The sequence below is a fragment of the Anastrepha ludens genome, chromosome 6 (assembly GCF_028408465.1).
Source record: "Anastrepha ludens isolate Willacy chromosome 6, idAnaLude1.1, whole genome shotgun sequence".
Lineage (NCBI taxonomy): Eukaryota > Metazoa > Arthropoda > Insecta > Diptera > Tephritidae > Anastrepha > Anastrepha ludens.
In genome coordinates this window covers 30902533-31046711 of record NC_071502.1, presented here as the reverse complement: position 1 = coordinate 31046711, position 144179 = coordinate 30902533, and the positions used below count along the sequence as shown (strand labels likewise).

Genomic DNA, 144179 nt, shown 5'->3' with positions numbered 1-144179 from the left:
AAAATTTTTGGAATATATTCTTGAAATATTAAACAATAAGATAAGACAAAAAACAACAATTTTTTGAAAGTGCAAACGCCCCTCCCCCCCCCCTTATGTTCCTCAACCAAGAAAACTGCTTACGCCCGATACCGCTTCTTCCTTCAATCTTGACCTGCAATATGAGTTGCAACACTTCGTATTTCTGGTTTCGTAGAATATGCCCCAAATATGAAGTCTTTCGACATTTGATGCACTTGTTTAGTTGTCTGTCGGGTACGCGTATGAAATTTTATCAATTCTAGCAGTTAATAATCCATTTGTGGGGCAACATCTTCTTACTCGCTATGATCTTTTAGTTGGGGTCGGCCTTCCGCGAATGCAATTTCAAAATTAAACGATCTTGACTTCTCCATTCGTTGACTTCATTCGGCGGAATGCTGCTTAGCTAGGATTTAAGGGGTCTACCACGCTTTACCAACGCTGGCTTGAAGGCGGTTCGTCACTTTACGGTCTAGTGTGCATTTATTGCTTGAAATGGATCTGAGATATTTGAAGCTCTAAGCTATGGCTACCTCTTCGGTACCAAACTGAAATTTTGAAATTTTGTCACCATCATTAAATGCGAAGGTTACGTGCTCCGTTTTCTTGCTGCTTATGCATAAATCCAAGACTTCATTCCACTGTGACAATTTATTTTGTAAAGCAGTCGCATCCTTAGAAAGCAGCGCCACATAATCGGCGTACAGCAACGTTGAAATGGCTCCTATTGAGAGTTTAGCAGGTATGAGGTTGTTCGGGGGGGGGAAAAGTTCGACGGAAAGGGGATAGTCAGAATTATTCTTCGTGAAATTTCGGCAAACGGGTGCCACTTCTTCGCAGCACTTCTTCATTAGAAACGTGGTTGGTCCATGATATCTTGAGTAATCTCCGGAGAAGCCACATTTCAAATGATTCCAGTCTATTCATGCCGGAGAGTTTTATGGTCCATATTCCCATGCCATAGAGCAATACTGACCATGCATAGCATTTTATGAATCGCATTTTTAGTTGCAGATTGAAGTCACGACATTTTAGGACTTTACCATGTTTAAGAAATGCGGTTCTTGCCATTTCGAAGCGACATCTTATTTCTGTCTGTTGAGGCATCCCAGTTTTCGTTGAGAAGCCAACCAAGATATCTAAACTTATTTACGCTTTCTATAGGAGCATTTCTGTTTTAATCATTTCAAATTCGCTGAGACCCGGCTAACAGTCTGCTATTGGCCACATCTTCCGAATTCTTTTCTCTTTTTCGTGCTGCTGTTTGCAAGTCAGATCAATAGCAATTTTTGAAAACTCATCTGCCCCTTCCTGTGCTTCATATAAATAAAAAAAATTTCCACCGCCTTTTCACATGCAAGTAGCTACTTAGATGTGCATATTTTGTTCACAAATATAATAAATTTAAAGATATTACGAAATTAATACATTTCTTAAATCTTCGTTTTCAGTTGTCAAGCCCGAAAATCCAATAAATTTCAAAAAACTGCACTTAACCATTAAGAAATATTGCGTGCGTCTTACAAATCTAGAACGCAGCTGATGCTTCAATGCTGAAATTACTTCACTGTTTTACAACCACAACAAATGATGCAAATACATTTCGCAATAGATTTTACGAATAAGGTTAATAGATTAAGAAACGATTAGGATTAAGCAATTCAAGAACTCACATAATTTCGTAAATACTTTGAATTTATTACTAAAAAACTGTCTGTTATTCTTTTCTTTGCAGGTAATTTCGAATGCATGGCGACCACACACACCAGAGTCAACGAGACGTGTGCTAGCAACTGTATGCCACACAACAATTAAAAAACTTTACATACCACAATTTCTGATTACTTTCTCTCTACTGAGTTTGTGTTTGTGTGGATTTGCAGCTGTGTGTATGCGTGTAAGTGAATGAAAGTGTATAACCGTTTGAATTCAGCGGCAATACAAGTGTAATTACTACCTTTTGATATAACATTTTTTTAATTTTTTTTTTTTTAATTGAAATTAATTCAATCATAAAAACTAACTGCATGGACGAAAAGTCATAAAACCCAAATGTGACTAGAGGGGCGCAGCAAGACGAGGAGGCACGTTCTACAACTGTCCGTTTAATAAGTAGCTGCTGACACTTTTTAGCCCAACGTAGAGTGATTTCTATTTTCTTGTTTGTTTCACTTGAGCGTAGCAAACTTTTTCCCACATCTCATCATCATTATCACATTATTTTATACTATGTACTTTAACGCTTCTAATTTTTTCCACAAATCTTGTAATCTTATGCCTCCTCTTAAATAAACGAAACAACATTTGAGTTAACAATAAAAACAAGCATTTAAAAGCGTTAACCCACTTCCGTGTCCGCACGTTTGAGTATCTGTCAGTACGCCTGTAATTATATCTCTGCCATCTCACGTCAAACGTTGCGTGCTGCTTGCCTGTTGTTGTTCTTTAGCTGCTTACACACTTTTCTCTATTAAAAGGCTATACAAAAATACAGCCACTTCAAGTTTTAATAAATCAAATTACTGTCTTAAAGTCTTGTTATGCCATTTTTGTCACGGCTATTAAGTTCCAAACTTTTCTCACGTTGGATATACATACAGATGGCGTTTGCTTACATATTTTTGTAAAAAGTTAGCTAATGTATGAAGAATTTTTTATTTTCAATTTATTTTATTTACACCACTCCACTTAGAAAGGTAAGAATGAAATTTGAAAAAAAAGCGAGCCAAGAAGCACTGAGAGACTGGTAACTCCTAAAACTCACAGGCTAAAAATCCCATTATACTCAAAGCTCTGGAAAGTAAAAGGAATGAGAAGTTTTAGAGATCAGTAAGAGCAAGAATCAGTTGAGCACTTCCTTTGCAATTGTGCAGCCTTAGCTGAAAACAGAGCTGGTTGTCTAGGTAAATACTTTTCAATTCGCTTCCAAAACTGTCTGGCGTGGGGATGAGACCTGTGCTGCGCTTCTTAAGAGCCAAAAAATGGTTACACGAAGAAAAATAAATAAGGTTTCGGCGTCCAAAGTGGTATCACAATGAAGCTGTACGGGCTAAGTGAGTTGGTCGTACAGACCGATAACCACCATAACCTAACCTAACCTAGTAAAAGAGAAAAGGAGGAAAGGAGAGAAGTAACGGAAAGAAAGATATAGGATAGCATAGCGTCATAGAGATAAGGACTAGTTCTGCCAGTATTTTCCACATTCTTTGGCAAATCTGAAAATATACTCTAGTTTTAGAGAACGAATATTACTCATTCTCATGGCATTGGAACCAAAAATACGTAGCCTTGCGCTAGTAAAGGCAAGACGCTCACAGATAAAAAGTGCTCAGTGCTATCCGGTTTCTCTAAGTGATTCTATCCGATTCTCAATAACTCGAATGGTCGTCATATGCGGACCCCATGGATTGTGTACTGTAATAATGCAGACTATCACCAAAACGTCTTTTTTCCAAGTTTTAGAAAAAAATTCGACAGTTTTCTTTTCGGGTTTGTCACAAAACACTTTCCAATTCAGCAGCATTCGAGACTAGACCATTGCTCTTTATTTACTTATAAATTGCATACAAAATCGCAGATCCAATTCATGATTCCTGTAAAACTGATTCGGATTATTGGTTCTGGTACCCGTGTGGTAACCGCTGATCCACAGTTGGCCAATTCATCCCCAATTTCATTCCCTTGAACACCGCGTTGTCCTGGAGTCCATATAAATGCAAGCTTGTTCCGTCTTGCAACAGAATTAAGCTTATTCTTACATTCTTGAACCATATTTGAGGTTTGCTCCATGGCCCTCAGTGCAGGCTGACTGTCACTAAAGACTCCAATACTTTTCCCGCTCCATCGCCTCTCGATTATCCATTCGGCTACTTTCAGGATGGCAAAAATTTTCGTTTGGTAAAAGGTTGTCATTTCTCCCATGGCGTAATGATACTTATTGCTCTCTTTTAAGCACCATCCGACTCCAGAACCTATTGCATTCTTGGACCCATCGGTAAATAAAATAACCGTCAAATTTCGTTGAATGCATTCTGCATTACTTCATTGCTCGCGGAATAGAGATTTGATATCAATTTTCCTTCTGTGCGCATAAAATCGTCTTTAGATGCTATACTGTCTAGGTGGATACTGCTCAGATAGCATCTTAAAGATTTCTCTGTGTCCAGAAGTTCCGTCTTCGTGCCAGAAACCATATTTATGGAGTCTACACATTGCTTTTATTTCTTCCTGTTGTATCTTAAGATCTAAGGGGAGCAGATCAAGCATAGCATTTAGGGCATCACCTGAGGTTGTACTCACGGCACCCGCAATGCATAAATACCCACTTCCCGGTAACCTGTATAGTTCCTGACGTGTGGACCTAACCATAGTCCGTCGCTCCAAACAACAGAGGCATTAGTGATGATTGGTCTGATAAGTGCTGTGTATATCCGCAGGACCGCACCAGGTTTCAGACCCCCCTTAGAAAGGTAAAGTTAGGTATAGTTAACAGGCATTTATAGGTAGCCCACGTTAGAGGCCACGGCAGATATTTAAAAAACAAAAATACGGCTTGCTTAAAAATTCAACAAGTTTTCATCAAAATTTCTCACATTTTAATAAGAATAAAAAATAAAAAAAGTTTTAAATGCAACAAATTGTCATCAATTTCAAATTTTTAAACAGAATTTTTAGAAAAAGATCAGAAATAAATCAACAAATTTTCATCAAAATTTCAAATTTTGAATCAGGATTTTAGAAAATTATTAAAGATTTCTAGAAAAATACACAAAATAAGTTCAAAAAAATTTCATCAATATTTCAAACTAAAAATATCAAAAAAATTCAAAAAATTTTCATTAATTTTTAAACAGAATTTTTAGAAAAAAATCTGAAATAAATCAACAAATTTTCATCAAAATTTTAAATTTTGAATCAGGATTTTGAAAATTATTAAAGAATTTCTGGAAAAACTTAAAAAAAAATTTCATCAATATTTCGCACATTTTGAAAAATAGTAAACAAAATGCAAGAAATGTTCATCAATTTTAAATTTTTAAACCGAATTTTTAGAAAAAAATTCAAAAACAAATCAATAAATGTTCATCAAACTTTCGCGCTTTTTAGTCAGAAATTGTGGAAAAAATAAAAAAAAATTCATTAAATTTTTATCAAACTAACCCACAATCCACTTACCCACAATCCACATTCCGCTCTCAACATGTAAATTGCTCATTGATTGAGAATTTCACAGCATTGCTGATCGGAGGTGGCGAGTGGAAACTACTTGCGTTACGACTAGACAAATCTGGCCATCCTACAATCTGAAACAGACAAAAACCCTTATAAGTCTTTTGAAACACGAACTAAGGCATATAATATCGGGGTTCCTCAAAACGACCTGTGCAGATACTGCGAGGACGAAGATGAGGAAGTATCGAGCAGGCATTTGCTGTGCAGTTGTCCCGGTCTAGCCAGAAGTCGACTCGCTCTTCTTGGCTCTCCAACAATTGACAATCTTTCAGTACTCTCGAACCTGAAAATCGAATCTCTCATCAAATTCTCGAAACGAATTAATATCTTTGACCAAAATCTACAATAAAAATCTCGATTAGGTGGGGAAATCATATAACATAATGAGCTCTAGGGCAGCACAACGGACCCAACTTGCGGGCTATGTCGCACTCCGATGCGGGGTCACCCTTAAACCAACCAACCAACCAACCAATCGGAATTTTTAGGGAAAATAAAAAAAAAATCAACAAATTGTCCTACAAATTTAAAACTTTTGATCCGAATTTACAGATAAAATTGAAAAAATCAACAAATTTTCATAAAAATTTCTCACATTTTATTCACAATTAAAAAAAAACAATGCACAAAATTATCATAAAAAAATTTAAATTTTTAAGCATAGTTTTTAGAAAAAAAATTCACAAACAAATCACTAAATGTGCATGAAACTTTCGCGCCTTTTAATCAGAATTTGTAGAAAAAATTAAAAAACAATTCAACAAATTTTCATCAACTTTTCGGATTTTTTAATGGGAATTTTTAGAGAAAACTAACAAAAATTAAAACATTTTCATCACGATTTTGCAAATTTTAATAAGAATTAAAAAACAAAATTTTTTTAATTTGAAAAGATGCAATGAATTCTAATCAAAATTTCAAATTATTAAATAAAATTTTTAGAATCAAAATATGTTCCTCAAAATTTCAGGATTTAAAAACAAATTAAAGAATTTTTTGGAAAAACTTAAAAATAAATTCAACGAGTTCTCATCAAAATTTCAAATTTTAAAACTGTGCTTTAAAAACAAAAAATTCAAAAACGAATCCATCAAACTTTCGCATTTTTTATTCAGAATTTTTGGAAAGATTAAAAAAACGATTTTTTGCTGATGATCTCGCGCCTTTTTTATATGGAGAAAATTACAAAGTTCCTTAGCAAAAAAATGCCAAAAATCAATGTAATTTTTGAGATATTTGAAACTTGCACTCTGTAATATTTTATTCAATTACTATAAAACTGCGTGCCTGAAATTTTTTTAAAAACTCTGATTAGGTTGTTAAATTTGTATCTAAATTTGCTCGAAGTTTGAAACTTGAATTTATATAGTTTTTGTAGTAGTCAAGCACCCAAGCCAATGTGGCTATGCAATTTGTTGTCCCACAGCCCATCACCAACATTTTCTATTTTTCTGTACCCAACCCTACCAAATTCACACCGCACCCGTTTAATCTCATTCTTGGAGAAATTATTCATTTCACATCCATTTCCTATAGTTTACACATTTGCCAAACAAACCTGAACGCATAAATGAGCCGACCGCCACAAACTCTTTTCATGCCCCTTGCGAATATTGAACGCTGGACATTTCTTAGGGCCTTAAACAGAGGTGCCATAAATTCCAATCGATAATGCCAGCGATAATTTTACAAACAATGCAGCTTCATAAATCTTTAATGACATAGATAGAAGCAACAAATATGGATGGCTGCAACACGAGTCGAGCAGCAGTGATAAAAAACGTGCAACAACCAACCAAATGCAACAAAGTAAATACCGATCGGGTGAACCTTAAAAAATGCAATCAGTAAAGTATTGTTGCTTGCACAGCGATCTTTTTACATTACTTGTGTGTGTTGTTGTTGTTGCGATTTTCATTTTCAAAGCGCAAGCGGTAAGAAACTTTCATTTTTAAAACAAGCGACGTCTACCACAACAAACATTCCCCAGCCGCTCCAACTGCACCACCATTCACTACTGCCAGCTCACTACCGAACCCATTGTATTGGTTGGACGCTGTTTATTTAGCTGCATTGTCTTTATATGCATCTTTTTTCATTTGTGCTGCAACCATTGCCACACTGCGGCTGCAATGAATTGGCCTTGAACTTGACATCGAAAGGGCAGACTCACCACAATCACCAAAGCCAGTAAAGCCACCAAAGCGAAAGCCAGTCCGAAGTCACGGCACTCAGCCTGTTGGCCAGTCGCAAGGTCACGCTTGATGGCACAAATAACAACAGCAATTGCAGCACCAACAGCACCGGCAGCAGCAACAGTTAAAGCAAAAGAGTTGCAAACATTAATGACAGCAATAATAAAAAACATTGAAAGCCACTTGAGCACCAACCAATTCTTAAGTCAACTGCAACTTTGCGCAGCGAAAGCAACAAATGATGTCTGCAGCAGGCTAGCAACCAATATAGCAACAATAAATGCAACTGCAAAGTAAAAAAAAAACAAAAAAAAAAAAACAAAACTAGTCAAAGCATAGTCGTCAAACTGAAAACAAACAAAAGATTTGCGAAAAACGAGTCCAACAAACAATGATGCAACAACTTTGATTTGACTTTAATGTTGCAACGTGCAGCCAATGCCACAATAACGCGCAGCTGCAGCTGCAGCAAAAACAAATTTTAAATCTAGCGTAATTTAATAAAACGTTTAAGCGATTAGATACAGACACATACACACATGCACGCATACATATGCACGGCAAACAAATAGAAGCCAGCAATACGGCCACATTCACCCGTGCCGACTAACTGCATACCTATACTCACACAAACACACATAACTGGCTGACTATTTGGCTGCTAGGCGCGCTGCACTAACGACCATTAGATACAGCATTTTTGTGGCAGGCAGCAGGCAGCGGGTAACAGATATCAGCGGCGCACTCGGCATGGCAAGTGCAAGCGGGCAGGCAGCGACCAGCAACTAAATGCGGCCACGCATACCAGTCAACACTCCCTTTTTGGCTACGGCTCTAGCCCGCCACCGCTGCATTTGACCAATCAATTCTGCTCCTTCGGTTTCATTCAATATTTTTTAATCTATTTTTACTTTGCAATTTTTCCGCAACAATCCAATCGACGCTGCCAATCGCTAAAGTTTTTGCTCGCTTAGCTTTTGGCAACAACAAAACGTTCCGAAAGAAAAGTGCTCTCAAGAATTGAGGCGTTCAAACGATGGCAGGCTGCATTGAGACGAAAATCGAAGAAAGCTGCCAGCAAAGCGCACTTAAGCGAATCAAAAGTGGGAGTAAAATGACAAAGTGGAAAAGTTATTATTATATAATAAAATGAAAATGCAATAGCAAGCGAAAAGTTACAAAAAAAACTTAAAAAAAAACGAAGTGAAGTATGCACAACTGGCACTGCCTGAATATATGCGAGCGAATATACGAACTGAATTATTTAAACTTGCGAAGGTTGCAATTTGGCATTTGAGACAGTTGCCGGTTGCACGTTGCCCATTGCCAGTTGCAAGCAAACGAAATTTGCCAATCGACAATTCGATTGCCTTCACGTTATCTTAAATAGCTGCAGCTCTACTCAAAAAGGAAATTGTTGTAAAAATGGTTGCTGCTTCCTTATTTGCAATTTAATGTCTTATTTGCAGTTAATGTTTGATCTCCTCCAGTACTCTGCCTTTGCGACTTTTATTGCGCTCAGCGAGTGCTGTAAGCACAAACATTACTCGAGCAACAAAGTTCCCTTTTCGATTTATCACTGCAGTCATTCTTAACGGTTGTTGCTAATAGAAAGTTTTTAACTGCAATCCCATTCAGTGATTTTACTTGTTCGCTCTTTGCAAGAAAAATGAGATTACAGAATTTTCGAGTTGCAAGTTCTTAAGGAATTGAGATTTAGTTTGCTTTTGAGCTTCAATTTAAGAATGTGTATGGATACTGTTCCTACAGTGAAAAACTAAACTGTCCTGTGAACATTTTAGCTCATGAATTGATATTTGACGCAAGAATACATACTAGTCCGAGAGTGACTAGAATTGTACCAGTTACAAAATATTCAATAAGAGCTGCACTTTCTTTTATTTATTTATTTTTTTTTTTTCATTAATATGACATGGAGGCACGAAATGGGTGTTAGCGAATATAACTAATATAAATATTAATAAAGTCTATCATATGCGTAATGAATGCCAAAAATCAGACTTATCGTCACTTCAAAAAAATGTATGCGGAAGCAATCGCAAGATAACTGAGTGATGATGATGCTGATTATTAAGTGTAAAAAAAATGGTCTCTATTGATTTTGGTTTATAACTATTGATTTGGTTTATAACTTTAACCTGTCCCCATGCCTGGTTCTTTGTCTATGCAATCAAGGTCATCTACATATGTTGCTCCGTAGCCATGAACCTCTTAGACGCCCTCTATTTCCTCTATTTCCTGCTACCCGTGGATTCCTGCCTAAAGCAGCTTTGCTGTCTACGTGCGTTGGTTTGCGCAGTTTATGCTCTATCCATCGGCATTTTTATTCCCGAATCTCAATATTTATCGGCCTTTGATTACATCTATTGAGAAGATTCATATTTGAGATCCAGTTTGCGGTCCATCAGATACGGAGAATATGGCGAATACAGCGGTTCATAAACGTTCGAATTTTGTTTGTAACTTCGTCGGATATTAGCTGAGTTTTACAGACATAGAGCAGTAACTATTGTAGGTAGACAATAACTAGTTTACAAATAACTACTTCGTTACTAGTTAATAACTAGTTTGTTACTACTTCCTTATTAGTTTGTTTCCAGTTCATGTGTAACTAGTTTGTATCTAACTTCTAACTAGTTTGTTACTAGTTCATAACTAGTTTGTAACTAGTTCCTACTCAGTTTGTTTCTAGTTCGTAACTAGTTTGTTTCCAGTTCATATGTAACTAGTTGGTATCTAACTTCTAACTAGTTTGTTACTAGTTCATAACTAGTTTGTAACTAATTCCTACTCAGTTTGTTGCTAGTTCAGAACTAGTTTGTTTCCAGTTCATATGTAACTAGTTGGTATCTAACTTCTAACTAGTTTGTTACTAGTTCATAACTAGTTTGTTACTAACTCCTAATTAATTTGTTACTAGTCGTAACTAGTTTGTTACTAACTCCTAATTATTTTATTACTAGTTCATATCTAGTTTGTTGCTAACTCATAACTAGTTTGTAATTAGTTCATAACCAGTTTGTTACTAGTTCATAACTAGTTTGTTACTAACTCCTAATTAATTTGTTAGTAGTTCGTAGCTAGTTTGTTTCCAGTTCATATGTAACTAGTTGTAACTATCTAACTTCTAACTAGTTTGTTACTAGTTCATAACTAGTTTGTAACTAATTCCGTCTCAGTTGGTTACTTGTTCATAACTAAATTGCTTCCAGTTCATATGTAACTAGTTTTTACTTACTTTCTAACTAGCTTGTTACTAGTTCACAACTAGTTAGTAACTAGTTTTTAATTACTGTGTGACTAGTTCACAACTAGTTAGTAACTAATTCTTAATTAATTTGTTACTAGTTCATAACTAGTTAATAGGACTATGAATAAGTTCGTGCGGTTTTTTTTCGAAATTTCAAACTTTATTGACGTAAAATGGTTACAAATTTAATATTCAAAATATTGTCCATCGCTTACTACTACTTTTTCCCATCTTTCTGGCAATTCACGGATTCCCTTTGTGAAAAATTCGGTCGGTTTTGCCGCAATCCACGAATCGATCCATTTTTTGACTTCATCGTAATTACGGAAGTGCTGGTCAGCCAGGCCATGTTGCATCGATCGGAAGAGATAGTAATCGGATGGCGCAAGGTCTGGACTATACAGCGGGTGGGGTAGGACATCCCATTTGAGCGTTTCTAAGTATGTTTTGACCACTTGTGCAACATGTGGCCGAGCATTGTCATGTTGCAAAATAACTTTGTCGTGTCTATCGGCGTATTGCGGCCGTTTTTCTCGCAGTGCTCGGCTCAAACGCATCAATTGTCGTCGGTAGACATCCCCCGTAATCGTTTCATTCGGTTTCAGTAGCTCATAATACACAACACCCAGCTGGTCCCACCAGATACACAGCATAACCTTCAGGCCATGAATATTCTGCGCCGACGTCGATGTTGAAGCATGGCCAGGGTATCCATACGTTGCCCGACGTTTTGGATTGTCGTAATGGACCCACTTTTCATCGCCAGTCACAATTCGATGCAAAAAACCCTTTCTTTTGTGCCGTTGAAGCAGTTGTTCGCATGCCATAAAACGGCGTTCAACGTCTCTTGGCTTCAATTCATACGGCACCCAATGGCCTACCTTTCGGATCATTCCCATGGCTTTTAAACGTTTGGAAATGGTTGATTGATCAACTCCCAAAGTTTTTGCAACCTCTTCTTGCGTTTGAGCCGGATCTTGATCGAGCAATTCCTCCAATTCGGTATCCATGAACTTTGGCGGCGCACCCTCGCGTTCTTCGTCTTCCAAGCCAAAATCACCACTTTTAAAGCGTGCAAACCACTTCTGGCACGTTCGCTCAGATAGACCATGCTCACCATAAACTTCCACCAAGATACGATGACTTTCGGCTGCTTTTTTCTTCATATTAAAATAATGAAGAAGAATTCCCCGCAAAAACACATTATTTGGCACGAAATTCGACATTTTCAAGTGTGGTAAAAATATTGTTGTTTACGCTTCAAATAAAAAACTTATACTGACGTTTGTGCCTTACGACAGTAGCTCTCCAATGAATGTTTGGAAATGTGGATCGATGGAATAATAATCAAGTTACGCCATCTGTTGTAAAACCGCACGAACTTATAAATAGACCTATTAGTTACTAACCCTTAATTATTTTATTACTAGTTCAAATCTCCATAGTTTGTTGCTAAATCACAGTTAGTTTGCTTCTAGTTCATAACCAGTTTGTTACTAGTTTGCAACTAGTTCATATCTGTTTCACTACTAGGCTACAACTGGTTCGTCCCTATTTACTTATTTATTAAATGAAAAACAACAATAAACTTATTGTTTTGCAATTAGGAGAAAAGGAGTACTACCTGCCAGGCTTACTTACGGCTTTCAGCTCTAATAAAATTATTTCTCTAGAAGAGTTAAGTTATTAGAGAAATTTTCAAACATAAAATAAAAATTATTACTACCAATACATTAATTAAGAATTACATTAAGAAATATGAGTAAGAAAGTAAAGGCATGAAATACAGAAAATCTTGAACATATTTTCTTGAACATATTTTCTGTATACCTTAAAAATAATAAATATATAAAATATATCAGAGTTCCAATTAACATACGAAGCTCTGTTTTTCTTTAAAAGCCTACGATGTTCCTGATGTATATTATTCCTCTGAAGGTATTTTCAGTATGTCCGATAGAGTTTGATTGGCGAATAACTCCTTCCTACCTCTGCTGCTGGCGCTGCGTTTGCTTCAGTTTACCTAATATTTTTACTATCACGCTTTTTATAGTAAAAAAAAACATTAATAAAAAACTCCTTCCTGGTACAACCAAAGTCTGTGCAGTCATCTACAGGATACTTAGCTGTAGGCTGCCTTTGTGCACCATATAATCGAAGGTGTAGAGTGGTGGAATTGCGGCTACTTTTTCTTTTCGGTCAGCAACCAGTACAGACTGGAAAAGGTAGAAGACGAACTACTTTAGCTGCAAACCAAACTGCTAATGATTTAATTCAGATTTCGTGCAGGAAGAGTGTGCGTTGCAGATTGAAATTAAAATATAAAGTTTTTTATCTCCATAAATATTTAGATATAAAAAAAGTCACATTGTTTTGACCCAATACAGCGCTCATTTTGTTGAAGCAATAATTTTTTTTTTTTTACTTTTTAGTGACAAAAACCAAAAACACTTTTATAAAACTGCATTCTTCCCGTTATTTCGTACATTTTTGTGTATGTATGCGTGATTTTGAAATACCCTTTGTTTGCCACTTTATTACGCTTATCGCTTACAACGCTGCCAGCTGCATTTTGGGTGTTGCCCGAGGAAATTGTGGTAATAACAACAATTACACTAATTGAATTTTCTTTGAACAATGTCGATAGGCTGACTATCGCAGGCATTGATTTGATGCCGCGCATTTGGTCTCATACATTTTTTTCCACTTTTGACAGCCCTTTTTCTTTTTGATAGTCTTAATGGTTTTCGTGATAGCGAAAGTATTGTTTAAGCTAATTTTTTTTATTTTTCAAACTTGTTGCATGTGTATGTTTAGTGAGCGTAATTGAATTTCTGGGCAATTGAAAGTATTTCAATTAAAATTTAAATAACTTTTGTTTTGTTGAGAAATCTAAATTTCGGCGCTATTGATCGTTAATTGAAAATAGACGCAACAACTATAATATTTTCTTAGTTTATTTTTACTTAAAATGTGGCATGTCGAACCTTGTCAAAAGCATCAATCATTTTCTCAGCCTTCGTAATTAGGTAAATGTTTTAATGGAAAAGGGATTATTGAAAAGGTGTATAGCTAAATCGCATAACTTAAATGAACGCCAAGGTATGCGTCATAAGTTGGCTAATAATTTCTATTTGGGTTTGAATTATTTATTATAAAGCATTAACTTTATAGGCCTGCAGAGAGACAAAGACTACGGTCAAATTGGTCATAACTTTTAAAATCTGTATTTATTCTGCTAAATCTCTTTCATCACTCTGAAAATGCTCCGCCATCCCTGAAAATAATACATACATATATCCAATCTGTGCGATTGAGAAACTCCATAAGGTTGTCTATACCAGCCAAGGTTGTCTCTACGAAGCTCCCCAAAAAGTGATTATCCAAAGGTTAACATCTTCGCCTTCCATAGACTGGGGCATTCAGAGAGGAAGTGGATCATGGTTTCCTTTTTCTCCGTTTGATTACAACTGTGGCAGTATGTGTTGTAAGGTATATCTATTTTGGCTGCCTGCTCTTCTACAGATTAAAAGCCAGTAAGCACTGCCGTGAGACTGCAGGAATCCCTTCCTTTCATATAGAAGGTTTTTCAATTGGCGCGGGTCGATTTTGGCGCCCTGTGGCAGCCATTTTGTTTTGGTGACATCTGTCAAATCTTTTGTTTATTATTCAGTTGCTTATACCAAATCATCATGGCAAATTACACGATTGAACAGCACGTTCAAAAGATAAAACTTTATTATCAAAATGAGTGTTCATTAACGCAAACATTGCGCGCATTGCTCCCATTTTTCGGTAGACGTGGTGGCCCTTCCAATTTCTTATGGCCCATATTGAACCGTATGGACCTATTTAGACGACATGTGGTTCCAGCAGGACGGCGCTACGTGCCACACATCAAGCGCCATTTTATTCCATTTCAACATCTACCCGCCCTTATTGAAAAACCCTTTAGTATTTATCAATGTAGTATTTTTTTAGTATTTTTATTCATATTTATTTATTGTTTATTTATATTTATTTATTGGCACTTGTTTAATGTTTTGCTGTCTTCGAGTGTCCTCTGATCTCTCCATCTACAATCCGCGATTCGTAGGTATTTTGATGCGATTACATTTTTGATTGCACCCAGTGGTGTGAGAATGTTGCTCATGGCAGATCCCCCTCTTGCCAGTTCGTCTGCTTTCTCATTTCCTTCAATCTTCTAATTAGAATTTAAAAAAATTATCAAAAATCAAGGCGACCTTCTAATGTCCCCGGTCACAGTTTTTTTTATTTTCTATCCTTATTCACTCCGCTCACAAGCATAGGACCTCGACAAGACTCTTCCATCGTACACGATTCTGGGCTGTTGTTTTTGCGCCGAGTCACGTAATGTACGTATCTGCTAGCTCGCGCAACATCCACCTTCTCGAAGAAACCTTTGGCCGACCTCTGTTCCTTTGCGATTTCCAGTCCAGTGCCTTTCTCGTGATGTCATCTGAGAGTTTTCAAAGCGTATGTCCTATCATCGCCACTTTCTGCATTTGATTTGCCATAGGATGGGCAGATCTCCACAGCCCATCGTTCCTGATGTTGTTTATCCCAAATATTCAACAGATGGTGCGAAGGCACCTCAAGATGTTTGGTGAAACTCTTTACGATGCCGCTATTGTGCAGGGTCAATTGTCTCATATCGTCGTCTAGGACGATGACGAAGAGGTGAGGCGTTAGGAGATAATCTTGCCTCACGCCAGTGGTGAATGGGTCGTCGATGTTGCCGTTGTGAAGCACTGCACTGAGCAGACAGACATGGCCGAATTGGAACAGCGGTCGATCGAAAAACTTCTTAAGATTTAACAGAGAAACTATAAGAAAAATGAAAGGGGTATTAACTGGTCATGCCTGATAGGCAGCCACGCTAGAAGGTTAGGACTCCCCTACTTCGATTTCTGTAGAAGCTGTCTTAATACAGAAGAAGAGGAAACAGTCAGGCACCATTTATGTAAGTGTGAAAGCTTATCGACAAGGAGACTCCGCACTCTTGACATGGCATTTTTGATTAATGTAGCGGACATAGCGCATCTAAAACTAACGAAGTTTTGCTCATTTATTAAAGCTACCGGATGGTTTGAAAAGGAACCCATAGGGTAAGGATAACTTGCAGTGGTATCATAATGAACCTATGAAAGGTCTAAGTGTGTCATTGCGACAGCCATTCCACCTACCTAGTAATCTACAAGCCATCCAAATTGGCAATATTTCTGTCTGGGAGACACTGCTAGTATTGGAAAGACGCACAGATTTTTCAATTATAGGTCTATGAGAATATATACGAGCTCCAACATCGCAATCAATTTTTGAACCATCCTTATAGACTGTAATGGCGAAGTTGTTCAGTGAAAGTCCTTTACTCCATTCTTGTCGAGATGGAAGGAGAGTAGTCAAAAGTATACTAATAATTGGAATATTTAATAAAAAAACTAAGTGGACTTTTACATTAGTTTTTATTATAAAAGTTTGCATTAAAAAAATATAAATAACGAATTTTGTTTTGCGTTTTTTTTTTTTGGTTTTGATTTAAGCTCTTCTTTGTAGCGCAATTTTTATATGAACAAAATTTGCATGCATTATTTTAATTTCGCTTATGTAAAACGCAAACTATCTGCACTCAATTGGAGGGGCGTTCCTTAATTGGAGTTATCTTCATTGTATGTGGCCTCCCAGCATTGCCATCCATTGGCATTTAGTAACTCTTTTAATTACCATACAATTGGGGTGGCGTAGAAACAAAAACTTGCTGGCCAATTGCCAAGCCCAGGATCTTGTGTGTAAGCTACAATTTAAGTACAACCATAGTAAAAAGTCATCTAAACTTAGATCAAGCAAAAACTCAACTACAGTTCAATCATACACAAACGCACACACACACACATACGTAACTTACGAGTGGGTTAACACATGCACTCAACTTCGCTCTCACTCGCCTCCGAGCAATGGCTAGTACAATGGCATTGAATGCGACCTTCAAGCGAAATGTTACTGCTACTACCACTGCTACAGCTTTTTTTTTTGTGTCGTTTTCTGCATCTTCTTCTGCACGCTCAACAAACGAAATGGTAAACAATGCCACCCTGCGGGCGAACGCGTACATTTTGCACAGACACGAGAATATATTCTAAAAGCTACTGTAACGCACACACACACACATGCGCACACGTCCAGTCGATCAACATTCACTTATTGCCAGGCTAGTGAGATTTGCTAGAACAATTGCATTACACCGACTGCTGCTGCTGGTGCTGCTGCTGCTGCAAGTGCCATTGAGACGGCAGCAATTATGCGATACAATTACTGCAGACAATAATATCCACTCTCCTGCCGATTGTACTAAGCGTTGCCTTTAAATGTGGCATCTGCCTGCTTTGGGCTACTTGGCTCATCATACGCCTTAATAATAGCCACTGCCACAATGGTCACCAGCAACCGGCCAGCAGCAGTCGAAAAGGCTTCACTTGCGCCAAGCTCTGCCCATTTGTTCGACGGCTGCCCAGAGCTATTGGCTATTGCTGGCATTCTGGCTGTCCTTAGCTTCTGCTCATTTGCATCCTATTCAGCTGTTGGCGATTATTTTCATTTTCCGTTCGCCTTTCAAATGCTTCTGATTTTCTTGGCCTCCTTGTGATTTAGATTTAGATATAGATTTCGCTTTCAATGATTTTCGTTTTCATTTGATGGTCATTCGCCATGGCTGGGCCGCTGGTAATCAGTGATTTTCTATCTGATGTTGCCTATTGGCTGTCGAGCGACGCTTTTCTTCTTTTATTTGCCTTGCGCTCAAATGACGACAGGCTATTTTGCCGCGCTATTCATTTCATTTTCTTCTTCATTTGTTTGTTGCCATTCTATTGGATGTACAGGTACCTGGCACTGCGAGTTCTTCCACATTGAAGCTACACTCCCAACTGTAATTTTTACAATTGTGGCCAACAGCTACAGGAAAAGTAGCAGCCGCTTTGCTGTTTATTCGACTATCAGTGTTTTTCGTAAGTTAGTTCCATGTTTGTGTATTTTATTTTATAATTGCGCATGTGTTTGCTTATCACGGCAGGTTCGTGGCCCAAGTCTTTTGTTTGCCATCCACGTATTGACAGAATAGATACTCGTTTGAATGTAAATGCAGACTGATTGGGTTTTATTATTATTGTTCTTCGGTAATTTGATACGAAAAGTCTCAACTAGCTATTACGATATTGGCTGCTTGATTGGCCCGCAATTGAGGGTTGTTTGTCTGTTGGCCGGTGGTCAACTGCTTATTTTTAGCGTTTTAATGTCCATTTTGTTAGCATCACATGCATGAGATCGTGTACATAAATGCTTTAATTTTTTCTTTGCATACGCAGCATTTACATAAACGCTTTTCATGTTTGCGCAATTCACTTTCCTTGTGCGATCCAATAAAAACCGTGATTTGTGAAAATGGTAATTTTGAGTAAATAACTGCAATGTAAAAAATAGCAGTAATAGATTTACAAATTCCATTCGCTCATCCTGTGAAATTATGCAATTAGCTCAGCAAGTAATTTAAATTTAAATAGTTTGCAACAACCAATTGCTTCAGAAGGCTGTGGCTCAATGCAAGGAAACTTGCTAGTAGTTAGTAAGACCGCCAGCACAAAAAAATGTCAAAACTCAACACGATTTTTGAGCCACCTTAAATTTGCACTTTACTCGTATCAATTTAAGGGGCTTCCATTCTGCATACTCGAAATTTGTATAAAAATGTTGATTAAAAAATTTAAGATAATAATTTAACATTTCATCAGAATCAATTTAATGGACTTTCATCCTGCATACTCGAAATGTGTATAAAAATTTTGATTAAAAAATTTAAGATCAAAAATTTTAATTAAAATTTTATTAAAAAATTTAGGATCAAAAATTTTAATTAAAATTTTATTAAAAAATTTATCAAAATTTTTAAAATTTTATCATAATTTTTGATTTTTTTTTAATTTTCGCAAAGTCTGAAACTTGGATTTGTTGCTTTACTCTCCATTTCAATTCAACCGGGCTATTCGGGACATGTTCTTCGATTTCCATGTAACTCCAATATGTTAATCTGTGATCAAAATATTGAAACACGTATTCTTTTGTTCGCCCGAAAAATTTTTTTTTCAAGATTTATCGGCAATTTTATTTTCGGCTCAAAATCGATTTTTTTAATTCTATAAGAATTTTTTTTTTTAAATGCTCATAACTTAGTCAAAAATAAACCGATTTTAATGATTCTGGGTTCAAAATGATCGTCATTACTTGCACGAGCGACTTCATGTACAAACAATAGCAAAAAAGTTGTTGAAAATTTTTTATTTTGCAAAAAAACAAAAAGTGCGAAATTTTTTCGAAATTCAGTACTTCAAAAAGTGTATTTTTTTTAACTTTTCCCAAATCAAGAGGACACCTCAAACTTCAATAGAGCTGAATGCCCAGTAGTTAAAATCAGTTGTTTTTGAGTAATGAATTTTTGAATAAAAAACCTGTTTCGCACTTTTAGTTTTTTGCAAAATAAAAAATTTTCAACTACGAGCTAAAGCTCGACCATAAAACAGTTTCAAGCCATTTGAGCAGAAATTTTACGAAAAAATAATGGATTTTTTCCCCCTAACTCGGAGTGTAGAAATAGTGTGTTATTTGTTTTTGTTGCTTTTCCAAAGAATTTGAAGTTTTTTTATTAGTTCCTTTCAAATGCTGTGCATAAATATGAATTAGTAAAAACAAAAAAAATCAAAGGCAAATAAAGAGTGCCATTTATTGTTTTTGATGTTGAAAAATTCAATTTAATTTCTATATCAAAACTCATTCTTGATTACAGTATTATGTTTCAAACTTTTACTAAGCATACCCATTTCAATTTTTTTTATTATTTTACATAAGCCGTAGAGGTAAGAAAAGATACCTTCAGGAGCAACGAGATTATGTAGTAGAAAAAATTGTTTAATTTTTCTTAGCTTAACTCAGATTATTCCTCGCTCATTGCTACTACAAATAAGTTAGAAATTTAAAAGTGAGCTAAGAGCAAATCAAAAACTGACTGATGCACCTCTAACGTAGAGAGAGAAAAACAAAAATCTGCAACCTTTAACTGTCGAAAAATGGGCACAATCTGTGTACCTATCCGCATTCAATTGAGTTCTGCATTTGTGAATAGACTTGTATTTCTCGATTTGTATACACATACGTATATGCTTCATTTATTTTTGCATGCCCCAGTGCCATACAATAACAAAGTACTCACGCTACCGGGGAACTTAAATGCCGTATACGGTCCCCTGAAAAATAAACGGCAAATGGCATCTCCAACTTGATTTTTGGTTGATTTTATTTGATTTTGATGGTAGTATATTTATTTTTGTTATTGTTGTTATTGTTGCTATGGGGCGCATGCACATCTTCGTGTGTTCCCATTCGATTGTTTTGTGGAGCAATCGCCTCGGATGGCGCTTGTTTAACAATGAAGTCGTGGAAACGTGATATACGCCAAGCGACATCAAAAATTAAACTGCAGAAAAAATAAAAATCAAAAAATCAAAAAGAAGTGCACAATTTTAAAGAGCAACAATATAAAAAAAAACTTTAAAAAGGAGTCAATTTTTTATTTATTTTCTGTGTTTTTTAACAAAGTTTTGTCTGCTATTTTAAATGTTACCGCCACAAGCGACAACAGAATACGTTTTATGATTTTCGTATATGGCAAGTAATTCTTTTACAGCATTTTTTCAGAGATTTTATGTGCACTTAAAAAGGCTTCTTGAAAATGGCAAGAGACTTATTGTCAGTAGCGGCATTCAGCCGACAGCTGCACCCATTTGTGGCACATCCGATGTGTTGCTATGTTCATAAAGCCAAAGTTTTTAAAGTTTTACTATGTATATGTATGCGTGTCTGCATGTGTGTGCGCAAGTGCGGAAAGGGTTGAGTGTGCAAAAGTGATTTCTATGGGTTTTTGATCGGTTCAGGGACTTACTAAAATTAAAGATGGTCACAAATATGCATTTGTATGTATGTATGTATGAATGTGTGTATGTATGCATAATATGAAAAGTGCATATAATACAAATTAAAATTTAATTACGCGAATTTTAAAGGAAAATTAATGACGAAAGGAGAAGTAAATGATTAAAAATTAAAACATTTTATATAAAGGCAAAAGCAGATGGATACTAGTAGAAATATAAATGAAAATATATGTACGCATAATCATAAATATTTATGTATTTATTTATATAAATTATAAAAAATCTCCGCAATTGGGTATTACTGACAATTGTAAGCTCGATTTTAAAAGCTCTTGACTGCAAATAGGCAGTTCATGCATTTAAGTAGAACAGCGTTGCCATTTAGTTATAAACAAATAAATAAAATATGATATTTATAAACCGCATTTTTTTACAAAAACAAGTATTATCACATGGTTGTCAAAGCTGAAGTAGACTTTACTATAAAACTAATATATTTATAGCATTGCCACCTAATTCTTACTACAAAAACATAAATTCATTGCACAGTTTAATAAATAATGTAATAAGTTAATGGAAAAAAGTTAATAAAAACCATATTTTAAGTGACGTTGCCACCTAACTTTTAATGGAAAAAATTTAAATAAATTTTAAAACTAAATGAAATATATAAAAAAATGTCTATAAAACAAAATGAGTCGGAGAACGCTTTATATGAAAAGTATGTTTCAATGGCGTTGCCACCTAATTCTTGAAATTCTAATTTAAAGAAATAGAATTTCAATACGCAGTTTAATGAAATAATATAGTAAAGGTATTTAAAAAATTACTAAGAATATTAAGTTTAAGTGGCGTTGCCACCTAACTTTTAATGGCAAAAAATGGATATACCATAAATTGTAAAACTGAATAAAAGATTATAAAATGGCTATAAACCAAAATGAGTTTAAGAACGTCTTAAATTAAAAATATTTTTGAATAGTGTTGCCACCTAATGCTTGTTGCGAAAACAGAAAATCAGTGCACAGTTTAATAAATAATATGATAAGTTAATGTAACAAAATTGATAAAAATTTATTTTAAGTGGCGTTGCCACCTAACTTTTAATGAAAAAAATTAAAATACCATAAATTTTAAAATTGAATAAAATATAATAAAATGGCAATACGCCAAAAAGTGTTAAAGAACGCTATATATTAGAACTATTTTTGAGTGGCGGTGCCACCTGGTTCTTTTACAAAAACAGGAATTAATTACACAGTTTAACAAATGAGATTATGAAATGAATGATGTGGTATTTAAAAAAATTTATAAAAATGTTAGTTTTAAGTATCGCTGCCACCTAACCTTCAGTGGAAATAATAAAAGTAAGTCGAAAAAGTGAGTAAAAAATAAGAAAATCGATATAGGTAAAACAAAATGAGTTTAAGAGCCCTCTAAATTAAAAATATTTTTGAATGGCGTTGCCACCTAAATCTTATAGCAAAAACCGAAATTTAGTACACAGCTTAACAAATGAGATTATGATATGAATGATTTTGTATTTAGAAAATTTTATAAAAGTATTAATTTTAAGTGGCGCTGCCACTTAACTTCTAATGAACAAAATGGAAATAAGATATAAAAGTGAATAAAAAATAAGAAAATAGATATAAAACAAAATGAGTTCAAAAGCGCTTTAAGTTCAAAATATTTTTGAATGGCGTTGCCACCTAATTCTTATTGCAAAAACAAGAATTCATTACACAGTTTATCAAATGATATTAAGATTATAATTTAAAAAATTGTACAATCATATTAATTTTAAGTTGCCTTGCCACCTTTCTTTTAATGGAAAAAATTAAAGTAGAGTTTAAAACAATATAAAATATAATGAAATGGCTATAAGCCACAATAAGTTTGAGAACGCTTTAAATTAAAAAAATATTTTTGAATGGCGTTGCCACCTAATTTTTATAGGACCATAGGAACCAATGAAAAAATAAGTAAATATCAACGAATACGTACCATTTAATATGCGTTCAAAGAAAATATAAAACCTGAATAAAAAAATATTCTTGAATGGAGTTGCCACTAAATATTTAATAATATATAAAATTTTTTATTATTAAATTCTAATCTACAATATTTATATCCGCATAGCACAAAAAACACTATTACAATTTTCAAAATTTATTTACTGGTTTCAACTTTGCAATCACTACGAGCAGGGTTTGGTTCCCACGTGAAATGAAAGGTAACCCTGGATTTACTCAAAAACTATAGAAAACATGCATTAAGTGGCCACGTTAGTGGACAAGTAAGAAACGAAATAGTTTCAGTTACAAACCTGGACCCATAAGCTATCAATTTTGTTTGGTGAATATAACTGGAATTAACCGGAAAAGTCGAGCTAAATCGGAAAAGCCTGTTCGCTAATACCATAACCTCAAGCTGTTGCTTTGACAGAAAAACTTTCTGAGTTGAACTTTTCAGAGGAAGTCTTATAAAAGAAAGTTTTTTTTCAACTTAGAAATTGAATAAATTTTGATTAACTTTAAAAATGTTGCATTGTAGAGCGAGCCATGTGTCATAGTTTCTGAACTAGAGCTGCAGCCCGTTTCTGTCGCTAAAGTTATCGACTGAAATAGTCTATTTGGCATCGCAATTGCATCACTCCTACATTTTGTGTTTCTGCAAGAAAAATGAGGTGAATTGATCAACAACGGTGGCAGTCAACCGGCGCGTCATACTCGATAGAAAGAGATTCTGTAACCAAAAGAAACTGAAATATTGTCAAACATATACTAAATTCGTCATAGTCTCTTCGCAGCTGACAGCAATAATGCTTTTTATGTAAATTTTATTCATCAAAACTGCTTTCAATGTGGCGGTAAACACAAAGCGGAGAAGCATCCCCAAACATGAACCTTAAGTGGATGCTTAATAGTTCATTGAAGTTGTCGATAATCAGCAAAAAACTAGGTCCATCGTATGCTAATATTCATCCAAACAGAAGATTCATGCGTGAATAATATGTTTGCCCAATTCCGCTCTGATTTTTCCTTAGCCCATACAAGTCTTTAAGCTAAATTTGAATTTTGCCGGTCACCATCCTATTAGATACACAGTACATAAGTGAATAATAATTTCCATTAACTTCGGTTGGTGCATAGGGCCATAATTGTATACTTAATAACAAAATCTAGTAAAGAACTTTACTTTTTGCTTCTTAGTTTAAGTCAGAGGGTGTTATTGATTTCCCATATCTCTACGGGTTCACGTGCTGCATGACGCGTCGCATATAGCCTCTTTGCACAAATATCAACCTCAGAGTTTCCCATTTTACACTACTGAGGCTTTGGTGGACGAGTGTTCAGCGATATAGCTGTTAAATACCACCTGTTTTCTGGGGGAAATACCAGACAAAAAACACATTGAACTGGGCAAGGTCGGAGGATTAGGTTAGATAGAATTGAGGAAAAGCAACGCACCTACCATCGACTTGGGGTGTTTTGGTCTAATCAATCACTGCATCTGAAATTGCATCATTCGAGTTTTCACAAGAAGTTTGGTCTCGAAAACAAAACTATGGATTAGGTTATATAAAACCACACATTTTTTTTATGTATTTTGAGTCTCTGAGAAACTCCACTCTTTCGCATTTTTATTTCACCAAAAATAGTTGATATTTTGTACCTGATAAAAACCAGATAAGGCAATTCGAGCAAATAAACAGAACTCTTGGAGGCAGTTAAAAATGAATACAAAATCAGCAAATGCAGTAAATAACTTTGTTGTTTTCGGTGGACAACAAGAAGTACGTGCTTTGTTTTTGCATTCAAAATATATATTTTTAGACAACTTATTATAAAAATAACACTTACGCCAGCAGTTTCATTTATGTGGTGCCTAAAAAAGTTGACTAAGCGAAATTTATACGAAACACAAAATCAGAATCTCTTGAATTATAGCAACAACGAAAATTAAAAGAAGTAGAAAAAGTAGAAAAAGAAGAGTAAAATAAGTAAATGAAATTGTATTAATTATTCTAGTGATTGTGTTGAAATGTCAAAGCAACCGGTGTATTACATCTGTATATATGTATGTGTACGCAAAGGAAAGTCAACAGTGAGTGAGTGAGTGAGATGATCTTAAAAGAGTCAATTATAACAACTGACTTCGTAATGTGCCCCCATGAGTCGGTGAAATTTCTACGTATCAAGAAAAGCGGCTTAAATGTTTAATTGCTTAGAACGTGGAATTAATTTTCCCTTGAAATTTGATGTTGCTGTGCGTGCATACAGAAACTTGCCGGAGTAATGATGCGCTTTACTCACTACATTTACAGGTAAATTACAATATCAAGAAATGATTGCCACAAGTTTACTGATATTCAATATTTATAACGGTACTGCCCCTGTTAAGAAAGCGAGAATGAATAAATAAGAAAGCACCGAGAACCCAGAGGAACTGAAGCAATGAATTTCTTTGTCTTGCGGTTTTCACACCTGCCATTGCTCAGTGCTTATCGGAAACGTTCCTGTGAATGTTGATTCAGCATTTTTCTTTTTTTGCTTCGATTATTTCTCTGCATTTAAATGCAGTAAAAACCCCACGAAGCACAAAAGACTTAAGACGCGAACTTTTAGTCGCCAGTGTCGACGTTTTAATGGAAAATACCGAAGTTTATGTGACGTACACTGAAAATTTTTGAACGCCAGTAATGATGGTGAGTTTGCTTGTTTTTTTTTGTTTTGTTTTTTTTACATTTTGGGGATATTTGCTGAATCGACAATCCTTGGAAGTATACTCAAATCGCGTATGGGCACAAAAATGCACTGAGTGAGTCAAATATTGATTAAAAAGTGTGATCGCATTTCTTAACTACCTGAGTATAAGCAACTTTGCATAGCTTATCCAGTTATAATAGCAAAAAAAAGTTGCGACTGCTTATTCAATAGCAGGACTACCTGCACCAACAGAGAAAACTATTGTATGATATTTCTACCTCCTTGTAGAGAATCGTGAAGTTGGATATGAAACCTGAATTGTTTGTTTTTTTGTTAACAGTAATAGTAGCCCCGCCAGTGTCGGGCGTATCACCGGTTGTCTTCGGCCAGGCCCAGGAAACATGCTGTTTCGACGGGATGGGCCAGAGGGAGAGGGGTGTTAGATGAGTCGGTTTTAAGGGGCATGTGAAAAGGTGGTTAGTGTCGTGTGGGGTGCCTTCACATGCCGGACATATGTTTGGTATGTCGGGGTCGATTCTGGATAAGTAGGAATTTAATCTGCTACAATATCCAGAACGAAATTGTGCCAGTGTTACACGTGTCTCACGAGGAAGCTGGAGCTCTTCATCTGCTACAGGTGGGGGTTGGACTCCGATTACGGCATTCTCTGGACGGGAGCTTAAGAAGGTGGTGACGGTCTTCCGGTGAGTGTCGTTCACCGTCAGGTCCAGTAGATTTCGGTTAGTTTTGTCCTGGATTTCGTCTTAGATGTCTCGTCGTTTAAGAGATGTCTCCTGACGTGCCTGGGAAGCGGCTCAGGCTCAATCAGGTGTCTAAAGGGGTGAAACCTGAGGTAACATCCCAGCAAGAACTGCTTGCTGAGCAGTTTGTTATGCTCCATTACTGGAAGCATTCGTGCCTCGTTGTGTAGGTGTTGAACCGGGGACATCAGGAGGCAACCGGTCGCTGTCCGAATGACAGTATTTCGGCATGTCTGGAGCTTTATCCACTGCGTGTCATTAGTTCCAGGCTGCCTAGTTCAGAACCAGCCGATCAATTGCCTTAAATGTCGATAGCAATACTTCTTTATCTTCTAATTGCTGCCGGCAAGCGATTTGAGGACCTTGTTGCGGTTTTGGACTTTAGTGGCAATTGCGGTTGTGTGCGCTGAGAAGGAGAGCAAACTTTCAAAGATTACACCCAAAATTTTCGGGTGGTTTACCGTCGGAATTGGTGTGTCGTCGACTTTCACCTTAAGAGACAGCTTGACTTCCTTTGTCCAGGTGGTAAAGAGAGTCGCCGTGGATTTATTGGGGGAAAGTCGGAGATTCCTCGCAGTGAAAAAGTGAGAAAGGTCTGTGAGGTAGTTATTCACTTTGGAACACAGGCCATCGATGTCAGTGCCCGACGCCATTATCGTACAGTTCTCAGCGTATGAGACCAGGGAGACTCCCGCTGGTGGTTGGGGGAGCTTCGAGATGAAGAAGGTGAACAGCAAAGGAGAACGGACACCACCCTGCGGCACACCTTGCTTTCCTCTGCTTTGATGTTTGTTCTCGAAAATTCACTGACGAGTGACGACCGCTCAGGTAGTTTGCGGACCACCTCTTCAGCCCTGGCGGAAGTGTCGACTGATAAATATCATCTAGTAGCGTGGAATGGCAGACTGTGTCGACAGCCTTCTTCAGGTCCAACGCTACTAGGACAGTCGTCTCGCAGGGGCGGCTTTGGTTAAGCCCGCGGTTTATCTGGGCGTTTATGGCGATGAGTGCAGTGGTTGTGCTATGCATTCATCGAAAGCCGTGCTGATGTGGGGCTGGGGCCAGGTGTTTCGTGAAGAGTGGGAGTGGGAGGGCTTCAAGTGTCTTCACTACTGGGGAAAGGAGAGTTATGGGACGATAAGATTCCCCTTGGTTGGCGGGTTTCCCAGGTTTCAGTAGTGGGACCACTTTCCCTGCTTTCCACTTGTCAGGGAGGATGAGAGTGGACAAGGACAGATTGAAGACCCTTGTGAGTAATTCCACTCCCAATGGTCTCAGGTGCTTCAGCATCAGCGCGTTTAGTCCGTCAGGGCCAATGGCTTTTGATGTTTTTGATTTATTGATGGCCCCCTGAACCTCATCACCGGAGAAAGTAAGTGGCGCACTGTCGTTCATCAGTTTGTGCAGCTTTCTGGTAGCACGATGCTTGGATCTGTCGGCCGGAGGATGTAGTATAAAAAGCCGGCTAAAATAGCTCGCGCATTTCTTTGGGTCCGACGAAACCTGAATGGAAGGCTTTGGCTACTACGAGAGGCATTGTAGTCTTTATTATATTTTTAGAAAAGTAAAATTAGTAGAATCAAGTATCTGTCGTTTTTGCAAGTTCGGTGATAAAACTCCAGTGCACATCCTCTGCGAATGTGCAGCTTTCGCAAGGCGAAGACAAACTCAGCTAGCAATATGGAAAAAAACACCGGAGAAAGCTCTCAAATTCTTTACGAACCTGCAAATGTGGGTTCACAGCCAAGTGCAATACACCCCATCAGAAGTCACAGTGCAGTATGACCCAATAAGACTGGCCATCTTGGTCTGGATAGTGACAGAGCATTCTTTAATTTAGCCACCTTCCGTAAGTTGGTTGGCAGTTTAGTTCTAAATATCTCGCAAAATTTGGCAGCTTACGGCGATTTCATGTATTTAGCTATACAAATATCCCTGAAATCAACTGGCGAGGCTCGTAATCGCTGTTTTGTAAAGGCTACAGATCAAACGACTTTCCACGAAGAATTTTTTTTGAAAGCAGCTTGGCGAAATAGCGTTTATTTTTACTGCAAAGGAAACTTCCTGCATTCTGTGATTCCTTGGGTTATTTTGTGAAATTTTCGTCGTTCTAGTGTGCATCTACGTCCACTCTTTCTCTGCTAAAATTTCACATACCTCGGATAATTTCAAAATTATGTCAGCTGCACTCACAGTACAAAATTGAAACGAAATCAGTAGGATCTGGGCTGTTTGTATTTTTCATTATTTTTTTAGGACTTTTGTTGTTATTTTTGGTATTAAGATAAATGGTTGCCCTTGCGAGCCCCCCACTTTGACAAATATGCTAAATTATATTTTTATAAAAACAAATAAACAATCAAAAAGACAGAAACGTAGTCAAAAGTGGTCAACATTTTGAAGTGATTTCGTTTATCGCGGACCGAGCATTGTAACATTCAAAAGCAGCATCTGAATTCAAGATTGATTTAATATATTTGTATATTTAATGCCTGAACGCATTTCTGCGTACTATAAAAACAAGAAAAAATTTGATTGACTGTTAGTTTGAGAGGCCAGTGCAGATTTTCCCACCGAAATGGATGACCTTCCAAATAAATAAACAAACACACCGCTAATCGGTGCAAATTAGTTCTAACGCCCTGAGGAAAAAACGAGTTACCGATTTCCGTACCAATCGCGTTTTCTATTTCAAAAAAAAACCCATATATGTTGGCTTCAAAAACGAAAATAAAATAAACCAAAACCTAGCGAATCCTTAACCTTCCGCTGTCAGTGTGATTTATTATCAAGCGCAGTCGCCAGCAAAAAAATAAAATAAAAACCGAATGGGAGCGAGAAAAAAATATCACAAAAAAGCAACAAGCAAAATCCAACTATCCGCTTGCTGCCATCAAGAAAAAGGCTGCAGATCAAAAATCCAACTAAAACGCAAGAAATACTACGTTATGTGCACCTCTGCTGTGCTGTGCTGTGAATATCAAAAATACATCGAAATGAAAATAAATCAAAATGTACCGACTTCAAAGCGATGCATTAAAAACTTTATGAGCACCGACTTAGCTTACGATTGAAATATGAACCCATTGCAGAAGTTCTTTTTAATTTTTTTCTTGCTTTTATTTTTAAAAATTTTTTTTTATATTTTTTTATTTATTTTTTTATTTTCTCTTGTACAAGCAAGTAGGCGGATTTATGTTGTATGCTGGCCATATTTCAATATTCTGAAGTATCACTCGTTGAGTGAGTGTTGCTTTTTAAGACTTGCAGCAAAGATGATTGGCGGGCTGAGATAGGCAGATGGTTAAACTGAGGACGATCACTGGCATTGCAGGCATTTCTGAAAAAAAGAACTACATAGTAAAAAAATACTGTTTTCGAATACTGTGGCTAGCAGTTTGGTTTTGAGTGAAGAAGTCAAGCGATCAAGAGCAAAATTATGAAAAAATATTCTACAAAAAGTGTATCGAAAGTGTAGGCAGTAAGCACGTGAAATAAGCGTTAAATGGGCAACACCCCAATTTCTGGGTTTTAGGCATTTTTTTATCCATTCTTGATTTTTTAGCATAAATTTTCGCGCTGCTTTTACTTTTTTATTTCTCCTTTGGTTGATTGCATTGTCAGACGCATATCGAATGCAGATTTCGTAGATTGATTAGGTGTTCAATGGGAGAATGAAAAACAAAGGCAACAAGTGGAGTAGGAAAGAGGTAAATAAGTGTTCAAGTTAGCGCGGAACCGAATGTCATGTACCCGGCGCATGTTTTGAGTGCAGTAGTGTAGGCATAGTGATATAAAAGACTATATCTGGAACTTTAACATTATTTGTGGTATGATGAAAGACCAGTGTGGCACAGATTTTCTTTAGCAAAAGTATTCGAACTTTGAATTTGAGTAGAAAAAAGCAAACAGTTTAAGTGATATGGCCAAAATTAGTAATATTTTTATTTTTTTTCGGGAGCTGGGGCTTTGTTAGCCTTAGGAGATCTCTCGAGCGTCCCAGATCTACCCGTGGCCAGAAGGATCTCGCGAGCTTGCACGTTTGCGCACTACCCCAGCGCTCGCGGAGTTGACTCGAGGCCCATCTTTCCAGGAGCAGACCACAGGTTCTTAAGGGAACCCCAATTCTCTCATTTCACGACGAAACCGTCTCCAAAGTTCCCTTTCTAGCCAGCTCATCAGCCCAGCAGTGCCCCTCTATGCCGCTGTGTCGGGGAACCCAAATGAGCCTGGTGTCGAAATATTCGGATGCAATCGAGAGAGAAGCCAGACATTCCCCGACCGATCTCGAACGCACAAACAACGAGCCCAAGGCCCTAATTGCCGCTTGGCTATCGAAGTAAATATTTACTTCCTTAACGGTAATTACCGAGGTAAGCAACCAGTCCACTGCTTCCTTAATGCGGATACCTCCGCTTGGAAAACACTACAGTGGTCCGGAAGCCTGAATTTAAGTTTGATGGGAAGCTCCTTACAGAATACTCCCACACCAACCCTTCCGTCCAACTTCGAGACATCCGTGAACATGAGTGCCATGTCTTGCCGCCAAATGTTGCACCCCGCACACTCATCCCTTGGGAGAATATGAGTAGAAAACGGTCCGCTCGGACCTAGCGTGGCTGCACAGTGATCCAGCACCATGGGGATGAACTCTAAGTTTTTAAGGATGCTAGAGTGTCCGCAACTTAACTCTAGCCTATGGCCCGAACACCTTAGTCTGATTACGGCGCGTGCAGCGGTAGTTTCTCCTACGATGTCCAAGGGTGCCACATCTCAGCATAGCATTAAGCGCTAGAGTAGGAGTGATACGGAGCACTCCACTGATTCCAATGAGGGCAGACCTTTGTAACCTCTCCAACTTCTTAACTGATACCATCCTTTCTAGTGAGTTCCACCAGACAAGGACTCCGTATAGCAAGATTGGTTTTATAATCGTGTTATAAAGCCAAATAAGACCTCTGTCAAGGACGAATCCCAGGTACTTCACCTTGTCAGAGAGCACCAACGGAGCGCCCGCTATTGAGGGGAGAAAAACTCTTGGTATTTTGTATTCCCTCGTAAATAAGACGAGCTCGTTCTTCAGAGGATTTATCGAAAGGCCCCAATTTCCGGTCCAATTCGTAACTAGATTCAGACAACCCTGCATCAGTTCCATCAGAGTATCTAGAAACTTGCCTCTGACAATAAGTGCCACGTCATCCGTGTAGACAATCACCTTGCAGTCCCTCCTCTCCAGCTCCTCCAGCAGACCGTTAAGTACGGCAATCCAGAGTAGTGGTCAGAGAACACCGCCTTGCGGAGTGCCTCTGTTCACTTGCCGACGAAGAGAGGTGTCGCCCCATTCTACCACGACCGTTCTATCGCTAAGCAAAAACAACCCAAGTAATTTCACTTAACAGAATTTTAACATTGAATAAATTTGAAAAAACAATTTTTTTTTTGTAATTCCTTCTGTTCTTTTTTTATTATACTAAAGCCTACAAATATGCCAATTTTTTGGAAAATCAACAAATGGCAATATGGCAAACAAAATTGTTCCCCAAAAGTTTTCAACCAATAAAATTTAATTTAAAAAAAAATTACAAAAAAACTACAGTTTTCCCCAAAAATTTCAGCAAAAAAGAATAATGAAAAAAAAAAAATGTTTTTTTCAAGTATCTTAAAATCCTAAAAATTTTATTAAAGTTTTGAAGAGAGCCCAAGCATTTTTATTTTTCAAAAATGTGCACCAAAATTTCTAATTTTAATTTCAAAATCAATTTTTTTTCTAATTTTGCCGCTCACTTCTTCTCGTGCTTAAGTCTAAAAGTTTTCGGGAGAATCGAGAAAACAAGAATTACAAACTAATAACAGCCAATTTTTTGGAAAATCAACAAAGGGCAGTATGCCAAAAAATATTTTCCTCCAAAAGTTTTCAACCAACAAAATTTAATTTACAAAAAATGACAAAAAAAATTACAGTTTTCCCCAAAAATTTCAGCAAAAAAGAATAATGAAAAAAAAAAGAAATGAAAAATATTTTATAAAAGGTTTACAAAGAACCCAGGCATTTTTACTTTACAGAGCTCTACACCAAAATTTGAAATTTTAATTTCAAAATCAATTTTTTCCTTATTTTGCTGCCTACTTCTTATTGTACTAAAGCCAACAAATTTTGAAGAAAATCAATAAAACAAAAAGAATTCCAAAAAAATACAGTTTGCCCGAAAAATATTCAAAAAGATTTACAAGAAATTTTATGAAAAAAGTTAAAATAAAAAAAAAAAAAATTTTTAAAATCTTATAAACATTTTAAAAAGAACCCAACGTATTTCACTTCATAAATCTCAAAATCAAAATTTTTTTTAATTTTTTTAGTTCACTTTTTATTAGAATTGGCCTACAAATATGCCAATTTTCAGCAAAAAAGAGACGACAAATTGCAAAATACTTGGTTTATGCCACATGAAATCGCTCTATAGCAAACAACCATGAAGTAAAAAAAATATAATAAACACCCCAAACCTCAAGTGCGGATGGGTATAAAAAAGCGAGCGCTCAAAAAATATTTGGAAAAAAGTGTGACGGAAATTGTGGTTTGTGCACAAGAAACCTTTTGAATGCGCAACACGCATCGATAAGTAATAAAATCAGATAACACAAACGTAACTCGAGGACGAGCAAGAATTTCTTTTTGACTTGAGAAAAAACACTTCTAAACTGGTGCCTTGCGCAGCGACGACTTCCACTTGCCTGCGACTCGCAAAGTTCAAAAAAACAGCGCCGCAACGACTTTTACGCAACAAATGGAAAAAAATCCAACAAGTAGCTGGGCAGTGGTGCTTTGTGTGAGTAATTTAGAATGAGCAGCACGCACGGCCAGATGTTTTCGCTTACACATACACACATAAATGCGGGCAATAAAATGGTGTGCTTTAGTGTACTAATTATAAGTGTGTGTGTGTGTGTATGTGCGCGGGGAAATATTGGCAGGATGTTGATAAGATAACATTTTTTGTTTTTTCAATTTTAATTTTAAAGAGTTCCGCAGGAGTTAAAATAAAATACAGGAACAACGTATATTGCTTTCCTTTCTTTTGGTGTTGTCGCGTAATTATTTGAAAGGGTTAGGTGTCATCAACCGAGTCATATCTCACTATCTCCGCATAGTCTTGTGTATATGATTTATGATTTGTGGTAGCGTGTTTTCCTGGAAACTAACAATAATTTATCAAAACTCATTTTTCTGTATTTCCTTGATTCTAAGGTGAGGGTACTGTGTTCTCTCTGTACCACACACAGCGCTTTCAAGTGTCTATTTTTGTGCGGTGTTGCTTTACGAAGTGACGATTGTTCACCTCTGTGGAACGCCTTTCGCACTGGCTCTGTGTTAGACGGTTTATTTTTGCTGAAAGAAAATAAATTATTACTGCTACTTAATACGCGGGACTAGGTGGTCGCATGCGCCACAGGATATTGAACAACATTTTGGGAATAAAGTGGAGTAGGATATACAAAAAGATTCTAGGAGGTTCTCAGTTCGGTGTTTCTTTATTTATTTATTTAATTATTTCTGTCTACAAAGGGATGTCTCAGAGACTAATACAATTAGCTGAATTCTATATTACAAAAAGGCCAAGTTTAAAATTTCGTAATATTAACATGAAAATCTGTAATATTTCTGTAGCTATTGCACAATCGGGCACATTGCATAATGGGCTCATTCATTGACTAATTGAAGCGATTATTTCTAAGTCAATGATGCGCGATATGAGCTCGGAAGAGATTGGCCAACTCATTGCAGTTGAACTGGTCGAGCCAAGGAACACCAAGAGATTTGACGGCTCCCAAAACACTCGGGTTAAAAAGCTCATTGCAGTTAGTGTTTCCATTGCTAACATTTTAAATAAAAATTAATGAAAAGTAGATTCGTATATGAGACAATGACTGTAGACCTAACATTTTCCATCAACTGATATAAAGAGAAGGCCTATTTGGCCAGTCAATCCTATTCAAAGCGAATTTGGCGGTCATTTTTTGTGTTTTTTTCGAGTTTTTTAGTATGGATTCCATATTAACCGGCAATATCCGAAGCGACTTCCCACAAAGGCAATATAAAGTGATATCACTGTTTGAGGATCTTGGAAGTTATTAGTGTTTCTTCTAATGCAAGCGATTATTATTCAAATTAGTTTGTGTTTTCGCCACAGCTAATAAACCTGAATTTAATAATTTATATTTTATTGTATTCCATTTGGTTATAATATTTTTAATTTAAAAATTTTTAATATATTTCGAAGCCGCATGACAACTTACTTACTCAACAGTGACTTAACAGTGGCATTAACATTTGCAATAACAGCAATGTAAACGATAGTGACACCAGGTCAAGCCGCTTTAATTCATATTAAAAAATAGTTTTTTTTTATGATATACCTATATAATTTTAGATGACATTGTTACAAAGAACTAACGAACTCCTTCTTGTGGTTTGCGTCTTGCTGTTGTTCCACAAATGGAGGAACCTACAGTTTTATGGCACCTCCGAACGCCTGATAATTTTGTATGCGGAATTTTTTCAGAAATGCAGAAATGCACTCGGAAGTTTGAGATTTAGTCTGTATAATATAAGTGATGCCATATTTGTGATATATTATCCATTTCAACTTTTAACTATCGTTATTTGGCTTAATTGGCCTACTCTTGAACCAAATTCAGAAAAAATCGGGTTATTGAATAACCAAGTTAATCAAAAATTACCTAAATAACTAGTACGACTTTCACGGTAATTTTAAGGAAAAATAATTTGGTTAAAATCCCATTTCTTAACTAACCTCTAACATTACAGTTCATTTTATAATGTCAACAAATACATCTTCGTTCTCTGAAAAACTTCTTAAGGGGCAGCACTTCAGACAACGAGTTTGCGTGGCTCCTTTGCGCCGTGAAATTTACAACCCCTTGTAATCAACTGAAATCAACTAGTCAAAACTTTTTCATTAAAATAAGTTATTCTGCTTTGCACTTTACTCGTCTTTCGTTCGACGCTCATCACTTCACTGACTTTATAGCGACTTTTTAGACTTTGAAGAGATAGACTGAAAAGAAATTTGTTTATAGTTTTGTAAATAAAGAACAGCTGGCTTCGTCCAAGTGCCTACAATTAAAGTTTCGAAAGTGGAAAATCGAATTCTGTCACGACAGTTGAACAAATGACAAGAGTTAAAGGTCAATTTTTGTTAGCAATAGCTTATCCACTCCACTAGTTAAGCTCATTTTATTGGTTAGATGGGCAAAAGCACTTATTATTTCTATTACTCAAATTTTTTATTTCTTCTTCTATTTCTAAATTTTTTATTCATTTCAAATTTTTTTTTTTATTTATTTTTTTTTTCTATTTATTTCTAATTTTGTTTTTTATTCATTTCTAAATTTTTTTTATTTTTAAAATTTTTTATATTTTTTCTGTTTATTTTCTAAATTTTTATTTTTTATTTTTCTATTTATATCTAATTTTTTTTTTATTTATTTTTAATTTTTTATATATATATATTTCTTTTTCTATTTATTTCTATTTTTATATTTCTAAATTTTTTATTTTTTTTTCTAAATTTTTTATTTTTCTATTTATTTCTATTTTTTTTATTTCTAAATTTTTTAATATTGTTTTGTATTTTTTTTTTTCTTTTTATTTCTTTTTATTTTCTAAATTTTTATTTTTCTATTTATTTCTAATTTTTTTTTATTTGCTTCTAAATTTTTTAATATTTTTTTTTTGTATTTTTTCTATTTTTTTCTAAATTTTTATTTTTCTATTTAATTCTATTTTTTATTTTTTTTATTTCTAAATTTTTGTATATTTATATTATTTCTATTTTTTTATTTCTAAATTTTTTATATATTTTTTTTTTTTTGATTTTTTTCTGTTTTTATATTCTAACTTTTTATTTTTTATTTTTCTATTTATTTCTAATTTTTTTATTTTTTTTCAATTTTTTTTTATTTCTTTCTAAATTCTTTTTCCCATTTTGTATTTTTTTTCTGTTTTTTTTATAAATTTGTATTTTTTAGTTTTTTGTTTATTTGCATTTTTTCTATTTATTTCAAAATTTTTTTTTTGTTGCTAAATTTTTTCTGTTTTTGTCTTAACTTTTTTTAATTTGCTATTTATTTCTATTTTTTAATTTATTTCAAAATTTTCATTTTTTATATTTTTTCTAAATTTTGTTTTTAATTTTCTATTTTGTATTTTTTCTGTTTTTTTATAAATTTTTATTTTTTATTTTGCTTTTTATTTCTCATATTTTTATTTTTTTTATTTATTTCAAATTTTTTTTTTCTAAATTTTTTCTTATTTTTCTATTTTGCTTTTTTCTGTTTTTTTCTAAATTTTTATTTTTCTATTTATTTCTTATTTTTTTTATTTATTTCAGAATTTTTTATATATATTTTTTTCTAAATTTTGTTTTATTTTTCTATTTTGTATGTTTTTAGGTTTTTTTCTAAATTTTTATTTTTTAATTTTCTTATTATTTCTATTTTTTTATTTTTGTTATTTATTTCAAAATATGTTTTTTTTTTTTTGTTTTATATTTTGCTATTTTTTTTTTTGTTCTATGTTGTATTTTTTCTGTTTTTTTAATTGTAAGCTCTATCTGAGAAGGCCATCGGCTGAAGAAGAGTCAACATCTGCTGCTTCGTAGTAGGTTTCAATAATAAAAATTTAAATGATAACTTAAGGCACACAATACCTACAAAGCCGTTTCATTAAGTATTCACATTCGGCCTAACTTTTCTGAAAGCCGCGCATCTACGCAACGTTGTAATTCAATTCCGAAGAAAAGTTCTTTAAACAATTATGCAAGTTTACCTTTAACTTTAAATGCCAATCCCACGCACGTACTTTAATCCACTCACACACACACACACACTTAATACCACCATTACTATGAGTACTGCACACAACAGTGACAATAACCAAAACAAAAACAAAAACACAAAGAATGAATTATTAAGCAGTTTGCCTGCAACAGTTGCACGTCGCCGCCAGTACAGTTATAATGGCATGTAGACACAAAAGTTCAGATATTTAAGCATACAATGCATACAAGGGGACATGTAGGTAGTATGGACACATACACATACACACACACACATACGTACACGCATAGCGCATTATGCGCGCCTTTCTATGTCATGCCATGTCTCTTTTCACTCTTCAAAGTTTTTCTGTTATCTCAGCACTTTTCAGTATTTGGTTAATAGCGCACCATATCAAAGACTTTTGAAGTGCTGGTGGTGCTGAAGGGCGTCCAAATTTTGTATTTATGAAAAATATTAAGAATTTTTTTTCGATTTTTTGTTTTGTGGAAAGCACCTTTTTATGGCAGTTTGGCAGAAAATTTGTGCGTTTGCACGTAAATAATTTCCTGTCCGTTAGCGCTTATGCAAATGCGCCTTGCAGAGCTCATAAGCGCACAGCCAGCTGAAGAGTGGAAGCAATACTTGAATTGCACACGCATACATACACACATACATGCATGTGTACGTATTTAGCATAGCGGTAGTTTTAAATTGCTTGCATGTCGCCATATATGGCATAAGTGCTTTGTCATATGCTTTTCCTGGTATTTTTCTTCGACTTTTGGTCTAAATTTGGGGTTTTTACGCACACACACACACACATTTATGCGTACAAATAAGGCAACTCGCATGCACTTCTTAATTCCGGCGTTGATTGATTGCTGCTTGCATCTTCATTCCAGCCGCTTGTGGATTTGGCCTTTGTGCGCGACTGCACAAAAGGGCCAACCAAAGTACAAAAAAAAAAAAAATTTTGGTTAAGATAAAGAAAGTGGGGATTATGGCGTTCGGGACATATGCCACACTAAATATATTGGCCTGCGTTCGTAGCTGGGCACATGCGTGTGTGTGTACGCGTGAGCGTGCCAAACCGTTAGCGAGAAATTAATGTGTTTTGGTTACACTCACATGCATACATACGTACATACATGCATGCATAGGTGTGTGTGGATTCGTGTTGTGCTGCGAATTGGAATTCACATCTGAAATTTGATTGATGTTTCCATGTTGGTCAACAGCGGATAGTTCGTTGAACTTTTGTTATCATGACGAAATAAAGAATATTGACTAGTAGCTTTGTGAAAACCCTTTAAACGTTACGAATTATAAGCAATTAAAATGATTTAGTGCTTTTTCGTTTTTTTATGAGGCATAAATAATCAAATTGGCAACGCCTGATGCGACCCAATTTCATGTTTTCTTTTAATATTGCCTACTTTACAGAATATCGCAAAATGTGTATGCATCTGTACGTGCAGATATACTAGGTTGTTCAATAAGTTTTGCAGTTCGATAAGAGGGAGCGTTGCTACTAGATTAGTTTTTTTTTTCTTTGGTTTTTTTTATGATGTTGGTCACTCTTCACATGGACGTATGTGAAGTTTCATTTCAATCTGTCACTTTATTCTTTGTTTACAAGCCATTTAGTATCGGCATGTCACAGTATTTTCTATAATGAAAAAAATTATGTAACCTCCAGTGATTGAATTTTTAGTTTTGGAAGCATTAAAAGCAAAGGAAATTTATGAAGTATGGTTGAAAGTGTAGAAGGGCCTTTCGCCCTCAATTAGTACAGTAAAAAGATGGGTTACTGAATTTAAGCGCAGCCTTACAAGCCTTGAAGACAATCCACGTCAAGAACGTCCAAGAACAACAGCAACACTTAATTGTAGAAAAAAAATACAAGAAATCGAATTGAAAATTGTAGAAAAAAATACAAGAAATCGAATTGAAAATCGTAGAATAAATACGAGAAATCTAATTGAACATCCTAGAAAAAATACAAGAAATCTAATTGAAAATCGTAGAAAAAAATACAAGAAATCGAATTGAAAATCGCAAAAAAAATACAAGAAATCGAATTGAAAATCGTAGAAAAAATGCAAGAAATCGAATTGAAAATCGTAGAAAAAATACAGGGTATCGTATTCGAAAATCATCGAGTGACTGAAAGAGATTTAGTATAAGCGCTAAGCATCTCATTGGGCAGTATAAGCAATTTTCTAACTGAAGTACTGGGTTGCAGAAAACTGTGGGCACAATGGATGCCGCATTTGCTAACAATAGAACAAAAACACATTCGGAAGCAACTTTCCCAGCAACATTTAGACTGTTTTCGAATGAGTAGAGTGGATTTTGCGAGTCAATTCATCGCCATGAATGAGACTTGGATCTATCACCTGCATCCTAAATTAAAACAAGAGGCTAAAGAGTGGTATGTAAGAGTGGAACCCGCCAGGGAGCAGACCCAAAAACACTTGAAGAAGGTCGATGCTGCTCGAACTAGCAGATGCTGACAACTCATGAGACGGTGCGAAAACAACAGCACAGAACCGTGTACGTTGAAAGAGTCTTGTCGGGGCCCTATGCGCTCGAGAGGAGAGTGAACAAGGGCAAAAAAACAAAAAGAGTGGTGTAAACCCGATTCTTCGGCGCCCAAACGACGAGTTCGTGTCCAGAAATTGGCCAAGAAGTTGTTAGTGACAGTTCTGTGGGATGCGAAAGGAATTTTGTTTGTTCAATACTTGCAAACTGGTAAAATAATAAATTCTGAATAATATTGTAACATTTTAGACCAGCTGAAGGAAAACATTCTTTAAAAAAGATCGAGTCTGCAAAAGAAAAAAATGTTTTTTCATCAGGAATTTCATTTTTCACAAGAGCATTTTGGCAATAGATAAAATCCATTAAGGGGGGAACCTGCTTTAGAGGCTTCAAAAAATTGACTTTTTTTTTTTGCATAATTCTCTTCCCAAACTATCCAAAAATGTGTCCTTAAAATTTCAGAAGCAAATTCAAAATATTTTCGGAGTTACAGAAGAAGTTGTGAGCAAGCGTCGAGCAGGTATACGAGCGGCCGGAACGCTTTGACGCGCGATTCCTCGGTTTTTTATTTTTACGATTTTTCCTAATTGGAATTAAATTCTCTTCTAGTTCAACCTAAAACACCTTTCGAAAGTTATGATTAACCCACTTTTTGAACGATCTAAAGTGAATTTGTTTTTCCAAAAAAATGAATTTTTTAATTAGCGAAAAGTTGTTGAATTTCTCCCTTTTTGTTTGATTTTCTTGGTTTAACTAGAAGCTATACTAAAATAAAATTGTTTTTGGGTTTCTAGTTTGAAATGAAAATTACGACCTGCATCTTTTCCGCCGCACGACACATGCCCACTCGGGGCGCCTCGGCAAAATGCTTGTACTAGGCATAATATGACATATATTTTAATGAAAAAATTTTAGAGGATTGCTGAAATATATAACAATAAAACCTCAAAGTTTCGATTCAATCGGATAATTCTTTCCTTCCCAAAAAAATTCACGAAAAAATTGATTTTGTGAACCCTCTAAAGCAGGCTCCCCCCTTAATTAAATTTCCACTTGTTGGAGCACCCAGCTTAATCACCAGATTCGGCCCCTAGCGACTTTCAACTGTTTCCGGACCTAAGTAAAAATTCACGCGTGGAAAGCGGTTTTCAGCAACTGATGAGGTCATAACAGCTGTGGAAGCGTATTTTGTAGCCCTTCCACATTCTCACTTCAGACGATAGTGAATAGTAAAGAGTTTTTCTTATCAAACAGCCAAACTTATTAAAGAACCTAGTATGTATGTACAGATATGTATGTTCATATAGGTTGGGCGTGTCGAAATAGTTTAAGTTCTTTTGAGAAATAATCTACAGCATAACATTTTTGTTGTTGTTGTAATGCTACAAAATTTACGCTGGGAATATGTTTTACTACAAACTTTACGGCCTCAATGTTACCGCTATTTTTAATGGTTGCTTAATAATCTATTTTTGCCATCATCTGTCAATCTACAGCCCAATAGTGTTCAGCTGCTTGAGCCATCAAGTTCGTTGCTTAAGTCTTTTGTTATTCATCTCGCCACTTCTACAGTCTAACTGTTTCAGTTATAAAAGTAATCGTAATAAAATTCTATCTACTAACCATCATAAAAAGTGTAGTAAACATTTTACAAAGGACAAGCAAACACATCAATTACCAGCGCGCTGATAATCACCCTTCTACAAATTTATATAATCGTCTGATCTAACCACAAAATTAAACAAAATTAGGAAAACAAACAACCCAAGTGACACACACACATGCATCATATGAATACAGTTGGACTCCCAATATGGTCAGTTGAAATCTAAAACTTCTGTGCGCATTTGCCTAAAGATGTGTTAAATTATAATAGTGGAGCTGAAAAAACAATGATAAAGCGTAGAACTTTGAAACAAAAAAAAAATAATTTACATAAAATTAAAATATGTGCCTACTATAAATATATATGCATACTAGCGGCTTAGCTATGCATTAACATGGATAGATTCTTCAACTCTTATGACGTCCATGTGTTGACATTGTGTGACTCTAACAGCATTCAATTATTTAAACAAACACATTTTCTATTCTAAATAAATATTTATATCTAATGTCATCGTCAGCGTCGTCATCATCATCATCACAGCCATCAACATCTAGTACGAGAGCGAACAATAAGCAACTCTAAAGGCTGTTTTTCAATGCAAGAAGCGACGCAGAAGCAAAGCAAAGCAAAACAGAGACCATAAAATTCACTTCCAAAGAAAAGTCATTAAATCAGCTCTATCAGCAATCGCTTAGAAAAATGTGAATAAAACGAACGCTAAGAACAAAATGCAAACACACATATGTATGTACATATGCCCACATACAAGCACTATGGACATATGTTAAAAAGCTACCATAAACTCCATCTCAAATACCACACAAAAAAAAACATTATTTCGCCAGCAGCAGACTATTTCAAACAAATCAACTACTGCAAAGTCACCAAAGTATCGGCCCAAAACATGTATTTGTATTTGCTTAGAAATTAGAGCCAAAACAAACCAAGCGATCACGGGAGACAACAGAATGAACGTCGAAAATCTGAGTGTAATACGGCTGAGAAAATGCCAGCAAACGCAAAGAAACTCGAAGAAAGAAATAGATGAAAAAATGGGCTAGGGCAGCAAAAAAGATCGAACAACAGGCAGCAGCAGCAGTTGGCAAAAGCAAAATCCATAGCAAATAACAAGTTCTGACAGAGAAAAGGCAGGCTGTTAAAGGCGCTCTGTTAAACATAGTCTGGTAAAGGTGGTCTGCTAATGGTAGTATGTTAAAGGCGGTCTGTTAAAGGTGCTCTGTTAAAGATAGTCTGGTAAAGGCAGTCTGGTAAAGGCAGTCAGTTAAAGGCAGTTTGTTAAAGGCGGTCTGTTAAAGGCAGTTTGTTAAAGTCAGTCTGTTAAAGAAGGCCTGTTAATAGCAGTCTGGTAAAGACAGTCTGTTAAAGGCAGTCCAGTAAAGGCAGTCTTGTAAAGGTGGTCTGTTTAAGGCAGTCTTGTAAAGGTGGTCTGTTAAAGGCAGTCTGTTAAAGGCAGTCTGTTAAAGGCAGTCTGTTAAAGGCAGTCAGTTAAAGGCAGTTTGTTAAAGGCGGTCTGTTAAAGGCAGTTTGTTAAAGTCAGTCTGTTAAAGAAGGCCTGTTAAAGGCAGTCCGGTAAAGGCAGTCTTGTAAAGGTGGTCTGTTAAAGGCAGTTTGTTAAAGTCAGTCTGTTAAAGACGGCCTGTTAATAGCAGTCTGGTAAAGGCAGTATGTCAAAGGCAGCCTGGTAAAGGCAGTCTGTTAAAGGCAGTTTATTTAAGGCAGTCCGGTAAAGGCAGTCTGTTAAAGGCAGTCTGTTAAAGGCAGTCTGGTAAAGGCAGTATGTTAAAGGCAGTTTGTTAAAGTCAGTCTGTTAAAGGGAGCCTTTTAGATGCGGTCTGTTAAAGACAGTTTCTTAAAGTCAGTATGTTAAAGGGAGCCTTTTAGATGCGGTCTGTTAAAGACAGCCTATTAAATGCGCTCTGTTAAAGGCAGTCCGTTAAAGGCAGTCTGTTAAAGGCAGCCAGTTAATGGCAGCCCGTTAAAGTCAGCCAGTAGCAGCGCATATGCTATTATTGTTAACAGAATTTTGTGCAGCTGTTACAGTAACAGCAGCGCTAATTGAATATCGCTGTTATTAGTCAGAATGCTAGTTGGAATAGAAATAACAGCAGGATTAAGAGTAATTTCACAGATGGGAGCGATTTATTTATTTAAACATTTGCTTACAAATATAATGATTGGGAAGTAATTCAAACAAAGTGCTAAAATCAAATTAGAAATTAAATTGAATTATAATATAAAATAAGTAAAAAAAATTAGAAAAAAGTACTTGTTTTATTTATTATATTTTTTTTTTTCTCTTTTTACACGAATTTGATTTAACACGAGTGAAAAAGAAAAGAAAGCGTTTTTGCACGAATTGTTTTATTTTGACACGATTTTCAATATTTTATGAATTTTTTTAATCTCATAGAGCAAGTGGAGTGAGATTTATTGACGCATGTGAAATTAAAAATTGAAACTAAAATTGAAAAGGTCGAGCGAAGGAGCACCAAGAGATTTGGTGGCTCCTAAAACACTGAGGCTAATAATCCCATTCTATTTAGAGCTCTGGAAAGAGGGTGGATAGTCAAGGAGGAAAGCAGAAAAGTTGTCGACGCATGTACGAAGCGTTTAAATTAGTCTAAGGAAAAGTCTCTGAGACCTGGTAAGCACGAAATAAATTCTTACGTGAACTCTGAAAAGATTTTTTTTAATATTGTTTCCACCTAATTCTCTTTTTACACGAATTTTTTGGGAACGTATCTATCGCTTAAAAAAAGAATTAGGAGTAGTTGCATTTGTGGCGACGTCCGCTGCTTCAAGTTGCCTTACATGTGTAAAATAAACATTTATAATTATATTTTAAGTAAATAAATATAAGTAAATAAATAAAATAGTTTCACTAGCTCAATGCGCTGCCTTGCTTAAGCCAACATAAAATAAGTAGTACGGCGAAAGTTTCTACAAGAACCTTTAAAACATAATATTTGAAACGAAAAACGGCAAATAGTTTCTCTCACCAACAGCGATGGATAGTAAGAAAAGCTCTACTGCCACATTGCTTTACTCCCTACCTATGAGGCGTGATTCTTATTGATTTACTTGAGATCATTGCAGAACAGCTAAATAATCTTATCTTTGTCCTTCATTTCTGTTTTGATTAGTGGCGCAGTTTACTGTTCGGTGCTTCTTTAGAGGATTTTCTTTAATATTTCGGCGAGAGCTCTTCGTAGCTCGGAGTTCTTCTAATGTTGGTCTCTCAAAATCGCTTTATGCTCGAAATACTCCTATTACTATATTCTTAATAGAGTTTAGTAAAATCCCTACATTTGTTGCGATAGATTTTTCATTAAAAAAAAAAAATTGCCTATTAAAATTTTTTAATATTTCTTATATTTATATATTTTTTATTATTTATAAATTTATTATTTTTTTAATGACTAATAACCTTAAAATTGTCGCTTACTCCGTTTTTGGGTGTTTGGTCGAGCTCCTCCTCCTATTTGTGGTGTGCGTCTTGATGTTGTTCCATATAGCGAGGGACCTCAGTGAGAAATACGACCTTAAGAAAAGATAATACCAAAAACAGCGAAAAATATAATACCAAAAACAGTGAAAAGCAAAGTAACATAAATCTTTTTGGGAGCTTAGTAAAGGTAAACAAATTTAAACATTGCAAAATAGCAGTTGTACGATTTTTAGTGTCATCCACTGTATTTTTTATATTTTTATGTGTTTCTCTTTTCTATGTAAAATAATAAAACAGGTAAACAAAATGTAAACATTGCCAAATAGCAGTTGTATGATTTTTAGTGTCACCAACGGTACTTTTTATATTTTTATTTAATTTTTTTTTTTGATGTTAGTTTGTTGGTTGGTTTAAGGGTGACCCCGCATCGGAGTGCCACATAGACCGCAGTTGGGTCCGTTGTGTTGCCCTAGAGCTCATTATGTTAAATGAATTTTTTTTTTTTGATGTTAGTAATAAAAAAATTTAAAAAAAATGTGAACATCGCAAAATAGCAGTTGTATGATTTTTAGTGCCACCCACTGTACTTTATAAATTTTTATTTTTTTGGTTTTTTGATGTTAGTAATAAAAAAATGTTAAAAAATTTAAGCATCGCAAAAAAGCGATTTTTACTGTCATCCACTGTATTTTTTATATTTTTATGTGTTTCTCTTTTCTATGTAAAATAATAAAAAAAGATAAACCAAAATTTAAAAATCGAAAAATAGTAGTTGTACGATTTTTAGTGTCACCAACTGTACTTTTTATATTTTTATTTATTTTTTTTTTTTGATGTTAATAAAAAAACATAGTAAAAAAACTTGAAACATCGCAAAAAAGCAGCTGTACGATTTTTAGTGTCATCCACTGTATGCAAATGAAGGCTCGATACGTGCCTTATTTAATTTTTTATTTTCTTTATTACTTTTTATTTTATCTTTTAATTAACGATTGCCTCCAATTTCTAAGATTCGTATACGGTAATTGCGATTCTCGGTGCCTCGGTGCTTGCTTGTTCTTACCTACGTACTCAGAATTGTCTTCGTTTTCGAATTCGGCTATTTTGTGGACGACGAAGAAGAAATCACTCAAACGTTCGCTTTGTATTAACCAATTTGTTAGTGTAAATTGGGTAACTTTGGAACAGGCTTAATATCAAAAAATTCTATTGGTATCAGCAGAGAATTTTAGTCAAAAGAAAAGGCACATATGTTGAATGAGTATTTTTCGTGTACTATGAATATTTTCGTGTAAATTGAAGATTCGCTAAAAAGGGATTTCAGCACGCTGGTGAGGGATCCATCACATTTCATGTAGTAAAATAAATGCTCACAGCAAATTGAGTTATTTAGATATTTAAAATATTTACGCATAATTAGCTTATGGCACAAACTCTATAGTCGACGAGATGGTTCAAGTACTACTGGACAATATTTTTCCTCTTCTTCAACAATTTTCTATTTGTGCTACAATTCCTAGCCAGAAAAGTTTGGTCAAATTGTATAGTTTACTTTGATTACAATTTATTAACATTCACTGGCATCAACAGCAAGCATTATTAATACAGCGCTGTTATTAACACTAGCACTGCGCTAACATTCCTAATAGAGTGCTGTTACTAACACGAAACGTATTATGTTACAAATTTCACTCTCTCTCACTCTCTAGCGCTCTCTCTGTTAGCATACGCTGCGCTTTATCGATCACTATCAACTCGCAGCAGCTCCGCTGTTTGACAACATTTAGTCAGCATTTTTCATTACACGCGCACGGCACTCCAAACAATTCGTGGCGACTTTCGGTTGTGCTGCTGCTCCATGCTGCGAACATATCATTCTCATCGTTTTCGTCATTGCTGTCGGCGTCATCATCGCCGCCGTCGTCGTCGTTGTCCCCATCATCGCTTTCGTTGTTATTTAGTCACCAATCTTGGCCTCTAACTGAGCTCTTTAGCCATTTGCGCGTTCTTTCCCGCATTTACTTAGTAGTTTTTAATTCTTTACACAAACGACAACAACATGCCCCATAGCAGTAAGTAAAACGACTGTGGTGGGGAACGTGACGACGTAAGCACCGATGGCGATGATTGTGCCGACGACGAAGCTTCATCGTCAGCTTCAGCAACGACTACGACGCCGTTGAGTAGGACAGTTCTACGGCACTTTCGGCTAAGAATTCATTTCATTATTGTAACGTTCGTTGCGTTCGAGGCATCGCGTGTGCGCGTCTTCTCCAAACGGAACTTAACGCTTTACCGCATTTAGTTAACGTGAATTTCTAGAGTGCCAGCTGAAATAGTTGTCCGTGTGTTTGTGAGTGTGTTGGTTATTGTACGAAGCAGCAAGCAACACAGCACTTAACGCTTTCAATTGCTTAAAGTAACAACTGAAGCGAAGAAAATTTTCTTCTTTTTTTTTGTTGTCTTGATATTAACGGTGATACAAATTACCTGAGAAATTTCTTACATATTTATTGCTGAAAATGAAATTTGTGTACTAATATTCACACTTACACAAGCACATACATACTTACATATGTATATCATTGCAATTTGGCGCAGAAATAAAGTGAAATAAAAAAGAAAATAATTTAAGAAACCGCAGAGAAATTACGTTCATAAAATTTCGTAATTTTGTGAAAGTGTTTTGTGTCGCATGACAATTGGCAACTGACAACTACTCGCCCACTGACAGTTGTGGGCCATTTGTCGCTGATTAATCCACTACGCTGTCGCATTGGCAATTCGTCACACATTTTCGGTTGTGGATATTATGTTTTACACCTTCGCAGTGAGCGCAACCGTTTTGTAAACAAAAGAAAGTGGAATTTATTATTCATCTGCAATATTATGAAATTTGTTTGGAAAGTGTGAAAGCAATAAAGAATATAAAGTACAAGAGTGTTAAAGTGAAGCGTGTTTTGCTGTGGGAGAAAAATTCCATTTTAATAAGCTAAAGCTGAACCAGATAAACCAATAATTTTAAGCAACGTAAGTTCCATAAAAATTAAGATTAATATGCAACACACAAATAATGAATTAAGTCTAAGAAATTGTTTCTTCTGAAAAAAAAAATTGTTTTTAAAGTAAAATTCACCACTGCAGTGAAGCTCATAATCAAGTGTTGCGTTTTGATAATTATACATCAAATTTAAGTAAAGCGTCTGAAAATAGTTTTTTCTCCATAAAAAAAAGCAAAAATAAATAATTGGCGCGTACACTTCTGTTAGGGGTTTCGCCGAGCTCCTCCTCCTGATTTGTGACGTGCGTCTTGAAGTTGTTTCACAAATGGAGGGGCTTACAGTTTTAAGAAGACTCTGAGAAATGGTTTTTATGAGGAGCTTCTTCATGGCAGAAATATACGCGGGGGTTCGCCATTGCCATTGTCGAGGGGCGACTGCTATTCGAAAAAACTGTTTCTCTCATTTCCCCCTGTGGATCAGCGAAAATGAACTAATAATTCAGTTTTTTCTTTAAATTGTGCAGAGGGCATACTTTTGAACTCAATTCTTAAAAGCAATTTGTACCAATAGGTATCAGCAGGAAGGTATTTTATTATGTAAATCATGCCTTTCATTAGATGCGCAGTCAAAAGTCAAGATCTGGGTGTGCTTGACTTAACCACTTGACTTAACCACTATAAATTCGCTCGTTGCAGAATTATAAAAACACAACCCTTTTTTGAAGTATAGTTCATATCACAACAAAAACCATAAAACAAAAAATTAAAAAAAAAAATTATAAATAAAAAAAAAACATTTTTAAATTTTCAAACTTTCATAAAAACTCTGAACTTTTTAACCAGAATTTTTGGGATTTTTCGGGGCATGCAGGAGCTAGCAGGATTATAAAAACACAACCCTTTTTTAGAAGAGTTGATATTACAACGAAAACCATACAATAAAAAATTTAAAAATAAATTATAAATAAAAACAAACATTTTTAAACTTTCAAACTTTCATAAAAACTCTGAACTTTTTAACCAGAATTTTTGGAATTTTTCAAGGTATGCAAGAGTAAGCAGGAATATAAAAACACAACCCTTTTTTTAAAATAGTTCATATTACAACAAAAACCATAAAACAAAAAATTAAAAAAAATAAATTATAAATAAAAAAAAATTTTTTTAATTTTCAAACTTTCATAAAAACTCTGAACTTTAAAAAAAACCAGAATTTTAGGGATTTTTCGAGGTATGTAAGAATAAGCAGGATTATAAAAACACAACCCTTTTGTTAGAATAGTTCATATTACAACAAAAACCACAAAACAAAAAATTAAAAAAAAAATTATACATAAAAAAAACATTTTTAAGTTTTCAAACTTTCATAAAAACTCTCAAACTTTTAACCAGAATTTTTGGTATTTTTCAAGGTATGCAGTTTTCTAGCCTATTAAATTTTAGTGTAACAAAGTGCGTTCTTCTCAATTACAGCCGGATTGCAGGACTATAAAAGCATTTCTTTTTTTAATATAGCTCATACTATCATACAACAAAAACTATAAAATTCAAAATTAAAAAAAAATTTGAAAATTTTCTGGGTATGCAGATCAATGTAAAAAAGTGCTTTCTTCGCACATACAACCCGCTCCAGGAATATAAGAACACAGCCCTTTTTTTAATGTAGTTCATATTACAACAAAAACCATTAAAAAAATTAAAAAAAAAAAAAAAAACATTTTTAAATTTTCAAATTTTCATAATAACTCTGAACTTTTTAAACAGAATTTTAGATATTTTTCAGGTTATGCAGTTTTCTAGCTCAAACTCAATATTTAGTGTAACAAAGTGCTTTCTTCTCATTTACAACTCGTTGCAGGATTATAAAAACACAACTCTTTTTTTTTAACACATTTCATACTTCAACAAAAACAAAAACAAACCAAAATTATTACCAAAAATTTTCCAACCTACATCAAAACACTTTGATGAACTTTTCATGACAGAACTTTTCAACCAGAATGTTTCTGAGTATGCAGTTTTATAGCCCTTTGAATTTGGATCTAATATAGTGCAAGTTTCAAGTGACTACAAAATTTCGTTGATTTTTGACAATTTTTTTTCGCCAAGGTGTCACGCATTTTCCTCCATACGAAGTGCATGCTTGCATTTTTTTGTATAGAAGAAAAAGCCTAGCAGCGTCAATGAAATAAAAAATTGCCAAATTACCGAGCGCGCTCTATTTTAGTAAGCTTTTTTAGTACGCTTTTTTCTAAGTGGAAGTCGATAATTCTAAAAATTATTGGCATTTTATGTACCACAAAAGTCGAAGGTCGTTCGCAGTTTCTTTATATTTCAATTTCCCGAACAAGATTCTGAAAGGTAGTGTAACATTCATCTTCAGCGCCGGAATTGGTTGCTATGTTTACAGTGAAAAATGTTATATATATATATATTGTTTTTTTTTTCTTTACTTGACTTAAGCATTATAATTAAAATGTATTATTATTATTATTGATTGGCTATTTGTGCACTGCGACCTGATAGATTTATTGTGCAGCCATGTAGCCTACTCAAACAGTTTTAGGCTGTTTATAAATCCTGAAACTGCTGTAGGTTTGATTTCTATCAGGAGGTTTGGATTTATAGCCCAATTCCTAGGTAATTGCATCTGCGTCGTGCCACTGCTGGGCAGTCGCATAGAACGTGCTCTGCTGTTTCTTGTGCCTGTTTGCAGAGTCTACAATAATCGTTTTCTATCACACCTATCTTTTTCATGTCATTATTAAGTTTACAGTGTCCTTTTAGTACTTCAGTGTAAAGTTGTATGTCCTTCCTGCTTAGGTTAAGGATTGCTTATGCCTTTATCCGCTCTGGATCTATGAGTCTTTTCGATTGCCGCATGCCCAATTGGGGGCTCTCTAGTAATCGATTAGGCCTCGTTGTTCCTGTTCACGTAGAAAGGCACTTTTGAAGCTGTTGTTCACCCCGCAGAAAGGTTGAAGACCTATGAAGGGAGCGTTTGCCCCCTTTTTCGCTAAAGTGTCCTCAACTTCATTCCCTTCGTACCTCTCATGTCCCGAAACCCACATCAAGGTAACAAAGTTTCTTGCTGCTAGTGGTTTGAGGATTTTAAAACGTTCCCAGACCAACTTTGATTGGAGCGATTTCAGAGCTGCTTGACCGTCAGAGAGAATGTTAATATTAGCACCGCGCGTGCCTCTCCGTAGACACTCTCTGGCACACAGCTCTAAGGTGTGAACCTCCGCCTGAAAAATGGAAGTGGTAATGTAAGGGGACGTCGATTAGAGAATTATTTGTCGAATTATTTCAAAATTCGGGAGAACCTACGTTTCTATATAATTATCTAATTTTTTATTTCTAAAATTCGGGAACACCAAACACCGTTCTGTATTAACTACTCAGAAGTGCTGCCACCAATTATTCACCAAATTTTAAAGTGTTATCAAAAGAAGTAAAATAAATGTTTGTGCTTTTACAATAATGCACACTTTTATTTATACGTTTTCAAGAAATAAAATTTCTGTAAAAAAACTTTGTCCATACCTGTAAATACCTTTTACGTCAAATTTCAAATTTCAGAAAATGACGCGGACCATCAATGCGCTTCCCCACTCCTATGATACAATAACAAAAACATAAGAAAAAAACACAAAGAAAAAAAGAACAAAAATATTTAATTTACTTGCGCTTACTACAATTAAATAAAATATTGTTTTTTGGATAGATGTAAAAAGTGAATTTTAGTTTAGAAACCAAAATGACACTTAAAGTGCTAACAAAAAGCCAGTAGAATGAAAAAATTAGGAAACGAAAATAAAATAATTACGCCTTGAATATTCTGAATTTTTTTAAACAAATTTTTTTGTCAAATAGCCACAATTTTTCTTCTGTGCTATATTCTTTTTTTCTGTAATTAATTTATGACTCTCAACATTTGTTTTTCGCTTAAAGGTACAGTGCGCGAAAAAACTATATTCCCACAACATTCTGATCAGTTTCGGCTACTATTCTTTTATTTTTTGATTTTCATTAATTCTCTATAAAAATATGCTTCATTCTACTGCAAATAGCATTAAAATTGAAGTTGCAAACTTTGCACTAAATTTATGAAAATTCGACAATTTGGACAAAAAACGTTCAGGCAACTTAAAAAATATTTAATTTTTTCTTTATAAATAATTTGGGGAATAAGTTCGTATCGTTTTTACCGCAGATTTTTATTTAAACATAAAGCAATGTTGTTTCTCCAAAAATTGTCTGGTGTGATGTCAAAGTAGTTTTTTATCCAGTTTTTAAGAACCTCTTTGTTATCGAAGGTAACGGCCTTCATATGATTTGACAGAGAGCGGAAAAGATGGTAATCAGTCGTTGCAAGGTCCGGAGAAAACGGCGGATGCTCAAGGAGCTCCCATTCGAGCTCTTGGAGTGCGGCTTTGACGACTTGTGCAACAAGGAGCCTGGCGTTGTCGTGAATGAATATGGTTTGACCTTGTCGACGAGGTCTTTTCAGTCGCATAGCCTCACTCACGCGGTGTAACTGGGCAATGTAGTGCTCGTTGTTGGCCGTGACATTCTTTTTGATCGTTTCCCAGTGCACCATGCCCTCCCAGTGCCACCAAACTCATTTCATGATCTTCTTTGGATGAAGATCCGACTTGAATGTCGGCTTTGGCGCATCTCCTGGAGCCACTCACTGCTTTCTGTGCTTCATATTGATGTATCGGCACCATTTTTCATCTTCCGTGAGGTTTTAGCACAAAAAACGCTGTTTATGACCGCGTGTTGCTCAATGGCAGGCGAGATGCTGAGAATCAAATTGATAGCGACTTTCTTTGCTTTTTTCATTGAGCTCGTGAGGCACCCAATTTTACCCAATTTTTCGGTAAATCCCATTGAATGATGGTGGTTGAAAATTACTTTCTGATCGCACTTCATTTGTTCCGCCAATTCACGACTGGTTTGGCGACCGTTCTCTGGCCGTTCTGACTAAAATTTTTTTAAATCTAAATTTTTGATGAAAAATCTTGAATTTTATATTTTTGATGAAAATTCTTGAATTTTTTAAAATTTTGATAACAAATCTAGAATTTTAAATTTTTGATAAAAGATCTTGTATTTTTTTAAATTTTGATGAAAAAACTTAAACTTTAAATTTTTTATAAAATTTTGAGAAAATTCTTGACTTTTTGTAAATTTTGATGAAAAATCTTGAGTTTTAAATTTTTTAGAAAAATTCTTTTTTTTTTTAATTATGCACAAAGTTTGAAACATTGATTTTTATAGTTTTTATTGTATTTATAATGAACTATATTTTTGTAGTAATTAAGAAAAAGACAATTATGCAAAATAAATAAACAACCAAAACCTTGCAATATGACGCGCTGTGTGTATGTATGTAGTGTATGTATGTAATTACAAATAAAAGTGCTTTCAAATTTCTACATGTTAGGAGTCTTAAAATGTGGCATGTACTTGTATGAATTTGAAAAAAAAAATCATTTCTCATACCTACCAAATATCTGCCCTTTCTATTTTAATGGATTTCTTTTCCACCAAACCAATATATACTCGCATACATATGTACATATAAAACCCATTAGAACCTACTTGTGTGTATAAATAGGCAATGTGGCAGCAGTAGCGAATCCCTTTTGTAGCAAAAGTGGCACAGTAGCCGAAAAAGAATTTTACAGCGCGCTACCATTTCTATTTACAGCCCCACTCACACGTCTAGAAACGGATTTTGCCAGCTACTGCACCAAATTATAGGCAACAATAACCGATTTATATATATTGTTTTTGTTTTTGTATTGACATTTTTAGGTTCCTTTTTTTGTGTTACTTTTATTAGACATACATATTTTTGTATTTCTGGCTATGTCCAAAAAGGCATTTGTCGCCCCCAAATGCGCATACTTTAGCTCTAAGTGATTGCAACAAACAATAGGAATCAAAACAAAATACTGGCATGCCCAGTGGAAGCCACAACCGCCACCAAAACAACTGTGAAGAGCTGACGCAAATTTGTAAGAACCAACAAAGCATAAATTACAATACCTACCAACAACAACAACAACAAATGTCGCCACAGTTCACCAGGAGGCAATGGCAGTGAATTTAACCTCAATTTAAATTTGACGCTACTTTGCTTTTGTTGTAATTTGTATTTGCTTTCATTTCCTGTGTATCGGTGACCAAAGCCAAACCTAAGGCATAAAACATGTTCTTTTTTTTTTGGAAATACCATTTCCCATATTTTTCTATATATTTAATGTTTATTGCATTTAAGCGTCAAAGTGCGCTGTTCTGCATAATCAATAAGGTATTGCGATATGTAGTGTATGAAAAAAAAATTATAAATAATTTCTACCAAGTTCTTTTGTTGTTGTTATTCTCAGCTACACAATTGCTGGTTTTATTTTTATTTATTTTTTGCCTTTTTTTTTTCTTTTTTATTAATTATATATTAAAAAATAATATTTGCGCTCCTTCGTATGTATGAACACACGCCTATATGTATGTAGGTATGTATGAATGTATGTTTGTACTCACACATGTGCGCTTGCATCGTTCGCTGCCTTTGGTGTGCCTGTGACCGTTTAACTGACTAATTTGTACTCACTGCTCAACCAAAGCAACGTTGCCTCGTTTGTTGTTGTTAGCGACTTTGGCAATGGCAATGGTACTTTTCGTCGCGATTAGTAATCAAATCATAAACACCGGTTTTTGGATCGTTGAACGACGCGCTGCGTCAACACGTCACAAAGTCACAGCGTCAAAAGCGTCAAAAGCGGCGTCATCGGGTTCGCCTTTACATGCAGTAACAATTCGCTTTGAGCTATTAATTTGAGCTATCAAGTTTTTGTATTGTATTTGTCTTTGTTTTTGTTTATGGGTGTATGTATGTGTGCACATACATACTTACATACATGTGTAGCTTTATAAAGTATGCAGTTTTTTATCTCTGCTGCTGCTTCTGCATATAAATTATTATCTTAAAATTGTACAATACTCAGCTATTCTGGATAGTGTAATTTCCAGCCATTTACACCCAACCCATTCGTATGAGTCGTCAACGACCATCGGTTCTCGTCCGATTACCGAAATTAAGCTGCGTCGAGTGCGGTTAGTACTTGGATGGGGGACCATTCGTACGAGTAAATATTGAAGTTAATTCAATTCAATCCATCCACTCTGTACACTCTATGTGCCTACACCAACACATTTATGCCAATAACAAAACATTTGTAAAACGAGAATATACCTTGCATTTACCTGTGAATACAACGTAATTTCATGTTTTTTATCAATTCTTCCCTTCTGCTGTTTTAAACGTTTTTAGTTTTTTATGCCTTGCCCCACGCGTCGAAGGGTGCTGAGTATAAATGCATTTACATGATAACTTATTTCTTACTAGCTTTAACCCGCAGCCCCGCTCGCGTAGGAGTAGTTTTGAGGGTTTTAGGACATGTACATCAAAGAATTACAAACTATAATTTCACAGAAAATAATATTTTATTAATAACCATAATATTACAATATCCGGCATCCGTTGCTATGCCTCGTTGAATAAAATCAAAACAACCAATTAGAAAAATATCAAGGAAAATTATTTTTATTAATTTTCTATCTCAAACCGTTTTTGAACTTTGCATTTGGGTCATAGTTGAACAGCTTATGCGGATTATGAAGTCTAGAGTGTGCTATAAATAGTGGGAAATAGGAAAAACTAAGATTTTTTAGATTAAATTTAAGCAAATATTCGATTATTAGTGACGAATGAGAGTGGTGGCGCGGCCTGGGGGCTGTGAGAAGGGAGTTCCATCATAAAAACATGCCTATAACCTTCATTGGGTGAAAATATGAATGCATAAACATTTTTACGTCATTTGGTGTTGTCGTTTCGTAGTGATGCGCGGATAACGTACAGAGATTCACCTTTATATGTAGTATAGATTATATAAATATACTGTGCCTCTGTGCTTCTTTCAGGTGGCAGTGCTAAATCCCCTCATAATAATATGGTGCGGAGCATAACTAAGAGCACAATAATTTTTAATTTTTTTTTTTATATTCACAATGTTTTTGAGCTAGCAATTTTTTTTGTTCAAACTGTACAAAAAATTTTGAAAAATTCGAAAAAATTTCATCTAAATTTTGATCTTTTTTAACTCAATTTATTTAAAAATTTCGAGTGTACAGTTTTATAGCTACTTGAATTGTGATATAATAAAGTATTATATATGGTTTTATGACCCTTGCCTAATTTGAAATGGTGCTTTAAGTGTTTCTTAAAAAGCATGTAAAACGGAAACGTGAAAAGATTTTTTATGTCTGTTTTGAGTATTTTATTTCTTGATCTATTGTTAAAAAATAAAAATTTTTTTGGTCATACGAGGGTCGTTCAAAAAGTTGTCAGCCTTCATAAAATGTTCTTCACATGGACATTGGAGACAAATATAGGCGGTTCTACCAAACCGATTTTGATGAAGTAAAATTTAAATGACATAGAATTGATGTGGTTATAGTGTAAACTGCAATCATTCTGAAAAAAAAATTTTGGTATTTTTTTCGGACTTTTAAAGTCAAAAAGAAGGGTCAAAAAACGGTTTTTTATCTTTGAAAGTCCGCCATTTTTTTTTAAGATCGTAGTGCGCACGATAATTCCTTACATACTGAACCAGAACCTTTTTCATTTCAGACACTTGTGAGTCACTTTTTTGAACGAACCTTGTATGGGAAAAAAGTTTTATTTTTTTGTTATAGATCGGAAAATACAACACTGAAAATAAAAATAAAAAATCGTTCTTCGTTTCCGTTTTACACGCTTTTAAAGAAACACCCAAAAACACCATTTCAAAGAAGGGCGGGCCTTAAGCGTCCAATTTGGTTTATTTAAAAATAATTTTTTTTGTGACACTTTTGCGCTTTTTTTCATATAAAAAATACACTTTATTAAGACTGGAGTTCAGTCATAAAAAGTGCAATTTATAGAGACTGGAGTTAATTTTTTTCAAGCTTTTTTTTGCAAACAGGCTTGCTTATTTTCTTTCTCAATAAATTCATTTTAATATGGAATAAATTGCAAAAAATTGTCAAAAAAATTATTAAAAATCCAAACATTAATTTACTAAAATTTCATAAGCTATGCTACTGCGTACTCGAAAATGACCTATCGTTTAAGTGAAGCAATTCAAAATTTAGATGCAAATTTTTGAATTTCTCAAAATTTTTTATAAAGTTCGATTCATATAGTTTTGACTAAAGAATGAACAATATTTACTAAAAAATGACAAAAGAATGCCAACTCAAAAAACATTGCAAAAAAAGTAAAAAATAAAAAAATCAGCATGCACGCAATTATGCCCACCACTGTACTCGTACGTATGCGTGCTTAGTTAGGTTTTGGCGACACTCCTCTTCTAATTTATGGTGGGCCATCTTGATGTTGTTTCACAAAGCATCATTGACTATAAAAACTTCATCTTTAATTTTGTACAGCAGAGATTTCAGTTTATTTTCAACTTTTTAACATTCTGAAATTTTAAATTTACAAAAGTGTTCACACAAATCACAGCTTATCCTTCATCTCGCTGGAGCAATCACAATTCGTTCGTATTTGTTGCCACAACCATCTGTTCTTCACGCTGTCAGCTTCAGATTGCGATCCGATTTTTCACGGATAAGCAGTAATAGAACAAAAATCACTTTCAGCTTGGCTGCGCACGGCACAACAACAAACTCATGAATAAGCATAACACCCACCTTGTCGGTTGCCATTTAAAAAATTAAAGTTCCAACCCAAACTTTAACCAAACCCAGCGTAACGTCAACGCCTTTCCGTAGCATACAAACAGCATAGCAGAGCAGGAAAAATAAAAAATGAAGAGAAGACGGCGGAAGGATCAAACTTAATGTATGGCTTGCAGTTAAATAAAAGTAAATAAAAAAATAAAATAAAAATAAATATAAAAATAAAATATTAAAGGAAAAAAAAATAAAAAAAAAAGAAATTATTCTATTCTCACAAGCACTGCAGTTAATTCAGCAAAGCATAAATACCTCGCAGGAAGCAGCAAAAAGTTAAGGAATTGAGAAGAAAATATATTTCTTGTGCAGGGCAAACAAACCTCGAACAAAAGTCAATGTATTTACGTATGTATGTATGTATGTATGCACCTAAAAAGCGTGCGCGACAGTTCAACAAGTTCCACTTATGAAAAATGAAACCTACATAAATGAACAGCAACAACATAAAAGCATCTTTGTTCAAATAACAATAACAAATACCTTAAAGTACGCAGTCGTATACAAAAAAAAAAGCAAAAACAAATTATACAACGTGAAACCATAAAGTTTGTAGAATGCGTGAGGATCCGCAAACGACATGAACTGCACGAATTAATTTTAGGGTTTAGTATATTTGTAAGTGCTCATATTTATATGTGTGTGTGTGTGCGTGTTGTCGTTGTAGGCTAGTACTTTTAAGGCCTTGCATTGCACTCCATATATTTAATATTTTTATTTTCATGAGTATTGGTATAAGTGGCCCATTGTAGAACATGCAACACGTAGCGTATAGTAGGGTAGAAAATGTTGGTGTACCCAGCTGGAAAATTTTATGAAATCAATGAAGATTTCTACAATTATTGGTTTTTTATTATTGGTCGTTATTTTTGGATAACGATTTATTTTTTTCGCTTTCGCCCTTGTGCATTTTCTCGGCATAAAGAATGGCCAAAAAGTTCTTTTATATGGAAGAAACCACCCCACACCGTCAGCGAAAAAAATGTCCAAAAATAAGCGCGCTTTTTGAGACACTTCACATTTGCATTGCACCAAATTCAATTGGCCCAAATTCAGTGGACTGCAAAACTGCATAGCCGAACTCTTATTACAAATTCTGATTAAAAGCTATGGAATTTTAATGAAATTTCTTTTAATTTTTTTTTTAACTATCAAAGGTTTGAAACTTGGGTTTATGTGTAATTTTGATGAAATTTCTTTTATTTTAATTATTATTATTTTTTTTAACTTTTAAAGGTTTAAAACTTGGGGTTATGTAGTTTTTGTATTGTAATAGAATGAATTAGATTTTTATGAAAAAATTAGTAAAATTAAATAAGCAACATTCCTTGACCACATCCAGTTCGCTCCTATATATATAGGTATATATATAATTGGCGCGTACACCCGTTTTTGGGTGTTTGGCCGAGCTCCTTCTTCTATTTGTGGTGTGCGTCTTGATGTTGTTCCACAAATGGAGGGGCCTACAGTTTCAAGCCGACTCCGAACGGCAGATATTTTTTATGAGGAGCTTTTTTCATGGCAAAAATACACTCGGAGGTTTGCCATTGCCTGCCGAGGGGCGCCCGCTATTAGAAAAATGCTTTCCTTAATTTTGGTGTTTTACCAAGATTCGAACTTACGTTCTCTCTGTGAATTCCGAATGGTAGTCACGCACCAACCCATTCGGCTACGGCGGCCGAACCGGTCCGCTCCTAGCAAAGTGAGCTTCGCGTCAGCTCAGCGTGCGCTGGGAAAATACACAAACTTGTAAGTTCGCGAAATCTTTCTGGCCACGAGTGAATCGGATGGGCTCAAGGGATATTCTGAGGTTAACAAAATCTTAGCTCGCAAATTGCGTAGGTGTCCTCAAGAAGACTATCGGCGAGTTATGCATGCTATGAGGCTCGGCATTACCTCAAGTCCTTTTTGAGTCAGCTGACTGGAGGAGGATATGGGATCATTTCAGCACATTTCCTTTGCTGACCTGTTGTACTGGGTGCTAAGATTTAGGCATCTTCGCTCTCATTTCTTTGCTATGCTTGCAGATATAGCCGGCCTTGATATTAATAGGCAGCATATAGCAGTCAACACAACCATAACTTAGTCGTTCGTAATCCTCAAATATTCAACCCTATCCGGTTTGTTGGACAGTTTTTACGCCTATTTGTTATAGGTGACACCATCTTTTCGAATTGCCAGCTAGCCTAAGAAATTACTGAAGCGAAATATGATACTATAGATTCCCTAACCTGATGGCATATCATCTCATTTTTCATCTGGATATATTCGAGGCAAAGCAACATAGCCAGGAACAGGAAAGTAGATGAGCCTATAAAGAAAAGTAACGTCTTCACTGAACTAGAAGGGGATAGGTCTCAAATCTGCATGGACGACCGTACGATGACTAAATTACGGTTGGGTTAACCGCTTCATGCAGCCAGCGTAGCAATTGTTTGGTGCGTGACTACCATTCGGAATTCAGAGAGAACGTAGGTTCGTATATCGGTGAAATACCAAAATGAAGAAAAAGTTGTTTCCAATAGCGGTCGCCCCTCGGCAGACAATGGTAGTGGCAAACCTCCGAGTGTATTTCTGCCATGAAAAAACTCCTCATAAAAAATATTTACCGTTCGGAGTCGGCTTGAAACTGTAGGTCCCTCTGTTTGTGGAACAACATCAAGACGCACACCACAAATAGGAGGAGGAGCTCGACCAAATACCCAAAACGGGTATTCGCGCCGACGACGAGTTTGCAAGTTTGTATGCTTACCCAGTTCTCCCTGCATTGACGCGAGGTCCACGTTTCCACGATCAAACCACATGCAAAACAAGAAAGTCCAATCTTCTCATTTTTCGGCGAATCCATCTCACAGGTTCCCTAGCTCTTTCACTCGGATGAAAGCCGATTGAGACATTTCCTGACCTGTTTTGAGTGCATCATCAGTGAGCCCAGGATCCTAATTGCCTCTTGGCTATCAAAGTAAATATTTACTTCATTGGCAGCTGTTGCACAAGTAAGGAGGCACTCAGCTGCTTGGAATAAATTACAGTGGTCCACTATCCTGAACATGAGTTTGATGATGACCTTCTCGTTGGATACTCTTCCATCAACCTTTCCATCCAACTTCGAGCTATCCATGGATGCTACAAATGCTACACTCCGCTTCCTCTTTCCCTGAGGGAATGAGCGAGAGCTTAAGCGAGACATGAATCTGCATAGAGCGCATATTCCTTTCAAAAACCACGTAGAAATACTAGTTGTCCACCATCTTGACTTTTCAGAAGGCGGCATAAACTGTCAAGCATTTGCATATGACTCTTCCACTTGATGTAGAAAAAGTCGGACTTCTGCAGTAAACAGAATCTGGGACTCTGCAGACTAATTTAATGATAATTTCGAGTCTTCGATCTGCTTACATAATTACGAGGCGTCGTAAAGGGCCGAATTGCAAAAGCCTTAACCTCCTTACCCAGCCTAAAAGGTTTCTGTCCATCCAACTTCGAGTTTATATTGATCGGTAGAAGTCGTAATAAAATGGGTGGGAGCGATTAGCGACTTTTGTAGTGTTGCAAAGTTAGAAATGGGTTATCAGCAAGACATAATAAATCTTAGAAAGCATATTTTCTAAAAAATATCAAAAATATAGAATTCTCCACTTTTTTTGGTTTTTCTTATTTGCTGTACGTATTTGAATATTACTCGAAAAGTTATAAAAATTCCACTATGAAACTTTCAGGAATTTCTAAGCATTAATGACATAAATTAGAACAAACATTTACGAGAGTGTTTTGAAAAACACCACTAAAAAATTTTATAAAAATTACAAAAAAATATTAAAATTTTCAAAAAAAAAAATTACAAAAAAAAAATAAACAAATACACAACAAAAAGTTGTAAAAACCTTATTTTCTAAAAAATTAAAAACAATTCTTTAAATATTAAAGAGAACAGAAGTTTTAAATCACTTTAAAAAATCTGTACTATTATTTTGAACATTGGAAAAATGTCAAAACTACCAAAGTTCTTTTCAAAATTGTTTCAGTTCACTTTTCCAAAAAAAAATCCTTTTTGTTAAAAACAATATTTTCTAAAACATTAGAAAAAATTAGTTTAAATATTAAAAAGCACTGAAGTTAAATCACTTTAAAAAAATCTTCACTTAAATTTTCAACATTGAAAAAGGGTCAAAATTACCAAAGTTCTTTTCAAAAGTGCTTCAGTAAACTTTTCAAAAAAAAAAACACTTTTTGTTAAAAACCATATTTTCCAAAACATTAAAAAAATTGATTGAAATATTAAAAAGAATAGAAGTTAAATCACTTTAAAAAATCTGTACTAAAATTTTGAAGTGAAAAAGTGTCAAAATTACCAAAGTTCTTTTCAAAATTGTTTCACTTCGCTTTAAAAAAAAAATTCTTTTTGTTAAAAACAATAAATAATTAAAAAAGCTCGTTTAAACATTAAAAAGAACAGAAGTTAAATCTCTTTAAAAAATCTATCGTATTCTAAAATTTTCAAGTTGGAATAAATTTCAAAATCACCAAATTTCTTTTAAAAACTTTTTCAGTTCACTTCTTTTTATACTCAGCTACAATGGCCAAAATACTTGGACCACTTGACTTGGTATCGCTCAAATGTGTTATAAACGGAGTTTCTTGTAATTCATAATAATTGGAAAAGGATAATTTGGAAAAGGAAAATAATTATTTATAATAAATAATAATAATAGAAAATAGTTATGATCGCCAACTTCAGAAAGTGACAGTAGAGTTTCAAAACTTTATGTTAAATGGTATACAAATTACAAAAAAGTAGAAACATTTTCAAACAAATTTTCAAAAAACTTTTGTTAAAAATTTTCAAAAATCTTTTTTTAAACATTTTCAAAAATCTTTTTTTAAACATTTTCAAAAATATTTTTTTAAAAATTTTCAAAAATCTTTTTTTTAAAATTTTCAAAAAAAATATTCAAAAATCTTTTTTTCAAAATTTTCAAAAATGTTTTTGAAAAAGTTTTCAATAAAATTAAAAAAAAAAAATTTTTTCCAAAAATACTTTCTTTTTTTAATGTTTTAGAAAACAATTTTTCGGAAAACATTTAAGACATTGGCTTAAAAAAAGAACAGGATTTTTTGCAAAAATAAAAAATTTAAAAAGCTTGTTTTCTAAAAAATTAAAAAAATTCTTTTAATATTAAAATGAACAGAAGTTACATCACTTTAAAAAAATCTATACAAAAATTTTCAAGCGTTGAATAAATTACTCAATTTTATTTCAAAATTCGTTCAGTTCACTTCTTGTTATACTCAGTCCAACAAATAAACCAATTTTCAGAAAAATTGGCCAAAATGCCCAAAATACAATTAAATAAGTTGACCATGAAATATTCCTACCGGACGGCGCTCGACCAATGCACACTAAACACACATTCGTTTAAACATCGGGCTGTGTAATTTTTGGTATTGTTCGTCAGCTTTGTTTATGTGTCGTGTTGTTTTTGTTTTTCCATCTATTTACTAGTTTATTTTCCATGCAATTTTTATACTTCTGCGATATTTTTCTTTAGTTTCCGCTGCAAACGCTAGAGCTTTAACTCCGCCAGAAAGGATACAAAGCAGCTGTCTATGTGTGTATGTGTGTGTGTGTGTGTATGAGGAAGGTTTTGTGTTAATAAGAAAGCATACCATACTTATGTATGTATGAATATATTTTTATGTGTTTACTGACACATTTCATTTCATTCTGCTTATCCCTTGGAGCGCAATTTCACTGCTACATTGAAGTCGCGCACTCAAGGGCCTTTTCAAAGGTTTTTGTTTAGAGTTACCCACCACACCGCTGCCCGAACTCATACAGACTCATGACACTCTTGTTTGTACAACCACACCCACAACTGTTGGATGTAACAAGAAGTAAGAAACCCAAACATAATAAAATCGCTAGTTCATAGTGGCGCGGAGATGCAGGCGCGCTAAAAATTTATTTTTTCCATTTCCACAAGTTTTCAATGGTGTCGGTGTTTATGCTCTTGTTGCAAGTCTATGCATACGCGAAAGTGTTGTGAGCAAAAAAAAGGATCATTGAGGTCGCATATTTTTCATCATTAATCACAACAAGCTAGTCGCGGCAGGCAACGGAAGCGTAACCATAAATACGAGATCAACTACGAGGGGTAAACTCAGCATCACTTGGTAAAAAAAGGCATATAAATATATTTATTTAAGCAGATGTGTGCGTACACAGTAATGGCCACATAAAGGTTTACTATGGTGAAATTATTGATGAAATGCAAATATTTTGGGGAGGGAATTTATTCATTGAAGGTCTCGGTAGTCTAGCGTAAGTGCACTACCCTGCCATCGCAGAGGTTGTGGTTTCTAATCCCACGTTAAGCACGCTCCTCGCATTTTTCCAAATTAACCTACTTTCTCTCTTTCTAAAAACAAAAAAGAATAACGATACAAAAAATAAACAAACAAAAATCTCATTCCTCAACCCCAAAAAATGTATTATCCTTACTCTCGCCCAATAGTCTGCGCATTATTGGCATTGTAGCCGCTAAGACAAGCAAAAACAAAGAAAAACACACAGTTGCACATTGCATCAGTGGCGCCAGCAAGAGAAAGCGAGCAATCGCGATAATAGCGCAGACGTACCAAAATTTAGCGAAGGCCTCAACCATCTGTGTAATCCTTCTGCCAGAAAAATCTGAAACACAGATGGCGCTCCAAGGCAGTAAGAAGGCATTGTGCCTAAGCAACGACAGGTGGGCTTTCTCACTACTTAGAACTGGTAGCGGCAGGCTAATCACTTACCCTGTCAGAAATCAAAATAGATTAACGAAACCAACGCAGAACTGAGTCTTGTCGAGACCCTATGCTCTCGAGAGTAATGAACAAGGAAAAAAATGTATTCATTGATTATTCATTAAATTTAGTTAATTTATTTAAATACACTCGGAGGTTTGCCATTGCCTACTGAGGGGTGACCGCTATTAGAAACAAACTTTTTCTATCATTTTTGGTGTTTCATGTACGAAAATTCAAACCTCCGCACTCCCGAATGGTAGTCAAGCACCAACCCATTCAGTTACGGCGGCTGAAATCCTAAATTAATAATTTTCTTTTATTTATTCCTTGGAATATCTTAAGAGGAAACAAACAGTAAGAGCTCAAAAATGCAGAAATAAATTTAGAAGATGCGCCGCTTTTAGTTGGGGCATAGGGCGGAAGATAATTAAAAATTTTAATAATTTTAGAAGGACAAAATTCGAGTATGAGCAAGAATATTTTCGAAACCTATTCCTCCTTGTGCGCCCAATAAGTATACCCTATGCTCAGAAAATAGCGTGAATGTTTAAATAAACGAAAACAGAGTTAAATTTCAGGCAAATTCATTTTATATCCTTCAAAATATGACCCGTCTGAAGCAACACACATTTTCCAACGTTTAACCCTGTCCTCCCCTCGGCGTATCAGGGATGGCCACGAAGGGATGGCCTTCAGCTCCTTCGTCGCATTCTCTTTGATCTCCTCTATCAACTGAAATCTCCTTTCACGAAGTGGTAACTTCAACTTGGGAAACAAAAAAAGTCGCACGGGGCCATATCAAGTGAATACGATGCTTGCACGATGGTATTTACTTGGTATTCGGTCAAATAATCCAGCATCATGCAAACTCCAAGAATTGTTTCCCCATATTTCCGGCCGTTTGCGACATACAACATCTCTAAAACGCTTCAAAACGGTTAAATAATATTCTTTATTGACTGTCTGGCCCGATGGAAGGTACTCATGGTGCACTACGTCTTGTCAATCGAAGAAAACAGTCAACATCACCTTCCCCCTACTTTTTGATCATAGGGTATATATTTTTTCAATTCCAGAAAAAAATTGCCTTTTTATTTTTAGTTATTATTTAGTTATTCATATTTTTAAAATTTCAAAGCTTTTTAAAAAAACAAATCCTGCCTTCGAAAAACCGTCGTAAAACCATAAATGCAGTTTTCCACATATATTTGGCCCCTTCTTTTGGGAGTCTTTTTTTTTGTTTTGTATGAAAAATTGACGGTAGCTGGGTGTTATCAAGCTATTGCTTGACGCATAAAAATTTTGGAAATATTTTTTAGGGTGGCGCAAAATTAGTCATCCAATTTTGTTGTTTGAAAAATTGCATTTAACAAAATAAAGAATGATTTTGAGCGATATAAATTTTTATTTTGACCTTTACGCACTCCTCTAGTTGTCGCCATTTGCAAAAATTATATATCTACCAATAGGGTGATTAATTTTGCGCCACCTTGTATTTCCAATTTTCATCAAATCCATCGTATTTCCAATTTTCACAAATTTCCAATTTTCGCCAAATCGATTTTTTAGAAATCCAATCTTATAATTTAATATTCACCTAGACGAGGTTTAGCGGAGAGTTGTTTCTAGAACCGAAAATCTTCAACAAATAATCGCAAACTTTGGCAATGATCTGCAGCCTTGAAAACGCTTGGCATGGGATAGTTCCCTTCGAAGGTAGCTAAAAACAGTTTATATCTACCTCAAGTACCTATATTGCGATTTGAACAGAGAGAGAGGGGACACTTAACAGAGCCCCTTCACAGCAGATAAAGTCGTGTTAGAAATAAGCCCTTACAATTGGCCCTGTTTCAAAAGTTCTCATTCAATTAAAGTCTGGCCAAAATCTATGTTTTTCTGCTTCTCAAATATTGCACTTTCAACATTTCATCGGCGCTGGTAACTCGTATATGTTCTCTACTGTAGATGCGTTGGTTGTTGTTGCTGTACATATAAGGTGCGCGCACTGGTAAACGCATACTTGTATATTTAATGGAACGAAGCTGGCTTTGACAAGTTGTGGCAAGTGAATTTCAAAAGAAAACTTGCGCCTCAGGATCATGCGTTGAATGCTTATGAGGTGGCATAAAGTGGTTAAAAGGAACTTCAATGAGATGAATGCGGACACACACACATACATGCGCGTATTCTCAGTAGCTAGTAACCTTTTAGGTATTCTAAAGAACACCTGCTTATGTTGCTGAAGGACACTCCAGGCAGCTGGCCAACCGCAAGTTTCTTGAAAAATATTTATTTGTTGCTTCATCCCTGCATTTTTGTACTCTCTGGCTATACTTCTTCAATTTTGGCTTTATATTCTAACAAATTGTAATGTTTCTGATACTTCTTCCTTTTTCTTTTCCTCTTCGTTTTCTTATCTTTTTGCTTTTTGGGCCAAGCGTATTTGGATAAGACACAAAACCTTTTCGTAGCTGATCGGCGACTACTTTGCTGCAGTTGATTTTCTTACACGCCTTCATTACATATAAACAAGCCATTTTATCTATTTATGCACTTTAAGATTTTTCTATAGGAACAATTGTGTATGTGTGTGTGTGTTTGTGTTTTTGCCTACCTCAACACCACTATAGCTGCATTTTAGCCACTCTTCTTTTCGAAAGCACGTTGTTATGTCGTTTCCAGCACTCTTTTTGATTACTTTTTACTCACCCACTAAGCTTAGACAGTTGCCCCCAGTCGCCCTCATTGCCATTTCGCTTCGTTCCACTTCAGCAATCGAGTCACTGACTAATGACTCGAAGTTTCAACGACTGCTCTGGCTGTTCCTTTCGTTTAGCATTCATTTGCTCCCAAACACATACACATACACACTGATGTAGGTGCACACGAATGCAACACGTGCATGTGAGCACATTTAACCACATTTAACTTCATGGTTGAATACTTCGGGGCTAAGTAAATAATTTAAATTATGCTTGCAACAGGAATGAAATGAATTACTTACTTGAAGTTATGAAGAGGCATTTATGCAAACTTCTTTGTGTTTTTTTTTTTATGTTAAAATTCTGTAAAAGCACTCATAGCCTCTTATTTACATCTTTAAACAGTTAAATGTATTCCTTTGCATGCAACCCTGCAGTAAAAAAGGTATGATTTCTTCCAAAATGACAGTCGCGCACTGCTTCGTGTTCAAAAAATAAAAATCAAATGTTAAATATCATCTGCCCTCACAAATAATCGAACATAGAATCTCACTCATATCACACCAACTCAAGCTCAAACTTCATCTTGCACCCAAACTCAAACTAAGCCTAATGAAAAAGAAATCCACAATTTCGCGGCCTGGCTTGCATTTTCGCCTTCATCAAAGAAAAACTTTAAAATGTACCGATTTTTTTCTTTGTTGACTTCCTTTGTTAGCACTCTGTAACTCACAACCGAAGGAAAAAAAACAGTTAACAGCAAAATATTTTTTTTAGTGTGAAATGTCATCTTAACAACGAGCATAAACTTTTAATTATTTTATCGATACTTTACGAGATATCGATCACTACAGCCATCTACCGAGAAAATAATGGATTTATTTTTCACCAACTACTATTATTTTTCTGGTTTCATACATTTATTTAAATAGCTAAAATAGCTAAAATTTGCACTGATTTTTGATCATTTTTTTTTGACGGTTAGTGGCGGCCGCCGTAGCCGAATAGGTCCCTGTAGGTCCCTCCATTTGTGGAACAACATCAAAACGCACACCACAAATAGGAGGAGGAGCTCGGCCAAACACCTAACAGAAGTGTACGCGCCAATTATTTATTTTTTTTTTTAGTGCATTTTTTTTCAAATAACGATTTGCCGTTTCCACTGTCGTCTTCAAAAAAGTATAGCCCAATCACGGCCTCTGAGTAAGATAGACTGATCATTCATGAAAAACACAATTATTGCTGATTGTTAGCTAACTGCCTCTCCAGTCAGGTGGGCTGCTTTGCTTAAAGTTAAAAGTGCTGACAAATTATTCTGCAAAAGCATTGAAAAAATTTTCCGCCTCTTCATTTTGAGGCACAATTTTGTTTTAAGTGCAAACCCGTTGATATGGTTGACACTTATATCCCCAAGGTCATCAGTATCATTCAAGATTGATGATCCAAAGTAGCTAAATCTAGCATCATGCCATGCAAGACAGTAACAGAGAAGATGTCTGATAGACTTTTCCTCCTCCTTATTCTTGCAGCTTCTGCATTAATTGATATGAGGGAATCTTTAAGCATGTCGACCTAGGAGACAGTCGCCTGTGATCAAAGCAACTAACACAGAGACACTTTACCTCGACCGATTGAGCAGCGCTTTTGAGCGCCTGACACGTCCCTTACTTTTTTTATGTAGCGTTACATGCCAGACTATCAACGGATGTCGTGTTGTCTGAGGTGACGATGCAATTGTGCCACGCAATTTGTAGGTTGAAAGGGGTATACCTCCATTCTCCATATCAATGGGGAGACCAATTGTAGTGCCCTCTCTCACTAATTTCTTGGTATGCCAATATGCCCTGGCACCCATGACAAATAGATGCGGAAATTCCACGTCATCTAGTTAAGATATCCCCGGCATTTGCTGGCAATGATGGAATTAGTGACAGTTCCTCCGAGAGTTAACCGCCACTTAGCTATCGGAGTAAATATTATTATTATAATTTGCTATTGCGCTGGCTGGGGCGCAAAGTGCCGATACAAATAAATTCCATTAGGGTCGACTTGCAGCTTTTGTCTTTATCTGCGGCCAAGTGAGCGAGTCGTCAGATGTCGCAACTTCGTCAAACAGGCTTCGTCTTCATGTTCCTTTCGGCCGTTCTCTTCGGCGAGAGCTTTGCGGGTTCCATTCTAGGGGCATTCTATTGATGCCAATCGCAGTTTTACGGATTGTATGGCTTAGCCATTTCCACTTTCGTTCGCGTATTTCAATTTTAACCGGACTTTGTTTGCTTCGACACTTCTAGCTGGAGTTCTGATACTAAATAATCTATTAAAATATGGTGCATCCAAAAATAGTCAACAGGATTGTTTGGACCCAGATGGCCAAGTGTACAACACCTAAATCGTGCCATTAATTAGTTGCGGCCTACCGAGCAGCAGTGTTACCTGGTTTCTGTCTACCAACTATAGTTACATAATATTAATAGCGACATGGAAAATTTGTAACCCTTTCTTTTCAATCACAAAACTAATAGTGAAGAAAATTATTTTAAGGAGTTAGGGGTAGTCAGAGGCCCGAAAATATGATGATTGTCAATAATTTTGTTTTTGTTTTTTGCAAGTCAATTGTTTTATTTTACACAAATAAAAACATAGCATTAATACATCATTTTTCGTCTTGACTGTAGCAAAATTTCAAAAAAAAAAAATTAATAATTGGAAAAGTTATCGCTGTTTATGTGGAGCCCGTTTCTTCACAGGTCCCTTGCGGTGATCATCACAAATCCTTGGAGATTCATCTAAAATCAATCAATTAATAGATAATCTTATGCTTGATTCAAGATTTTCTTTTTCAAAATTAACAATATAACTCACGAAATATTTTTCAGATTTTCGAAAAAAAAGCCGACAATTAATTTGTAAAAAAATCGAAATTTTTGAAAGAAATCTTTCGTTTTAATGTTTTTCAAAAGCAGTATAAATAAAAAAACTTGACAAGGTTCAAAGACTAGCATCTATTCTGATAACTGATGCCATGTCAACTACACCATTGAAAGCTTTATATGCGACATTAAAGTTCCTTCCGGTAGATCTGAAGGCAATATACATATAACGCACGCTGTGCGGCAATAAGGCTAAATAAGTGGTCAAACACGGATTATGGGCACGGTAAAATCCTGCCTGGCACTTTGCGGCTTCCCGGATTGGTGGGCTATACACTCCCACCTATACTTGCCACTACATCGTTTACGACCCTCCTACCCTCAAGGGAAGAGTGGGAACGGGACGATGTGAGACAGGGCGAGCTCATCCATGTGTACATAGATGGCTCAAAGCTCCAGGGCAGGTTGGGCGGAGGTGTATATTCCGAACATCTGAGGATATCCTTCAGTTTTCAGGTTCCCGACTGCTGTAGTGTCTTTCAGGCTGAACTGATGGCAATAATAAAAGCCGCGATACTGATACAATATGATGCGATATTCGGAAATGATATCTACATTTTCACTGATAGCCAAGCGACGATAAAATCCCTCACAAATCGGTCGGCAACCTCCAAGGTAGCCATGAATTGCCGCGCATCTCTTAACGAGATGGCTGAGTCATTTCGCTTAAGTTTAACATGGGTTCCTGGCCATCGCGACATTGCGGGTAACTGCAGAGCCGATGAACTAGCGAGACTCGGCACTAAATTGATTGATGAGTACATAGATAATGACATAGAGATACCCTTACAAACATGTAAGCTACTCATCCTTGAAGAAATTGTAAAGAAAGCAAACGAAAGATGGCACAATGAAGCCACCTGCAAAACCGCCCGTCAACTGGGGCCGACTCTAAATGCTAAGCGCATAGAATCTCTGTTAAGCCAAAATAAACACAGTCTTAGCACATTGATCTCAGTCATAACGGGGCACTGCCTAATAGGTAGACACGCCCAAAGGATGGGTGTGCAAACACATGACTTCTGTAGAAGTTGTCTAGATCTACTGTGCCACTCTCCTGCTCTATACAGACGCAGGTTTACTATTCTGGGTGAAAATTTTTTTGAAGAGTTGTAAGATCTCAGTTCTACAGCAATCAGAGATATTTTAAAATTTTTGAAAGCACACACTGGTTTTAGGATAGATAGGGACAAGCTCCCCACGCGGCATCACAATGGGGTATGAGCCTGAGTGACACACAGGACAACCGCTTCAACCTAACCTAACCTAACCTAACCTACCTAACGGTTTTATTAAAATCGATCAAGTTACAGTGATCACCAGTTCAAAAAACATAGTTTTGAGAAAAACGCATTTAAAGTTTTGCTATCTGCTCCGGATCGCCCGAGCGGCCTTTGTTAATTCTTGAACAACTCGAAAAGTATTTATCGGTTTCACTTCAAATTTTCACACAATATTTTTAAGATATTAAACTTTAAGAAAATGCAAACAAAAATTATATTTTTTGAAATTCTGACTACCCCTAATCCCTTAAGAAGACGCACGTTTTTTTTTCTAATAAAGCCTTTTATGAATATCTTAAGATTCTTATATATGTTGATGCATCAGAACTAGTAAATTTAGCTTCAATTCAGTCTAGGCTATAAATTTATATAAACTTTTCTATGAAACGCAATCGCCATAACTCTAAACTCACTCACAACCCCACAGCTGGTGCCAGTTAATTTGCAGTCGATTACCCAGATTGGCAAATTTTTTGCCCTCACAAAACTTGATGCTATTATTTGTGCTGCAACATTTGCCACCAATCGAGCAATCAATTAACATATCCTCATATTTTAAGTGACAATTTATGCACCTATCAGCAACAACAAAATATTGCTACCATCAATGCAATTTGTCTTTTACGTTGCAGAACTGAAACGAATGCTGAAGTTAATGGACGCCTGTTAATGTGAACAACGCGTTTGTGTGTGTATGTGCTTGGGTATATAAAATATGTGATTGCGCGTAAATAAGAATGTCTCTCCTTGAAAGCAAATTGACAGTCAATTTTCACTTGCATGCATAGGTACGCTGAAACAGATGAGGCAAGTGACGTGAAGCTGAGTAAGCGGCGTTGAGTGAAAAATGTTGCCAATTGAATTTGACAAAAAGATTCACGTTTTTCTTGTAACTTTTGAACTCTCACCAATTACAGATCTAAGTGCATACATCCATAAGTATATGTGAATGTGTGTGTGAGTGAAAATTTCGCCAATTAAAATTACCCACACCAATAGCAAGTAAATTTCTATAAAAAAACCAAGCAAAGCCAAGTGAATAATAAACATCACCCTTTTCGAACGCATTTAAATTGAAATTCGGTCAGCATAGAAGCCAGCAACTATCCTTAGTTAGCCATAGTTCAGTAAAACAGAATTAATTTTTTTTCTTTGTGTTTTTTTTCTTTGCAATAAAAAAATTTCCACTTTTATACGGTGCATTTTTGATGATTTGTTTGCTTGTCGCGGAAAGCGAAGAAAACTAGAACAGAAAAAATTGCAAACATTTCTCACGCTCCATTGCTGTAGGCAGCTGCTACTTGTATTTGCCACAGTAACACGTAATGTAGTAGTTGTTGTTCTGGTTGTTGTTGCTATTGCTATTGCTATTGCTATTTGATGTTGTTGCACTCTCTTCGGCCGGCCACTTTTTTCGCAGTCAAGGCGCGTAGTCACGGGCTCCTCTTGAGTTATGTGAAAACGTGACATTTTCCTTGCTACTGGACAAAATTGATGCCGCAGCAGCCGTAGCTAACGTCACCGCTGACTGCGCGCTGTAGGCTGCATTTGCTGATGCAACACACACATACACACAAGTAGTCTTACCATTGGCAATAGCGTTCCATTTCGCTATTTCCATTGTTATTATTGTTATTGTTATTGCTATTTGTTGGCAATTGCGTTTTTTTTCTTTTTTTGCTTTTTTTTCTTTTTTTTTTGTTATCAGCCAGTTAACGTGTTGTTGTTTTTGTTGCGGCTCCTACTTGCTCCTTTTTTGTGCATTATTGTCATCGTGTGGCACAATTTTCGTCCTACTACAACAGCAACAACTCACTTAAAGCACTAAATTAAATCACTTCTACGCGTTGCTCCATTGCTGACTGTCAGTTCACCTCATTCGCTGGCTCATTTCGATTAAATCAAAATGACTTAATTAATTTTAGCCAATATAGACATTATTCTTTTCGGCCGGCCGAGAAGGTATGCGCCATATATGTATGTATGTATGTATGAATGTGTGTGTTCACTCCAATTCACATGAGGTGATGCCTAGTGGTGACTCAAAAGAAAGTTGCATGTGGCAGCGCAAAATTTCCCACTGAATTTGGAACGACTCGCTTTTCATACGATAGAGTTCAATCGTTCAGCGGCTTTTGGGGCTACAATAAACTCACACATACACACATATGTACATGCATATGCACACCCCTATGTATGTATGTGTTTGCACATATTAATATTTGGTTAGGCAAATTTCACTGCAATTTCAAATTTTAAATTCAACTCCGCCATAGCAGAGCTACTAGAACTGAGTATTTGCTGCCAAGCAAAATGAATTCCGCACAGCTCTTGAAGAAGTTTTGTATGCAATTTATCATGCAAATTTCGTTCAAGTGAAGAAGTCGCAAATTCTCACATTTATTGGTAAAAAAATACTACAAACAGCGGGAAGTTGAATGTTCAAGCAGGCTCGACAGAGGACCCTCGGAACGGTTTCACCGCAAAATGAGAGGGCTGGGGGTGCCTTGAGAACCTGTGGTTTGCTCCTGGCAAAGCCTATTCCATGGGCCTCGCATGAACTCAGCGAGCGCTGGGTTAGTGCGCAACCTTGCAAAGTCGCGAGATTCGTCTGGCCATGGGTAGATCGATGGCGCTCGAGCAAACTTCTAAGGCTAACAAAGCAAATTATTTCATTTTTTTTAATATGTTCTTTATTTTTCATTATGCTCAAGCCTACAAATAATTCAATTTTCAGAAAAATTTCCGAGAATATCCAAAATACTTGGACCAATTAGTCGCCATAGTTCAACTGCGTATTTTTTACATTGTCTCATTTGGTTAGTATAAAAAATTACTTACTTCTTTAACACCGTAACACGCAAACTCATGCAGCGATTCTCATGCAGTAATATTTGAGAAGCCATTAAGCCATACAGCTGCACCACCTTCCGTACAGTACTCAAGTACTCAAAGGGCATCCATGCCCTTAAATAATTTTAACTAATTTGACGATCGCTTTAAGAGTTATAACAAAAAAATAAGTTCCAGGACTAATTCCAAAATGGATAGGCCATATCGTCCCCTTAGTATAACAATAGCCTATGTGCTCATAGGCTATTATTTTTTTATTGAATTTTTGGGTTCTCCATCGTCGATTTTATATGTGGTCAAAATTTTGTCAAATTCTAGTTCCACAAAGCGGGTCAAAACGTCAGTCAAAAAATAATAAATATTTACAGACATAACGAGATTTGAGTGAGAACTACTTTCGACAAAAAGTTTGAAATTCATTTTCTCAAAACATCAAAAAATGTATAGGCTATTTTAATACTAAGGGGACGATATACACTCTAACTTGGGCGAAACTTGAACTTAGACGAAAATGAAGATGTCTGAGCGAAACTTAATACATCCAAATGTCCCAAGATGTACATTGAAATTGAGCTAAATTTGGTACTAACCCAATTGCATCCACCTTTTATAGAAGAATGATTTTGAATTCACTATACCGTTTAAAATACCAAAAATTTCCTTGTCGTGATTTTATTCGAAATTAAACAGATCAGTAGACTGTTACGTAGGTTTTTCACAGGAATTGGAAATCACTATATTGATATTGTGGCGAATTTTGGCTCAAGACTACATTAACTGAAAAAGTAAAGACTTTTGATTTTTTTCGAATCGACGAAATTTCTCCGATTATGCTCTCCAAAAAAAATTTTAGATTCCTTTTGAAAACCATCATATCTATACATCAAGAATGATAGAATACAAGATTGCGCCTTCCAAATTCGCCTTGTCATAAGAGCCCAGGAATAAACAAACAAAAGGAAGGTGAACTACTTGTTTTTGAAGAGAAAGAGTCAAGCCATTCACTGAATTTTCACTAACATGTAATTTATCCTCCTTTTGTTTGTTTGTTTTATATTCGAAAGGGAGCTAACGTCAGACTTGTCAAAATCGCGAATAATAAAGTAACTGTTTTGGCAAGGCGCCACCTATGGTAGTCAATTCCCACAACGATATACGGATCAAAACTTAATTTGCCTTACCTGATTATTTTCCAAAAAAATTCAAAAACTACGTATTTTGCAAGACTGACACATAAGCCCATAAGAAATTGTTATTTTTTACGCTTTTTTTATTCATTGTTTGCAATTTTTAAAAATTTTTCAGAATTTGCATAACTTAGCGAGAATAATGTATGAGATAGGAGTTTTATATAATAACAATTTCTTACTAACCAAATGCGAGAGGTAAGAAGAAAAGAGGGTGTGGTTCTAACAGCGTCGCTGCTACATATAAACGACATACGTTGAACGCTCCGTAGCCTATTTCTTATCGTAGTCTTGTCTAGAGCTGTCGACTAGATTATAATCCCGCAAAGGAGAATTGGTCTAATAATGATTCTATAAAGCCGTGAGTGTTTCTCTTTGCATGAAAATGAGCTTTACGTGAACTACAGTAACCAGTTTAGTTACTTGTCGAGAATTATTTCTTCTACTTCTACTCTTACACCATTTAGTGATGGCTTCATAAATTGTGAAATTTTATAGGGATTTCCTCGAGAATAGAAATTTATTTATCGTAGTAAGTAAAACAAATTTTAAATGAGTCCAATGTCAACACAGCGTTGCCAGTAAGCACTTTTCGCGAAACAAATAAAAAATTATGCGCAGGTCACATACGCAATCAAAACTTTCTTGTACATGGTTCTGCTTTTATAGAATCGATTATTTTGTCATAAGAAAATGCTTTAGTACGCACATTGTTATATTTTGTTATAACCGTTTTTCTTATGAAAAGATCTTTCTCACATACATTTCTTTCTTATGTTCATTAAACTAAAAACTAAAATTGCTTATTAGTATCAACGTTTCGAAAAAATTCATAAGAATCATAAATAAAAATTAATAAAGAGACTAAAAATAAAACAAAAATAAAAAAATATTCAATAAGTACTGTAATAGAATTTAGTGCGAGACTCTATCAAATGCCTTGAAGAATCTATATGAATTTTGTCGGTTTAAGCAAAGTTTAAAACAGTCTTTGTAACTATTAGTAGACGAAAAAAGTTTCAATGCAAAAAGATGAAAAAATTCCGATACTGTATTGGGTCTATAAAAATGAATCATTAGTATTGGGTAGTCGAAAAATTCTTTTCGTATTTTGTCAATAGATGTCGTTGGAGCCATCTATCTCCAGTGCTACCAATCACATTGTGTTAGAAAATTGGATCAAATACGACAATAATGTGCGAAAAAGGTCATGGTGCAAGGGTGGTGAAGCTCAACAAATGGTCGCAAAGCCAGGATTGGCGCCTCGAAAGGTTATGCTGTGTGTTTGGTGGGATTGGAAAAGAATCATCCACTATGAGCTGATCCAGCCTGCTCGAACGATTGATTCTACACTTTACTGTTAACAACTGATGAGATTGAAGCAAGCAATCGAAAAAAACGGCCAGAACTGATCAGCAGAAAGGGCGTCGTCTTCCATCAGGACAACGCTAGGCCACACACATCTTTGATGACTCGGCAAAAACTGGGAGAGCTTGGCTGGGAAGTTTTGATGCATCCACCATACAGCCCTGACCTTGCACCATCGGACTACCATTAGTTTCGGTCAATGCAGAACTCCCTTAATGGAGTAAAGTTGGCTTCAAGAGAAGCCTGTGAAGCCTTCTTGTCGCAGTTTTTCCCTGAGAAACCACAAAAGTTTTACACTGGTGGAATAATGTCTCTAGAAGAAAAATGTCAAAAGGTGGTCGACCAAAATGGTACATATTTGGTTTAATAAAGTTCGTTATAAATATATATTACAAAAATGAGTTGAAGTTTGATTAGAAATACGAAACGACTTTTTCGACTACCGAATATAATAATAAACTATAAATGTAATAATATATTGTAATAATGAAAATAAATTATTAAAATTAAATCAATTTACTTAGCCGCCTGCTCCGGCTTTTTCTTTGATCGTAGTTGTACCAAGGAATGTATCGAAATTTCTTTCTTTTACTCTTATTTTATAGCTCTGTAGCACACAACTGACTTCACCATATGCGATGCTGTTAAAACCTCGTTTTTGAAGTATTAAATTACCTTTATTTTTTGACTGGCCAGATGAAATGTACACTCCATGAGAAATGGTTCAGCAAAGATGTCTAGAATAAGTGATTTTTACTTAAGCCAATACGTATTAGAAGGGTCTCGGAAAGCCTTAAAAGCGAAAAAGTGTACAACTATTTGAAATCTCCATTAGTCGGCAAACGATTTCAAAGTCAAAATTTTAACCAATCTTTCCGAGTTTTCCCGCTTTATGTTCTATCCATGTAACTATTAACCATGAATTTCGAGTTACCATATTTCTTATTTCTATGAACTATTTACCATATGTACGTACGTACAATAAATATTACTCTGAAAACACTCGGAACAGAGAAGGATATTGAATATGCATAGGAATTGTTCCCTAATTGGCTTTCTACATTTTCTTTACCCACTACTCGCATTGTAACAATGGTTGCCCCGCAGAGGAACAGGTAACGTAAGATCAAAAAACTATAAATATTCAATTGGAAAATATAATTTACAACGCCATGGCCGTGAGCGTCATCCGCACTTTATGAGCCGACTTGTTATGCGATCATAAAAATGTAAGAAATTATGCAATAAAATGCAAGTTAAAGGCGCAAATAGATGTAAATGGATGCTTATATGTATAGGTTTGCATTTTTATGGGTAAGGGCACACACACACACACACATGCACACAAACCTCCAAGAGCACATTAAGGCATGCCCCAAAGGTACGCAGTCATTTCAAAAACAAATTGGAATCAAATGCCAATATTCAATTGACATTTGTATGTATGCGTGTATGTGTATATTATGTAAACGCGTATGTATGTATGCCAACCTTTTATGGGTTCAGTTGTGTGTGTGTGTACAGATGGATGTTACTTGTGTTCGCTTCTAAAATTGTACGACTGTAAACGTTTTTAATGCCATTTATGGCTCATGAAATTGCGTCTTTTTAATTTACCACAGCATAAACAAACTCGCATTCATTGAAATGAAAAACGAGGCAGAAGATGCACGAGTGGTGAGGTATGAATGATGAGGCGACACAGCACACAACCTGGGCGTGTGCTGGACGCATTTGTTGTTCATTGCCACCGCAATAAACACGCAACCCAACACATATGCAACATAAGCAACAACTGTGCAAGTTGAGTTTCTTGCTACAATACATTTGTTGCACGCAGCACTTGCCTAGGACTGGTAAGAACAAGGCTTACAAGCCACAGCCCGTAAAGAACACAGAACAAGCTGAACAAACTTCTGCTAGAAAATACAGACCGCCAGCTGCACATACATATATTTCTACGTATGTGTGTACGCATGAATCGGTTTGTGTTTGCATTTAGTTGCTAGCGGCTGGCACAAACTGCCTCGCAGATAGCCAGGAAGTCTTAGCACCAGCAGCAGACGGCGGCATCCTGCGAAATGTGCTAAATTGGTTATGTAGCTGGCCACTACACCACAGCCACTCCAGTCTGTCTTGTCGGCACTTGCAGGGTTGCTCTGCTGTTGAGGTCTTTTGTTTCGCCTTTCAGTTCAGAAATATTTATGTTTACGCATAAATATGCAAATATCCTTAAACACCTCTTAACTCATTTCAATTTCTTTTCAATTTGAGTAAAGAAGATCCTGCTTGAAAAAATAACAGGTTTCCCACTGATCTAAGGCGAAATAGGTTTGTACATACATACAAATGTAGTTACCTGCCGTCAGCGTCAAAATGAAGTGTACACCACAGGGGTGCCTTTTATATTTCGGGATTAGAGAACAAAAACAAATTTTAATCATCGAAAATCACTTTATTGTTTTTCAAAATATTCTCCATGAAGATCTATACACTTTTGCATGCGTTTGAACCAATTGTCGAAGCACTTTTGCTACTCTGAATGAGGTACCTCCAAAACATGCATTCTGAAGGCCGCAACCGCTTCTTCAGGTGTCGAAAAACGTTGACCTCTCAGTTTGTTTTTTACGTACGGGAATAAAAAGAAGTCATTCGGTGCTAAGTCAGGACTATACGGCGGTGAACCCATTAATTCGATGTTTTGGGTGCTCAAAAATGCAGTTGTTTGAGCCGATGTGTGAGAGCTCGCATTGTCCTGGTGAAGAGTGATCCGTCTTTGGCGATTGGTTTTCCTAATTTCTTGGTGCAAACAAATGGTTGTGTACCACTCAGAATTTACTGTTCTGCGTTGTTCTAGTGGTATGGTTGCGACATGTCTAGTTTTTCCGAAAAAACAGGCGACCATTTACTTGGAAATGCTTCGTGCGCGAACAACTTTTGTTGGATTTGGCTCATCTTGAAACACCCATACAGTCGACTGCTGTTTACTTTCGGGCTCATACGCGTAAATCCATGATTCATCACCTGTGTGGGATCCAACGCGAGCAAATTTTTTTGACAGTCAAATGTTTATGCAATATTGAATGTATACTGCTCCCACTAATCCCTAAGATTGTCTCAATCTCACGATAGGTCACATGACGATCTTGCAATATCAGTTCGCGCACAGCACCAATGGTTTTCGGAACAACAACTGATTTTGGACGGCCTTCACGAAAATCGTGTTGGAGTGAACTACGACCACGATTGAATTCACCATACCATCGATAAACACTGGTGCTTGATGGAGCTTCATCGCTAAAAAATGAATTAAGTTCATCCATGCAATGCTGCTGAGTTAATCCACGTCGAAAGTTGTAAAAAATAATCGCACGAAAATGTTCACGAATTAATTCCAGTTTTGGACCGAGATGAATTTTTTAAGGTACTGTAAACAACACAATTAGCGCTGGTATTTCAAAACGTTCTGAGTACGTAAAAGCCAAAAAATGTCAAACTTTGCGATACAGCTGTCAGTTGCCAGATGGCAACACCAGGGTTGCCAAATCCTGCCAAATAAAAGGCACCCCTCGTATTGAAATTTATTTCTTTATTTTGCAATTTCAATTACTTTTTTATAAAAATATACTTCTTACTGCAAGAACTTCTTACAAGAACCATAGAAAGAATAGTTTCAAACATTATACAAAACTTGCTGAAATTCGGCAAATTTTCAACAAAATTTCGAACAATTTACTTGGAGTTTTTAGAATTTTTTTTTTTTAATGCTAGAAATTTCGGGTATGCAGTTTTATAGGTCATTGCATTTTGCTATAATAAAGTGCAAGTTTCAAATGGCTCAAAAATCGCATTGATTTTTGACAATTTTTCTGCTGACGGTGTTGGAAGTTTTCTTCCATATAAAAAAAATTTAGTTGGCGTTAAATGAAAAAAATGCAAGAATGATAGATTTACCAGGTTTGCTCTTTAACTATGATAAAAAAGAAATTGTGAGGGGAACTTAGGCTGTTAATTCACTTGGAGATTCGTCTCCATCATTTCACATTGCGTGAATACTCGACCAATCAGTCGTTATTTAGATAGCAACAAAGTGTCATAGTTTTGATTGTTTTCGTAAAGTTCGGCAGGAATCGTTGACGTTGTCGGTTGTTTAAATATTGCATATATTTCTTTTTTGTGTTTGCTACTATTTTCAAAAGCGGTAATAAGAGCGATATTGCAAATTACACTCCAATTTCCAAATTATCTGTTGTATCTAAACTTTTTGAATGCGCTGTTAAAGATAAATTACATTTTAGCGTGAAACGTCTAATTAGTCCTAGACAGCATGGTTTTGTAGCTGCAAGATCTACGTTATCTAACTTGTCCGTTTTTTCTGATGATTACCACGCAGGCTTCCAGAATGGTTTCCAAACTGACGCGATATACACGGATTTCTCTAAAGCCTTTGATAAAATCTCCCATACGATTTTAGTAACTAAATTGGCTTGTCTCGGTTTTCATTCAACTTTCCTTGATTGGATTCGGTGTTATTTAATAAAGAGATGCAGTACTGTAGTTATCGATGGAGTTTCTTCGAAACAGTACAGTACATTGCCGCCTCTGGTGTACCTTAGGGTAATATTTTAGAACCTTTGTTATTTGTTTTGCTTATTAATGATATTTGTTCGTGTTTTTCCTTCGCTAATTTTTTTCTCTATGCTGATGATCTAAAAGTGTACGCTGAAGTAAGAAATTCTATTGATTCAGCCGCCTCACAGTCTGAGTTGGATAATTTATTTTTCTGATGCCTTATGAATCGTCTATTTCTTAAAATTGAAAAATGTCGCAAAATCACATTTTCTAAGCTTCAAAACCCCCATTCTTAGGTGAACGGGTTCGAATCTCGGAGTATGAAATACTAAATACAAACAAAAGTTTTTTCTGTCACGGAAAAGCTCTTCAATAAAAAGAATCTTTTCACTCAAGGTGGAAAGTCTATTCCTACTTTGTTCCACCACCATAGAGGCTGTTGTAGCTGAATCCAGTGCATGGATTGCAGCTTGGCTATCCGAAAGAATAGCGATATTGCCTTTAAAAGAGAAATCTGCGATTAGTAGCCTACAGGCTTCCGCCTGAAAGACAGGTATTAGGGAGACGCACAGATTTCTTAATTTGAAGTCTTTGAGAATATTTACCAGCTCTTTATAGGCTATAGTGTCGAAATTGTTTAGAGATAACCCCTTATTCCATTCTTCCTTAGATGGAAAGAGAGTGGCAAAATTCCTATTGAATGTTTTTTTTTTTTTTTGCTTTTTTGTCGGGAGCAATTTTGTCGAGCAAGTGCAGCACTCAAACATTAAGTAAGTCCATTGTACTACACTTGGATCCCCTTTTAATTTTCTTTAAATCTACCCGATCTCCGAGATGGTCGCTTCTTAACACATCAGTGCCAAAGACCTCAAACCTGATTCGAGTGAAGGCGGGGCAGACGCACCGGAAGTGGTCCGCCGTCTCATCAACCTCTCCACATGCTGGGTAGAGTACACTGTCTGAGATGCCCAACCTTTCCATGTGCTTCGGCCACAGAAAGTGGCAGAAGGATTTGCGACAGTCGATCGGACATGACAGGTAACATGAGTTTAATCCATCTGCAGCCTCTCTCAGCTTGCCAAGCTCGCTTGTGGCATTTGCTAACCGTGGCTTTGGCCCAGAACCCATCTTAGCCAAGGAGTCAAAGGTCTCGTTACCCGCGATACCCACGTGTCCCGAGACCCATGTTAGCATCAGGTTATTATGTCTCCCGACATAGTTCAGTCTGGATTTTCAGGACTCGACTACCCCTGACGTGGTTGGGGGGGCTATCTGAGGCCATAAGCGCAGCTTGGCAGTCGCTGCAGACACATATAGATCTGCCTCTCCATCGGTTTTCCACAACAAAGTACATCACTTCTTGAACTGCATACACCTCCGCTTGTAACACAGATGGATGTATTCCAAGACACAAAGATAACAAACTAATTTAAGATAATCTACACAAGCAAGCCATATTTTGTAGATTTATGAGTAAATGCTTTAATGACTTTTGATCCCAACAAAGATGATTTTTTATGCCTACCCCCATACGAGTGTTGCGGATGGTAACAAAGTGAGATTTCCGTTATCTATTTTCGGGGACGTGATATCTAAATCTACTTTTTTGTATTCTGTACTTTACTAGGTGTACCTAGCACGAATTGCAATGCGGCATGTAGTTGGTTTTTACTGTTGCCTTTGAATGCAAAATTAACTAATACCAGCAGATCCATCTTAATGGCTATCATCAGCATCAATGTTGTCCCAATCACCCTGTGTGCTGCAGCAGCATCACCAACGGCTCCCATAATCGTCATTGGAGGGAATTGCAAATTGCGGGTCGGTTGCTAGAATTATTTTGTTGTCGCTGTACGCTTATTTGAAACACTCTTTTCTGGTTGCATAGTATTCGTAAACGTTGTTGTTTCTCTTTTCTTTGCTCGTTTCTGCTTTATTAGGCCATAAATAACACCTTGTAAGTCATTATATGTACGCGGAATTGGGGAAAAGGGGGGTCCTGCCAGTGTAGAAGGTTTGTTGCTGGTGGTTGGCCTTTTACGAGCGGTGCAGAATAGCTTCGCGGAAGATGTTGATCTTTTCATACTGAAACCCATAAATATGCATGCGGATGTGTGTGTGTTGTCGCTTAGCTAACGCTTACCAATACATGTATAAGTAGTATATATGTAAGTGCACTTGTGAGGGTATTAATGCCGTTGTTGTTCTAACCAATCACCAGAAATTAAAATATTTATATAACAAAGTAAGTTTGTTGTGTTGCTGTCGTGGAGCCAAAAACTTTAGCAACATTTTTTATGGTGGCGCATAAATTCTCAGTTTTAGAGAGAGACAACATCTATTGCTGTGAAACGATATTGCACGGTCAAGTCAAAGATTGTATGGCTGTCAATCCTCAAAGTAAAGTAAATGAAAAACCTTTAACTGTTTGACAGATCAACGGTAATGTGGAGGAAGACAGAAAACGCTAACACCAGTACTCTCAGGTCTTTCCTGCTGAGTTTTCGCAGATAGGTCGCTGTTTTCCTGTTTGGTTCTTTCACAAAGCACTTGACAGCTCAGCACGAGCTCAACTCAGACCAACGACCTCTACCCACCCTCATGAAGTCGACAATCCATAGTTGAATCGATGCGGAATTGAAACCTAGAAAGGATTCATGGCCTAGTGGCATACTTGCAGAGCCTTCATTTGCCAATTTATCAGCTAACTCGTTCCCTGTAATACCACATTGTCCAGGCACCCTAATAAGACTAACTTTGTTGTGTTTTGCAACACTGTTCAGTTTTGTCTTACATTCATCGACTAACTTCGAAGAGCAGCGTGAGTTAGCAAGGGCTTTAAGTGCAGCTTGACTGTCACTACATACAAATTCCAATATTGTTGCCCCGCCACTTGTTCTCAATTAGCCAGTACGTCACATTCAAGATGGCATAGATTTCCGTAAGGAATACCGCTGCCATCTGCCCTGTAGCATAGGAGTACTTAGTGTCTTCGGCTAAGTACCATCCACATCCGCTTCCGTCGCTGGTTTTGGATCCGTCGGTGTAGAAAGTGTGCTGATATCCCGTTAATAGATTCTCTGGACTTAACCATTGATCTCTATCTGGGATCAAAACATCATACTTCCTACCGAAGCTAACGACAGGCTCCCAATTGTCCACCGGCATCGAGAACAGTGTGCACCGCTCCGACAACTGGTGGTATATCTGACTGTGGCCAGTGCTTATTTCATTTCCCCAGACTCCGTTTAACTTGAGCCTGTTTGCCGCCTTCATTGCTTCATTTCGATTTGAAGATCTAGAGGTTGCAAGTTCAGAATGGCATTAAGGACACCACCAGATGTCGTGCTCATAGCCTGTTTAGGTGTTTTACTCTGAAATTAACCATTATGGCTTTCCACATGGAGGTGGTCATCAAAAGACTGCAATCTCACGTGAAATGGGTAAAAAAGTAAAGAAGCGACTTGAGCGCAATCCCCTATGAATTAAATGGCGAAGAACTGAAAATATCAGACCATAGCATCCGCCGCATACTGGAAAATGATCTCAAAGCCAAGCCTTACAAGATCCATAATACAAAAGGCGCATGATCTCACACCAAAGCAGCAACAAGTCAGACTTAAGAGTGCGAGGGAATTGCTTCGCTTGGCCGAAAGCGGTCAATTTTTTCAAATTGAGCAACTCGTAAACTCCGAGAACTATAGAGTTTATTTGACCGACTATTCATACGAGAATTTCAGTCATCGATTGGCCGCCAGGAGGCAGCACCCGTCACAGGTAATGGCTTGGGCCGCTGTAATCGCAGATGAGCGCTCTCCAATCGTTTTCATCGAGTCTGACGTCAAGGTAAATGCGAAATATTATCGGGAAAGTATTCTGGAAGTTGCTTTGAAGCCGTGGGCAGACAAACATTTCGGACAATAACGTTTCAACAGGACTCGATACCGTCTCACAAAGCTCGAGTGAACCAAGAATGGCCAAAAACCAACGTTTTGGCTCTCAAACTCACCACACGCGAATCTGATGCATTATTCTCTTTTTGGACCATTTTGGAGAGCAAGGCCCGAACTAAAGATTCGCGGCGCTGAAAAAAGCGTTTGTCCGCGAGAGGGCCAAAATAACTGCAAGTCTCATTCGGGCAGCTTACGATTCGTTTCTGGACCGTCTCAAGGCCATAGTCAAGGCAAAGGGTGGTCATATCGACGAAAAGTAAATTGATTTTAAATTCTGCATTATTTTCCCACATTTTTTGCTTTGAATTGAATAAAAGTTATTTTCCAAACTAAATTTATGGCCTTTTTAATTGGTCACACTTCGAGTGCCGGACACAGTAAACTTTAATGTTGTTATGCTTTTGTAAGAAAATAATTTCATTTTGAACCTGCTTAGGTCTGAGGTTATGTAATTGGATTATGTCGCAATCACTCAGAATTTAGTTAAGTCATAAACTATTAGAAATTACTTATCCCCCTCCGCAGCCGCATACTAATACAAATATTTTTCTTTTCATTTGCAGATATCACTTCAGGTGCCAGCAAACTAATAATTCCTTAAAAATCTTTGTGAAACTGATTACCCCATCATATTAGAGACAGAGTTCAGCTACACAAACCCGAATGCAGTATCTCACCTACGCACTGCAAACATCCTCGCGTTTCCTCACAACGTCCGTCAACAACGCCACCACCACCACCACCACCACTACAACCAACAACACCGCCTACAACAATAATATAGACCCACATTTGAACACTTTTAGCAGTGCACAAACCAACAACAACATAGACACAAATTATCCTTCGCATAATCCCAACAACATCAACAACAATCAACATCCGCTTCACACCATTTCGAGCAAGACATTAGCGACCTCTTACCGCAGCTGCAGCAGCAGCAATCCGCCAACGATACAAGCAGCTAAAACCTCAAACGCACATATCGAACCCATCCACAGGTACCAAACGCCATCGACGACATTAACCAAACCAACAACAAAGACAACGATAACTACACTTCCACCACTTCCGCATAACACTTGCGTCGAGTACGTCTGCAGCGAAGCCACAACGTTCGGAGCAACATCAGAAGCAGCAGCAGCAGTAGCTCCGACAGCGACTGTAACAGCGACAGCGGTGCCGCAACCCCAATGAAATTTACTCACGATTAATGTTAGCATTGCGCGCAACAAGCTGCTCTCATTCTTCAATCGCGACATGGCCGCAACGGATGGCCAAATAATATTGGCCGCTTCCCGCTTCGGTGACACCGAACCGCCGGTATATTTGCGCGAATTTTCCAAACAGAAATTGCCCGCTGTCGCAAAAATCATTAAGGGGCAACATCAGAATCTTGGTGTGCCAACGCTCTCGGCGCCATCGTTGCAGAGTACAGCACTTTTTCTAAGCGCCGGCAAGAAGTACCAGATACTCGCGCAGCCGATTAAAATTAAGGAGGGACGCAAGACGACCAATGTTGGCGCCAAGGTGCTCATACCGGAAACATATCCCGGTTACTTTGAGCTACTCAGCGAAGATGGTCGTTCGACGCGTTGCATCGATTCGGTGCTGGAACTATCGAAACGGCGTAATTTGCGCGTTCTGGTGCGCGAAACGTTCCGGTGCACCCAGATGAATCGTACCATTCACGCAGGTGAACTGCTAACGACGATGAACGACAATGGCAAATACTTGCAATGCAAGAATATAAAAGATGAGATTATCAATTTGCCACTCGATACCAAAGCGAAATTCTCACCGATCGCCAAGGAGGATAGCATTAGCGGAGTGCACACGGTGAAGAATCTACTACTAAAACGGATGCCAGTCATTGTGAGGTGGGTATGGTAGGCGCGTATATATATAGGAAATATGTGGTCGTAAAAAGGTTAACGAAATTATCATAGTCTTTTCATAATCAGATAATTTTTTGATGATCAGAAGAATTCCAATGTCAGTGGACATGTTTTTGCTCTTTCAAACCAATTTCTGAATTTCATTCTCAAAAATCAAATTTCTATTTCCCACGATTAGTTTCAAGTGATTTATACAGGGTTTGATTGAAAAGTATTGAGCCAAGCGATCAACCGAATCGGCTGGTGCGGGAAAATGATCGTTGGACCTTCCCCTTCCACTAGAAACCGGTCCCAGTTCGCTGGAAACAGCGGAGCAGTCAGCATCGCTCCGCGCGTGAAAGCTATTTTAAAAGTGTGTTAGAATTTTGCAGTGGCGAAAATGCAGCGATCGTTGGAGCAACGTTACTCGATCAAATTTTGCGTAAAGCTAAACACAACGAGTACCGAAACCATTGGGCTACTCAAGGAGGCTTACGGGGATCAATCTCTGTCCAGTGCCCAGGGAAAACGGTGGCACAAGTCGTTCAAGGAAGGCCGGGAGGACGTCGAAGGCGAACAGCGATCTGGAAGGCCTTCGACGACGCAAACAGACGAAGATGTGAACCGGGTTCCGGTGCTTCCCCACCCTCCCTACAGCCCAGACCTGTCCCCTCCGGACTTCTTCTTGTTCCCGCGGCTGAAAAGAAAGCTGAAGGGGAGGCGTTTCGTCTCCATCGAGGCGATCCAAAAAACTGTGACAGTCGAATTGAACGCGATTGCGGCGGATGAGTTTAAAAAATCTTGCCTGCAGTGGAAGGACCGCTACCTGCGGTATATTGACGCTCAAGGGTCCTATTTTGAAGAATATTAATTGTCTAAGCCAAAAGGTTTAATAAAACTGCTTAAAAAAAATAAGGTTCATTACTTTTCAATCAAACCCTGTTGTTGGGTATATTAGAGATATTTTTCGGAAGTTTTTCCCCGTTTCTTAGCGCAAGAACCCGGACATGACTCAGTGTGTTCTGCTTCTTCTTTTTCTTGATTGGCGCGCTAACCGCTTAAGCGATTTTGGCCAAGTTCAACAAAGCGACCAGCCGTTTTTTTTTTATTGCCAACTGATGCCATGTGGGCTCATTACCCCCGAACATTCCTCTGTTCCAACTTGCAGGCAGCACATCGAATACTTTCAGAGCTAGAGCGTTTCTATCCATTCAAACGTTCTGACTTAGCCAACAGAGCCGTCGGATCTCTATGTCTATGTCGTCGTAAGGCTCATACAGCTCATTGTTCCATTGTCTACGAGATTCGCCGTCGCCGACAAAAATCTTCCGCAGAAACTTACTTCTAAACACTCCAAGGGAGGTTGTCACCGTCAAGCTCCATATAATAGGCCAGGCATGATAAGAATCTCGTAAAGTGTGATTTTTGCTCATCGAGAAAAGACTTTATTTTCTGAAAAGAGAGATTCTCTGTTAGATTTCAAAGTTTACATTATTGTTGAGTACTTCTACTCTGCTAGAGCGGTGACTCCTTATCACAGCTTAGAATTGAATTTAAATGGATTCTAAACTTGGGAAGAGTATAATTTTCTTTTTCTTCCTTTTAATCTTGGCCAATCTTTTTACTTTCTCTTGGTTCCATGGTTTTCTTTTACTCATCTCATAGCATGCTAGGGCAACAACACTCCCTGAACTTCTATTAATTACTGATCTACCAGCCTTCTTTATCTCAGCTGAGGTATTCTGGAGATCGCCCCCTGGCGGCAGGCTTTTTTCTTCATACACAAATTTGTCGTGTTCGTTTCACCAAATGTGGCTCGTATATTCGAAGACTTCAATGAACAATTGTGAACTTTGGACATAGTACAGGAAGGATCACCACTTGATTATCCAACATTTTCATTTTTATACACAGAAAGTCTTGGGAACTCCACGCAATTCAATTTCCAAACTCGTAGCTGTGTTTTCCGCTCATTGGACGATCGGCTCACACGCGGGAAAGCTAGGTTTACCATTTAACCCCCATTGCAGAAGTTGTGGGTACCTTTCAGAGAAGGAGACTGTTGAGCAGTTGCTCTGTAAATGTCTGGGCTTGGCAGCTAGACTGTTTGCGTTGACTGGGTGCCCTTTTCTTCGACAGCCTGGGCAGTGCGCCAACCTAAATCCCATCAATCTTCTCCATTACCTCCCTGTTGATGGTCTCACACTGTTATCAAAACTGCGCTTTAGTGCTACTTGGGCACTGACAGAGTGGTACCTCTTCCATTTCACCTACCTGCGTATGCATCGTACATAATTTCTTTATTAGGAAACCAATATTCTTACAACTTCCCTTTCCAACTTTAATACTCTCTCACTTGTACTCCTTTCAGACTGGTCCATGGCAGTGCACCCAAGGGTCTCAAGCAGCCTTTTGTTCCGGAGCTGCGTCTACTCGGCTGTGTGGAAATCGATCGCGTATTTGCCCTGCCGCTGCAGAAGGACAACGATTTGGTGCCAGTGCCGCTCAATGTGAAAATTAAATTGCAACGCGCACGCAATATGGAGCAGCTGGAACACTTTATTGAATATACGCGCTTCCTGGAGAAGGCGCAACGTTTGCTCTCGGATGCACGTGATCGTCTGCAAGTGGTGGATCTCAAGCTGTCGGAGAAGGAGAAAAAAGACTCCAAGTTCAGTAGTCGAAATAAATTGCCCGTAGTTATGTTGCCATCAGCCTCCGTCGCCGGCGGTCTAATGGAGAACGGATATGTGCTGCGCAAGAGCGCCAGCTGTGATGCTTACGGCAAAGGTATTAGTGGGGCAGCGGGCATACTCACCAGCGCCGAGATAGCCGAGGAGTACAACGAAATAGATCATATTTACGATTATGTGCGCGGTTTAACGCCTCTCTCTAAGGGACTGACACGCTTCGAGCCGATCTGCGAAACGCCGACAATCAAGTCGCATCACACCGACAGTAGCGGCAACTACTGCAGTCTCATTCGTGTGGGTGCCCCAGCTAATAGTGGCAATAATACTAACAACAACAATAACAACAATAGTAATAGCTTAAACGCTAGCAGTGGCAGCAACACAAATCACAGTGGCGGTGGGGGCAGCGGAAACAACAATACTAACAATAACAACTACAGCAGTTTAGAGTCGGTGAAGCAGACGAATACAAACACAAACAGCAGTCACAATAGCAGCAATCAAAGCCACAACAACAACAGCCACAACACTGGTGGCAGTGTCGGTGGCAATCATCACCATCACCACCACCATCAGAGTCACAGCCACAATCATCACCACAGCCACCCACATCCACACGCGCATCCACATGCGCACCAGTCAGGCGGTGGAGCGGTGGTAAATCACTACCATCACAGCCATGTGCAGGAGGACATCAAACCAGTGCCACCGCCCATTGAGACCATACCAGGCAAGAAGTTGCCAGAGAAGCGGCAACGACCCACACTACCAAAGCTTTATCTGAAGAATACGCACAGTGCGGGCAGCAACACAGCCACCGGTGCGACAGCAGCGGCTGTGGCGGCAGCGGCAGCAGCAGCGTCTGCGTCCAGTCACCATCATCATCATCATCACTCAACGCAGGCGCAACACCCACATGCTGGCAGCTCGACGGCTGCTGTGGTGAATGCTACAGCTGCAGCAGTTGCAGCGCACCACTCTCATCACCATCACGGCAAAGTGCTAACGCCCAGCAACAGCAATAGCAACAATGGTGGCCATGCTGCAAATGGGCCGCTTAGCGCTGGCCTTTTGGGCGCGAGTAAGGAATGCAGCCTGGAACCACAATCACCGCTCTTTCATATAAGGTAGGAAAGGGAGAAAGCGCTTAGAGGTCCCTGGTCCATTGCATTTACACAACGAAAAAGTTTTTGAAAAAATTAGAGAAATATACAAACAAAAATTGTGGCTTGGGAAAACTAGTTTAAATTTTTTATAAGCGAATTTTTTACGCCGAATCGTCGTATAAACAAATTGAGAATAAATAAGAAGTACAAAAGGCCCCCATTTTTAATATCTCTTCTCCACTCACTCACCCACGAAACTCTCTCACTCCATCTTGCAGGTACAAGAGTCTCAGCAGTTTGCAGCTGACACCTGAAAACACCTCCATTGCAGCAACGCCGATCTCAAGCAATTCCAAAGGTAACCAATCAGTCGCAGTGCCCCCCGATGTGGTACTCAAGTGCAGCAGCATCCTCAATCATCAGACGCATCATGCGCCACACTTACCACCGCCACCGCCGCCACCGCTAAGCAAAAGCGCCAGCACTGCTGGTGGCTTGGCAGCGGTGACTGGCTTGGGTATGGGTATGGGTGTGGGTGTGGGCGTCGTGCACCACAATCCGCGCGAAGGCACACTCGACTCATCACGCAGTGGCGGACGCACCTCCGGCGACTCAAACAAGTTGCCCGAAAAGAAGACGCGTCGTCTATCGCGTCCGCGTAGTCTATCGAATTTAGTCTGGGATTTGCGGCCATCCAAAGAGAAGTCAAAAAAGAAATTATATATACATCATTTTGATCATCGCCAGCAGGCGACGTTATACTTGTAGTCAGGTGGCAGGGAATATGTCAGGGTGTGGTATGAAGCAAATGCGGGGCAAGTTGTCGAAGTTGTTGCCATATATACATATACTTTAAAGAAGAGCAATCGTAGAGATATTGGGCAGAGCTTGTTTTGCGGTGGAATGGAATGATTACGAACCAATGAATGAAGAATGATGTTGCCATCACTTAAAAAAAAAAGTTACACTTAAATGGATTTTTATGCATTACCTTAAGGTGAGTGTGACATACATATACATAAATACTCTTATGTATGAGTATGGCTGCATACTCAATATAGTACATATATACATATACATACATACATATGCAGCCATGCCCATACATACATATATACATTTTCAACTTTTTAACTAGAATCTTTAGCGAAATTCCGGACCCCAGTTTTGTAGTCCATTGAATTTTGGTAAAATAAAGTATGCGTTTAAAGTGCCTGCATAACCGGGCTGATTTTTGGTAATTTTTTCCAGGCGATCATGCGTGTTTTCTCCATAAAACAAATGCTCGACATGTTTTTATATGGAAGAAAACGCCCAACACCTCCACCAAAAAAATTGTTAAAAATCAACGCGAATTTTATGTTTACGAAGGGCTATAAATCTGCATACTCGACATTTTTCTTAGCATTGTAACTAAAAAAATTGAAATTTTGACGAAATTTTTATTTTTTTTTTATTTCATTTATTTTTTATTTTTTAATTGATTTTTTTTATTTTATTTATTTTTTTTTTCCTTTTTTTATTTTACTTTATTTTTTTTTATTTTATGTTTTTTTATAATATATATTTTTTTTTTATTTTGTTTTATTTTTGTTTTTTTATTTTTTTACAATATTATTATTTTATTTTGTTTTATTTCTTTTTTTTTTATTTTTATTTTATTTTACATTTTTTTTTTATTTTATTTTTTTTATTTTTTTTTCTTATGTTTTTTTTTATTTTATTTTTTTTTTTTTGTTGGTTTTTGCATCCCATTAATTGGCGACAGCTTTGCTGCAAGCCAATAATTTATAACAGGTACAAAGATTACAATTAAATTAATGTCTATAAAATTATATAAAATAGTTAACAATTTTACAAACAAGAAAAACGTTCACTGTAAAAAGTTTCGGACTATATGACAAGAATTGAGTAAAGCTGCTTTCTGCATGTCGAAAATTAAATATTCTGGGAGTTGAAGAGTTTTGACATTGTCTGCTAAGTTTTTATGCACTAGTCCGTGGGCTGAGATGATAATTGGTAGTGCACCTTCCTTAGCTTCCACTGGCGTTTGACATCAATGCCTAAGTCAGAATATTTGGATATTTTTTCTGCATATGTTTTTTGCATGGTTTTGTTTAGAGGAACAGCAATATCAACTATATAACCAGTCGCTTGGGATTTATCAATAAGGAAAATATCTGGCCTATTGTGGTCTCTTGTGGCATTTGTTAAAATTGTTCGGTCATAATATAGAAGGTAGTTGGAGTCTTTTTGAACAGGTTCTGGGGTGTATCTGAAGTACGGTATTTTGCTTGGATTGAAGTTGTACATCTGCGTCAGTTTTAGATGGATTATTTTCGCGATGTCATTATGTCGCTTCAGGTACATAGAGTTTGCCAGTGTGGTGCATCCCGCTTGCACGTGGTCTCATGTCTCACTTCGACTATTGCATCTTCGACATCTGTCTGCAGCGGCATTTGGATCTCGCATTACGTATTTAATGTAATTTCTCGTTGGAATCACACCATCTTGTATGGCGAAAATGGTACCCTCCGTTTCGGCAAATATCGACCTGTTGGTAAGCCATAAGTGCGACAATTTTTGGTCGACATGTGGGCTCAGCAAGTCTTTTCGATATACGCCGTGAACAGCCATTTCTGACCATCTTTGGATTTTTTCATCTATTGTGGTTGCGTTCCTGATTTCGTAGGATTGATTCATCCGAAGTGGGGTGTAATTATCATCCGCAGCACTTGCAGCCTTGTGCAGATCGGATTGGGAGCACTTATGTTGGAAGTATGCTCTTATGTTCAAGATAAGTTTGTCATGCAGTGCTCCGACATCAATTTGTCCTCTGCCTCCCGCTTTTCTAGGTAGCATCATTCGAACGACAGAGCTTTTTGGATGACGTGACTATTTGTATGTATTATTCGTTGTAGATTTTCTATTTCAGTAGATGACCATTTTACAATTCCAAAGCTATACGATACCACCGGGACGACAAATGAATTAATAGCGTGGATTTAGTTTTTCCCATTAAGTTGGGTTTTACAGACAGCGTGGAGGCGCTTTTTAAATTCTGCTACCAGATTTTTCCTCATTTGCATCTTGCACTTGCATTTATGCTGCAGCTTTGCATAACTCCAAGGCACTTGTATACCCCTCCCGGCTACATTTCTGTTATGTCGAGTCCGCTACTTTCCGCAGTTACATGTCGAGAAACCACTTTACCTGTAACTATTGTGATCTTTCGGCATTTATCAAGTCCATTAGGCATTTTAATGTCATTGGAGAAGGTTTCGACACATCTCAAAAGCTTATCTAGATGTTTGGAATGGCTGGCGTAGAGTTTCAAATCATCTACGTAAAAAGGATGGCTCAGTCGGAATCTTCCAGACTGTCCGTGTTTTAATACAAACCCATGTCCCGTCTCATTCAGGATGTGACTTAAGGGGTTCATGCTGAGAAGAAACCAGAGCGGACTCAACGAGTCACCTTGAAAGATGCCATTTCGAATGTTTATTTCGGTTGTGTATTGAGAGCTTTCCGGGGCAGGTAGTTTTATTCTTGTCCTCCAGCGTTGCATAACTTTTTCTAGAAAGAGTATGAGATTGGAATTGAAGTTGTAAATACGAAGTACTTCAATAAGCCAGGAGTGTGGATCCGAATCGAATGTTTTCATCCAGTTTATTTTATTTTATTTTGTTTTATTTGAGCTTAATCCATCTCCGCTATTGCCGGAGATTACACATCCCGGATAAAATTTTCAAGGGATTGTGCTCTGGTGGAGCGTAGTCCAAGTTCTACGCCCATGCGATTGCTATTGCTTAAATATTTAAAAATCTACGAACTATTGCACATGTGCCCAGTATGGTCGACTTCTGCATGCCTTCTGAAAGGTGTTGGCAGTCATACTTCTTCAAGTTTTTTATTAAATGCTTAGGCACTAATCCAGTGGACGATATAATTATGGGAATTATATTCACTTCCCTCGCTTTGTACATCCGCTTAAGTTCTATGGCCAAAGCTGCATACTATACTTCGATATTTTGGTGGAGTATGTGCTTTGGATGTTGCGATTAAGGGGCACCAGCTATATCGATTACTTCGATTGTTTTATTTATCTTGTCGAACAAGATGATGTCAGGTTTGTTGGCAGCTGCGGTTTGATCTGCAGAAATAAATCTGTCCCAGTACAGTTTAAAATTTGCATTTTCCAATATTGCTTCAATACTTTAATACTAATAATACTTTAAACATTTTTTCCCCACCTCTCAACTCCTTTCAAATGATATCTGCCCATTTTCCATTTGTTAACAAAAGCTGTTAGCGTTCGAAAATAAAAACTGACGACACGAACTTCATTAGCTGATAAATTACACAATCCCAATTGAAAAATGTAAACAGTTGGCACAGGAATTATTCAAAAGGAGGAACTCATTTCAAATGAACTGTAATTGCGGAACTCTTGCAGTACTGCAGTTAGTGCAGCCGAGGCAGTTTCGAAGACCAAGCAAAGGTGTTCAACCAATGAGCAAATACACAAATAAGACGACAACATTAGCATGGCAAAATAAATAACAAAGTTAGAATAATCTAAAGGAAAAACAACAGTGACTGCCATCAAAGTAAACATTGAAAGGTGCCGACTGCCATGCTCCGCCATAGAAGGCTGCGTTGGCGTCAGCCAGTCACTCTCGACTCCCGCTGCAGTGAAGCAAATGGAAATTCGAGACTTGCAGACACGATTCAATTTGCAAATTACATTATTCTAAGCCACTAGTCGGTGTTCTGTGTGTCCCTTTTAAAGCTGCTACGGTTTTTGCCTAAATGTTGCAACATTTATACAAATGCAAAGTTGCTTCACTTACAGCAACTCTTCCACTTATTAGTTTTCTGCTTTTTTCGCGTAATTTTCTCCTTTTTTGAAGTGCAATGGTAGACAGCGGAAAATGTTGTGATTGCTTAATTTGAATGGCAACTAATGGCAACGATATTTACTTGAGCAGCAAACCAATCAATAATCTGTGTATTAGATCTTGAAATTAATTAGCTCGCTTTGTGGCATTCCTGGCAGATAATCGGTGTGGTAGAAAATCAGAGAGAAGAAAAGACGATTTCTCTAGAGAAAGGGGGATCTTAAGTTTTCTAAGAAGTATTATACTTAATTTAAGTATTTTTCTCAAGATGCGTACCAGCTGGTGGTAACAGAAGAAGATTAAGTTCTCCTCTACATTGGAAAGAACAGGTGGAGAAGGACTTGGCTTCACTTGGTTAGCACGAGAAAGAAACGACTGGCGCGCTTTTTAAGCTCGCCCAAAATTGCTTTATCGGTTATTTAGTCAATCAAGAAGAAATATTTTTCACAAGAAAAAGTTGGGCGAGACCAATTCACGTCACCTCCGCGAAAAAATAGCGGAAATTCCCTAAAAAAATAGATAAGGATTGGTCGATTGAAAACAGGATTTGAAGGTTGCGATTCCCTTCTCAAGTGACGCCATTCGCTGTGCCAACTTTTTGGTCCCTTGTAGGTTTTGCACCTTGCCTTGGATAGAGACGTTTTAGTTCACGTGCTCGAATATCCAGTCGGATTTTTTGCGCAATCACGCAAATTGCATCATCCGATACAGTCTGGTATGCACAGGTTAGACGCAAAGCACTCACCCTATAAACCTGCCTGGCCCCTCGTAGGTGTCGGACCAAATGGGAGCGTCATATAACAGGATGGAGTCTGTGACAGTAGATAGAAGTCTTCTTCTTGCACCTTAGGCTCCCTCAATGTTCAGCAGCAACCGTGTTAGAGCATTTGTAACTACGGCGCCTTTCGTACTGACTTTCACCGCGTGCTCTCTGAAGGTCATGAGTGAGTGAATCATAACCCCTAAGTACTGAATAGCCGGTTTAGACTCGATGTTGAGGCCTAACACATTTACCGTCAAACTCACTCTCTTCTGCTTTTTGCTCAAAAAGACTGCTTCAGTTTCTTGCGCTGCTAGCTAGGGTTTGGCATTGTATAACCAGCGCTCAATCCTCGCTATCGCATCGTTGCAGATGAGTTCCACATTAATGACTTGTTTCGCCGTGGCAACCCCATTTTGAGAATCTCATCGTAAATTGCGTTCCACAAAGTAGTTCGAGTTACTCTTCCTATTTGCGGCGTGCGTTTTAATGATTTTTCCGCAAATGGGGGGATCAACAGTTTTAAACCGACCGCAAATGGCAGATATTTTTTATGAGGAGCTTCTTCATGGCAGAAATACACTCGGAGGTTTACCATTGTTTGCCGAGGGGCGACCGCTATTAGAAAATACTTTCTCTGCACTCTGGTGTTTCATGCACGAAGATTCGAACCAGTTCATAATTGGGGCGAATATGGGTTCTCGAGGTGAAGCAATATAACGCAGAAATTCTTTTAATGGCAGAAATGAAATGAAATTGGAAAAATAAATGAAATTTTCTTAGAAACTAATACTTTGCACGTTTACTTCTGGGACAGAACGCCAAGTTTCTCTGCAGGACAGTCAAAAACAAAAAAAATGTACAGTGTAAGAATAACAGAGGACATGTTGCACGACATCAATGCAGATTTTCCTAGAGCTCACACTTTTTCACATTCATATCCAATCCCAAGCTAAGAGGGTATATCCTAAAAACAACCAAAGCTACTCAGCTCGGGCTCAGGCGTTCAGCAAAATCGCGCGAAATTTAATATTCTTGCTGAACTAAGACCTGAGATCTTAATGCCATGGCGTATGAAACTACCACGGAACAATTTTGTCATACGCTTCAAGACTGAACTAGGCAATAAAAATACTTGGGAAGGATTATCTTAAACTATGATAACTAATTCGCTAGCAGATCCCTCCCGGAGAAAAACGCCTCAAACAGTAGGCACCAAGGAAGTATAACGCCACAAAGAAGGCACGAAAAATATATTTCCTACAAGTTTACACCAACAAACAAGCGCCAAAAAGAAGGCAGTGTTATTTCTCACTAGAAATTAGCAACGACAAGGAAAAACTCAGGAAAAATAGCCTAAAGTGTATCTAAGATACTATATATAAGGTATAGCTCTCTCTCTCATTCTCCTCTACGTTATATCTTTTTTCTCTCTCGCGGAACGAAAATGCCCAAAACGTTGCATGGCCTTGAAATTTTACTCTCCATTCTCGCTCGTCCATCGACGCCTAAGAAGTTTCACTTCAACGAGTTTAGAATCATCACAGGAATTCTAGAAGGCCATTGTAGATTGAATCATCATCTTACTAACCCGGGAAAATGCCCCAATGCAACTTGCATTGCTATAATATTCATTGGAGAAAACTTCTAATCTCAAGTAATGCCTGCCAAATAGCCAATTACCGGTTATATACTATATGCCACGACCTTCATGATATCCTATCTTGGCGGCTCTAAGCAGTTCCTTTTTCTTCTTTTTATTTATAGGGTTGTTCAATAGGTGCGCTTCAACTTTTTTCCGATAGGGAGGGCGAACGAGGCAATATTTTTTATTTTTCGCTTGTCATTTGTAAACTTCATTAGTATACATTTCATCATGGAACGCTACACACTTGAGCAACGATTGCAAATCGTGTAAATTTTTTATGAAAATAATCGTTCTGTTGCTGCTACTTTAAGAGCATTACGGCCATTTTACGGTCCATTTAACAAGCCGTCCCGTTTTGGGGTTATGTGAAGTCATTGGTCCACAGTAACAAGCCGGCGACGATTTGTGAGCTCAGAGCCAATATTGAACGCGAAATTGCTGGAATTTCGGCCGATTTATGCAAAAGAGTGGTCGAAAATTGGGTTCAACGATTGGACTTCGTAAAACGTGCACGCGGTGGTGATGCAAAAGAAATCGAATTTCATACTTAAATGTATATGTTCAAACTCGATAATAAAAAAAAAATTAGTTAAAAAAGTCAAACCGTTTGTGTTTTATTCAAAAAAGTTCAAAAGTTGAAGCGCTCTTACTGAAAAACCCTATATTTGCGGCCACAGTAGCCTCCATGGCCTATTGGCCTCTTTGATAGTGTTGTTTTTGATTATTAATTTGCTCATGGTTATAGGTACTCCAATCGTACTTCTATCACTGAGCAATTGAAGAGTAATACCTTTCCTGGTTAGCTCGTTGGCTTTACAATTTCCCCACAATATCTCTGTGCCCCGGAAACCAAATAAGGCTGACCTTGAATACGACACTAATATCATTTAGGGCTGTCCGGCATTCCTGTGATCTTAGTACAGCCGCTTTTATTGCTTCCTGTTGTATCCTAAGATCCAAGGGAAGCAGATCAAGCATAGCATTTAGGGGATCGCCAGACGTTATCCTCACGGCACCCGTAATGCATAAATATACACTTCTTTGCAGCCTGTATAGTTCCCAGAGTGTGGGCTTAACCATGTTCCCTCGCCACCAGACCACAGAAGCGTAAATGATGATTGGTCTGATAAGTGCTGTGTATATCCATAGGACCACAGCAGGTTTCAGACCCCACGTTTTACCAAAGGCTCTGCGGCTTTGCTGAAAAATCCTCAATGCGCGATTCACCTTCAGTGAAGCGTGTGTCTCCCAAGTCAGCTTCTTATCCAAGATTACTCCTAGATATTTAACTTCATCGGAAAGGCCAAGTGTCACACATTTCAGTGTTGGAAGACTGAGTTTATCCAATTTCTGTTTTCTCGCGAACAAAACTATGGTGGTTTTGTTCGGATTAACGGAAAGACCTTGTCTCATGCACCAGTCATCGATTTTGTCCAAAATCCTCTGCACTTTCGTGCAAAGCCTCCTTAGGGATTTATCCGATGTTAGCGCACAAACATCGTCCGTATATGCTTGGACGTGAAAACCGGGTTCCTGCAACTCCGCTAGTAGAGAGTCTACGACCAAGCACCAAAGCAGCGGAGGAAGAACACGCCCGTTACTGTGCTCACCAGCGGTTAACAGCCTCTCAGAGAGCATGGAATATATCCACTTTACAATGGTTTGATTAACTCCATGTCGTTCGGCAGAAGAGCATATTGAGCCGTAAGTGTCATTATCAAAAGCCCCCTCAATGACCACGAACACGCCCATTGTGTACTCGTCAACTTCCAGTCCGGCTTCAATCTTCCTAATCTATCAATCGTGTAAGGCTGATTCGCACGATTTGCCACTCTGGTAAGCGTGTTGATTTCTACTAAGTGGACTTCTCGGCAATACCCCCACTCGAATATGTTTCTCCAGCACTCGTTCTAGACCTTTCAACACGAAAGGTGTCAAAGTGATTGGTGCATGAGCGACACAAACAACTGGGTGAACAAATTTTACGAGAGGAAGAAATAAAACTCAATAAAAAATGTGAATACTAAAATTCAGTGAGAAAGTTGGTCTTAGTGAAATGCACTAAATCTATGAAGGCGGCACAATAGATATTTCAGGTCGTGCTACTAAATACCCTCATAATGATAAAAATAATAATAATAACATACACATTTTAATTATTTAATCTATTAAATATTTCAATGACAATTTCAGCCAACAGTTGTGTGACTTAATTATTTCTTTCTTATGCTTTCAGCTTCTGATCCGATATCCTTATCCAAATGGAAGTGTCTTCTGCTTCTGCAATATCAACGCTCATGTCAATTGGAAATCACGCGAAAAACACACACCAATACATTAAGGACAAAATGGGAAGCATTTTTAAAAACGTAATCTACATTTATACAAAATTTTAACCAATAGTTTCAAACTATACATACAAAATGTGTGCATGTAAAATTAGAAATGTGACTTACAACCTTAGTAGCAAAAGCTTTAAAACAATTTTTTCTCAATTTATTAAATTGTGCCTTTTATTAATAAATACAAAACACAAAAACAAAAATCTTTGAAAATGAGATGTTATTGAGTTGACTAAATGCAAAAACAAAAAATGTTTTTATTGGCTGGCTATCTGAAAGTACGCAGTAGTGCCTTTTATGAATTTTGGAATTTGGTAAATTTACAATAATTTTGGTCACTAGCAAATTTTCAATGTTTTAGTTGAATAGTTTGAGGCAAACAATTTCAATTACAAAAGCAACAACACAACTGGCAAATTTTTAATACTTCAGTTCAATAATTTGTAAGAAAAAAATTGCTATTACAAAAGCAACAACAATTTTCAATTTTTCCGTTCAATAATTTTTAACAAAAAATTTAAATTACAAAAGCAACAACACAACTAGCAAATTTTCAATATTTCACTTAAAGAATTTGAGACAAAAAATTTTAATTACAAAAGCAACAACACAACCAGCGCATTTTTAATTTTTCCGTTCAATAATTTTTAACAAAAAAATTCAGTTACGAAAGCAACAACACAACCAACGCCTTTTCAATATTTAAATAATTTTTCAGTTAACAAAAAAATTCAATTACAAAAGCAACAACACAACCAGCGCATTTTCAATATTTAAATAATTTTTTGGTTAACAAAAAATTTAAATTACAAAAGCAACAACACAACTAGCAAATTTTCAATATTTCAGTTCAATAATTTGTAAGAAAAAAATTGCAATTACAAAAGCAACAACAATTTTCAATTTTTCCGTTCATTAATTTTTAACAAAAAATGTCAATTACAAAAGCAACAACAATTTTCAATTTTTCTGTTCATTAGTTTTTAACAAAAAAATTGCAATTACAAAAGCAACAACACAACTAGCGCGTTTTTTAAATTTAAATAATTTTTCAGTTAACAAAATTTTCAATTCCAAAATCAAGCATTTCCTACTATTACGAGCAAAATATTTGAAAAATATACTATTTTAGATATTTTTCCTAAAATATGTTTATTTTACACGAAACCCCAATATAAAGTTTTACTTGCAAGTTTACACAAACAACACTGAAGTGCTGAAAACAAAAACAAAAAATACACCCGAGGTTAAACTTTCAGTGTTGTTTCGATCTCGAACTGAATCTTGAGAAGATTCTTTTAGAGATCCTCTGTGGCCTGTGGAGGGAGAGACGCCATAATTTCTTAATACAAACAAAAAAAAAAGTTTCATAGGAAAACAAGCAAAAGTTAATGGTAAAATATTGCTAAACAAAAAAAAAAACAAAAAAACGCTAAAACAAAAAATGCATCAACACATCAAGTCTTTAAAATTGTGATTTTAATTTTATGTGAAAAACGTAAAACCGAGCGACAAGTCGAAAATGGCGGATTTTATTATATTTTACGTATGTATTTTAAGCCCATAGGAGTTGAGCGACTTGCAACGCTTCATTGTTTAAATAATTTAGCTGATAGTTTTTTTTTGTAACCGCATATCCCAGTAGTTTTACGATTTAAGTTAAGTTACTGAATTTTTTTTATTTATAATTTCAACGCTTTTGTCAGTCACTTTACTTTTAATTAGAAGAGAATGCAATGAAAATGGAAAAAATGTCTATAATTAATTAAGTTAAAATATAAAGAATTTATGCAGAATAAAAGAGCGAAGGCGTGCAGTTGTTGGCGCAATTTTGAAGCAACTCAATTTTTGTTGCAATTTTAGCTGAACTCAGCTCAACTGCACGCCAGGCGCAGCGACTCAAGAGTATTTCCATTCGAACACATTTACTCAGCTGTTCAAGCGAAATTTCTACTCATACAAGTGCATAGAAAGAAAAAAAAATGTTACTTATTACACACATACATACAAAAATGTATAGTGGAAGGAAAAGTCAAAATAAACAACAACAACAATATTCAATATCCAATAGCAAATGTTTTTGAAAGGAAGTACTTTGCAAATAGTGCATACACAAATACATACAAACAAACATGTGAAAGAATAATATTGAATAAGCAGCATACTTACACACACACATACATACAGACATACACATATTCGAACAAGCAATAGAAGAACAAGCATGGAAGCAAGCAGAAATGAACAGCAAACGAACTTGAACTGCCACAAAAAGTGCAAGCATTTTTAATAAAATCACTATTTAAGCAGTACTAAAATAATATTAGTCTCATATGTACACACATACATACCTATGTACGTACACATATAAGAAATCTCACTCATACTCAAGAAAGAGAGAACAAACCAAGAACAACAAACACTTGCAGATATATAGAAATTTCATTGGTATTTCAAATTAAATAAACTAAAAACCAAACAGATTACACATTTCAAAAAACAGTTACTGGCAAAAATTAATGGTAAAAAAAATACTAAAAAATAAAAAAAAAAAATATTTAAAAAAATATTTAAAAAAAAATATTTAAAAAACTATTTAAAAAAATATTAAAAATATAATAATTAATAAAAAAAACCTTAAAGGCATGCATATGCACACACACATTCTTATCACTCGTACTTATGTATATGTGTGTGTGTGGGTGCAGTGCATGTAGAACCTATAAATATTGCGTGTGTATATTTCGTTCACGATTGTTTGTTCCACTTAGTTTAGTCTATTTTAGTTTAGTTTATAAATAACAAAATGAAACTTGTAAACTGTATTAGTCGATAAATATGCATTTTAGTATTTCATGTCCAATAAAAATTGTGTCGCGTAAATAAAAAATATATCGAAAATTAAACTAAAAAGACTTTCGATTTATTCTAAAACTGGAGGTAAGTAGTGCCATTGAACTTAAACTCGCACTTCTGCTGGCAATTATTGATTTTTTTATTATGAATTTGCTATACAAAATGGGCTATTAACACTTTTGCTCCATATAAATCGCCAGGAATAGACGGTATCTACCCTGCTGAGCTTCAGCAATCACGGGACATTATATTCGGTAGTCGAAAAAGTCTTTTCGTATTTCTAATCAAACTTCAACTCATTTTTTTATATTTATAATGAACTTTATTAAACCAAGTATGTACCATTTTGGGCGATCACCTTTTGCCATTTTTCTTCTAGAGACATTAATCCATCAGTGTAAAACTTTTGTGGTTTCTCGGCGAAAAACTGCGCCAAGTAATTTTCACAGGCTTCTCTTGAAGCCAACTTTACTCCATTAAGGGAGTTCTGCATTGACCGAAACAAATGGTAGTCCGATGGTGCAAGGTCAGAGCTATATGGTGGATACATCAAAACTTCCCAGCCAAGCTCTCCCAGTTTTTGCCGAGACATCAAAGATGTGTGATGCCTAGCGTTGTCCTGATGGAAGATGACGCCCTTTCTGCTGATCAGTTCTGGCCGTTTTTTTTCGATTGCTTGCTTCAATCTCATCAGTTGTTGACAGTAAAGTGTACAATCAATCGTTCGAGCAGGCGGGAGCAGCTCATAGTGAATGATTCCTTTCCAATCCCACCAAACACACAGCATAACCTTTCGAGGCGTCAATCCTGGCTTTACGACCATTTGTTGAGCTTCACCACCCTTGCACCATGATCTTTTTCGCACATTATTGTCGTATTTGATCCACTTTCGTCTCCTGTTACCATTCGCTTCAGAAATGGTTCGATTTCATTTCGTTTCAGTAAAGAATCGCAGATGTTAATTCGGTCCATTAAATTTTTCACAGACAATTCATATGGTACCCAAACATCGAGCTTCTTTTTGTAACCAGCCTTTTTTAAATGGTTCAAAACCGTTTGATGATGAATGTTTAGTGCCTTGGCGATGTCATGGCAGCTTATGTGACGGTCCTGGTCAATCTTTTCCATAATTTCATCGACTTTTTCAACGATAGCTCGACCGGAGCGAGGTGCATCTTTCACATCGAAATTTCCAGAACGGAAGCGAGCGCACCATTGTTGTGCTACACGAACTGATACAGCATCGTCTTCGTAAAGTTCACAAATTTCATTGGTGGCTTGCGTGGCATTCTTCATTCTTCACTTTTTTATACAAAAATTTCAAAATATAGCGAATTTCTTCATTATTTCCACTCATTTTTGAAGAGCTATAACTTTTATTCAACTTCTCCGAATTCAATTTTTTTTTGGTTAAATGAAGATTAAAATGTCACCTTTCTAACACCATATGATATGACACAATGTGATTGGTAGCACTGGAGATAGATGACTCCAACGACATCTATTGACAAAATACGAAAAGCCTTTTTCGACTACCCAATATTACCGTTTATCAAAATTGTCATTAGAAATTGTCTTAAGATGGGCTACATTCCGCTAGGCTGTAGGGAGGCAAAAGTATCCTTCATACCCAAGGCAGGTAGGTGCTCACACACTAACCCCGAAGGCGTCAGACCCATTAGTCTAACATCTTTTCTGCTCAAGATCCTGGAGAGAATAATGGATGAATACATACGGGGTGTTGTGCCTTTAAATAGGCTATCCTCGGCGCAACATGCCTATACTAAAGGGAAGTCTACAAAAACCACCTTACACTCACTCGTCGGGTTGGTGGAAAAAAGTTTATCGGACAAAGAGTTTGCATTGGTTGCTTTCGTAGACATAGCAGGCGCCTTCAACAATATAAATACAAACGCTATAGTATATTCATGAGAAGATTTTGGAGTTGAACCTAATGTTGTTGCCCTGATAGAAGATATACTCGTCAAAAGAAAGGTAACGGCTAAATTAAGCAGCACTACAGGTACTCTAAGCAGACAGGCCCGCAGAGGCACACCGCCAGGCGGAGTCCTCTCCCCTCTTCTTTGGATTTTGGCAGTAAACTCCCTATTGCTGACCCTGGTAAGAGGGGGTTGCCACGTCATTGCTTACGCAGATGACTCAGCAATTGTCGGTAAAGTCAAATATCATAACAACCTTATGGATATTCTGCGCTCTAACATGGCCACAGTTGGAAGCTGGACTGAGAGCAGGGGACTCGATATAAACTCCGCAAAAACTGAAATAATTCTCTTTACAAAGAAGCATAGGCTCGCTATAATCTCGCAGCTAATTTTTAACGGTGTGGAGATTCCTTTGAAAGAGAATGTCAAGTACCTAGGACTCGTATTAGGCAGGAAACTTACGTGGAAATCTAATATTGAGGAAAGAGTAAAGAAGGCCAACGTTGCATTATATACTTGCAAAAAAGCGCTCGGTATCAAATGGAGGCTAACACTTCATGTTACGCACTTGCTCTATACTTCTGTAGTTAGGCTAATCTTAATGTATGGAATACTTCAATGGTGACCATCTGCTCAAAAGGCGACGCTAAAATCATGAGTAAGGTCCAAAGAACAGCTTTTTATGCATCTCTGGTGCTTTAAGGATTACCCCAAACAAAGCGCTGGAAGTGCTAATCAATTTACCTGCCCTAAATCTGGTAAAGAATCACGTGGCCGCCGCCTCGGCGTTCAGACTCAAAAGTATGGCGCTATGGAAAGACCGGTGGTTTGGCCACGCTTCTATTTTGCACTCTCTGAATAGTCACAAACAAGAAATAGGCTCCTCTATCCCTAGACACACCTTTGAAAGGCTCTTCAAGACGAGTATACCGTCAAGAAGAGAGTGGCAAACACCAAGGCAATGGAGAAGGGGGCAATTAAATTTTTGTACAGATGGTTCCATGCTAGACAATAGAGTGGTTATGGAGTTTTCTCGAAGGAATTAGGACTGGAACTATCCGTTCGACTACCAGACTACTGCAGCGTCTAACAGGCAGAGGTTCTAGCTATAAAGGAAGTGACTACGTATCTAAATGCGCGTGCCGTAGCAACAACTATGTTACAATAAATATCTTCTCGGATAGCCATCAAATCAATGAATGCTGCTTTACTAAGATCAAAGGTTGCACAGAATTGCCGGGCAGCCCTAAATTATATTAGTGACGTATTCAAGGTCAGCCTTATTTGGGTTCCGGGGCATAGAGATATTGAAGGAAACTCTAGAGCTAATGAGCTAGCCAGAAAAGGTACAGCTCTTCAACTGTTCAGTGATAAAAGTACCGTTGGAATACCCATGGCCACGAGTAAACTAATAATAAAAAACCACATTATCCAAGAGGCCAATACGTCATGGAGAAATAAAGAGAAAAAAACAAAGGAAATAAACCGCAAATAAACAACATAGGAACAAAGGAATTGCTTAGTCTCTCAAGTGACAATATCTCGAAGGTCGTGGCTTGTGTCACCGGCCACTGGCTATTTGGCATGCATTCCTTTAGACTAAAAGTTTTCTCCCATGAATATTGCAGAAGTTGCAGAGATAAGGAGGAGAAAGAAACAGTCGAGCACTTCCTTCGCAATTGTCCAGCCCTAGCTAAAATCAGAGCACGTTGCCTAGGTAAATACTTTTTTAATTCTCTTACAGAGCTGTCGGCGTGGGGTTGGGATCAATACTACGTTTCAGAAGAGCCACAAAATGGTTCCATGAAGGAAGATAAATGAGGTTCCCGTGTAGCACAGTGGTATCACAACGGACCTGTAAGGTCTAAGTGAGTTGGTCGCGCAGACCGATTGCCGCCATACCATACAAAACATAAAATAGAAAACATACATACAACATATCGTCACCTGCCGCTTCAAGTACCTTTATGCATAGAAACAAAAGACGCGCTCGCTTCGTAAAATAAATATTGCATTTAACTAATTATACACCTATATATTATGTGGTAATTTTTACCCGGTTGCGACCGTTTGAATTTGTATTTGCCTAGCGACAAACTCCGGGTTAAATAATAAAACTATAAAATTTATGCATATTCGTGGGCATCGATGATCCCATTGAAGAAGAAGAACTTTTATGCAACCAAACGAGGAACATAATATTCATGAGCCTTTGCATTGAGATTAATTTTCATTGAGTAAGTAATAAAATATAGTCAAAATCACTCAGCGATTACAGCGCTGGGGATGGCTAATTACAATAACTTTTGAAGGTTTCAAAAAGCTTCAGAACAAAATTACAGTCGCCCACGCATGCATACAAGTATTTCGAAACAACTCATGTTTAGAGAGACGGGATATTCTATTTGAAATGAGTGCTTGGTACTTAGCATCTTTCTTTCCTTTAAGGCAATACGTAGAACTGTACGACGGGATTACAATTACAGTACAACCAATGTCATTAGGTTAGCTAAATACAGCAGTTTTCCGCATTACTACAAATTTGTGCAAAGCAACTGCTGTTTCACGGATATCTCAGTGCTATTACCTATACATTTACACCCACTTACAGTGGCGCATTTTAAGGGGTTATACGCAGTTATGAAGCAAATAAAAGACGGGTTGTCAAGGATTTATCCTGAAGAAACTTCAGAATATTTTAATTTGAAAATTTTTGGCGGTTATAAAAGCATCCTTCAAGAACGTAACAAAATTTTTTATTTATGAAAATGTTGATTATAGAGCGCGCTGCAGGCGATTTCTGGAACCTCCTTTAAAAAAAGACGATTTACGGTGTACATCGTAACTCAGGATTGGATTATCTGAAATCAAAAAACCAAACAAATTTTGTTAAAATAATATATTAGATTATCTAGTAATTAATCGTTCGGCTAATCAAAATAGTGAATTTTCACAAAATGGCAGCTTTTAAAAGAAATGATTTCGATTTTTACGTTAAAATTTGGCCGTAAATTGATTATAAAATGGAAAATAAGTATCAGATTTACAAAAGGAACGATTAATTACTAGAAAATGTATCTTTAAAGATTGAGTTAAAACGGTTGACCGATCAAACAAACCGTTTTCGAGATATCGTGTACACCGACTTGAAAAATGCCGTTTTGAAAAAAACACAAAAACGATTAATTACTAGAAAATGTATCTTTAAAGATTGAGTTAAAACGGTTGACCGATCAAACAAACCGTTTTCGAGATATCGTGTACACCAACTTGAAAAATGCCGTTTTGAAAAAAACACGTTTAAAGTTTCAATACCTACCTTAAAACGTGCCGAGGCATCTCTACATATTTAGGTATAACTCCGAAAGTATTGCTTAGATCTACTTCAAATTTCGTGCGTATACTTTTGAATATATGTACATTACAAAAATGCAATAAAAAAAATCGATTTTTTTGAAAGTCATAACTGCGTATAACCCCTTAAGGCACTGTGCATTTTTTAGTGTTATCTGAAATTTCTCTCTTAACTACCACTCATCCAAACTCATGGGCGAAAAATCTCAAATCTGACAATAAAACGAATTCTTCATTCAGTTGAACGTATTTTAAAAACGAAAAAAATCAGGGCCGCAAAATTTTACAAGAACACTGGTCTAAGTAACCATAGCAACTAACTAAAACTTATTGTGTAGTTTTGACAATTTATTTGTCTCTTATTTAATTTGAATAATTTTTTATGAAAATATCATTAATTTCCCTACAAAAATCATATAAATTCCAGCTTCAAACTTTGTTCTAATTGAAAAAAAACTCAAAAATTTCAATCAAAAATGCCAACTTTTTAGTCAAAATTTTTAGAAAATTCAAACCTCAAACTTTGTTCAAATTGAGAAACAAAATCCAAAAATTTCAATCAAAAATGCCAACTTTTTAGTCAAAATTTTTAGAAAACCTTCGAGTATACAATTTTATAGCCGATTTTTGGTATAATAAAATGCAAGTTTTGTGTGTGTCTGTTTGGTGGGATTTTAAAGGAGTCACTTTTTTTGAGCTTTTACCGGATAACGCAGCAATTAATTCGGAAGTCTACTGTCATCAGCTGGACAAACTGAATGATGTACTTCAACAGAAAAGGCCAGAATTAATTAACATAAAAGGTGTAGTGTTCCACCAAGATAATGCAAGACCTCATACAAGTTTGGTCACTCGCCAAAAGCTTTGAAAGCTTGGACGGGATATATAGGGTTATTCAATAGGTGCGCTTCAACTTTTTTCCGATAGGGTTTGTGTTTTATTCAAAAAAGTTCAAAAGTTGAAGCGCTCTTACTGAAAAACCCTATACTGCCATACCCACCATATTCTCCAAATCTGGCCCCTTCGGATTATTATTTGTTCCGGTCACTTTAAAATTTTTTGGACGATAAAACCATTACCTGAAATGAACACGTCAAAAATCACCTGAATCAGTTTATTTTCAGGCAAAGACCAAAAATCATGCTACTACCAGAAATATGGCAAAAGGTATTGGATCAGAATGGCTAATATATAATTTAATGAAATATTTATTCATTATACGAAGATCATCTTTCATTTTCACCACAAAAAAACGAAATTACTTTCCGAACAACCCTATAGTTACTAATAATAGGGTTAATTTTATTTTCAAATTCAATATTTTTTTAAACTTTACAATACGAGGCCTATCCGGCGCTCTTCACAATCACTTATTGCCACTCACCACCAAAAACCAACGACTGTCTGGACAACCGGGCAAACGATGCGCGTCCAGAAAAACGAATATATTGACAGTTATGGCTTTTTATTCTTTCTAACAGGGCATTTAACCTTCCGTTGGACACCTTTTTTAGAACCGTCGGTTGGGTACCCACCTAACCTTTTTTCGACCTGTTCGAGGGTCCTTTTTAAAAGGTTATATTCATAAATCGACAGAAATTTTAATTTAAGGAAACTATCTGGAAGCTCAAGTCGTTAGCTATAATAGAAATATCTTAAATTCACCTCCAAAATGGGGAAGCTAGTCTGGGCAAACTAGGGTGCCCAACGGGGAGTTAACGAACGTTTTTCCCGTTTGCTTCCCATTTTTTCCATCCTGCTTCCCATTGCCTTCCTTGCATTGGTTATGTGTTGGCAATTTGCTTCTATGTAATTATGAAAACTTAAAGAATACTAAATTAAAATAAATTTCAGCTACATTACAAACGCGAATTTTGACACCTATAAAACTGCACACTTAACATTTTTCTGCAAATCTGATAGTTTGATATTTTATGAAAATTTGTTGAATTCTTTTAAATTTTGTGCAAAATTTTGAAATTTGAGTTAGTCGAGTATGTTTTCTGATTTAAAAATATTTTAATAAAAAAAGAAAAAATTCATTAAAAATGAATAAATAGTCAAAACTTTGTCGCGCTGCTATTTTCGTGGAGATAGATGTATGTGCATACATATAATATATATACACCCACATACATATACAGTGCCGGACAAAACATATTGGACTGATACCTATTATTGAAGCTAACACTTTTTACTCTAGCAAATATTATTTTAAATAAGAAAAAATATCAACGAAATGAAAAGCAACCAGTTTTTATATGAAAACATAAAAAATATTTTCTAAGATAAGACTGTATTACATTATGTGCGAAAAAAGGTAAACATATACTATATCCAGTGCGACAAAACATATTGGACTCGTCTCAGTTTATCGAAGTAGGCGACCAAAATTCCATTATTTTTTTTTGCTACTGTACAAACCATGTACAACCGTGTACTAAGATATTTTTTTATTTTTATTGTGGTCAATGTGAGCCTTGGAATAAGAGTTAATAGTAGTTTCTTATTGAAAATTCTAGAATTCTGTACTTTTATTAAAAAAAGTGCTAATGGCGGGAAAAAAACATTCAGCTTAATTGAAAAAACTAATTATAAACGACTACTGTGCTACTAAACTGTGCTTATCACAAAAGGATATTTGTCAAAAGTTCGAAATAAAAAAATCAACAGTTAGTTTCATTACAAAAAAATTTCGAGAAACTGGAAGTGTTGAAACTCTTCGCCGTGAAGGACGACCCAAAAGTACTACACAGCACGAAGACTCGAAAATATTGATAGAATTGAAGAAAGATCCAAAGAAGTCGGCAGCAAGTATAGTTAAAGAGCTGAACTTAAAAGTTAGCAGCCGAGCTGTACAACGCAGAGTATGTGCAGGTGGACTGAACAGTTATAGAACAGCAAAAAGCCATTTATTTCCACAAAAAAACGGCTAAAGCGGTTGAAATTCGCTCGGCAGCACATTAACTGGTCAGTGAAACGATGGAGGACTATACTTTTTCTGATGAATCAAAATTCAACCTGAAATACTCAGACGAAATGAGAAGAGTTCGCCGACCAAAAAATAAACGTTTAGATCCTCGATACTGCAAAGGTACGGTTCAGCATGGCGCAGGTGGTATTATGGTGTGGGGCTGTTTTGCCGTTTCTCTCCATTTAATAGATGGAATTATGGATAGTTTTGTATACCAAAATATACTAAAGAGCGTGAAGCTTCCTCATGCGGAGAGAGATCGAGCCAAAGCACACCTCGAAGTTGGTAGCAAATTGGATCGCAGCGGAAAAAATCAATGTGCTCGAGTGGCCAGCACAATCTCCGGACCTCAATCCAATTGAGAACCTTTGGGAGATGCTCAATAGGAGCATAGACGGGCAAGGAGTAAATGGGGACAAAAAGAAGCTATTTGAAGCTGCCAAACAGGCCTGGTTGGATATTCCACTCGACGTTATCAACAATCTAATAGCTTCCATGCCAAAGAGATGTAGTGAAGTTATAAAAAATAATGGTTATGCTATAAAATATTAGTTAATTATTGTTATTCCAATATGTTTTGTCGCTCTGAATTTCGCATATGTTTCGTTTTTTACGGATATAATTTTATGAAGTAAACTATTTGTTCAGTTTTTTTTTTGTGCATTCAAGAAATAAATAGTTCGCCTCAATTTCTGGGTATTTAATTTATATTTGAAATGACATTTCACGTTAGGAAAGTATAATTACATCGAAGTATGAATGAGCTCAATATGTTTTGTCCGACACTGTACACATGTAATATATATACATACTTACACATGCTCAGAAGCCCATACTTGCAGTTTAGCGCGTCAAAAACAAACTAACCTCTACCAATTTTGGCTTAAATGTTTTTCGCCAAAAAAACAAACCGTAAACGCTCAAATACGTACATGGCATTATTAGTGTTGTTGTTATACACGCAGCTGAATTCATACGAATTTGGTTGTTGCTATTGTTGTGGACGATGTTGAGAAAAAATTGCAATCGCAATTGCAATTAACACGCGCCGCTCGACGCGCATGCGCCGTAGCCAGCCGCCGCTGGTCGTTTGCCACCTGACAAATCAAAACACAGGAGAAAAAATGTACAAAATAATGAAAATAAAAACTACGAGTAATACCTAAAACTTGTTTCGCACGCTTGGAAGTCGACATCGAAGCTTATGTGGTGGCGTGCGTTGCAAGGTGCTGAACAAAGGCAACAACAGCAACAAAGGTATGAGGCGAAAAATTAGAAAAACACCAAAACAAAAACAAAAATACTTCGGAAAACGTTTAAATGCTTTTTATGCGGTAATTATTTTCACATATGGTTGTTGTTTTTCACATACATCTATATATATGTATGTATGTGTGTGCATGTATGTAGGAATGCCAAACAACCGTTTTACACTGCAAGTTGCTTTTCCATTTTCGTTTTCGTTCTTTTCTTTTTATATTTTTATTTCCCTTGCACTTGTTGCTTCGCATTCAACAATTGTTGTTGTAATAGCCAACAGCGTCTACTCTGCTATAACATTAGTTTTATATTTGTTGCTATTAGTGTAACTGTATATGCCCAGGCATTTGTTTTAAGCTCGTGCTTATATTATTTAACGTTTTTTGTGTATTTTCTTTTTTGATTTTTTTTTTTGTGATTTATTTAATAACTTCCCACTGAGTGCTCAACACAATTATTTTATGAACATAAATGCATACAGGCTGTCAAATAAGTGTTTTCACAAGCGGAAAATGTCGTTGTTCACGCTTACTTTTGCAAATAAATTATTAGTTTATTAAAATTTGAATATATTCGTAGTTTAGTAAAAGAGTTCTAAAGTGACTAGTGGAGTAGGCGCTGGGATATACTACCCAAACTTAGAAGTCGTATACATTCTGTCAAAAAAGAGGTTGTCTGTAAAGTCGGTTTACTGACGATAGTTTAACGTGACAACGTCATAAGAAAATATTGATGGAATGGTTGCAATTTTCAAAGCAAAATTTTAAATTTATTTGTTTGATAGATATTTTATATGGATATAGAGGAGGAGGTAAATGGAATTGCAATGGAATAGGTCAAGTTACATTTACACAAACGTGAAAAATGACGAAACATTTATCAAATTCATGAAAGATATCTTCAATTTCGATTGTGCATCAGACGTTAATAAGTCAACAACACTAAGGGGCAACATCATCGATTTGCCTTTTTCAAGACACATTACACTCGAAACACCCCCTTTCATTTCCTACTTTTCCTATCATCGTCCTATTCTCAACAGAGAAATGGTTCATTACCATGCACACAGGAAGAAGGCATATGCAAATACAAGTATGTGAATTTATATACCTACATATACGCATATACATACATATATGTGCTCACTCAAGTAGGACAGAGCCAGATGTCGAACGTTGCCGAACGCGGGGGCCGATTGTGCTCTTTGCCGTTCGTTCCGCGCTCTCGCTTGCAGTTCAAGCACATTAGCTTACATTTGCTTGCGTACGGAATAGATTCGTATATTTGATATGTCCATATGATTTGTATGTATCTTTACATATAGATTTATTCTTTTTGAAAATTGCGCGAAATTGTATATGTATATGCATGTTTATATACATATATTAGTATACAACATATCTTATAAGGTATGTGGTAAATATATTATTACCATACATTTTTTCTTTCATATATAATAAAAAAATTAATAATAATAACATTAAAACAACAGGTATTATTAACAAACTTGGTTTTATTTTAAATTCTTCAAGTAAATCAAATTAATAATAATCAATAAGAAGGCATATGCAAATACAAATACGTGAATTTATATATGTACATTTGCGCATATACATACATATATACGCTCACTTAAATAGGAGAGAGCAAGATGTCGAACGTTGCCTTTCGTTTGCTTTGTCGTTCGTTCCGCGCTTTCGCCTGCAGTTCATTCAAGGTAACGACAAATGAGCAAGGTAACGGCAATGAGCAAGGTAACGACACATTTTTTCGTGCGTGCAGCCTGTTAAATTGAATTATAAGACGTTATCACGTCAAAAATATCGGGAATTGTTCATTTACACATAAAAGTATGTCTAAATTTTTTTGCTGCAATGTTGGTACAACTGTCCTCTATAGTGTCGCAGAGTTTGAGCGTGATCTATCAATTAGCTTGTTTTTGGCATTTAATTATATCAGTCAACTCGGAGTTAGCCAATCATTTCGCCTACCTGATCGTTGCAGTGTATTTCAAGCGAAAGTCACTGCCATAAATTAGGGGCTTACGGTAATAAAAACGAGAGTATCATCCACAAATGAAGTCTTCATATACTCGGACACTCAAGCAGCAATAAAAGCGCTAGAATATAAAACACACTCGTGAAAAACAGTCTTAGAACGTTTTAAATTTCTAAATGACGTATCTAAATGCTACAAAGTACACCTTATTTGGGTGCCAGGCCACAGGAATATAGCTGTGAGCTGCAAGGTAGATGAACTTGCTCGAACCGGTACAACGCTTGATCTCCAACCGGATAAAACGCTGATACCCATGCCTAAAGCCACTTGTAAATTACTCATATTATTACTACCAATGCGGATTTCGTAGAGGCAAGTCTACAATCGACCAATGTTTTGTTCTTAGCCAAATGTTTGAAAAACACTATGAATACGGGTAGATGTTCACTGCCTTCGACAGCGTTAAAAGAGATAGGATCCAGCACATATCACTTATTCTTGGAATACCTACCAAACTAATAAAGCTCGTTAGCGCCACGGTCACAAATACACAAGCAGAAGTGATCATTTAAAGGAAATTCACAGAGTCGTTCCCTATTGAAACAGGTGTAACAAGGTGATGCCTTATCAACAGTCATATTCAATTTGATGCTGCACTTTGTGGGAAGGGAAGCCAACAAAGGTGGTACCTTGATAACTAAAACAACCCAAATATGTGCTTATGTAGATGACATCGCTATTCTCTCAAGAAATAGGAATGACTTAAAAGAAATTTTCTTAAAAATGAACAAATATGCGAACGATATTGGCCTTTTTGTAAACGAGGGCAAAACCAAATATCTGTTGAAATCGAGGCGACCTGCACAGATGCCAAATTTCCATGTGGGAGCCTATACTTTTGAAGCAGTGCAGTATTTTAAGTACCCAGGAGTTATGTTCGCATGTAGCGGTGATTCAACTTCCGCCGTCAGGGATCACATCAACGCCACCAACAAAACGTATTACGCCCACATTAACTTGTTCAAGTCCCGACTTTTGTCTTAAGCTACAAAGTTCACTATGTACAAGACCCTTATTCGACCAATCCTAAAATATGGTTGTGAGGTATGGACTCGTAAGGTTGATGATTGTGCTCAGATTGCTCGCATGGAAAGAAAAAATTTAAGAAAGATCTTTGGCCTAATAAGAATGGATGATGGTACCTATAGAATCCGATTGAACTCTGAACTGAACAATCTAACTCAGAACGAGACAGCTGTGCGTTTTGTTAAAGCGCAGCGCATAAGATGGCTAGGTCATGTGATCCGTATGCCTGTTGACTGTACCGTGAAGATAGCCTTGACAGGAAAGTTAATGGGCGTGAAGGCCAAAGGCAGACCGAGGAACCGTTGGATAGACGCAGTGGAACACGATCTTAAGAAGCTGAGAATACGTAACTACGAAGCAACAGCTCAAGATATGTAGACCGCTTTGGAGGAGCATTTTGAAGGAAGCTTTGACGCACCCCGCGTTGTAACGCTATGAAAGAAGAAGAAGAGAGAAAAAGAGAAGGGATAAGTTGCAGTGGTATCATAATAGATCTACGAAAGGTCTAAATGTGTCATTGCTATAGCCACCCCAATGAGAAGCAAATAAGAAGTCAAAGCTTGTCAATAAGTCCTGGTGCTATAGTTAAGAAACGAACTTCATGTATATAATTGTATGTATGTATGTATGTATTGATGTGCTATACTTATAGTTATTTAACGCACTATACGTGCAACTTTCACAACGACGGGGAAGTAATGCATTTGCACTCACACTCGCATCTTTTCAATTGAAAGCAAATGCAATTTTATAAATTGATTTCTGGCAATAACAGTGGACGCGCGAATATTTCACAATGTATGCATATGCGATATCAACCAAATGCAGGTAATCAATATCAACTAGCAGCATTTCCTTTTCGCATGAAAACAAAAGCAAATTCCATGAAAAGCATAAACCAAGCAAATAGATAAACTAAATAATAAATGTAACTCATATCCGCCGAACAAACATTAGCACCAATGCAACTCATTAATTTCCAAGCTGATGCAGCTGGAGGGGTGAAAATATTGGCCACCATGCGGCAAGTGCCTCAATCTCAAGAGAAATGCGTTGCTTTTATGATCGCTCGCACTGGCCGCGCAGAGGATTGAAACCGAAACTTATATGTACTCGTATGTTGGTGCAGGCTATTTTGTATTTGGCTGATTCGTCGGGGTGACCTGATAGGAGCCAAGAAACGAGCGAACGTCGCGCTGACTGACCGACCGATCCAACAATTGAGCCAACTGCCTGACTGACCGACTAGCTGGTTGGTTGGCAATGAAATGAGTAGCAGGCATGAAACAATGCAACAACTACTCGTAATGCATATGTGATGCTGCACAGTGCTGGCTGATTTGCCATGCAACATGTAATAAAATTGTGGTACATTGCAGCAGCGAATAAACAAAATGAGCATTTTTACCGCGTACAACAACAAAGATGGTTAAATATACCATGTATGTATCTACACATATTTAAATTGTTTATATGCTTTGATGTACGAGCCTCAATGGCAAGAAGATCCATTGCCATTACGTGGCTAACAGGAGCAACAGTAACCACACACCAGCCACAGCCCCGGCCAGAGTATCAAGAAGCATCAGCAACAGGAAGATCACTTAAGTGGCTGCGTAAGTGTATGCCATATTTACACACACACACATATGCATACATGTATTTGTATGTGTATCCACTTGAAAATAAGTATTAGCCATTAGACCCAGAGCAATTGTAGCGGTTGCGGCTGCGGCAGCTGTTTTGGCACACAGCTTCCTGGTGCCATAACTGTAGCCAATTGGCCGCTGCCGCACAGTGCATCGACGGCAAGCAAAAATCACGAAATCGAAAACTTTTTTTAACAAAAAATATATATGCCAAACTCAAGCAGCAAGTCGTTCCTTGGATGTACAGCGTAGTGTTTCTGCCAATTTTAACGTATGGCACGCCTGCATTGGTGGGAAGCTTTTCGGAAGAGCTATAATATCACTAAACTGAATTGTTTTTGTGGGAATCGCTAAAACTGTTTATGGAATGAATGCTCCTCTTATTCTTCTTCCTTAGACTTTGATTTTTCTAACTCTACGCTTACTTTTATAATGCCCTCATCATGCCCGTCCTAGCGTATGGCGCAGCAGCTTGAACGATGGCTACATCTGATGAGGAGCCTCTTGGAGTGTTTGAGAGAAAGATTATAGGGAAGATTTTTGGACTTTTGCATGTTAGTGACGCCGAGTACCATAAGCGATGACGCAATAAGTTGTATGAGCTTTTCGACGTCACTGACATAGCGCAGCGAATAAAGATTCAGCGGCTTCGTTGGCTGGGTCAAGTCGTCCGAACGGAAACAAACGCTCCGGCTCTGAAAGTATTCGATGTGGTAACTGAGAACAGAGGAAGAGGAAGGTCTAATCTGTGTGGGAAAGTCAAGAAGAAAACGACTGACTCGCTTTATTAAAGATAAAGAAGAAGATTTCTTCTTAGAGGAGCATAGAGCCTCTGCAAAGCTTCTTCAACATACGCAACCAAATGCTTGCTATTCTCTCGAGTTTTTATGGAAGATGTGCACCATGCAGTATAGATCTTTTCCAAATGTTCTTTGGACAGCCACGGCTTTTGCTTCCCTAAGAATTCCAATCTAAAGTCATTCTTGTGATGCTGTGGGGCGGTTTTCTCAGTACGTGGCGTAAGATGGGCTTCTCGTTCGTTTATCCCCAGAGCTCCCGTTGCTTATTACTTTTCATTACGTTGGGCCACAATATTCCGCATATTATCCTCAAGCATTTGTTCGTACAGCATTGAAGTTTCTGGGTAAACGTTTTCGAAACAAACCACGATTCACTCTTGAGCGTTGAATATCCTGAGCTTAGTATTTTTGGAAATTTGCGAGTTTCCCCAAATGCTCCATAAGCGCCCGAAGGCAGCCCTTGCCTTGCTTAATATGTTGTTGATATCTTCTTCTGCTCCGCCATGCACTGCTGTAGTGCCAGGTAGCAGAAGCATCAACAAACTCCATCTCTTTGTCATCTATCATTACGTGATTATTGTTGGTATGATTGATTCTCATTGCGTTGGTTTTTACGAGGCTTAATTCCAGCCCGACTTTGCGTGCCAGCCTTAGTATGATATTTTCCAATAGTCAACAAATATCAAAGCAAAGTCCAAATCCTCCAGTTCTTCTCCTTCATCTTGATTGGCGCACTAACCGCTTACGCGACTTTGGCCGAGTTTAACAAAGCGCGCCAGTCGTTTCTCGCTCATGCTTATCGGCGCAAGTTGGAAAAATCAAGTGAAGCCAAGTCCTTCCCCACCTAGTCTTTGCAATCGTAAAGATTTAGTTAAAAAATGTTTTACCAGTTCACTTTTAATGATTTCATACTTACATTTGCAGTGGATGGTTTTCTGTGTAGAAGTCAATACAAGTGAGGAAAGTCCCTATTGCCATTCACTTGGGAGTGGCCAGGACGATTATTCTGCAGATGGTCCAAGTATCTCACAACTTCCGGGCTTCGCCCAAGTATCCTCTGGGTAGTTCTAGAACATCCCTTTGAGAGCAAGTTAAAGTGAAAAGGCGAAGCAACCCATGACATCCCATGTTGTGCGCTGGGATTGGGACCCGTCACGTAAAAATCCTCCTGAAAAAGAAAACAAATCCCGCAGTTGCCCGGTGAAAAACCATGCTATGCCTGTGGTGAGTTGGCACATGACCTCATCGAGGACGATGGTGAAAAGGAGTGGCACCTAATTCCATCGCTATTTTTCTTATTTCTTCTTTCTTTCTTCTATTTTGTGACCGCTGCTAGATTTGGCACTATAAATTTAAGAGCGCTTAGCACCAGTCCTACTGAAGCGCTCAATGTACTAACTCATCTGCTACCATTAGATTTACGCATTAAAATAATCGCTGCTTGCAGCGCGGTGAGACTCAGAGACATAGGAAGCTGGACAACAAGGTCGTACGGTCACAGTAAGATCCTCCTACAGGGACCTTCGCTGCTCAAAAACAGATCAGACTACACAGTCCCCGACCTAAACTTCAAGAAAGGCTTTACGGTACGTTTTCCACCGAGAGGTGTGATGTAAGAGCTGGCTTCCATTCGGAGCCACTCAGCCTATCTCAGTCAATTCGTCTTCCTGCCTATGCCAGCGTGTTCCAGGCAGAACTTTTAGCGATCAGAGAAGCATGGAAATACCTAAAACTCTACAAGGAAGTCTGTGTAGAGTAGCTATCTTCTCAGACAGTCAAGCAGCTATAAAGGCCTTAGACTCCAACTCCATTTCATCCAAACTAGTCTTACAGTATAGAGGAGAACTAGAATTGCTCAGTCATTGGCTTGAAATTACTCTAATATGAGTTCCCGATCACAGGAAGATACGGGGTAATGAGATAGCGGATGAGCTAGCAAGAAAAGGTTCGGCAATAGACTTAGGAGAGGTGGGGGCAGTCTGCACCCCACTGATAACATTAAAAGCATCCATTGTTTCACACTATCTTGCTTTAGCCGAAAGAAGGTGGAAGAAATTAACTACATGTATTACAACAAAAAAGGCATGGCCGTCATACAAAATCCAAAGAACGAATCACCTTTTAGGATGTTCTCGACCAAACATCTCACGCATCACTCCAACCCGTACAGGTCTTTGGAAGATAGGGTATCATGCAGCCAGACTCAACCTCCCTTTCAATCCATCTGCAGAAGCTGTAAAGCAGAAGGGGTGAAGAAAAGTATTTCTCACTACTTATGTGAATGTCCAGGGCTAACTAGGGCAGACTCCGATCTTTCGGTAAGCCTTTCTTACAGCAAATTAAGGAGATGGATCTGACTTGGAAACACAAAACCAAAACAAAACGACATCATCACACGAGACAGTGGTAGTAAAACGGTGCTGGTCACTAATTATGATCATTTCAGTGGAAATATTCAACCCCTCCAACAACAACAACATAAATTTAAACGGATAATTGATAATAAATGAATTTTTTCATTGTTTCCGTTCATTTTGACAAGAAAAAAAACTTACTTTAAATAAGAAAAAATGAGCAATTGTCCAATTTTCACCATATTTCACATTTATTTTTTTTGCATGAAATGTAGCGCCCATAACAAATTATAGTGAAATCGCAGTAAGCTAACTTTTGTTGACTGCAACTCACATAAGTGTGCGCCACTGTACGCCGCCTTGTTCGGCCAGCAGTGTAGGAGTCCTCGGCAATCACTGCCCAGAGGATGCTCCTCAACGACTTCCATGATAAGTAAGCTACTTACCAACTTGCACACACACATGCGAAAACATGTTTACAAAGCCTACAAAATAAACCGATTACTTTTGTGAAAACAAATTTCCAAACTGATGGAAAGCGAACCGATTACGTACGCGCTGCACCAACAACAACCCGGCAGGCAGATTAATGTGGTGTTGGTTGAGAACTTGTTGCCGTTGTTAGCATTGGCAATGATAGTGACTCTGAAAGTGCTGGCAACAACAACATCGGCAAGAGCTGTATCAGCAGCAGCGAAAGCCTTTTAGCGTTTTCAAGTTGATTAATTGTGTTAACGTCATAAACGTGATGATATCGTAATGGCAGCATATTACTCAGCTGTCGCGCGCTCAGTTCGGCGGTCGGTGCACGTTGGAGAGCAAGTGCTGTTGCTGCATGTAGTATTTTATTTTATCCTTCTTGTTTGCTTAATTCATTCTTGGTAACTGTTGTTGTTGGTCGTGGTGTTCGCGTTTTGCATCAGTGAAAAAGCATCGTTGATAAATTATTTCCATACACAGGGTGGTTCATTTGGAATTTTATTTTACTCCGACATAAAGAAACTACGCACGAATATTTTTCAATAAGTTTTGATTCGCTCAGCAAAAGCTGTTATTGCTGGAACCAATTAACCCTCAGACATTTTCTATTGGCGTGGGGATGAATAAATGAACGAATTAAATTAGAGCTTGCACTTCAACCTCATGGTCTTTTGTATCTTCTACTCATGACAGTAGCTCATCCAAACCAAGGAACTGCCCTTAGTAAACCTAAGATAGAGCTGAGTCGAGCTGAGCGTATAGGCTTTTCTTGCTGCCGAGATGTCCCAACCTTCTTCCCACTATAGCCACCACACACAACAAGATGAGCTGGAGTTTCTGGAGACTGACCGTGTAAACACCAGCATTTAATGTACCATATCCAAAGCCTGTGTAGATGACTACGCAGTCTGCAGTGATATGTGAGAATGGTCGTGAGCATTCTCAGTTTATCATTAGGAAGGGTTATGAGTTATCTAAACCTCCTGTGATTATACACCCCAGTAAGAACTTCACTGGGTCTAGCCCCATAACTTGGTACCAGCTCACGCCTTTTAGGCTTAGCTCTTCACTTCTAAGCGTTGTGTTGTCCCGCAGCAAGGAAGAGCTTGATTTCTATTAATAAAGAGGTTGCTGACTCTCTAACCAATGTGTCCGCTACTTCATTCCTGATTTCCTATGTCCTGGGGCCATATGAGCTGGATTCGCTTGTACATCCCCATCAAGTTTAATTTCTCGGTGCACTTAAGGACGAATGAGGGCTTAACCTCAAAGTATAACAACGCCTTGACTGCCGCCTGCTTGTCGCTCAGAAAGGCAGTACGCTCATTCCAGAGGTATTTGTCTAAGTTGGTCTCTGCACATAGACAGATAGCATATAACCCCACCTGCAAAATGCTTGGAAAACTACCCATCGGCACAGAACGCTTTGTTTTGGAACCATAATTCCAGCGCCTTTACCTTCTGGTATCTTCGAGCAATCTGTTTACCAGTGCAGGGTACACTCTTCGAGTTTTCTTTCAAGTGAAGGTGTACTCCAGTTTACTTTATCGTTCCGTTTAATTCCGAACTCGAGTGATATCAGAGCAGTTAAGTCCTCTCTCGACGATTGAAACTAACACTCCACAAGGCTCTCATCATGCCCGTCCTAACGTATGGCGCAGAAGCGTGGACGATGACAATATACGATGAAAGACTCTGCGCAAGATTTTTGGATATTTGCTAGTTGGCGACGGCGAGTATCGCAGACGATGGAACGATGAGCTGTATGAGCTTTACGATGATATAGACATGGCGCAGCGAATAAAGATCCAGCGACTTCGCTGGCTGGGTCATGTCATCCGAAAGGATACAAACGCCACGGCTCTGAAAGTATTCGATGCGGTACCAGCTGGAGGTAGCAGAGGAAGAGGAAAGCCTCCTCTGCGTTGGAAAAAACAGGTGGAGACGAACTTGGCTTCACTTGGTGTGTTCAAATGGCGCCGGTTAGCACGAGAAAGAAACGAACCATGTTCTTGAATGAGATCACTTGTCCTTTAACAAAATCTTCCTCAGTCATGTTCTAGGCTGATTTCTTGAGCATCATTCCTTCGCAGCTGTATGGCAGGCAGGTACCGCTACCAGGATGCACACACATGCTAAGCGCTGAAGCTTAGTGCTGCCCGCACTACCGAAAGAGCGGTATTCAATACGCGACCGTTCCATATGTTGGCATGGGCCTAGTTATTATGATGTACATCCATCTCAGGGTTCTTGGGCCCAGGATTTTTCTGCTAAACGTTTGCAAACTATAATACCCTTCGTTGCTTTAGACATGGTTGCGTCAGCATGCCTTTTCGAGTTAAGCTTGGCATCCAGGAAAAAAAAATTTACTTAACTTCCCAAAAATAATAGCAACCCAGTCCATGTTGATTTCTTCTAATTCCTGGTAGGGCTCTTTTTCTGGTGAAGAAAATGATGTAAACAGCCATCGGGTTTATATCCAGACCGCTGCGAACTTTGTCTCCGTAAGGTTTAAAGCCGTCTCCGTAAGGTTGATGCCGTTGTTTGTCAGCAAATGAAGCAAGTATTCAACTATAGGGCTTTTTAATAAGAGGTGTTATTTTGATATTCAAAGAAAAATGCAATTTTTTATATAAATGATCGGATGTTTATTTCATTACAAAGAGGAAGGTATGCCGTTAATAGTGGAAAACAACATCAGGCAAATGACCACCACGACCACGCTTATAGGACAATATCCTTTTCATGAAATTTTCCATAACCGAATTGCAAAGTGGCTGCCCTATGTCCTCGATAGCCTCACGAATTCCATCTTTGAGGTCTTGAATCGACCCTGGGCTAGGCGTAGCCCTTCTCTTTCACGTGGCCCCAAAGAAAAAAATCACAAGGTGTTAAATCACAAGACCTCGGTGGCCAATTGTGATCACCTCTTCGAGAAATAACACGGTCTGGAAACTTTTCCCGTAAAATATCAATGTTTCCGTTGCTTGTGTGGCACGTAGCGCCGTTTTGTTGAAAATAAATGTTGTCCAGATCAATACCATAAAATTTCGGCCATAACAAATCGTTAATCATCTCTCGATAGCGCAATCCATTCACCTGTAACACCTGGAAAATGCTTTACTAGGCTCCACAAGAGGAATGATTTTACTAATTTGTAGTTGAATAGTGCTGTCCGCCGTTGCGGTTTCATCTATCCTTGTCTGAAGTAGGAACTCCATCCATATGCAGATATATCTCTGCACGTTTCTTTTCTCTAGTGCGCGAGTGAGAAGTGTTGTCGAAAGCTCCCTTGATATCAAAGAAGCCACTAAGTGCTGATTCCTTACAATCAAAAGAACTGTGGATCTCCAAAGACATTAGCGTGGGTCACAAAAAGGTGGCGAATTGTTTTGCTATATCGCTCACCATGGATGATAGTGTTGGCTTCTTTCAGTGTTGCCTGATTATTTTAAATAAACTGTAAATTAAAAAAAAAAAGAACGACCAAAAGAACTGTAACCAAACCAACCAAAGAACTGTAACCTACAAAAGGAAAAGATTTTTTTTTAAAATTGCCGGTGTTTAATTTGAATAAATATAAGTGACAAAATTCAATTAATTTAATTAAAAAAAGCAGTCATTATGAACTGGAATATTTAAATCCCTTTTTTTGTTGTCTATCCCTCAAATTTCGTATGATCTGAAACCTTTTTTTAATAAACCTTAAAATCTCGGAGAGTGTTGGAATTTCTAATTTATTTATTTTCGTTTTTGTTTTATTCGAATTGCTCGCAATTAAAGATAGTAGCAACTATTTGACCATCGGCCATTTTTTTCTTCAAAATTTACTCAAAAAATATCAGGTCCGTCCTTAAGTTCGTGCGTATTTTACCCATAATTTCACTTTTGTACGATTTTTGTATACAAAAAATTATTCGCGGAATGTAACGGAACTATTTATATTTTCTTTGATATATTGTGCATTCAACAAGTGATTTTAATCGCGGATAGAAATGCGTGTTGTTAAAAAATTAAATGGAATCTTCGAACGCGTATAAGAGGCATATTTTGTATTTTTTTTATAAAAGTGGTAAAAATGCAACAACTGCTGCTGCAGAAATAAACACTCTTCACGGAGAGGATACCACAAAATTTCAAAGTGGTAACTGCGACGTGGAGGATGCCCTGCGCGCTGGTCGTCCTGAAGTCTTTAACTCCGACGCCTTGCTCGAACTCATGGAAGCTGAGCCAAATTTGACAGTCGGCGTGACTACCATTCGAAATTCAGAGAGAATGTAGATTCGAATCTCGGTGAAACAGCAAAATTAAGAAAAAGTTTTTTTCTAATAGCCGCCGCCCCTCGGCAGGCAATGGCAAACCTCCGAAGGTATTCTTGCCATGAAAAAGCACCCAAAAAGGGTGTATACGCGTCATACATTATCAACTACCTGCGATTTTTTCATTGCTGAAACGAATATGAACGAAAGATACGAGTATTTTAATTTATGTTTTCAAATCTGAAATTTCGAAAAAATTATAACTTATTTTATTAGGTAATTTAAGCCAAAAAAGTGTAAGCTTGCCTAAAAAACTGTAACACACTGCTAAAATTATGTATTTGGCAACACTGGCTCCTACTTAGCTTGTGAATTAGTATGCAACTCTTGAAATATTTTGTAATTGGACATGCAACAGTCCTAAGAACCTTTCCGTCAACCCACAGTGAGCTAAATTATACTGTCCCTCAATTCTCCTATGAGAATTTCAAAAATATTTGAATCAGATAACGTTAAGGACCTTGGGCCATGGTCTATATCTATCTCTGCTGAAGGCACAAAATCCACTTTATTCATTCGAAAGCAATCTAAATGTTACCGAGAAAGTTGCTTTCGAATGTGTTTTTATTCCATTGTTAGCAAATGCGACCTCCATTGTGCACACAGTTTTCTGCAATCCAATACTTCAGTCAGAATATTACTTACACTGCCCAATGAGATGCATACGACATCTACTAAATCTCTTCCAGTCACTTGACGATTTTCCAATATGATTTTCTGTTTATTTTCTACGATTTCTTGTGTTGGTGTTCCTTGACGTGGATCATCTTCAAGGCTTGTACGACCAGGTTTAAATTCAGCAACCCATCTTTCTACTGTACTAATTGATGTCAAAAGGTTCTTTGGCACTTTCAACGTTTCTTCATAAATTTTCTTTGCTTTTAAAGCTTCCAAAAAGTAAACGTCAATCACTGCAGGACACATAATTTTTTTTAATTGTAGAAAATACTGTGGCATCTCGATACTAAATGGCTTGTAAGCAATAGATAAATAGACAGATTGAAATAAAACTTCACATACCCTATGGTCAAAAAGTACCGGGAAGATGATGTTGACTGTTTTCGTCGATTGACAAGATGTAGTACACCACGAGTACCTTCCATCGGGCCAGACAGTCAATAAAGAATATTATTTATCCGTTCTGAAGCGTTTGAGAGATGCTGTACGTCGCAAACTACCGGAAATGTGGGGAAACAATTCTTGGATTTTGCATGATGATAACGCGCCATCGCACCGAGCCCAAATTGAGTTGGATTATTTGACCAAACACCAAGTAAATAACATCGTGCAAGCACCGTATTAACCTGATTTAGCCCCGCACGACTTCTTTTTGGCGCCCAAGTTGAAGTTACCACTTCGTGAAAGGAGATTTCAGACGATAAAGGAGATCAAAGAGAATGCGACGAAGGAGCTGAAGGCCATCCCTTCATCGGCCTACCAGTGGTGCATGGAGGACAGGGTTAAACGTTGGCCCATGTGCGTTGTTTCATACGGGTCATATTTTTAAGGAGAGAAAAAAAAATTGCCTGAAATTTAGCTCTGTTTTGTTTTATTTAAACATTCCTGGTACTCTCTGATCATAGGGTATGTCCGTATGAAGAGTGTACCAACATAAAAAAAATTTAGGCCCGTAGCAACGCCCTTTCTTATTGAACCGCAAAGCTTTTTGAACAACCTAGTACATGCATGTATGGAAAATCTATACGCTTACATTGCGCTACTAAAAGTTTTTATATTTTTCACTTTTTTTTTGTTGCATAAATATGTACAAAAAAAACAACTTTTTCAATAAAGCTTTATGAAAATCGAATGATAATTCAAAACATGAATTACTTTTTCGTGAGACTTTTCTAAGACCAAATTAGCAAACAACGACTAGTAAGTATAGTAATATGCACACACACATACTCACACATGCATGCACCCACCTTCATGCATATGAACAATCGAAACATTCTGAGGAAACATACTTACAAAGTTAAATGCAAACAAGGCAATTCCATGAATTTCATGATTACGAAAGTCAAGTACTGTGTTCTACGCTTGTCAACAATTCTAATCTAACAATAACTACCACAACAACAGCAACAACAACTACAGTAATAACAAAAACTACAGCAATACGAACAATAATAAAAATCAAATAGGAATGGAAATAGAACACATACAACCACTCAATGTCGGTGCAAATATCCAAATTTGTTAGAATGCAATTTTCGTAATTCCCGAAACTCATTTCAATTAAAGTTCTTGGCGAAACAGGAGCTAAGAAAGCCCAGCGAATGGCTGTTGGCAAATAAGGCAGAGGTAAAGGCCGCGGTCATCGTGTATGCAATTTGATGTGCCTTGACAATGGCAACAACAACAGCAGCAATCGAAATATGCAATGCCATAACAATGACAACACAACAGCAGCAACAGCAACAGGAACAGCTGCTGCAAGACAGTTACAACTCAGCAATAGGCAAAAACAAATTTAAATAAGACAAACGTCAACCAATTACCGTCAATCGCAGTTCAGTAACGCCACAGCGCTCGATCGTCGACATTTTTTGCACGGCCACAGCAACAGCAGCAGCAGCAGCAGAAGCCAACAGCCATCAGCCAGTTGTTTTGCTGCGTCGATGCGTTGTTGCTTTCGCGTTTCAGTTGCAATTGACTTAGGAAGTGCCGGTTGCGGGTGCGCATAGGCAGTTACCGGTAGATACTCGTACACGCTGCCATTTGGAATTTGCAATTTGCTAGCCAACTCAAGCAACAAACTCCCTAAGGTCATGAAACTGTTCTTGATAGATATTTCTTCCGCGGTTGCTCGTTTTTCGGTTTTGATTAACTTGGTTTTCATTTTTATTTTTTGTTTATATTATTTTTTTTTTCATCTTCTGATTCCACTTTTCACTGTACAACTTGGCAGCGCAGTGAAGTGGGCAATGTAGAAATGCCGGACTACGGATGTCAGTGTTGCTGTTGTCAAACTAATAATACAAAATGGATTAAACACATAAAATGTGCATAGAGTCATGAGTCGTTATCCGTGGAAGCTTAACAAAGTCCTTTGGCGGATTCAATTTTGAAAAGGAGTAAAGATCAATTCGTTTTGAATTTTTGTCACTTGGAGTATTTGAGAGAAATATTCTGGGGAAGATTTTTGGACCTTTGCACGTTGGCGACGGCGCATATCGCAGACGGTGAGCTGTATGAACTTTATGGCGACATAGACATGGCGCAGCGAATAAAGATCCAGCGGCTACGTTGGTTGGGTTATGTCGTTCGAATGGATACAAACGCCTCGGCTCTGAAAGTATTCTATGCGGTACCAGCAGGTGGTGGCTGAAGAAGAGGATGGTATCCTCCAAGTTGGAAAGATCAGGTGGAGATGGACTTGGCTTCACTTGGTGTGTCCAACTGGCGCCGGTTGGCACGAGAAAGAAATGACTGGCGCACTTTTGGCTGATATTTTGTTCCACACGTAATTGAGCTATACCAGTATTATCATAATAAAGAAAAATAACCATAATTTCTTAAAAAAATTGTACTTTATTTAAAATACACACCGGCCCTCGAAACTTAACCACCCTTTAGGTAAGGAACTATTTACATTTGGTGGTCTTTGAAGGTGTGCCGCCGAGGCCGCGGCGGCCATTTGGCCAATATTTTGTTCTATATGTAATTGAGCTATACCAATATTATCGTAATATTATCGTATCGATTACGTCCATCGTAATCTGTATGATGAAACACGAGTTTATAAAATGTTGCAAATCGTTCGATCTGGTAAAAGAGATCTAGACAGGAAAAGCAGGTAAGCACAGCTCCCAAGAACAAACATTTGCTGACCCTAATGTCCATATCTACTTGAAAGCTTATCTGTGCATAGCATATCTGATGCTATCTAAAAGCTGCAAACGAGCATCAACTTCTAATTTCGTTTACGCATTTGACGACGGGCATTGGGAAATGTATACCTTACCCAAATTACAGTACTTGGCGACGAAGTCTCTCTTCCACAACAAATCCGACACCGAATTTGCGCTCCTTTATATGGCAGCTGTAGTAGACGTCGCAAGGTCCTATGGTTTTCTTACCTTGCCCCGTCCATCGCATCTCTTGGATGGCAGTGATGTCAGCCTTTACTCTCACGCGGGCATCAACCAGCCGATTAAATACAATGGGCTCTTTAGCCTGAGTGTTTTAGGAGCCACCAAATCTCTCTCTCTTCAAATTTCAACCAGCCGGGCAGAGGCACCTTCCCCATTAAGGGACCGGACATTCCAGGTGCATGTCTTCAAATCATATTCCTTATTTCGTTTGCAGGGGTCGTCATCAGTAAAGGCAGTTCTCATCCGAGGCTTTGCAGCTCTTTTCATTGGGGGGGATTTTTAAGTGGCGATTCCCAATCCCAGCGCACAACCAGCTATCCTGGAATGCTTCGCCTTCTCACGTTAGCTCACTCCCGAACGGGTATTCGGAAGCTACCCAGAGGATACGTGGGCTAATCGCGGACGTTGTGAGCTGCTTGAACCATATGTAGAAGAATCGTCCTGGCCAGTCCCAAGTGAATGGCGATCAGTAACTTTCGCCACTTGCGTGGACTTCTACACATGGGGCCATCCACCTAATAAAAAAAAAGAAACTAGGCCAATCTATGATTTATAATTTTTGCCTGTACCAGTTGTGTTAAAAAAATAACGTTAATTTTCATTTTTCTTAAAAAAATATTTATTTATCCATCAATTGCTACAACTCCTTCAAAGTTGTCCCCCTCAGATATAATACACTTGTGCAGGCGTTTTTTCCAATCCTCGGATCAGTTCTTATATGCACTTTCTGGTATTTCCTTGAGCTCTCCCAGCGACTCGGGTTTTATCTCCTCAATCGTCGCAAAACGCCGTCCTTTCATGGGTCTCTTCAATCTTGGGAGCACGAAAAAGTCGCAAGGGGCCAAATCTGGTGAATACGGTAGCTGAGGCATGATAACGATGTTGTTTTTGGCCAAATAATCACTCACAAGCAAAGATGAGGGAGCAGGTGCATTATCATGATGCAAAAGCCATGAATTTTTTTTCCACAACTCTGGGCGTTTTTTTCGTCGTATTGCTTCACGCAAACGGCGCATAACTTCAAGGTAATACTCTTTATTTTCCATACAACCTTATGGTAAGAGTTCCTGATGCACTACGCTATAGTAATCGAAGAAAACAGTGAGGAAAAATTTGACATTTGATCGAAGTTGGCGTGCTTTCTTTGATCTTGGCTCTCCTGGACTCTTCCATTGGGACGATTGGGCTTTTGTTTCGATGCCATAACCATATACCCATGATTCGTCACCAGTTATGACCCTTTTTCGCAAAACTATGTTTTTTGATTTGGTGATCACTGTAACTTAAAAACCGCTTCGTAGATTTCAATAACATGTATACTGCTATTGAAAAACATAAAAAACTCGTGCCTGATCGAAGGATTTTTTTTTTTTTTAATTTCCATTTTTTTAACAATTAATTGTCGGTTTTTTCTCGAAAATCTGAAAAATATTACATGGGCCCGCCATATTGTCAATTTTGAAAAAAGCTTTGATCAGCCAACAAATTATCTATTCATAAAACTAGTTTCTCTTATCCGATTGATTTTAGATGAATCTCCAAGGACTTCTAATGATCACCGCAAGGGACTTCTGGAAAAACAGCGATAACTTTTACAATTATTTTCTTTTTTAATTTTGCTAAAGTCAAGTCGAAAAATGATGTATTAATGCTATGTTTTTATCTTTGTAAAACAAAACAATTGACTTGCAAAAAAAAATTGTTGAAAATCATCATTTTTTCGGGCCTCTGACTACCCCGAACCCCTTAAGCAAATCTGGCTCATCGTAGACGCCATTCAACAGATCCTGAGTGCTGCTCATGCGACGTTGGTTTTGGTCAAAATTCAGCGATTTTGGAGCGAACTTCGCTGCCAAAATTTCCGAAAAGATTGCATGGCATGCGCCAACCGATGTGCCGACATCCGCAGCAACTTCTCTAATTGTGATTCGACGATTCTGTGCTTTAGTTATTTTTATAATTATATTACAGTTGCAAGTATGTAATTCTATATCTGTCTTCTAACGCAGGATATGTTAATATGTACGCGCATACATCCACATACATACACATGCATGACTTACAAGCTCACAAAAACATATGCGAATTTACACAGGCGACTGCTGGGCAAAGTCAGCTGCAGTGTCAATAGCAGTGAGTTGTAAGCCCAACCGTAAAATGTGAAGTAAATAAATAGAGTCCGCATATAAATAAATAACCGAAACAAAAACGAAAAACGCTCGGTTGTCAATGATTGTTTGGCTTCGAAAAGGTCAGTGCGCGAGAACAACCAAAAACTGCAGTCGTAGCTGCCTGCATTCATATCGCCTGGATGTGCATATGTATGTGAGCTTAATCACCGCTACTACAGCCAAACCAACAAGAAGTTCATGTAAGCATTCAACGCACATGCACAATATTTTCCATTCCACATTTTGAAGCGATTAGCGTAGCAACTGTTGCTGCCAACTTGTTGCAAAGTGCTGGACTCAGAAAACATACGTAAGTATGTGTACACTTATATGTATGTGTATGCGCATATATATATTTTGTATAGAGCTGGTAGCTGTTCGTCAACATCGCTGACATTGCCTCAACGTCCATTTGTGGAGTGTGTCTCGAATTGGTATCAGTGACGTTGTCATCCTATTATTGTTGTTACTACGAGTACGAGTACAAGTAGTGGCGCGGAAGAGATCGTTGCTGTTAGTGAAGCTGCTGTTGTCATCACACACACAAAATGATATGTGCACTGAGCAGCAATCTACTCGTCGTCATTGTTTCGAATTGACTTTGTCAACTCTTCGTTAGGCAAACGAACGCACCAACACACATAGCACGCACAGTTGACATTTCCTACATTTGCTGCATTTGTTGCACATGCCTCGCACATTGCCCTTCAATGCGTTGGCAGCTCTCAGAATATGCGATGGCTAACGACCAACAAAAAACTTGCAATACTAATTGGAGCAAGAGTTGCCATCGGCAGTTAGGAGACTACTAAATGGAGTCGTAACTTTGTGAATTCGTGCAACGAAGGCTTTCAGATGCGCTTATATGAAAGAAAATTCTCAACATTGTATGCAAAAAAAAATTGTCATAAATCAACGCGATTTTTAAGCGGCTTTGTTATACTAAAATTTAATGGGCTATAAAATTGCATACTCAGAAGCTTTCTAAAAAATTCAATAAAAAAAAATTTTTACATATTTACCATAAATTTAATATTTGGAACTTCAATTTATAACGCTTTTGTATTATAATACAATCAACAATGATTTTATAGAAAATTAACGAAAAATATTTAACATGAAAAATATTCCAAATATCGAAAAAGATGAAGTGGCTTAGTTATGTAAGCATAAGGGGTTAGGGGTAGCAGCGGCCCCAAAAAGTAATGATTTTCAATAATTTTTGTTTTTGCTAGTCAATTGCTTTATTTTACTAAAAAATAAAAACATAACATTAATATAATACATCGTGTTTCGACTTGACTTTAGCAAAATTTCACAAAAAATTAGCATTTGTAAAAGTAATCGCTGTTTGTGTGGAGCCTCTCAAAAGTCCCTTGCAGTGATCATCACAAGTCCTTGGAGATTCATCTAGAATCAACCGGGCAAGAGAAATTAGTTTTATTAATATTGGATTGGGGAAAAAGTAATGTCGTATTTTTTCAATTAATTCGTTTAAGTCTCCGGCATTGGTCAGCTAAATTGGCAAGTCGCCGAGCCTCCGGGTTAGTATGTTTTTCGAGCCTTTCGGCATGAGCTACAGCGTAATGTTTGACAACTTCTGATACTAATGACATCTTGAGGTCACGATGTAAGTCAGTGTTCCTCACATACCATGGTTCGTTTACTGCGCTTTTTAGAAACTTGTTTTGAAATCGTTGTATTTTTTCGATATGAGTTTGTTTGGCACAGCCCCATAGCTGTATACCATAAGTCCACACAGATTTAAATACTTGTTTATAAATTAAAAGTTTGTTTTGCATAGAAAGAGGAGACCTTCTTCCAGTAAGCCAGTTTAATTTTTGCATTTTGAGGTTTAATTCCACGTGTTTTATTTTAACGTGCTCTTTCCAGCATAGTTTGGCATCAAGCGTCATCCCCAAGTACTTCGCCGTATTGGAGTAAGGAATTTTCGCGCCAGAAATATATACAGGATGATATTGAATTTTTTTGTTTGTAAAATCCACATGAAGTGACTTGGCTTCATTAAGTTTTATGCGCCACTTTGTAGTCCATTCGGTGATTTTGTTAATATCTTCCTGAAGTTTGCGAGAGAACTGTGTCTCATCGTCTCCAATTGCTAAAATGCACGTATCGTCAGCAAAGGTAGCTATAGTGCTAGTCTCAGAGACCGGTAGGTCAGATGTGAAAAGCACGTAAAGTATAGGGTCAAGGATACTGCCTTGTGGAACCCCGGCTTTAATTCGCTTTAGGCTTGAATAAGAGCTATCGCACTTGATCCTGAGATATCTGTTATTTAGATACGAAGTAAATAGGTCCGAAAACTCCCTTAGAAGCAAGATTTTAATTTTATGGAGTAGTCCGTCATGCCATACTTTGTCGAAGGCCTGAACAACATCGAGAAATATGGAAGAGCACACTTTTTCTTTTCGATTGCTTCTTCTATCACAAGGAGATCGGTCGGTATGATGACACTTCGTGAGAACTTTTGCCAGGTTTTGGTATCATTATTACCTCTGAAATTTTCCAGTACGTTGGCACATATTTTAGCTTAAGGCATGCATTTATAATTTTTGTTAGCTTAATCAATGTTTTTTGAGGAATATTATTTAAGGTTTCAGCGGTGATAAGATCGAATCCGGGTGCTTTTTTAGATTTCAGCAGATTTATTTCACGCTTTATCTCTGCAGGCGAAGACAAACAGAACTGGTTTTCAGCTTGATGAATATCTGTAAGCAATTGCGCATGATGTGCTTCATGAGGCTTAAATGATTTTTCTAAGTGATCAGCAAAGACTTCCGTTTTTTCAATATCGCTCTTAGCCCACAAGCCATTGGGTTATTTAATTGGATGGTTTTGTATAGTTGGTCTTTTCAGGTATTTTGTAGATTTCCATAGAGAGTAGTCAGTACTTTTTTCCGCTGTTAGTTCCTGTATATAGTGATTGAAGGATACATTTTTCAGTTTATTCATTTCTTCTCTGAAATATTGAGTAATTTTATTTTACAAAGTTTTTAGCGATGGTTGTCGGGTTCGTTGCCACTTTTTTCTTAACTTTCTTTTTTCGGCGATAAGGGAAAATATTTCATTTGGATAACGAAGTCCAGCTTGTTTTGCTGTTTGAGTTTGTGTGCTATACCATGCGGCATTTTGGATTTCAAGAACTGAACGGAAAATTCGTACGGTTGAATGAAATCGAGAAAAAATTTCGATTCCTTGTCGATGTCAAAGGTCTTATTTATCAGGAAAAAAAGTGATATTGATGCAAATGAACTTTATGAAGAAATTTTTGACTGCAGGATGTTGCTCACGAGCCGAAAAAACACAATTTCAAGCCCAAAAATACTCTTCGAATTCATTGTTCAGTACGGAGCCAGTGCTTATTTCGTAAGTGAAATAGTTATTAATAATTGTTACTATTTTAAATAAATAAATAAAAATATAAAAATAAGCTTATGCAATGTAGTTTATTATAACTGAATTGGTCAACTAGTCTCCAAGTTATGGCGGTCACACTTCTATTAGACAGACTGCATGTCCCAAAGTACAATAAACTATTAAAAGACAGCAGTTGCACTTGTTTAAACCAGAATTGTAAGCAAAGACAAACAACAACTGGAAGCAGGCGACAACTCCAGAGTCTATGTACTATGAAAGATACAACTTACGCTAAACATTTCAGTTCAAATAACATATTTCTTCTATAAAAACAACAATATTTGCGAAATTGCAGCCATCAGCCAATTGCCATTCAGCCATCGACTATCGCTTATGCCTACGAATTTGTGTCCGAGAATTTCTTTCGTGTATGTTTGATATATACAGATATATATAGATATATACAGGGTCCGACACTCGAAGTGTAACCAATTGCAATTGGTTTCAGTTCTAGCACTAATTTAAACTTGTAAAGCTTAAGAAGCAAGTCCTTAAAGAAAACTATTCAATGTGATAGAGTCCATTTGAGAGAGTCAATTGCTGAAGGCTGTGGACTTTCTTCTTATCATCTGTCACAAACAAAATGTCCTCTTCACAAACAAGTAAGACGCAATATCTTTTTCTATCATGGAGCAGTATATGGATGAGAAGAAGAGGTCCGATGCTCAATTGTTTAAAATGCTAAAAGAAAACAGGAAAAAAAGAAGAAAGAGCAGAACGGAAAGCTCAGATATAGAGGGAAAAAGTCACTCTTTTGAAGTCGCTGGTCGATCTCTCAAAAAGTAAATATACAGGGTCCGGCACTCGAAGTGTAACCAACTTCAAATCGCTCGCGCAGTTACAATAGTTGTCTTAATGACAGTCCAGAGTATTGTTTACAAGCGCGCGGAAGCATTTTGCCGAAAGTAAACGCGAAAAAAGAAAATCAGTAATGGATCTCAAGCGCAATAGTGTGATTGCATTATATTTGGCTGGAAAATCACAACCAGCGATTGCTTGTGAGCTCAAGAACCTTAAAGTAAATAGAGTTTTGGTTACTGCACCATGACTCGTTACAATGATACTGGTAGCATCGCGAAACGTCATGGAGATGGGCATCAAAAGACTGCAATCTCACTTGAAATGGTTAAAAAAGTGAAGAAGTGACTAGGGGAAATTCCCGACGAAGTGACAATCAAATTGGAAAAGAACTGAAAATATCTGACCGCAGCATCCGCGGCTTACTGAAAAATGATCTCAAAGCCAAGCCTTACGAGACCCAAAATACAAAAGGCGCATGATCTCACACCAAAGCAGCAACAAGTCAGACGTGAGAGAGCGAAGGAGTTGCTTCGCTTGGCCGAAAGTGATCAACTCCAAACATTGTGTTTTCTGACGAGAAAATTTTTCAAATTGAGCAATTCGTAAACTCTCAAAACAATAGGGTTTATTTGACCGACCGTTCATACGAGAATTTGAGTCATCGATTGGGCACCAGTGGCAGCACCCGCCACAGGTAATGGTTTGGGCCGCTGCAACCGCAGATAGACGCTCTTCAATCGTTTTTATCGAGCCTGGCGTCAAGGTAAATGCGAAATATTATCGGCAAAGTATTCTGGAGGTTGCTTTGAAGCCGTGGGTAGACTAAGATTTCGTTGGTAGACCACGAACATTTCAACAGATCTCGGCACCTGCTCACAAAGCTCAAGTGAACCAAAAATGGCTAAAACACAACGTTCCGAACTTCATAACGTCCACACAGAGGCTCTCAAATTCACCAGACGCGTATCTGATGAATTATTCTCTTTGGGCCATTTTGTAAGAAGGTCTGAACTAAAAGATTCACCAGTCTCAAGGCGCTGAAAAAAGCCATTGTCCGCGAGTGGGCCAAAATACCTGCAAGTCACATTCGCGCAGCTTGCGAATCGTTTCTGGACCGTGTCAGGGCCGTAGTCAAGGCAAAAAGTGGTCATATGGAGCAAAGCAAATTGATTCTTAATTTTGTATTATTTTCACATAGCGATTTTTAACTGTCAGGGCTGAAGCAAGCCTTGTTTTTTTATTAATTGGCATACCCTTTAATAAAAAACAAACAAAAGAATCGGACTCTTGAACTAATATTTAAAACGTGCAGCGTAACAAAACAGTGGGTTTTGGGATTTTTTTTTTTTTTTTAATAATATTTAAAATCTAATACAGCGCACGCTCGATAACGTGAACGCTCTAAAGCGTGAACACCCCAAAACGGGAACAGACATTTTTGTGTATTGACTACTCTAAAACGTGAACAAACCCAAAAAGCTCTATAACATGAATTGAATTATTTGAATGTAGTTTACATTGATTTCAAGTAATTCTAAAATTGGGGAATCCCCTAATTATAAAATAGGCATTTTATTCGTAATTGCATGTAAGGAGTAAAATATTTCAGTCGCAGTTTTGGTTTTGCAAAGAGTGTTTCGTCTTATGTTTTCTGGTGAAAATGAGTTCTAAAAACCCCGTGTGCTTGACATTAAAACAAAAGGCTAAAATTCTCGGCTTTTCAAAAAAAAGTCTCATCTGTGACGATTTTAGCAAAAAAATACAATGTTGCTAAATCAAAAATTTGTAACATGAAAGCGAAAAACCAAGTGATTTCAAAATGCGTAAACAACACGTATTGTGGACCTGGAAATAGAAAAACACTGCGTTCTTCAGAGTTGCCCAAAATGGAGAGAGCTTTTTATCGTTGGTTTATCCGAATGCGAGATAAAAACTGGCCAGTGAGTGCTCTAATGTTGAAAGAAAAGGCAAAAACACTGCATACAAAATTTGAAGAAAATGAAGCAAACTTCTCCGCTAGTGATGGATGGCTCCAAGGATTCAAGAAGAGGTACGATATTCGTCTTCTTAAAATATCAGGCGTAAAACTGTCCTCGCAACGGATCCTTTTAAAGAAAAACTTAAAGCTAAAATGGCCGAATTGGAGTTGTGCAACGATCTGGAGACTTTTGCCAGAGAAAACGTAAGCGTCAAGTTTGGAGAAGAGAGCCCCAGGGGTAAAGTCCGAGAAGTGGCGAATCACGGTTTTATGCTGTTCAAACGCCACTGGATCCCACAAGCTTAAGCTTTTGGTAATTGGAAAAGCGAAGAATCAACGCTGCTTTAAAAACTTTCAGTGTCCCACCGACTATAAGAGCTTGAAATCCGCCTGGATGACGTCGGATATTTTCAAGCAATGGCTTCATGAGTCATTTGTCCCACAGGGGAATATTCCTTTTAAGTTTTGTCCGGTTGTTTTTTAAGGTTACATCGTTTTTAAAGGAGAAAACTTTACCAATTAAAGCTTTCCTCCTAATCGGCTACGCTCCTTCTCACCCAAATGAAGCTGAACTGACAACGGAGAATGGGCAAATTTCGGCAATATTTATGCCACCAAACTTTACTCCCTTCATTCAACCGATGGATCAGAATGCAATAAAAATCACTAAGTTGCATTACAGAAACAGCCTTCTAGCTTCAATAGCAGCGACAAAGTTTGATTTGCTCGAGTCGTTGAAAAAAAATAACTTAAAAACAACTATAAATCTTTTGGATGCGGCTTGGTTTCGTGTTGGTGAAGCAACATTAGCTAAGTGCTGGAACAGTATTTTTAAATTTTGCGGTAAACAATGATGATCCCGAAGATAATGTTCCGTTGGCGGTTTTAAAAGAAAAATGGGAAGCTGAACTTCGCTCCTTGATGAGCAACACCGTCGATCTCCTTAGTAGTTTAAATCCTGAGGTTCGTTCGTGTTCGCAGATATGCTCAAAGATATGGATGTGGGTTATTGAAAAAACTTTTTTTATTAAAAATTTCAGATTGAATTCACGTTACCAGCCAATCATGAATGGAACGAAGATATTCAGGAGGGCAATGCAGATGGCAATCATCAACAAGAGGACGAATCCGATGATGACAACGTATCAGAGCAACTGGAGAAAATTAAGCCGACTGAAGCAGTTGAAATTTTCAAGAGGGCGTTAATAAGAGGTGGTCATGAAGACGTCGATCAAAATGATATGAGTGTGCTAAGACGGTTAAGGGAGAAAGCTGTGCTTCAAGTTTGAGAAAAACAGAAGATACAAAAAAAGATGACTGATTTTTTTAAATAAAACCATCGTATGACTTAATTTTCAATTAATATGTAACGAAAACTAGAATAAAATGTGAATTTACAATAAATGTGAAAAAATATATTTACTTAGTCTTTTTGGGCATTCCAAAACGTGAACACTTTTGTTAACGTGAACTGTCTTGGTTTGAATTAGTTCACGTTATCAAGCGTGCGCTGTATCTCTAAAACGATTAAGTTTTGCACTCCAACTCATATAAGCAAATTAGTCAGAAATTGTCAAACTAATATTGTCCTTAAGTAATTAGGATGACTTTCCCGCTAACCCTATATAAATTCTTGTAATAAGCGAACTCTAACCACATCACAAACGTGTAAAAAGCGTTAGTCCCTAACTATCGTAGAATTTCACGAAGTTTTTTTTTACTTAGAAATACTAAGTATGAAATTTCTTTACGTCCACAAGATTTATACATTGTGTTAATTTATTTGAATTAAATTGCACCAATTCTTCTTCTTCAGAATTCAAAATAAATTACATCTTCATCGACTTGCCGAACGCCGAATGCAACTGCTGACATTGTAATTTGCTGTGCATAAAGTTTTTTCTATGAAGCTTTTTTGTGCTAGCGCTGCTGTGACCAGAAACCAATTTGACAACTCACTTAACGACCAACCAAAAAGTGTCGGTCAGCAGGAACGCCAGTTCAGGAAGAGTTGGCGAACGCCTAAACATATTTTCCCAACCTCATTCTGAGCGCAATAAATTATCGTAACTTCTTTATTAGCTGCACATCGCCTAGTGAAATATCACAAATTCAGACATTTCACCGCAACAACCCGCAGCTGCTAAGCCAAAAAAACAAAAAAATGCATACAAAAAAAACCTAAACCAAAATGTGAAATTTTATTATGAGAACAACAAAAACCGAAGAAAAATCGAAAACCAAAAAAAAAGCTTATAGTGAAGAAGAAAAGTTAAAAAAGTTAAAAATCGCAAATTTCTAGCGGAACAACGATTTGCACTTTGATGGGGGCGACTGTAAGGGAGGGAAGAATGTGTGTAGAAATGCATGAGAGCCCTTGAGCCAAAATATGTGATCTGGTCTGCTATATAAGGAAATATCATTGTGATATATCACAGCCGACACGAGGCACCGCAAATGGAATTTACTGTGGAAAATATTTAAACTTTTTAGACCAATAAAGATTTGTTGTTAGCGGCGATGGTGGTGGTGGTGGTGGTGGTGACTACAGTGACGACTGTGATGTTGATGAAGGCGGCAACAAGAAGAAGCAAAGAAGATGGCAGCGGATGATGGGCTGTGTGTACGAGCAGAGGCAGAGGAAATTATGGTGGCAGGCACGAGAAGAATTCGCAGCCGCCAGCAAAAGGAATGCAATTTCGGACAAGACACCAACGACAAAACGACGAATAGCAACGGGAATCAGAAGCAACAATAAGAAAACTAGCAGCAGCAGCAGCAGCAGCAGCACAAAATTAGCGACGGCATTGCAGTAGGTGGAAGAGGTGGAAAATTCATATAACTGCGTAAATGTAAGTGTGTGTGTGTGTATGTGGCATGCTTTGTTGCGGCTGCTTAAAATTCCGAAACAAATTGCTATGGTCATGGTGCAAGCGCAACGACAACAACAACAACAACGAGCACACATACATATAACAATAGCCAATGTAATAAAAATAATGCTGGTAAGAACAAGCATCACAACAACAAACGTCAGCAATGGCAAATGGCAACTGTTGCACTTTTGCTCCGTCAGTTGTTGTTATTACTTTTGGCATTGCCCCCACTGCCCCCTTAGCTGTAAAAATTGGTTTTGCTGTTGTTGTTGCAATACGAACTGTTGGCTAGTGTTGTTATGTTCTTGTTCTTGTCCTTGTTGCCGTTTATTTCTAGCCAAGTCATCACAAACATCAATTGACCCTTCGCTATTTGAGAGATCAAGCGTAATAATCGCTGGCATAAAGATTTTTACACTTCGCCTCAGCCGATTCCCAGCATATGTTGCACCTTGGCACGTACACACACACACACACACATACATGCATGCATACATGTACTTATACACACATTTGCACATAAAGCACAGGGATAAGTGCGTTTGTTCTTGTTGGTGGAAGCCAAGTGCTACTCTTCGCATACCTAACGGCATTAAGGTTGTCCATCCATTTCAATATTAGAAAATGATTAACGACAAATTAACAAATTTTAGCAAAAATTTTAATATTTTTAAAACGGGTGCTGGGTTTTCTACTGGATTTTGAGCTCTGTTAGCCAAGGCTTAGATTTGAATTAGTCTTCATAGAAGCTAAGAGGTTGTTTTTGTTGCTGTTGCCGTGGTTGAGTATTTCTGTTGCAACAATCCTATTATTATTCTTATTAAAAGGCCATTACGCACTGCGACCAGAGCTGATCTATTGTGAAAGGCCTATTTTTGTAACCCTAGAGTTTTTGGCTTTTTAAAAATTTTAGCACAATTTTGGGTTTGTTGTTCCAAAGATTGCATGAAGATACTACAATACCACCAAGGCGCAGGACATTCACAAAGCACACGTTCTGAGCTTTCTATGTCCGTTTCGCAAAAGCGGCAGACATTGGTCTCAGATAGACCAATATTATTGAGATGATACCTTAGGCTGCAGTGACCTGTAAGATATCCTGTTAAAAGACGCAGATCTACTCTGCTTAGTGAGAGAAGCTTGCCAGATATTCTTTTGTTGGGACTTAGGAATAGTTTGGCTTGTCGCTGACCGGCACAGTTTAGCCAGTGTGCAGCAAATTTCCTTTCTTCCCATTTCCTAAGGAATTCATTAATGTGGCTTTTCCACAGAAAGGCTCAGGACCAGTTAGTTGCATATTCGCTCCTTGTTTTGCAAGGTCATCAGCCATTTCAATTCCCTCATGCCCTTCATGTCCCGGAATCCAGCCTAGTGTTACTATGTTGAGGTTTCCTAACGTATTGAGAAGGTTTAGGCAATCATTTACCAATTTAGAGGTGATAGTTGTTTATAGAAAGGCTTTTAGAGCCGCTTGGCTATCTAAAGGTATGTAGATCTCTCCTCTGCTCCTATCTGAAAGTATGTAGATCTCTCCTCTACCTCTCATTTTCCTGCTAAGGCATTCTCTTACACATATTTCAATGGCATGTATTTCTGCCTGGAATATTGTTGGGTAGAGTCCCATCGGAATCGATTTTTTGAATTAAGCCCATTGATTCCTGCCCCTGTTCTACCATTTTCCAATTTGGACCCATCAGTAAACCATAGCTGAGAGCCAGGTTTGAAAGTGATAGAATTAGTTCTCCAGTCTGTTCGTTCATTAATTATAACTTGAAAGTTCCTGAAGAGTATTGATTTGGGTGATGTATATCATCCCTATGACGAATGGGACTATGTAGCAAGTCTTCTTAGATCTTTAAATGCCCTTTCATATCGCCACTTTTAACTTCAGATATACCTTTTAATCTTAAGGCACTCGAGCGAGCTTCCCTTTCAATCAAAATTGGATTGCAACAATCCTAATTAGCCACTAGCGCCGTTTTACTACCACTGTTCTCGTATGATGTCTTCTTTTTTTTTGTAGTTTGAGTCAAATCCATTTCGTGAGATCCAAGTATAGCAGTCAGTGTGGATTTCGATGTCGAAACTACCAATCAGCTTCCCTTTCTCTACAGGTTTCTACTCACACGTCATCACGATTACTATCACAAAGGAGAAAACTTGTTTGCGTAGCCGAGGCGTCCGTAACAACGTATTTCTCTGAACCTCGGACAGCTACCTGTATGCGCAAACTGGAGTTTTAGGGTCGTGCCCGGGCAATCTTTCCAAGTAGGCAGGATTGGAACGAGGGGAAAATCTTTACCGAACCTGGCAGCTCTGTCTTCACAAACGGTGAACAAAAATGGAACCGGTAGTCGGAGCAGGAGTTTTCTCTAAACCAGCCAATTCTATTATCTCATACCTGCCAATTATCTATTTCCTTAAAATTGTTAGTGTTCTTCAGGCAGAAGACTTTGCGATCCTGCACTCATGCAAAATGCTTAGAAAACGTGGAGGTGAGGGTGATATTAGCATTTTTTCCGATAGCTAAGCCGCGATCAAGGCTCTGACGTTGTCATGCTACAGATCGAAATTAGGCAACTCCTGTAAGGAGGAGATCAAATCTCTTGCATGTGCGAGTAATATTTCTCTGAACTAGATTCCACGACATAGGAGCATAGAGGAAAATGAAATTGCCGTTGAGCTTGCCCCTGATTGTTGTTAACGGGGAATCGCACAACTTATTTCTCAGTAAAGGGCAAAAAAGACGGAGTTCAATTTCTTCATGTGCTATTTCGAAAACCCTGTTGCCTCAGTACAACATGCGGACGACTCAGAGAGTCCTAGTGACTCCACACCATTCAATTTCCAAACTCGTAGCTGTGCTTACTGGTTATTGGACGATCAGCTCACACGCGGAGGTTCACCATTTAACCCCCATTGCAGAAGCTATGGAGTCCTTTCAAAGAAGGGGACTGTTGAGCAGTCTCTGTGTCTTGAACATTTACACATTTGGTAGCTAAACGGTAAAGGTCACTGGATGCTACTTTCTTCTATAGCTTGGGGCAGTGCTCCAACCAAAATCCCATAAATCTTTTCCGTTGCATCAACAGCTCTGATTGGCTATAGATATCTGCCTGTTGGAGGTTCCATAATGGCATCAAAAAGGCGATTTAGTGCTACTTGTGGAGTGCGAGAGATTGGTACTTCAACCATTTCTCCTACTTACTAAGGCGTCCAGACAGTTATAAAGACAATTCACTTTTAAGCAACTACCGCTAAGCTCGTTTTGTACAAATTACTTACTCTGACTTCGATTCTTTTACGAATT

The 144179-nt window shown here is 37.2% G+C and overlaps 1 protein-coding gene across 1 annotated transcript; it reads left to right on the top strand.

Annotated features, from left to right (window-relative positions):
- Positions 1-46509: 46509 nt before the first annotated feature.
- On the top strand, positions 46510-100805 carry LOC128866367 (uncharacterized). The gene is made up of 5 exons (XM_054107038.1): positions 46510-47684; positions 85669-86985; positions 89354-90802; positions 91060-91778; positions 100327-100805. The coding sequence occupies exons 2-4, from the start codon at positions 86366-86368 to the stop codon at positions 91547-91549; spliced, it is 2559 nt and encodes an 852-aa protein (XP_053963013.1). The 5' UTR covers positions 46510-47684; positions 85669-86365; the 3' UTR covers positions 91550-91778; positions 100327-100805.
- The last annotated feature ends 43374 nt before the right edge of the window (positions 100806-144179 follow it).

Excerpts from the sequence above, each read along its gene's own strand:
- LOC128866367 (XM_054107038.1), top strand. The coding sequence starts at position 86,366 with ATGGCCGCAACGGATGGCCAAATAATATTGGCCGCTTCCCGCTTCGGT. Across the intron at positions 86,986-89,353 it reads CGGATGCCAGTCATTGTGAG|ACTGGTCCATGGCAGTGCAC; the intron begins GTGGGTATGGTA and ends TACTCCTTTCAG. Across the intron at positions 90,803-91,059 it reads TCACCGCTCTTTCATATAAG|GTACAAGAGTCTCAGCAGTT; the intron begins GTAGGAAAGGGA and ends TCCATCTTGCAG.